At 48.8% G+C, this 119,360-nt stretch overlaps 5 protein-coding genes and 1 long non-coding RNA gene across 12 annotated transcripts in view; 3 read left to right on the forward strand and 3 right to left on the reverse strand.

The window, feature by feature from the left end:
• GRIA1 (glutamate ionotropic receptor AMPA type subunit 1) overlaps positions 1-10,253 on the forward strand; it is a 121,287-nt gene extending 111,034 nt beyond the window's left edge. For 2 of the 3 annotated variants that reach the window (XM_063168880.1, XM_063168879.1), the window contains exons 15-16: positions 4,916-5,050; positions 6,993-10,253. In XM_063168880.1, coding sequence (XP_063024950.1) covers positions 4,916-5,050; positions 6,993-7,181 — 324 coding nt within the window. In that variant the 3' untranslated portion in view covers positions 7,182-10,253. Of the gene's footprint in view, positions 1-4,915; positions 5,051-6,992 lie in introns of those variants that run through there. The other variant, XR_010029485.1, reaches the window with a different exon arrangement.
• Positions 10,254-24,926: 14,673 nt separating this feature from the next.
• LOC134424583 (uncharacterized) lies at positions 24,927-36,888 on the forward strand. Its single transcript, XR_010029458.1, has 3 exons — positions 24,927-24,997; positions 35,098-35,193; positions 36,850-36,888. It is a non-coding gene; the product is annotated as an uncharacterized LOC134424583 (long non-coding RNA).
• A 653-nt stretch (positions 36,889-37,541) lies between these two features.
• LOC134424793 (LON peptidase N-terminal domain and RING finger protein 1-like) lies at positions 37,542-51,341 on the reverse strand. The gene is made up of 12 exons (XM_063168881.1): positions 50,944-51,341; positions 46,947-47,065; positions 46,454-46,576; positions 46,132-46,257; positions 45,393-45,516; positions 44,554-44,641; positions 43,355-43,469; positions 42,597-42,718; positions 41,678-41,836; positions 41,043-41,205; positions 40,811-40,957; positions 37,542-39,664 (listed from the first exon to the last, which is right to left on the reverse strand). The coding sequence occupies exons 1-12, from the start codon at positions 51,305-51,307 to the stop codon at positions 39,470-39,472; spliced, it is 1,845 nt and encodes a 614-aa protein (XP_063024951.1). The 5' UTR covers positions 51,308-51,341; the 3' UTR covers positions 37,542-39,469.
• A 9,447-nt stretch (positions 51,342-60,788) lies between these two features.
• On the reverse strand, positions 60,789-64,300 carry LOC134424568 (merozoite surface protein 9-like). 3 transcript variants are annotated; one of them, XM_063168375.1, is made up of 5 exons: positions 63,870-64,300; positions 61,777-61,841; positions 61,557-61,681; positions 61,070-61,126; positions 60,789-60,948 (listed from the first exon to the last, which is right to left on the reverse strand). In XM_063168375.1, exons 2-5 carry the CDS (start codon positions 61,793-61,795, stop codon positions 60,904-60,906), a joined length of 246 nt encoding a protein of 81 aa, XP_063024445.1. In that variant the 5' UTR covers positions 61,796-61,841; positions 63,870-64,300; the 3' UTR covers positions 60,789-60,903. The 3 variants fall into 3 exon arrangements, with proteins under 3 accessions (XP_063024445.1, XP_063024443.1, XP_063024444.1); XM_063168373.1 differs by lacking the exon at positions 61,777-61,841; XM_063168374.1 differs by lacking the exons at positions 61,070-61,126; positions 61,777-61,841.
• A 2,574-nt stretch (positions 64,301-66,874) lies between these two features.
• Positions 66,875-77,136, reverse strand: FAM114A2 (family with sequence similarity 114 member A2). 2 transcript variants are annotated; one of them, XM_063168884.1, is made up of 14 exons: positions 77,064-77,136; positions 75,781-75,986; positions 75,473-75,569; positions 74,936-75,031; positions 74,530-74,642; positions 73,440-73,574; positions 73,113-73,271; positions 72,642-72,765; positions 71,604-71,683; positions 70,889-71,017; positions 70,536-70,675; positions 69,746-69,818; positions 69,160-69,213; positions 66,875-68,456 (listed from the first exon to the last, which is right to left on the reverse strand). In XM_063168884.1, exons 2-14 carry the CDS (start codon positions 75,982-75,984, stop codon positions 68,358-68,360), a joined length of 1,503 nt encoding a protein of 500 aa, XP_063024954.1. In that variant the 5' UTR covers positions 75,985-75,986; positions 77,064-77,136; the 3' UTR covers positions 66,875-68,357. The 2 variants fall into 2 exon arrangements, with proteins under 2 accessions (XP_063024954.1, XP_063024952.1); XM_063168882.1 differs by lacking the exon at positions 77,064-77,136 and adding an exon at positions 76,299-76,412.
• Positions 77,137-77,179: 43 nt separating this feature from the next.
• MFAP3 (microfibril associated protein 3) lies at positions 77,180-88,821 on the forward strand. Of its 2 annotated transcripts, none has more exons than XM_063168886.1 (3): positions 77,180-77,245; positions 81,757-82,217; positions 83,561-88,821. In XM_063168886.1, exons 2-3 carry the CDS (start codon positions 81,938-81,940, stop codon positions 84,304-84,306), a joined length of 1,026 nt encoding a protein of 341 aa, XP_063024956.1. In that variant the 5' UTR covers positions 77,180-77,245; positions 81,757-81,937; the 3' UTR covers positions 84,307-88,821. The 2 variants fall into 2 exon arrangements, with proteins under 2 accessions (XP_063024956.1, XP_063024955.1); XM_063168885.1 differs by lacking the exon at positions 77,180-77,245 and adding an exon at positions 77,720-78,467.
• Positions 88,822-119,360: the final 30,539 nt, after the last annotated feature.

Genomic DNA, 119,360 nt, shown 5'->3' on the forward strand with positions numbered 1-119,360 from the left:
CTGAGCTGCCCAGCTGCTCCATGAGTATCGCCTTCCTTTTTCCAAGGTGTCTACAGTCCATCTGAACCCAAACTCCAGAGACAAATGCTCCTGCTTTGCTGAATATTTTGTATGTCATGGCATCCCACGAGGTGCTGGACATTGAATCCATGGCCCCAGCTGCATTGCCAGACAGTGGGACACCCCAGACAGTATCCTGCACTGGGCAGCAATGTCCCTGCTGCTCTTGTCCCCACTGTGAACATGCAGCAGCCACCCTTCACATGGACCCAGGGATTTTCCAAACACACTCACCTCCAGCACTGCACATAGCTAGAAACCATCCACCAATTCTTGAGCTTTTCTGAGTCCCCTCTGTTGCCACAGCAGGAGAGACAGAGACACTGTAATAGGCACTTCCCTAGAAGGACCTGATTTTGAAAACAAGCACAGGATGGACTTTTTGCAGGCTATGAAATGGGCTTACAAGGGATGCCTTATGTTGTTGAAATGAAATGACAAGGTAGACTCTAAATTTTGTGGCAAATGATTCCTGAGGCTTTTGCAAGGCATTGGGAGAAATGGTCTTTTCCTAGACCATGATGGCAAACTGCTTTCAGGGACACCCAGGCGTGTCATGCAATTAAAAGACCTTTATCAAAGACACACATTTCCCAACCCTCTTCTTCTCCAGTGACAGAATTTTGGTTTTATTAAAAAAAAAAAAAAAAAAAAAAAAAAAAAAAAAGGAACAAATCCTGCTAGTGCCTTGCCCTGGCTTTGAAGGAGATTGGCAGATTTTCAAATCAAAGGTGTTTTATGCTGAGCAACCCCATCCCCGGCCATCCACGCGCTCCAACACATCCCTGGCAGCACTCTGAGACAGTGGTCAGTGCTGTCCTTCATTGCTGAGCTTCAGGCCTTTCCCCACCAAAGTCTGCCCAGCTTTTGGGGTAAAACCTCAACTTTTGGAGCTGCCATATGCTGTAAGGACAATTCATCTTCTGGAGACTGCAACAACTCAAGGTGCCACCACCCTGTGCTGCCAATGGGCTCTGCTCACACTGGGTGACAGAAGGGACCAGCCCTGCTGGGAAACTCAGCAAATTTGGCCTGTTGTCTGTCAGCCAAGGAGAATTAAATAATGACAAAGGGGATGATGGACACGGTGCCACGTTTGAGAGTAACAGACGGGAAGGTGCCTGGTTGCTGCAGCAACAAGGCTGGGAAGATGGGTTTTTCTTTTGGGAAGATGGGTTTTTCTTTCTCTTTTCACCTGCCAATCTTCCCCCCACGTCAGGGCTCTGCTGCTGCGGGAGACGAGCAGTGACATTTACACTCCCACTAACAAGCTGGTTCAGTGATGGGCAGCTCTGCAGGAGAGCATCTGGAGTCACAGAGCCTGAGCAGAGAGAGGGGAGTGTCCTCTCAAGCACATAGAATAATTTGGGGCTTTTTTGTTGTTATGAGCATTACTGGGACAGGATCATGCATGGAAACAGCAGGCAGAGCCACAGTGGGGCACTCAGGGCCTTTGACCCTTCATGTGGGTCAGGTCCTGCAGCTGATGAGAGCAAGGAAATGTCACTACTGCCCAAAGAACATCCTGCATGTCCTGCTGGGAGAGGGAAGGAAGAAAAAGGATATTAAAAGGAGGATTTGCAAGAAGTCAAGCATCACCACAGGAGCAGTTTCACTTCTCAGCCTGTTCATAGCAGCAGGCTGTGCCATCAGCCGTGCTCCTGCAGCTCAGCATTCCTCAGTGCCCCAGCAATCTGCCTTTGGCTCCTTGGGAGAAACCTTACTAAGGGACCAGAAGTAAAACTCAGGCTGCTTTTCCTTCCCTGTATCTTACCCCACCACTGTGTCTCTCAATGCTTTCCTTTGCCTTCTGGATAAGACAATGTTCAGTTCACCCAGAGTGTCACAGTAATAATAGGAACAGCAGTAATAAGAGTAATAACAATAACAATAATAATGCTGCTGCAAAGTAAATGTAAGAAAAACATAACAGCCCTGAAATGAATTGTAGTGGTGGTGCAGGAAACTGCTTTGGGTCATCTCCTCTCTCTTACTGGTTGTTCTGCTGCTGGCATGAGGAGGAAAGTGGGAATTAAGAACCAGCAGCCTTTCCTGGCTGCCAGACTGCTCTGCCACTGCAGCCAGCTGAGGAGGTGCCTCATTGGACCATGAACCCCAAACTGGGGGAGGAAATAAATATCATGGAAAATGAACCCTGAAATTTGTGTATTCCTATGCCCAACAGAGCCAAGGAAGGCAGATTTCCTAATCTATGGCTGCAAGTCAAAGACTATAATATGGATTGCACTGATCCATTTATTTGAAGGAGAGCATCAATGGGTTTTCTCTTGTCTAGAGTGTCATCCTTTTGCACAAAGCTTGGACATTCCTGATTTTGTGGAGATTTCCACCCTACTGCTAAATCAAGGTGAACAATTCGGCTGACAATCATTAGGAATACACAGATAAACAGGATCCTGTCCTGTCCCCATTCTTCCCTCTGAGCAGAAAGCATGTGCTAATCAGCCACATTTCATTAAGACGCCAGGCTAAAAGATTAAGATGCTGAGAAGGGCAGGCCCTTTTAGTGCCTTTATCCCTCCCTGAAGTTGGGGCAGCTCCTTCAGACTGAATTTTAATGGGCAAAGTACCTGATATGTTGTAACACAGTTTCCTCACAGTAATTGCTCTGCTTTTCTACATCTCCACTAAAAAACTCCCAGCATTTCCCAATTGGTGCTTAAAAGTACACCCAACAATCTGCAGAGAAGAGATGACTGAACAAATATACAGTCAAGCCTGGGGGGAAAACTGCATGAAGGCAGATTAGAAAATGACCAGAGAAATAATCTTTCACATATTGAAACTGCAGAAATTAAGAGGATATTTGCAGAAATCTCTCATTACAGAAAGCACACAGGAAGCATCAAGATTACAACCTGACCAGTGCATGAGGGTTATACAAGGAAGAAACCCAATCTTTCCACCAGCACATGGTGACCACAACAAGTCCCTTGCCAAAGTGATCAACCAGCAAAGCACAGAAAATGAGGTCACTTGTGGAGTTTTTTCCAGCAACTGAAACTCAGCAGGGATGGTCCCATAACAACCTTTGCCTCTTTCAGCAGAGGGCTCAGGATGGAATGTTGCTCCCCATGGTACCAGAGCCCACAGTGGGAGCACCATCTGGGAAGAAGCTTGGCAGCTTGCATGGGCAGTGGGTCCATGCAAGGACCCACTTGAAGATGTGGAGATGAAGGAGAAATAGAAGAAAAAATATCTTTTTAGCATTCTTGACCGGAACCCACTTTTCTTCTAATTTAAAAAAAATATATATATTCTCTTCTGTTACAGGAGGTTATTTTAATTGTGAAAATTGAGATGTTTCCATGCCTTGAGGGTTGACTTTTTTGCCACCAAACCCTAATACAGAAAAACACAAAATCCTTTGCAAAAACATACTTGCCTGAAAGACTGTACCAGTGTCAGGCAGACTGCCCTGTAGTGAAACCCTCCATGCTCATGTTGATGCTCCAGTTTGGACCCTTTCAACGTCACTCCAATATCCTTTTCTGATTCCTGAATCCCCTCCCTTCCCAAAAACTGTGGGTTGCTTCTTGTAAAACCTGCCAAGAATCAGCTGTCCTACAAGGGCAAGGAACAGGCTGTGCCACCCACCAGCCCACGTGTCCATGGAGCAGCAGAGAGGAACACCAAGAGCTGTGTGCAGAGGCTTCCTCACCAGCTGCAGACACTTCCACAGGCACCAGTGCTCTCCTTTAAATGTGTGGCTACATCTCAAACGAGCCACGTGCAGTTTCCCTCCCACGTCTACAGAGCAGGGCTGTCAATGCTGCTCAGACTCCTGATTTGCGCTGAGCTGCTGGGCTGGCCCTGGGGAATCTGTGCTGTCAAATAGGTACGGAGTGAAAACTGCAGAGCAGCAGCAAGCATGGAGCAGGGGACTCTGTCTGGTTCACTGCAGAGAAAGCCTGTCCTAGAAACAGGAGCTGAGCCAAGTTTGGGATCCTGTTGCTGCCCAGATTGTTCTCACACCCCAGCTCGACCTGGTCATCGTGGAGGAGAAGGTTCTGAAAGCTGCAGGGGGTGACATCAGGGTTAGATGTTAGAACTTGGTTTCCCTCGCAGTGAAATGAGTCTTTCTGAGCTTTGTCTCTTCCCCAGAGAGCCGTGACGATTCATTAGGCAATTGTAAAATCAGAATGTGGCTGCGGACTAAAAGTTGCGGCTCATTAATAGCCCTGTTTATTGCCAACCAAATAATTAGCTTAGACATGCATCAGCAGGCCTTGATTGCATATGAAATAACTGCCTTATTACATAGAAATCAAATGAGTTTCTGAGGACAGCTCAGGTGTCACCTCAACCCCAGAATTGAAAAGGAAGAGGAAAAAAAAGGAAAAAAACCCATCCACTTCAATGTGTTGCTCAGCAACAGAATTTGCGGGGGAAACAATCTAGGAATGAAGGAATGAGCATTTCCAAGAGAACAGGTTATTTCAGGCAAGACATCAGGGACGAGCAAATGTCACAGAGGAGGAAAATTTCAATTTTTTTTTCCTCCTTTAATCAATAATTCAAACTAGACATTTTGGATAAAACAAGCATTTAAGCTAGCTGATTGAAAAACAGAGATCCCAAACCTTTACCAAGAGTCACATTGTTGAGGAAATGTTTATTTGTTTGTGTGAGGGAAACGTTAGATTTACTAGACACCGAATTAAAAATTGAAAAAACGCTCTTAGAAATGTCACTTGTTCATTTAACGAGGAAGATGATGTAATGCCAGTTCTGCTATGTTGTGCAGCATCCTTCCCAGAGCAATCCCATGCTAATTTTGCTGTTCTCCTTTCCCGTGTGCCCTCCCTTCCCTCCCTTCTCCTGTTTCTTGCAGGACAAGACGAGCGCGCTGAGCCTCAGCAATGTGGCGGGGGTTTTCTATATCCTCATCGGTGGGCTCGGACTCGCCATGCTGGTTGCCTTAATCGAGTTTTGTTACAAGTCCAGAAGTGAATCAAAGCGGATGAAGGTGGCAACCCATTCCACGGCCTTTCACACCTCCTCTCTGATCCTCCCCCGGCTCCAAAGCTGCCTTCAGAGACGGATGCAGACCATGGGTGGAAAGCCAAGACATAGGGATAATGAAGTGACTGTGTCACTCAGCTTGCTAGAAAGGAATAGGAACATCTGAGGAAGCTGAGAGAGGGTCAAGTGGGCTGTCATGGGGAGCTGATGCAAGATCAGACATGTGGCAGAATGCTAATTCAAAATCCAGACACAGAGCAAAACCACAGCACAAGCAGCAACAGCAACGCATTGAAATTCCTTAAAATGAATGAAGGCAGGCTATGGCAATGTGTGTGCAGCATGGATAAAGTGTGCTGGGGCTGGTGTGATACAGCCGGTGCTGCAATATGGAAAAATCCCCAAACCCAGGCTCCTAACAGCAAGATAAAACTGGGAGAGTGCAGTAATGATTCACATCCTGTTGTTCCCTTTGCTAGCACCCTGCTGGCACCATTTCCAGGCTGACAACACCAATACATGCTCAGAGCATTGTTGCCCTGGAATGGATGATGTGGGCCTCCAAATCCCAGAATTATGGATCCTCTTTGAGAGAAATTGGCCTCCAATGTCTCCTGTAGTGCTTTTTTAAACTCCACCCTGTCATGGTCTTGCAGAAGCATATTTCCTACAGCCCAGGAGATCTGTTTCAGCCCTAAATTCTCGTGTGCCTGAATTTCTGAGTGTTGTGTCAAGAGTGAATTAGATTTGAGAGCTTTGGAGATAGACATTTAAGGCAGCACCTGTGGAGCACATATATCTGGGCAATCCTTTACACAGATACTGTGGTGTTAGGGGAGGCAGAGGGATGTGTGACACATCCCTGGTCTTCCTCATCTTCACCTCTCCCATGAGCATGGAATTTGTTATGGAAATATGAAGCACGCAGTGAGTTTCAAAAAATCCAAATAGGTTTTTATTTCACTGAAACTCACCCAGAATCATAAGGAAAATAAGCAACTGCTTCTTTGTGTGTTATGTCGCCATTTCACAGCAGGCTCAGTGTTTTGTCAGCAATAATAACATTTCTAATGCACTGAAAATGTGCTACAGCTCTTTTCCCTTTGAGGTCCAGGAAATTCCACAGGCAATGAGAGCTACCTTGAGCACAGGGGTAAAATATTATGAACCAATAATGTCCATGGAACTACAAAGATTAGATTATCATTTGTGCCCACTGTAAAGCTAGGTATGGCACAAATGCACTGCAAGAAAAGTGTCAGAATGCACTTAATAGCTATTCCAGATTTATCTGTTAGGGATAATTCTTCACCTGAATATCACAGTCCAGAAAGAATGATGGTGCCCTTGGAGATACCTTGAATGGAAAAAAAACAAATTTGCTTTATCTTTTAGTTAAATTGTTCTAAACAGATCGTCTCCTTAGATCTCTGAAAGTGAATGTTTTGGATGGATCTGGAACAGGAAGATGGAATTTTGTTTCCTGAATTAGGCTTGCATTTCCTAGTTACCTCAGTCATCACTGTAGACAAAAACACAGGCACATGCTCAAGTTGTCACATGAGGAAAGTTAAACATATGTTTGCAGTGAATCAGAGTCCACCGTGCATAACAGTCCTGGAGTAGCAATAGCATCTCTATGGGGGAAGTGTGTAAAATACTTCTGCTCAGATCCAGGATGACTGTTCTTATGTTGTAGAGTTTGAAGAGGTTTTTGGCATATGGCACTGTTGCTTTATGCCCCAAAATACTGCTGAAACATTTAATTTTGCATGTAGAAGAGGTGTGAATGAACAGAGCAGATGCAGTGGGGACATGCAGAAAGTGAGAGTCTGAATGGAGACAAGGAAGGGGAGAACAGTTACAGAAAGAACACACTGGCTAATATTATAATTTCTCCAACATTGCAAAGGACAGGGGGAGACCCCCCCGTCTTTCCTAAAAAGGGTTTTTGTTTAATCCCACAGCAATCAATCAACGAAGCCATACGGACATCAACCCTTCCCAGGCCGGCTGCAGCAGGAGGCAGTGGAGAAAATGGACGTGTGGTCAGCCACGATTTCCCCAAATCCATGCAGACAATCCCATGCATGAGCCACAGCACTGGCATGTCCCTGGGAGCTACGGGATTATAATTGGCCTTTTGACCCATTTCCTGGGTGAGAGCAGGGGCAGCCCAACTCCACCTCTCCAGAGCCAAAAAACATACCCAACACCAACAAGACAAACGATGATGACAGAAGGGACAATTGGATGGATCTTCTCAAGGAAATCAAATAAATTTCCCTTTTTATTTGCAAACAGATCCACTGGCAGGAGAACAGAAACAGGTCTGTACTGCAATAAGGAGAGTGTAATGGGATTTTACAGACTCGTGAACCATCCCTGATCAAAGAACCACTGGAACACTAATGAGGACTATGCCATTTTGTTTTAACTTGGTTGTTAATAAGTCTTAGTGTGTGCAATATATATATTTTTTCTTACTAATTCCTGTGGTGTCAGGGTAACATCAGCCCTTTCCCCCTTCCCTGCTCAGTCCTTCAATCTGGTTTAGTTTGGGATGCAAACCACAACGTCTGAGCTACTAAAGGCAAAAAAAGGGAAGACCAATATGTGGCAAGCTGAACTCAGTGCAGGGCGTCAGCATTGACCTCTTTTGTCCATTGTGGTTCTGCCTTCTTTGTTCTGTGGTGAACTTGGGCTGTGGAGTTATCTCAGCAAGGCAGACAGAGCTGCCCCAGCTCTCCCTGCAGCATGAAGGACTCGATGCAGGAAGAAACCTGAACACAAACACGAGGCTGTTTTACAGGGGGAGAAGTGATGGGTGAGTTTGGAAAGCCCAGGTAGCGTGAGGACAAAGCAGTAATTCTTCCAGAGATGATGAGTGGTGATTCAAGAGGAAAATCACGTGCCTGGAGTGGAGAGTGGCAGACTGGAGCAGAGGGTTGGTCTGAGATCACGGTCGGCTGCTAAGAGGGAAAGTAGATGTGGTATTTATTCCCCTCACGTGTGACTCTCCTGCCCGGGTTATTGGGGGCTAATAAGCAATTGTGAACCATTTCTTCATTGCTTAGCTTCTGTGTGTGCTCCCTTTCTGGTGGTCACATAAGGGAACCACCTTGGGCCAGGAACAGGCCATCTCCAGACACCCAGTTCTAGACAGCTGCCAATCAACCAGCGCTACGTGCTACAAGTCATGGGCTGCAACGGGGACCACCCTGCCCTCCTGCTCTGAAATCCCTTTATGGCCATTCTTCTCTAACTCAGAGGGACAATTTGTAGGTAGCTGGCCAGAATGGATTCCTGGAAGGAGCTGCTGAAGCAAACCAAGGAGGAGATCATACAAGCAACCATGACATGCTGGTCACACTCAATCTCCCCACCAAGCTGGGGCCTGTCTGGGTACAAAGCCAAGCGTAGCAGATTCCCACTCTGCTTAGAGAGGGGGAAGCATCCACAAGTCAGGAAAGCAGGCTGCTGACCCCAAACTTGGTGTTGTAGAAACCCACAGTGCCAGGGGGTCCAGCCACAGGCCTGGAGGTCAAGGGGGCAAGAATGGTTTTCCAGAACCACACAAAAGGTTCATTCTGTGAATCTCTGGCATGGACAGACAAACGCTTCCCACCCTGGTGCGCCTGAGAGACCTCAGGGGTATGACATTCTCAAGTGAAGGATTCCCAGGGGAGCACCTGGTGAGAGAGAAGATCTGTGGGGCAGGGGTTACAGTGAGCCCACTTGGCCTGCTCCCATCTCACTCATGGCAAATAAAGTTCAAAGGTTCTCACAGAGTCCAATACCTGTCCAGGGACTGAGCTGCTGCTGGAGCATTCTGAGCTGCTTTTTCTCATTTTCTTTACTCTTTTCTGTTTTTTTGCAACACAGCAAGAGAGGAGCCAGGAAAGAAGGGAATGTGAAGAGAAAATGATGTAGGCAAATGACTGGTACAGGTCTATGAGAAGAATCTGGAAGTAAGGCTGGAAACTGTGTGAATTCCAGTTTCCATTAGTGTATGACTGTGCAGAGCAATACATTTACCACTTATAAAATCAGCCTGGTCTGAAGCATCTGCTCCACTTATCCACTTGTCATGCAACAATTTGGAGACCAGCAAGTCAGAGTCAAGGTCCTAAGCCTGGGCACAGCATGTCTTGTGCCAATGTTTTCCTCTGTCCAAAACTGGGAACATTGTGATCTTCATCTCTCATCACTGAACATGAACTGTGCTAACAGCCACTCCAAGCACCACTTCAGGGCACCTTCTGTTGCTTACCATTCTTTTTAACCTGCTTTTCTTAATTTTGATGTCAGTTCTGTGTAACGCTAGCACAAGTGGAGGCATCCTTATCAGCACAAGCTCTTTTTTTCCATGTCCAGAGCCCTCAGATGAGTCTCCTGTCCCAGCTCTTGTCGTGTTCTGGGCCAGTGTGGTGGGAACAGGCTGCTGGTAGCCACCAGAGCCCCATCCTCCTCCAGGAGCAGGACCCCATGGCAGCAGGTCACAGCAGTCTCATGAGCAGCAGCACTGCTAGAACTGGCTACCTGTGACATGAAGATGTGAGATGCAGCTGTGTGAAAGGCTTTTGATCAGTGGAGGGGTTACAGAACAAAACAAAAAAAAAAAAAGAAAAAAAAAAAGGTGAATAGGACAAAAGCGTGGAAAATGTAAACTTGTAATATGTATTTTTACTACACTTTTCTTAAAAATAGAGTAATGGTAAAACTCTTGAAGACATTGACATTTTTTCTCAACAGGATTCCATATTTAACAGTTTTGGCTTTCATTAAATTTTGCTCTTTGGTACCTGGATCTTTTATTTAACAGCTATATTTGTTTTTAACTCTCTTTTGGTTTCTCTTCCTTTCTTTTATTTTCTTTTCTTTTGGCAGTACTGCAAAGGATTTTGCTTTATCAAATGCAATGGTGTTTTTCTTTTCACATTCTCTTTTTTTGAAGCAACATTTTTATTGGTAATTATTATTTACACAAAAAATAAGAAAACTATCAGCTGGAATTTTAGAACCAAGGATCCATGATCCATTTCTCATACCTGTCCATGCCGTTTTGTGCCAGTGCTGGATGTGTGGAAATGAAAATGATGTTACCCCTCAGGCAATATTACCCAACCTGAATCAAAAGAGATTTCTTTGATTTTTGCTGTGTCTGACTTGTGAACAGCAGCCGAATAAACTGCTTCAGGTTGAAATTGGGAATCTATCTAATATTTACCCAAGAGTCAGGAAACTAAATATTCATTGGGTTCAAATTTTATTATTTTGCTTTGTTTGGAGTCTAGTGGGGTTATTTTTTGAGGAGGGCTATTAGAGGATTTTAGCTTGTTTTTACAGAGAGGGAAGACATGGCCAGCTCAGAGAAAACTCAGAACCAGCACTGGTCCAAAAATCCCTACTAGAATCAGCTTTCCTAGGAGCTCCCATGCTGTTTCAGAGGCTTGGACATTTAAGATGCTTCTCACTCAGTTTTCACACAACTGACCTGCTAAGTTCCTTATCCAAAAGCTTGTTGAGAGGGGAAAAGAGAAGAGGATTTAAAGGGTGTTGGACATTTATGCAAATACTGACAGCTCCTGAAGTAAACTGCACTCATTAATGTCATGGTGTTGTGGAGCATTTGGTGTCACAGGTGTGGAAGGTGTCCCCTTCCCACATCCTCACTCCCAGTTATCATCTGGGAAAGCTGGGACACACAAGTGCCTTTGGACCAGGCATCCCACAGGGCCGAGGTTAGAGCACCAGAATCTCCAGCATCCACAAGTGGTGACTCCCCACTGGTAAGTTTTAAATACAGAATCAGCAAGGGACAGAATTAATAAGTTTTGAAAGGAACAGTGAACCCTGAGGCTGCAAAGAGCAAGAGATTCCCGAGTACTGGGGCCTGAAGGACAGGCTTCCCAAGGGCAGGCTATCCTGGATCAGCCCAGTTTGGTCTTCCACAATTCCCTAGGGATCCAGTGCTGTGCTGGGGGCTTGGATTCTGTCACAAAATGCCCTTCTTGCTCAGTGGTTCACTCTTGGTTCCCAGTGAGATTGCAAAAATGCACAAGAAACATTCCTTTATATCTCAGCATAAACGAGACAAAATTTCCTCCTAGTGGCAAACCCACATATTCCTTCTAAAGTCTCCAGCAAGAATCCATCTTCAGCAGTTATTGAAGCAAAATAAAAAACCTCACTGAACCCTGAATTGCAGCAGGAGAGCAACAGATGCATCACCCAGTCCATTCCTTTGCTGTGGGGTCAGGACTCAGAGCTGGGATGCTCCAAAAAGATTTGGCTGAGCTGGTTTGTCCCACCTGCCACCAAGTGCAAGGAGAACTTAAATCATTGAAGCTCAGGTAAGGGACAGGGGGTGCATCAAAGTGTTCTGTAAACCAGTGGGTACCACTGGCTCCACTGTTCACCTCCAGCAGCTCAGTGCTGGGTGTCCATCAGAAGTTTTGGGAGACATGGGGAAGTTTTCACTGTGAACACTCAGGCTCCTGTTCAGTTTCCAATGACATGGTCAGTCACCCAGGTCTCACATGTGGCTCTGGGTCCCAGGGGAACATTTCTGTGCACATTTTTAAGCCATGTCAGAGCTTGGGCACCACCTTGAGGATGGGAACACACGGGTTCCTACCAGCAGAGGTGCCAGCTTAACCCCAAATCCCTTTTGGGGATCTGTGTGGCCTCTGATGGCTTTTGTGCTGCTGGCCCCTCCTAAACACAGATACCCCAGTTACCTTCATGTTAGCTGTGAGCATAAATCAGTTTTTCACCCACCAGTGCTGGTTTTGTGTCTTGGTGCCCCACTGCTGACTGAAGTCCCCGTGCTCTCATCTCTGATACCCAGTTCATTAATTAAAAACAGAGACATCAGGATCTCACAGTGCCACGCACAGCTGCCCAGCAGCCTGCAGGAGGGCAGGGATTTTGGGGTAAAACCACATGCAAGCCCCAACTCCCTGTTGCTCCATCTTCATTACAAAGATGACACTCTCCTCACCTTCCTTCTTACAGAGCTGTTCTGTTTCTTTCCAGACACTTGGTCCTGATGGTTTGAGTCTACAAGAGGGATGAGTTTAGTATGCAAGAACCTAGAACAGGTTCTCCTAGGAGCAGAGGGGTAGCTTGAGACTGATCACTCCATCAAAATCCTATTTCCATCCTGGGATTCTACACTCAGCATCACTTTCCATTTCCCTTCTGTCCATCCCCACCTCTCCTCCATCTGTACATCAATACAGCCCTCAGCACTGCCAGGTTCTCCTCTCCAGGACCTGCAATGGGCTCTGGGTTTGCACATGGTGTTCTCTTAGAAGCAGATAAGTCCCTATCACCATATAGCTTTAGAAAGCAAATTAATTTTGGGATGGGGCAGGAGTGTGGATCCACCCTGGGCAGAAATGATCCCATAACCTCTCACACTGTCCTTCAGTGGAGCCACAACCCTGCAAAGGGCTGGGTTACCTGTCTGTTTCCAGAGCACTTGGGCTAATCTCCCTTTTTCTGGAGTGCACTTCTCACAGGGAGGCATTTCTGTCTGGCTGCCAGGAGCAAATCTGGGAATCTGGGAATCACCTCCATGAACTCACCTGCAGAACCTGTGCCAGGGGAGAGCTGTCTCTAGAGCAGTGAAACTGCAGCCCTCACCCCCAGAAGGGTGATCACCCCCTTCCTCATGCACTAACATGTAAACACAGACATTGAGAGGCCTTTCATAGCCCAAATTACCTGTCAAAGTATCTTTCTATTCCTAAGGATCAATGGGGTATAAAGGAACAGCCTCAAAGTGTGTTCATTACTCTGCAGGGCTGGTTTAACACGCTCTCTGGATCCCTTCAGCAGTAATTCCTTCCCTGTTCGAGCTGGCATCAAAATTAATGGCATGTTGTGTTCTATAAGTCCTGACTTTCCAGATGAAAGGTACAGGGTGTTGTTCCCATCAGTGTTACAGTGTAATAAATCAATGCTTTCCCATTGGAAGGATTTCAGACGATTTCACAGCTCGCTCTCAGGAGCTCTGAACAAAACCTGTCTGCCAGGCCATTGGCTCATTGAAAAAAAGTTTGCATAAAAACAGGAAAAAGAGGGGAAAGCCCAACATTTCATTGTTGTAGCCTGCTTCATGAAGGATGCTGGGGCCAGGGCAGCAATGGCAAAGTTTCCCCAGACCCCTTCTCGAAGGGGGCACAGCCAAAGGGAGCACATTCCCTGCACCAAGGGGGCTATGGATAAGGCCAGCAGAGGCTGGGAGGGTCTCACTGGATCACATAGGATCAGAAATAAAATTAGTTTGCCTTCTTACTGCCAGATCTAAAACAAACTGCTCCCAATTTCCAGGAAAGCAGCGGGAAAAGGACTGAGGCCAGGACAAAACATCCCTCAATCCCCAAAAGGTGCGCACAATGTTCCTGTCCCAGCTTCTCTGAAAGCTGCTGCCCACAGAGCAGTTCACTTACTTAACATCTTTACCGAGTAAAACTTAAATTCCTCTGCTCCCAGGAGCACATGTGAAAGACAGGAAGAGGCTGAACTTGAAAGGGGAGCCGGTTTATTGCCTCAGATTAGCTCAAACTGCGTGACGAGCTTTCCTCACTTCAAAACCAATGTTGGTAACCTTGAAATCTGCATTATTAATATTTCAACATGAGTCCCATCAGGAGCTGCTGCAAGAGCTCTCCTGGACTCGTGACAGCTCGTCCTGTTTGATTCTAATCATATATGAATGCATGAGTTAAGAAGACATCATTAAAAGTACATTAAGTTTAATTATGCTAGCAGCCACAGACAGTGGGAGCATGGGCTTAATGCAGAATGCATAATTAGATCAGACCTAATCCATTAGATCCATATTTGTTCAAGAAAATGCTCCTTGTCTATAAGTGTCACTGTAAAGTGATCCATAGGGTTTGGAGGGGCAGCAGCATTTTCTGGGGGTTATTCCCTCTCACCCCTCTGCCCTCCTCCCTGCCCAACATCCCTGTGCACACAGCTGAGCCCTCACTCAGCTCTTTGTCTGTTCAGTTAAACAAAAGCACACAAAAAACAAAGAAAGAGATCCCCAGCCCTGGCATCTGGAGGGATGCTGCAGTGGTTTTATTATTTACCATAATTCCATAAGGTATTATGGCCCAGATCTCCTTTGCAAGGACCTGGTCCCATCAGAGGATCTGCAGATGCAGGAATGCACCAGTCCCAGGTGGGTGAGTGGCCTCACAACCCAGTTGAACCAGGGATGGAAAAGGATGATGCCTTTACACCAGCTCCCAGAGTATTGGCTGCAGAGTGGCTCAGGACGAATGTCCAAAAAGAACAAAAAAAGACAAAAATAAACCAAAAAGTGAACACAGAAGTGTTTCAGCTCCTTCTAGGATTGATCCAGCTCTCTCCACTAACACCAGGAGGGTGCTGGCATGGGCCTGCAGCTGTGGCAGCAGGGAAGGTGACACATCCCTTTTGCAGCAACCCTAAATCCACCCACTGCATCACTCTGCAAAGCCACAGCATTCACAGAAAACCACCATCACCAGTGGGAGCCATGGGTTTTCCCCCCCATCTTCACCCCACAGCAGGGATAAGTGGCACCCCCAGAAGCCTCACCATGGCAGGGACATCAAATCTGCCCTTGCCTGAGCCCAGAGGGGATGAGGCTGCTGTGGTTTGGTGATCCCCAGCTCCATGGTGGATCCTGCAGCCAAGGGCTTGTGCCATGCAGTGATTTCAGCAGCACCTCTGATGCCTTGTGAAGGCTGACCCACAACAGCGACTAGATGGAGTTAAAGAATAAAGTAGAGATTTATTAGGAGGCCTCAAGAGATCCACCTTGAGCAGCACAAGAGCCCAGCCAGGGGCTACACCCAAGATGAACCCAAAATGGTCACCAAATGGTCACAAAATGGTGACAAAATGGACAACAGGTCACGAGGTGTCACACTTTTCCCATTTGTGTGCTGAGGTCCTGGCTCAGCTGAACGAGAAGATACAAGGTGATGACTTGCGAAAACTTTCTTTCTCTAAGGAAGCAGTTGAATTACAGTGAGTTGTGTATACTCCCAGCTCCTGATGGACTTTTTGACATTAGGGGAAATATTGGAAGCAATCTAACCTCGCAAGGTCTTTTAGAAAAAGTATTGATCTCCCCAAATGGGCAGCAATTGATATGTTCAAAGAGAGCATTGTGATCATTCCTGTTTGCACTGTGTGCATCCATGTGCCATTTAAAAGTGCAGAGAAAGCCCCACAGTAAAAAATCAAATATGAGCACAAAGATCAGCTCTTTTCAGAAATAAACCAGAGGACCTTTATGTCCTCATCAATGCCCTTTGGTGTGATAATCCATATGGCAAGATAAAAGGATAACTCCTGGTGCTGTTAATTGTCCTTTCCAAAGGAAAGCAATTAAATACTGCATTCACTGAGCAATCAAAGGGAAGTCTAAGTTAACCCCTCTGTGGCCAGCTTGCCCCAGCCAGAGCTCTGGCATTCCTGAAGGGAGATGGGTTAGAGCTGCAGTCACAAGCCACACACTTGCAGAGACTCGTAAGCAAATTTTAGGCTCCAACATCCCCCTCTGAGATCCCACCAGACATCTGGCAGAATTCTGCAAGATGCCACATATCTCCATCTCTGCTGCAATATATTTTGACAGGATCCTGACACAGCCACATGACCACGGTGTGATCAGCTTTTAGGTTTCATATGAAGAAGTGTTTTCATTCTGGTGTAAGAGAAATCTCCCCACCCCTCACAGACCATATGCCACATTTTTAGTACATTTGCTGATTAACCAGAAAGCAGGAAGGGAGCTTGAACACTGCTCCTGTAATTCCTGGATCCTCTTTTAGAGCAACTGGCACAGAAGGGGTTGCATCTCCTCTTTTTTTTTTTTTTTTTTTAAGAAATGCAAACAGGAAGATTTTCATGGGGTCAGTGGTGCTCCATGAGAAGTCCAGGTGTCCAGGTGGAAGGACAGGTCACTTCCCATCTCCTGCAGCTGTGGGGAGGATGGGGGAAAAGACACTCACTGCTTTTAATGCCATGGGTGGGAGGGGAAACTCTCAGTGCCTTCCTCCTTCTGGTTCTGAGCTGCTCCCCAAGCAGGAGTGTAGGAAGGAAAAGCTTCCTTATCCCAGCCTGTGGGACTGGTGCTTAATCCCCTCGACAGCACAGAGCTCTTCAGCTGCTGCCAGAGACAGGAGGCTGCTGGGCAGGAATAATGGGAGGCAGATTAAAAGGGGTCAAAACAGAGCCTGAAAACAGCTGAATTATGTGTCTGGGGCTTCATAAGACTGGTGAAAAGGGGAGGGGTATGACATTAACAGGAATTAGGACATTGCAAAGGGAGACTTTCTGTCAAAACTCCAAAATGCATGCCCTGAAATGAGCAAAACCAATTACTTTGCAGGTCAGAAAATACTTTTTGGTAACTGTAGTGCATCAGGTAGTGCTGTGTGGCAGGAAGAAAAGATGGAGCCTAACTCCAGGCCAGGAAAAAACAACCAAACTCATGCAAGAAGGCTGCAAACCAGAGAAAAAACCCTCTGTGCTTCCCCAAAGATAGACCCTGACAGACTGCTGTGATTTGTTTTGTTGGTCTGTTTTTCTTCTGAAGCTGCTTGTGTTTCTAAGGGAGGGAGGTGTGGTAGGTTTAATGTAAATGAGCTTCATAAAAACATTTGATTTTTGTGGGGGAGCTCATTAGCCAAAATGAAGACTATAAAAGAAAAGTTGTCAAAGTGAGACATCTAAAGAGAAGGTAATGAGTTGTACTGCAAAGCATAACTGAGTGCAAGGAACGTACATATAGAGCTTCTCTGAAAGATTTATCTTGCAACCACTGTTAAATCACATGGAGAATTGAAAGACTTTAAATTTGGGGAATAGACAGGATGAAAGGCTGTGGTTTGACATCATGATTGAGGGACTGATTGCAAGACTCCCTACTGCTGGAAAGAGCAGATGAAGATCTAGATACGCTGGCTGATCACAATGAGGATGTTTGCCCCTAATGGGACAATATGCTGTGCAGTCATTAAAAAAGGAAAGTTAAAAAAACCCAAGCATATTCAAGGGTCACAGCAAGAATTCCACGTGGAAAAAACCTCATGATTCCAAAAATATTATGCACAATCTTGGCCAGCCATCATGGGGAAAGCTGACCTGAAACTGGAATTACTGGGAATGCAGGAAATACTTTCCAGTTCCACTTATGTTTGTGCCTACCAGCAGTGCAGTGGCCACTGTCACCTAAACAGCCTCTGTCTAGGAAATGTCTGCTCTGAGCTGTCCCAAGAGTCCATAACCTTATTTAGAAAGTTACTGCACCAAGAGCAAGAGGGTTCCTCCCTCCCTGGAAAAGCTGGGCCGAAGTTGCGTCTCCAAGATGTTCCTCACCCCTGCCTGGGAAATCTGCTCTGAAATTGAGACGGGGAGGGAAGCAAGACAGAGAAGGGGCCAAGGACACTTTGAGCTGGCAGACAGGAGAAGGGAAGAGAGGGGAGGTGATGGAACAGATGCTGGTGCATAACGAGTTCCTCCGAGGAGCCGCGTCCCCGCCGGCAGCAGCAGGAAACGCCAGGCGCTCCCGAGGGGCCACTTTGGGGTTTCATGAGATTCAGCTGCTCCCTGCAAACGTGCCTGGCTCCCTACAGAGCTGCCAGCTCCAGAGGTGCCACTTTGGGGTTTCATGAGCCTCAGCTGCTCCCTGAAAACTGGGAGGTGTCGGCTGTCTAGTGTATAGCCAGCAGAAGACCTGTGACGATTTGAGTGATTAAGCAAAGGCCTAATAGAGATCCGAAGTTTGATTATGTTGAGATATTTGATGGTGCTGGGAGGTCGATAAGGGCGTCGATCATTTTCAGGATTTGGTGGTTTTTACAAAGGTTAGGGCCATTGGTTGTTTCTGTATGTGGATATGAGGATGATGAGGATGGATAAGGCAAATGATCCTAAGTAAGCTTTGATTAGGCTGGAGTGGAGGGTGGTGGCAGCTTTGGTTGCTGTTAGCTGTAGGTTGGCTAGTCCTTCTGGGCCCAGAATTTTGTATCAGGAGAGGTCAGTTAGGAGCCTGGCTCCCTCCAGAGCTGCCAGCTCTGGAACTGGGACACGGCTCCAGCCCCCGTGTTCAGCAGCTCCCGAGGGTGAGAGAGGATTGAGGGGAGCCCCAGGTATGCTGGCTCCCAGGATGAGAGCAGAAATCCTTGGAAATCCTCTGGGCTGACACAGGGGGGCTCCTCCCACGCCTGGCAGGGAGGGAAAGCTGAAAGCAACATTTGTGCAGGAATAAGAAAGCCCCATCTTTGTGCCAGTTGGCTTGGAAGCAGCAGGTGCAGCAAGGAAAATGTGATATGGGTTTGTTAGCTCTCCAGTAGAGGCTGGGTTGTAATTGCTGCTTTGGAACACTTCTGGGTGGATCCTGTGCTGGAGCTGGGTGTTTTCTACAGTGCCCTGATATGTAAATTGTGGAGCTGTGGGTTTTAGTGAGATGTTTCTAAGAGCTGTGGGATGTGACAGTGAGGCCAGGGATGACCCTGTGGGGTGAGGGGATGTCTCCTTGCTGCTCAGATCCATGCCCAGGTGCTGCACATTCACAGTGCACCGCTCAGGACAGCCATGAAGCTCTGAGCAGTCCTTTGAAGGAGAGATGTCCAAAGTGGAAGTGCTTGGTCAGATTCTGGGTGTTCCTCCACGGCTTAGGTCAGTGCTTGGTCAGTTTCTGAGGTTTTCCATTTTCATCCTTTTAGGAAAGAAAACATTCCAAGGTTTTTCCCTGTACTCTAGTCCCTAGGCACTCTAAGAGTGTCCCTCAGGTGATGGGAGGGAACAAGTCCAGCTCCTGAGGCACCTGGTGGCACAGAAGCCACAATGGCTCTCTCAGCAGGACCAAAAGCATTTGGGCATCCAAAGTCATGGAAGATCTTTCTTAGGATGGAATATTTCTTTCATTGGCTGATTGCTTTGCCCTCCTTCCCTCTGCTGTTTGTCATGTGTAAACACAGTTTAAGGAGCAGTGAGCTCCCAAGGTCTCAGCTCCCACCATGTGCCCTGAAGTGATCGTGCTGGTAAATGCTGCAAAGGGCAGGGAATCCTCTCAGCTGGTGGATATTGCACATATTCCATTCTCACACGCAGCACAAGCCCTCCCTAAGGAGGAGAGCAGTGAGAAGGGAAGATCTCATCATGTCTGACTGATGTTCACAGAACAACTTTGCATCCCACCAGCGCCAAAGTCCCAGGACACATCCTCTTGCTCCAATTTCCAGTCAGAGCCACGCAGAACTTCCTCTTGCAAGCTGGAAATGGGCTAAAAGCAGCTGAGGGAGGAACTTGAGGAGACAGGAGGGCGAACATGAGCTCCTCCTGCTCACAGAGCCCAGCCCAGCCCAGCTGCCTGCGTGGCAGGGGCCAAAGGAGGGATAATTGCTCTCCCTGCAATACTCTGTGTACATTTAGATTTCAATTAATTTGCTGGGTCTAAACGAACTGCCTCCTATTGCTTTCAGCAATCAAGTCTTGTTAATTGAAAATAGCGTTTATCTTATCTCTAGGAGAAGGCTGGACAAAAGTAGGGCAGCAGAATCCCATGTGAAGGTAGCAGAAAGGGAAAGGAGGAGGGGGGAAATGAGGAGAGGGAGGGGAGCAGCCAGGGTGGCCACGGCAAAAAGTTCAGCTTTTCAGTGCTTTTTTTGCTTTCTTTTCTCAAAGGCTTTAATTTTTTAGTGTGTCCCAGTTTGGAAGAGGGTTTTTTTTTTTACCCAGATTCAGGTGGTCTCACTTGCAGCTGGTTTGGGCTGGTTTGGGATCTTGGGGCAATGGCCCATGCTGCAAGGGCTTGTGAGCACAGGGTCTGGGGTGGTGAAAACAGCGTTTGGGCTTGTGAATACAAGGCTTGGGCTAGAGAATACAAGGTTTGGGACAATGAACACAGGGTTTGGGCTCGTGAAAACAGGGTTTGTGACAATGAAAACAGCGTTTGGCTAACAAACACAGGGTCTAGGCTAGTGAACACAGGGTTTGGGCTAATGAACTCAGGGTTTGGGCTAGTGAATACAAGGTTTGTGACAATGAAAACAGCATTTGGCTAATGAACACAGGGTTTGGGCTAGTGAACACAGGGTTTGGGCTCGTGAAAACAGGGTTTGTGACAATGAAAACAGCATTTGGTTAATGAACACAGAGTTTGGGCTAATGAACACAGGGTTTGGGCTGGTGAAAACAGGGTTTGGGCTCATGAACACAGGATTTGGGCTGGTGAACACAGGGTTTGGGCTCACAAACAGAGGGTTTGGGCTCACAAACACAGGATTTGTGGTAGTTATCACAGGGTTTGGGCTCACAAACACAGGGTTTAGGGCTAACAAACACAGGGTTTAGCTCCCTGCTGCCTCTGACACTTCAGTGCTGCCCGGGGCTGCTGGAGCACAGGATAAGTCTCTCACACCCCAGTAACACTGAGCACAAGGAATTGTATTTAAAGCATTTCCTCTGGTGCTGGGTGAGCCCCAGGTAGTTGATCACCCCATCTTTGTTTCCACAGGGACAGCCACAGAGAAACAGTGACTGAAAAGTCAAAAGTGTCTCAAAAATCAAACAATACCCAAAGCCCACCCCTGCTCCCTTTCCCAAGGAAAGCCCTTTACAAAAGAAGAACTGCCAGCCTTGCTGTACTGTTTGAAGAATGATCCCAGTTTTGTACCTTTAAATTAAGTTGCAGAATAAGTCCTTAAGACATGAGATCTAGCGCAGGTTTGGGCTTTATTTTTTCTTTTTCCTGGTCTGATTGCTTAAACCCTCTCTGAGTTTGCCACCATTTGAACCTCATGTTATCTCATACACACAGTCGTCATCTCATTAAAGGGAAATCAGAGGAACTGACTTTAATAAATTTTAACACCCTGTGTGAAAAATCTGGCGATTAAAGCTTCCTGCCCCTGGACCTTTGAAAGTGACACGTGGCAAATCCCCTTCAGTCTTTAACAGGAGAGGATCATCAAAGGATGGTGGCACATGGGCGTAGGAGAGGAGGCAGGGGAAGGGAAAAAACATCAAAACTGAAAAGGACTGCAAGACAAAGCTCGCCCTCCTGCCAGAAACTGAGCAAAAGCATCACGAGAGGAGCCTGATAAGCCCAGCTTGTTCTGGAGCAAGGAAGGCAGGATGGAGGTGGGTCTAATCCAGGCAGCACCAGGAATGCATCATTCCACAGAGACCCCCCAGTGCAGTTCTGAGAGGAATTTTGTGCTTGGAATGATGCAGGAATGCATCATTTCACAGAGACCCCCCCCCCCCCCAGTGCAGTTATGACAGGAATTTTGTGCTTGGAATGATGCAGGAATGCATCATTTCACAGAGACCCCCCCAGTGCAGTTCTGACAGGAATTTTGTGCTTGGTGCTGATCTCACAAGGCAAAATGTTCATGGGGCAGGCTGGCAGCTCTTCTGGAGAGCTTCTGGGAAAACATCCTCGAGATAAATGTGTCATCAGGGAAAATTCACCCTCCCTGCCACCTTTGATAACAACCTGTCCAGGGATATACACTTCTAATACTGTTTTTCTGGTTTGGGGGTTTTATTTATGGATGGGGATAAACAGGATTTCACCACTGCTGAAACTTCACCAGTGAGAAGGAGATGTACTAACCAGGTGTTCAACTTCCCTGTAATCAGATGGAACCTCTCCAGATTTCTTGGTCCTTCTAGCTCCCTCTGAAACCCTGAACCTGTTTTCTGAGCTCTCTATCACCTGATATTTGAGCAAATTGAAATTATGATCTTCATTCCCATTCCCTTATGACTGATCTCAAAAGCACATAAAATAGCAGAAGTGTCTTGGATAAAAAGTACAAAGTGTAGGGGTTTTTATGACCTAGACTCTGACATCTCTTAATCTGGGGCTAAAATCTTTCTTTTTGCTTTTTCTCCACTTCTTTATTATCTAGTTCTTCCAGGATGGCAAGAGATGAAAGAGATCTCAGGATAGAAATCACTGATTTTGTGCCCAGGCAGGTGAAACTCAAGCAGTGAGGAACTGATGATGGACTGGAAATCATTAGCATGAAAATCCTCAGATGCCTTATAAAGCTTCTCCTCTGAGCCTGCTGAAGTGATAACTTCACTGGAAGAGATTTTTTCTGAATAGCAATGGCCAGCCAGGGACTGTTGGTTTGATTGGATTGCAGTGAAGCTTCACATCACACCTGAAACACAATCTGTGGAGCCAAAAAAAAGTTTGTTAGGAGACCAATGCAGGAGGTTGTGGTGCAGCTTGGCATTTGCCTGGTGAAGTGAGCCACAAGCTAAAAATGGGCAGTGCAGCAGCTAGAAGGAAGTGAGAGACTTGCTTTGGGCAGGCTGGGGAACCCAAAATGATGCAGAGCAACTGAAACAAGGAAAGCTTGAGGTAGATCTTGGGTAAGTAACTGGGATAGCATTGCCTCTTCCCCTCCAGAGGGAAGGAAAGCTGGTAGGGCTCCATGCACAAAGCCTGGCTTGCCTTTGTTTGCCTCCATGAGCACAGAAACGCTACAGGAAGACTTTTATACTGAGGGCTGTTGATCCATTCTTGGAGCACCCAGCTCCAAGAACTACTGTCAATGTGCTTTTGCTTTGTGTGATTAGTCAAAAAACTTATAAAGTGAGTTGTAACATTAAGTTCTGAGTCTGCTGCCTGGGATGTGTGCTGGTGGCATCTTCCCATTGTCATAACCACGCAATGAGACTGAAGCTGAAAAATAGAACAGCTCGAGGCACGTTCCACAGCAGTCCCGTCCCATTCATGACTTGCAACAGCCCCCAGCTGGCAACACCTCCTCTCATTTAACCCCAGCTCCGAGTGCCCCAATTGTGACCCCAAATCCCAGCACTCCCAAAAAACGCTGTTCTGCAGCACCTGCTCACACGAGGAGGGCTGAGCCAGGAGGGTCCCTGCCTGCTGGTGGCCCAGACCCCTCCTGTGCCACTTTATAGAAGGTTTTTTGCTCTGGCTTTGCTATTCCAGTAATTGTCAGACCACATGAGGGGACTCAGCACTGCTCACACCACGGCAGCACCCCGAGTGCCTTTGGCTTCACACCCAAGTCCTCCAGATTTTTCTTGGCACAAGCCTTCCCTTTCCAGGGAAAAACAGTCCATGGGCTTTTTATCACACGGCCAGGCCTTGCTCCAGCCCCCATGGCTCTGTTTTTTCTGCGACTGCAGCAGCATTTTATCTCCAAGGCAATTTAGTTTTAGGCAAAAAGCAATCTCAGCACCCCTGCCTGCAGCTGCTGGAGGGAAAACGCAGCTGGGACCCCTGGGGAAGGCACACGGGCCGGGAACCGCAGGCGTTGGAGGTGTTTGATGTTGGCTTTATTTATTTATGCAGCAGCCCCCGGCTGCTGGCGCCTCCCTGCGTGCCGAGGAGCGATAAGCTGCTCCCGGTTCCTGCCTGCCCTCCCCTGCTGGCTCCACCTCGTTAGCACGCACCAAAAAACAAAAAACACCTCTGCCTGCTCAGATCCCCGCCGGGCTGCCCTCCCTGCCTGCCGGCGTGCCATGGAAACCCGAGCTGCAGGGCTGGGCACAGGGATAGGGACAGGGATAGGGATAGGGATGAGGGATGAGGGATGAAGGATGAGGGATGGCTCCAGAGATGCCCTGGGTAGCCACAAGGCAGAGGTGCAGCCTCAGAGTTAAACTCCCCACCGCTCTTCTCGCAGCTGAACTGAGTATGGCGTGGTGTACAAAGCAATTTAAATATGTTTAATTAAATCCGCTTGCTTGTATGGCGCTGGTTTGCAGCTGAAGGTCAGTGATTCACTGCTGAGGCTGCAGGGTTGGGTCCAACAGGCCCCATCCTTGGATCTCCTTCTGCATCATGGCTGGGAGCAAACCCTTGCTGGGCTTGAGCCTGTCCTTGTGTTGCAGCTCATCCCCAGGTGTGCCCAGCTCCTGCCCTGCCCCACTTTCCTGCCCACTGCAGCTCACAGCTCCCTTGGTGCCCCCATGGCTCCAATCCACACCAAAGCCTCTCACTCTGCCAGGCTCTGGCGTCACCAGGGCTGTGCAGTGCCCAGCCAGGTGCTGCTCCTGCATCCCACATCTCCTTTTGTTGTTGTGTTCCATCCAGGCACAGCTCTACTCCTGCATCCCTCATCTCCTTTTGCTCCATGGTGCTTTGTTCCATCCAGGCCTAGCTCTGCTCCTGCATCCCACCCCTGTGGCCACTGCACACTGCCATGGCCCTGCTGCTCCTCTATCACAGACATGTTCTATGAAAAATCCTTTCCTCGGGATTTTTCCTCCTGAGAAGCTGAGAGGCCTCAGGAACAAAATGTAAACATTGATTATCTGCTGCTGTGGAATGCAACAGGTGCATCTGTGATTGGTCTCATGTGGTTGTTTCTAATTAATGGCCAATCACAGTCAGCTGGCTCAGACAGACAGTCCGAGTCAAACCTTTGTTATCATTCCTTTCTATTCTTAGCTTAGCCAGCCTTCTGATGAGAACCTTTTCTTCTATTCTTTTAGTATAGTTTTAATGTAATATGTATCATAAAATAATAAATCAAGCCTTCTGAAACATGGAGTCAGATCCTCATCTCTTCCCTCATCCTTGGACCCCTGTGAACACGGTCACACTCCTGTCCCTCTCCCAGCACACCCAGCTGAGCAGCCAGGGGAGAGGGGCTCACTGCTGGGGAGGAGAATTTCTGAAAGGGGTTTGGGAGAGCTGCCCATCACAGCAGCAGGCTCAGTGTGAGCTGAAGAGCAGGAGAGCAGCTTATCCAGCAGCGCCTAGCAGGGAGGAGGATGCCATCACCCAGGCAACAGCTTTGTGTGCCTCCAAATACCAACCAGGCAAGTCATGGCAGAGCCTTTCCACGGGCCAGGCCAGCACCAAGGGGATGTTTGCTGTCATGCACGGACTGGTCTCTTGAAGGGGATGCTGGAACTCAGAAGCACCTCTCTGGTGAGTGAATTCACAGCAGCCCTCTTGTGCAAGCAGGAGCTGCTGGCTGCAGACACAAGCCCTGCTCGGGCTCCCACCCCAGCCTGACCCTGGGCAAGCAGCCCCAGTGTCACAGTGCCTTGGAGCACTTGGACAGGGCTGGAGAGGGCACAGCTCCTCCACAGGGAGCTGTAATTAATATCTGGGCGCTGCTGGCTGCTCTGGCAATGCCAAGCCATCCTGTGCCATTCACATCCCTCCTGCTTTGTGAAGCGTGCTTATTATTATCTTTATTAATTTCGTACTGCAGTGCAGTTAAAAAGGGAGGAGGGGAAGGAATGGTCAGCACTCTCCCACCATGGGAAAGCAAAATGCTACATTTTGTACTTGTTGAAAGTAAAAAATCTTTCATTTCATGGAGTGTGAGATGCATTACTAATTGCACAATTATTTTGTTCCGTGGCACTCGCGAAACAGAACTTGGAGTGCTTTCAGCAAATTCTGGTGTTGAGGAAATAATGACTTGGGTTTTTTTAAAATGTTCTAAATTACATGCTCTTCCTTTATGACAGTTATTTCTTGGGTTTCTAGGATATTTCTGCCCTAACCCTTCTAAAGATGCAATGCAGAAGCAAAGCTTTGCTGCATTAGCAGTGTGCCACAGTCAGTGTGGATGCTGAGCAAAGGAAGGGGCTGAGCAAAGGAAGGGGCTGAGCAGGCACTGCCCCCTGCCCACCTCCCACCACCCCAGGCAGCAGCTGAGCCCCTCTCTGACAGGGGTCAGGCTGCAGGAGTCACTTGTTTCCCCTGGAAGGGTGGTCCCATGAAGTTTGGATAATGCCTTACGTGCAAAATCCATGCTGTGCCCTACAGAGGTGCCAGCAAACATCAGGAACGCACAGAGCTGGAGCAGCTCCTGATCCCTGGGGGCACAGGGGGTGATGCAGGAGCTCAGCTGTCCAGTACAAAGCTTGAGGAGGACAATGTGTGTTTGCACTCAGTGAGAGGAACAGGGAGCTGGAATAGGGCAGATGAGTCCCTTTAACAAGGTGTGCACAGACTGCAATGTGCAAATGATCCCAGAGAGCTGGATTGAGCAGACCTTTAAATTTAGAGGCCCAAAAAGTTCTCCTGAGGTGAGAGGTGTGCTAGCCCCACCTCTGCAGTGCTGGGCTGTCCTTCCTTCTATGGCTGCTCTGTGCCAGCCCAGCCTGCACAATCTCCCACCACATCTTGTCGAGACAAACTCAATTTAATAAACTGTAAAACTAATGACATTGAAAATAGTTCTCTGGATTTCTTTCCTCTTTGTGTTCCTTCCTCACCATTCTCCCACCACTCACATAAAAATCCAGCTGCTGGCCAGCCTCAGGTCTCTCTTGCAGCCCTGCCCTGGGCTGAGGATGTGCCTGGCAGAGCACAAGAGCAGCACAAGGGAGAGAGAGCAATCTCACTCAGCTCAGCAGGTTAGCACAGATGTTTGGAAAACTAACCTCTTCAAGATGAGAAGAAAAATAAGTCTATTTCAGTGAGATTGATCTGCTGGCACCAACAGAGCAATCAGCTGGACTTCTAGGAGAGCAGCAACAAACAGCAAATTAGAAGGTGCCGGCCCGCTGAGAATTCAGGCAAATTAGAAAGCAGAATGTGCATGTCAGCAGCGGCTGGCTGGGCTGAGGCAGCTCCTTGTGGCCCTGCAAGCCAGCCCCTGCCTCTGCTGTGGTGGCCAAGGTGAGGGAGCAATGGCCCAAATGGTGCACTCTGTGGGGACATTGCACCCACAGCAGCCACCAGGTCCCTTCAGGCCGAGCTGTTCCTCCTGCCAGCCAGAACTTTGACTTGCTGCCAATTAGCTTTATTCTTGAGCAATTTCTGCATCCCTTTGAAAACTCTGAAGTACAGCTACGACTGCAAGCACCAAAATGCCAACACCTGGTGCGCAGCAGGAGCACTGGGCAGGCTCGGCAGGGCACGAGCAGCGGATCACCCTCCCGTAGATCTGGATTTTCCTAAATGCCCCCCAATTCCAGCTAACTGTGCTGTTTCTGACAGCCAGCAGCTCCTCTCTGGGCAGCTGAGGAGGAGTGAGCTGTGTTCAGAGTCAATCATTGCCTCAGGGCCAGGGGGGTCAATCAGCTCCAGCTGCCTTCACGCACTGTGAGCCTCTGATGACAGATGCTCGCACCAAGGCACAATATTTCAGAGCTGTTGTTGAGCTGCACTAAGGAGGATCTGAGCACCCCACAGAAACTCTGGCTTTATCCCTAAATGCTGACCTAATGTATATTTTAAATCTCCATCCTATGGGAATGATGGTGCTGATGTTTTCCTCCATCAAACCTGAAATGGTCCAAATGAGATGGATAATTAAACATCTCTGCCAAAGCCCTCAGAATAAAAACTCTCAGATTATAACAGCACAGAAGCACATCACCAAGGACTACAGATTGACAGTCAAATTCTGCTCAGGTAAAGGCAATTACAGCTGTGGCTTTGTCTTCCTCTGAAGTCACAGAATTTTTAAGAAATGTTTGTCCTTGGTTTTAAGGAGAAAAACCTTCACCTGACATTTTTTAATTCAGTTTAATGAAGTTTTCTTTTATTCCTTCCCCCATTTCTGTTAAGTAAAGGCAAATACTTTCCATTTTCTCATGCCACTTCTGCCATAGAAATTGATGCTCCTTTGTGGCTGAAATGCCTGGAATGAGTTAAGCTATCCCAGAAAATTACTGCAATGCTGGGTGTGCAAGACAGGCAAAGTGAAGAGTCTGCTAACAAAGTGGAGGAGGGAGAATGCTTTTAAGCGCTTTATAATTGCTAAGATTTTTTTTTAATCCTGTTTACATTTAACTTTCCACATTAAGTTCATAACCGTGGTGTGTAACCAGGTGCAGCAGCAATATAGAAAATCTTATCAAGAGGAGCAAATGAAGAAGGTGGAAGGATCTGGGATGGGACAGGAGGGGCATTGAGATGGAATTAGCACCTGCTGATTCCCATCCTTTCTAACAATATATTGCTTGTCAAGAAACTTGAAGGGGACCAACTTCTGCCAGTTAACCATGCATCTGAGAGAAATAATTGGAATGGGAAAGGCAATGGCTCCCAGCAATCTCCAGAATCTGCTGGCTCCTTGGCTTTCCACCCAGTGAGCACTGCCTTGCTGCAGCTTGGCATCATTCAAGGTCCTTTTCTCCTGCTGTTCCACTCCCCTTGTTTTGCTAATTGCAGTGGGGTTTTTTTTACAAACCTTAAATACAAAAGGGTCTTGAGCAGTTCTAGCTGGATTGAACTATTGTGTCAGCCCTGCCAGGAAAGCTCAAAATAAAAGATTTAGGTTTTAACCAGGTTGCTATTAGAATGGAAACAAGGATCAACTGATTACTGGTCTCCCTTTAGGGAGCCTCTCACACTGGTGCTCAATATTATCAACCCCTTCATATTATTGGATGTAGAAATGAAAGTTAAGTGTAATCATCCTTAAACAGAGACACAAGTCCTAGACCCAGTGAGAAGTGACTTGTTAAGATTGCTCAGGAAGAAAAAATAAGTGCAAAATCAGAAACTTAATCTTCACCTTGGAACTATTAAAATTCTTATTGCTGCCAGAGGAATAGAAGGGCCTGTACAGAGAAAAACAATGGAGATGGGGGTATACTTCAGGGTTTCTATTTCTGTGACTTTTCTGCTCCCATGGGCTGGGCTGGATCCTGCACCCTCCCTTAAGAGTGAGTCATGAGAGCCCTCCCTGCATCCCACACCTTTGGAAAGGGAGGCAAGGTGCCAAACCAAGGCTGAATCTGGGCTAAAATCTCCTGTCCAGTGAAACCCCAGCCTGAGGCAGCTGGAGGCAGCAGCTGCTGGGCAGGTGAGTTATCCTCAGTCAGCTGAAGGATCCCACACTCCCTGGGGCAGCCTGGATGCATCCATCATCCCGCTCCCAGCAAAGCCCTGCAGCCCCTCAGACTGGGAAGAGACACTGGGAAAGCAGCTGGACCCCATTCCCCTGCAAACCCAGCCCTGCAAGCCCAGACCCGAGACAGCCCAGGCTCCCCATGAGCTCCTGCAAAATCAAAATTCAGCTCAGCACAAGCCCAGAAGCCTGAGCCTGCTCAGCAGTGGGATCTTTCCCTTACCATATGAAAACATCTTCTGCAGGAAACGGGGGAATGAGGGCTTTTTTTCCTGAGATATGTCACCTCCCTCTGCCACCTTTAGCTCAGTGGAGCTGCCAGGGGGACTCTGACCTTTGTGGGAAATGTAAAAATCATTGAGGCTTTCAAATTGTTTAATACTGCTCATTGATTAGTTTCCATCTCCCTGAAGGCAGGAGATTTGACTTAGAGCCAGAGCTCAGCAGTACCCAGTGCTGTGGGTGGTACTGAGCTTTCAGGAGAGAGAGAAAGCTGACAAAATAAAACACAGAGAATGACTTTCAGAAATACGGACAAGAAAATTAATAATTTTCAGAGTGGATGTCTTTTTTTCCTGACCTGGACTAAAATCTCACCAGCGTTTGCATAAAGCTTTAACTCCCAGAGACAGTCAAACACTGACAGCTTATTTCAGCTCCAAACCATGGAACTCATTTGTTGCAGCTACAGAAACATTATGTGGGCCTGGTTTTAATTTTTTTATGCCAGAAATTGTCTGTATTTGCTTTGCCCACCCCAGAGCAGGCTGGTGGGTGCACCAGCCCTGTGTCCTTGATGATGATCTGGGATGCTGGTGGCGCAAATCTCCCACCTCAGCCCCTCTTGGCAACAGGAATTTTGTGACAGTGGTCACAGGGGTTCTTGGATGAGGGAAGAGACAAGAATATTGACTCCATGTTCAGAAGGCTTGATTTATTATTTTATGATATATATATATTACATTTAAACTATACTAAAAAGAAATAGAAGGAAAGGGTTCCTCAGAAGGCTAGCTAAGCTAAGAATAGAAAAAGAATGAATAACAAAGATCTGTGGCTCAGACAGAGAGTCCAAGCTATCTGGTCTGTGGTTGGCCATTAATTGTAAACATTCAAGATGGCCCAATCAAAAACCCACCTGTTGCATTCCTCAGCAGCAGACAACCATTGATTACATTTTGCTTCTGAGGCCTCAGCTTCTCAGAAGGGAAAAAAATCCTAAAGAAAAGATTTTCACAATAAGATGTCTGTGACAGACTTTCAAATGCAGCCTGGAGCAGGCAGGAGCAGGAAGAGCTGCTTGTTCAGGTGACAGAACAGGTGCCAGGGAAAAGCCCAGGAGAAACAGGGCACAGAGCTCAGGGTGGGGCAGTTTGCACTGACTGCAGCCCTCACGAGGATTTCCTGCTCCTGCAGACCCAGAGCATCCAAGCTCACATAAATCCAGACAGGCTGAATGAGGCAGAGCTGCTGAGTAAGGAAGGAACCCATTGAAAAGCCTGTTTAATTGCCTTGAAACTTGTTTTGAGGAACCATAGGCACTAATCTCCCTTCTAATAAAACAGCCAAGAATAGCCATGTCTGGGCAGCTCCTGCCACTTGATTAATCTCATCTCATCCTGGCTCCTTTCTCCCGAAGCTTCTCCCACAAAGCCCTGACTCGCCTCATCCCACTGAGTCATCCAGAGCACAGATCCCTCTGCTCCCAGGCCGCTGCTTCAGGCTCATTATCTCTGTAAAGCCTGCCTGGTTCTCTCCCTCCCTCTGTGTCCAGCCAAGGAAATGCTGGGGTCTGATCTGGAGTGCAGGTTTCACAGGAATCCCAGCGGGATCCTGCAGCAGGGACTGGCGCTGGGCACACGCCATGCCCTGCTGGCCCTGCCACGGCTTTGGCATCAGCAGAGGAGCAGCCAGTGGCAGGAACACACTGCTGTGCTCTGCCCAGTCATTCCCTCCCTGGTCCCAGGCTTTTGGGATCTCTGGCGTTCTCAAATGCTCCTTACAGCTCTCCCCTGTTTGCTTTAAGGGGTTTGTGCTGTCCTGTATCAGCTTAGGTGAGGCCACTCTAATAATAGCAGTAGATAATGAAGAAATGATGAGCATTAAGAGCTACCTTCAAATTAATCACAGCTTTATTTATCCATTTCCAGGTACAACAGGGTACCTCCAGGCTCCCTTATCTTTTTGGGTGCACCTGGAACTGTGAAAGCTTTAAACTTGCAAATCCAAAGCTTTAACAGGGTAAATAGTTTTGCTTCAAACGCTCCTGTATGGCAACTAAAAAAAAAAAAAAAAAAAAAAAAAAAAAAAAAAAAAAAAAAAGAAGAAGTAGAAAAATCATGTACTATATTTGGATTTGCTGGGTGTGCAGGAGAGGAAGGTTTGGGGAGCTTATAGGTTTGTGCAGGAGCTGAAAAGCTTCTGCCTGCTTAGCAGCCTTCACCTCACTGTGTGCAGGAAAGAGAGAGCTGCTCCTGTTCCTGCCAGTGTGAGCCCCAGCTGGATGGTTCTCCTGGACAATGGGCATGGATTTACCCCAGTTCTATGCCTCTAAAAATTGCCTTTTAAGCATCTCTTTTCCCATCTGAGAATAAAACTTGCCCTCCTCCTACTGCAGCTATTTGTGGGAGCTTTATAAATTGTCCAGGAAGGAGAATAATTTTCCCTCATCACTCCTGGACCCTTCAAAATTCTAAAAAAAATAGATTTAATAACCTTCCTAGAAAACACTAGTGATGTCAGTGTGTTTGAGTTACAGTGGGATGTTGTAACCCCTCTAAGCTGGGACCTGGAACCAAGAATGGGATTTTCACAGCATTTGGGATATGGCACACCTGACTCCTCAAGGTTTAACTTTTGACCAGGATCTTGCAGGCTCTCCAAGCTTGTAAAAAGGATTTGTGCTACACAGCCCATCCTTTAGCTATTTGCAGCAAATCTGGGCACTGCACATGAGAAAAGGAAAAGCCACAGCAGCAATTCACTGACCCATGAATAAAATTTAATGAGGAGATGCCTCCACTCAGTCCTGACCACTTTTTCCATTTCCACCACACTCCCCAAAGCTCCTGGTGGCTGAGTGTGAGCAGTGAGTAAATCTGTGCAGAGGACAGAACTCAGGTGAACCTGCATTTAATGGGAGGGGTTAAACCCTCTGTTTTTCAATATCTTCTGGAATTCAAAAGCAGGTAAATGTACCAGTGAAGTCAGATCCATTTCCCATCTTTTTAAAAAAAAATTTTTGGGAGGAGAAGACAAGGCATCCATGTGCTTTCTGCAGGCTCAAAAAGCCAGGAGCCAGGGAGAGCTTCCAATCTGGTCGCATTTATCCTCTTTCCAGCCTTGACTTTCACAGCACTCCCCAGTTTGAGCTCATTTTTTCAGTGTTTGGGGCTGGCTGGCAGGTTTTCAGTTTCCATCAGAGGAGCAAAGGAGGATGGTAGCCCCCAAGTGCCCAGGAGTGCTCAGAAGAGCCAGGGGAAGCCTGGAGGAGGCAGTGAGACAGCAGCAGAGACAATGAGCAGGGACAGCTGAGCCACAGCCCAGCCCTACCTGCTGCTTTTCAGCCATCACCCAGCTGGGCTGCTTTGTTCCCCCCTCTCTCCTTCGCTGCTATGAAGATTTATGGGCAGGAAGGTGCCCAGCTGTGTCTGAGCACAATAAACCTCTCGTGGAGGCTCAAAACCGACGAGAAGCTCTCCCCGCTTGTTAGCTGTAAGGAAGATGGAAGGAGGTGGGAGGAATCCAGAGGGTGAGGTTTTCTAATGCCTCACTCTTCACTGCCGAAGCCAGAGCTATTTATGGTGCAATTATCACCACAGACAGACTCCTTTATCATCCAGCCAATATTCTGGGTGGAAATCCTATTGCAGCCCAGCCACTCCATTCATCATCAGGGCTCAGGAGATGGCCAGGTGAAAAGGTTTGCGCGCAGGAAACATTTCTGCCAGACACTGCTGGGCCCTGGCATCCCTGCTCACCCTCTATTTATGGCCAGGCTGTGTCCTGCTGCCCTCCCAGCAGAGCCCAGAGCAGTGGGAGTAGGTGGGAACAGTGTGGGGTTGTTCTGCACAGCGATGCCAGTGGGAATTGCCACGGGAATCTGCTCCTGTTGGGGCAGGATGGAGGGGTTTTAGCAGGCACACAAACAGCAGTGGGTCTTCTGGACTGAGCAAGGCTCAGAGCAGCAGTGGGGTGTGGGAACCCAGAACATCCCTCTGGCAGTCCAGGATGGCCAGGACCCCTGCCAGGGGGCTCAGAAGCCCAGAACACCTGTGGGTTTGATTATGACCCATGGAGCAAATTACCAACCTTAGATGAAGATCAGCAAGCCACAACAGTTTAGGTAGAATAATAGTGAAGTTATCACATCGTGGAAAGTAGATTTTGGGGTTTTTGGTATGGGGGTTCAGGGGGCAAGATGGAGGGAACTGGGTGTGTCCAGCCTTTCTCCTTCTCCTTCTTCTTCTTGGCCTCCATCTTCTGCTGTGATGGGTTCTCTTTTTTTTCTTTTTCCTGTTCCCAGTATTCCTTTTACTCTGGAGAGGAAACTGCACCATTGTCCTTCATCTGAGCTGGAATTCCCCATGAAGTTTGGCTCCACTTCCCCATGGGGCTGGAGGGTCTTGGAGCAAGCTCACACTCAGCCTGCTCCTGTGGCTGTTTGGGACAAGACCAGATAACATTGAGTCATGGATGAGACCAGGGTTTCCTCTTTAACACTCATCCTGAAAAAAAAAAAAACTGGTGTAAATTCTCTGCTGGCTGAGCATCCCCTTCCCCTCCCCATTAGGAAGATGCTTTTTTTTTTTTTTTTACCCATTTAATTTCTCATTTTCACAGACCTTGCCAGGCCCTGGGTATATCTGGAAGCCTCTTCCCCGGTGTCACACGTGGGTGGTACTGGGCAGCTGCTGGTGGGAACGAGCAGGAACACACGCAAGGCTGCTGAGTCACAGAGCCTGATTTTCCTGGAGACTTGGACTCAACTCCCACCCACGTCACTGTTCCACTGCCAGGGCAGAGCTGGGATGTGCCCTGGTCTCTGCTCCACCATCTCCCCTTTATCTTTCATAGCACAGAGCTGGTGATCTGTTTATTGCAGAATGAGCCTCAATTCTTGCAAAGAGTGAAATTCTTGAGGCACGGGAGCTAAAATAACCATCACTCACACTGCCTGTTTACCCTTTAATTGTCACTGACTTCTGCCTTTTCACGTTCACGCTGCTTGAAAAGGGAAGAATAGATCTGGGCGATGTAATTTAATACACCAAACATACCAGCTTAATTGCAATCCCCATAAGCCAGACACACAAAACTCTAAACAAATTCGATTAATTTATTTCAATTTGCACAAGTCTTCCTCTCAGACTGTAATTAATGGAGGGAAACAATTAAGGTAAACACAGCCCAGCTGAGAGAGCTGTCCTTGCTAAAAGTCACATTTTGTTCTAATAATGCTGTATTTATATAAATTCCACACTTTTAACAAGTTTCCCATTTCCTTGATATTTAATCAGTCCTGTAAGTATTTTGCCTGGGCTCAGAGGGGTTTGTGAAATCAGGAATCAGCAGGGAGAGCCCAAATCACCAATGGGCACTTTGGGATGGATGTGGCTGTGGGCAGGGACTGAGGGGTTTTAATCCCTCCTGCATGTGCTCCCAGGGGCTGGAAGTGGCCCTGAATCAGGCTGGGAGGGTTGGGAGGCAGCCCCTTGTTGCTGTCCCAAATCCAGAGCTTCTCAGTTGCAGGTTGTGAGGGAGCTAAATGGGTTTGGAAAAGCCTTTGGAAAAAGGCTGTCGCTGTGAATCAGTTTATTAATGGAGGGAATTACCGACCGTCATGCTAAGGCAGCTCCACCTGATGCATCCTCCCAGGTCAGGAATGGCTCTGCACAGCTCCCAGTGCAGCACAGCCAGGGAATGCCAGAGCAGCACCTCCAAAGGGCCCCTGCACGGGAGACAAAGGCATTTGTGCAGCTGCCACTGATCTCTGCCCTGGGTCACCTTCAGCAGCATCACCAGCTCTGCTCTGAACGGGACAGGGGTGAATTTCACCCCCTCATGCAGCCTGGCCAGAGAAGGGACAGCACCATTGTGACAGCCCAAACGTTGTCATGGGGTGATTTTGGGGGCTGTGCAGGGCCAGGAGTTGGGCTCGATGTCCTCGTGGGTCCCTTCTAACTAAGGATGTTCAATGTTTCTCCAGGTGAACAGGCAGGTCCCACTCCAACTTCTTCAGCAGTCACTTCAGTCAGTTTTTTTTCATCACTTGTCATTTTCCAGCTTTGAATACATCCCGTGGGTGAGTTTCTTGAAAGAGACGGCACATCTGTCTTCATTGCTTTCCTTTGCTTTTTTTTTTTTTTGTTTCTTCTGAAAAAGCGGGAACAATACAACCCATCTTTCATTGCACCAACTGGTATTGCTAAAGGGTGGGAAAAAAATTCGGTGCTGTTTTTTCCTTTTTCTTCTCACCTTCGTTAACTTTAACATGTACTGTGCTCCTGTTCCATTGCTAGAGAAGAAAATCTTAGCTTGAACAATCTTGTGTTGATTTTCTGTTCTCTCAAGTACCGGCTGGTCTAATTAGTTTGGAAATGCACCATTTGTTAAAGAAAGATGAGGCACAGTCTGACACCTGCTGTATTAATTATTTACCTCCTATCTAATTGCCTGCCTGCACTGTTAGGTGAGGGAAGTTGTCACCCATGTCTTTATTTGAAGGTGTGGAACAGGAAGGGAGGCAATGGTGCTGTTGGGAGGTCCCGTTTTGGGGTGATGGAAGTGGGGACCTCAACCAAACCCTGGCACTGAGTGCCACATCCAGTCCTTTCTTGAACACATCCAGGGAGGGTGACTCCACCACCAGACCATCCCAGAACTTTATCACTCTTTCCATAAAAAACGTTTTCCTGATATCCAGCCTGTATTTCCCTTGGTGCAGCTCGAGGCTGTGTGCTCTGGGTGTGTCAGTGCTGCTGCAGACAGAGCCCAGCCCCAGGTGAGCACAGGCACTTTCAGGAGCTGTGCAGAGTGATAAGGGCGCCCCTGAGCATCCTTTGCTCCAGGCTGAGCACCCCCAGCTCCCTCAGGGGCTCCTCTCAGGGTTTGTGTTCCCAGCCCCTCTCCAGCTTTGTTGTCCCCTCTGGATGTGCTCAGTGTCCCCAGGTCCTTCCCAAGCTGAGGGGCCAGAGCTGGGCACAGCACTCAGGGTGTGCCCTCAGCAGTGACAGGGACAGGGGCACAATGACCTCCCTGCTCCTGCTGGCCTCACCATTCCTGACACAGGCCAGGAGCCCTTGTCCTTCCTGGCCACCAGGGCACACGGCTGGCTCATGGTCACTACCGGCTAATGTCACCAGTGCCCCCAGGTCCCTTTCTGCCTGGGCACTGATGCTGGGGAGCAGGACACCCCAAATGCCCCCGTGCCAAGAGAACAAACTGGCTGGGGAGGGGACAGGAGCCTGCAGCACCGACCTTGTGTGCCTGGGGAGCTGGGGGTGGGCTCACAGTGACCCGCACAGGGTGACTTTGGGCTGATGGAGAGCTCAGGGCAGCCCAGCTGGGGCCAGGGCTGGCAGAGAAAGGCCAGGGCTCTGGCGAGAACCAGAGCTGCACATCCCCTGGGCTGCGCCTTCCTCCCCGCCCGCACTCAGCCTCCTCCTGACATCTAGCGGGAGCAGCGAGCGCGGCACAGCGATCCCGGGCAGCTCCTGCTCCCGGCACACACCAGCACAGGCTGGGCTGCCAGAGCCACCCAGGGGGCTGGCACCAGCCACAGCCACAGCTGGCCCTCAGCAGGGCACAGCTGCCTCTCCGGAGCGATGCTGGGGGGAACTCAAGGTGTAATTCCTCATGGAGGCAGTTATCAATGGCATAGCAGGTTCACTCTCTGAGGGGTGGGTTCTGTTTAAGGTTATCTGCTCAGCCCGCTTGAGCCTCTCCCTCTGTGCTGCAGCTGTTCCACGTTCCCAGGAAAGGAGCACAGCTGGGCAGTTCCTTCTTGTCCTTGCCCTGGATGGCACCTTGGGAAGCAGAGGGAAGAGATGGGAGCAAGAGACGGGTGAGAGCTGTCCCAGCAGGACATCATCACCTTCCATCCAGGACCACCCTCTCATTTTAGACCCCATGCCCGTATCCCTGGATCACCTCTCATCCCTAGTGCCAGCTGCTGTAACCTGCTCCCAGCCCACAGCCCTCTGCCCAGGGCTGCAAAGGCAGGACAGGGACAGATGCTGGCCACAGCATTTGGGGACATTGCCTCCAGGCTCATCCCACACTGGCCAGCATCTCTACTGGGCTCATCTCCCACCCCATCCCACCCCATCCCATCCCACCCCATCCCACCTCATCCCATCCCATCCCACCCCATCCCATCCCACCCCATCCCATCCCATCCCACCCCATCCCTCCCCACAGCCCTCAGCTGCAATGACAGCCAGGAGCTCATTTTTCCTGTCTTGTGTCACACACATTCTGTGAGCAAAACCACTTTTTTCCTGCCCCTTTTTGCCATCTGCCCTTGCTGGACCGTGGTCACTGGACACCAAGGTGTGACCTGTCCATGTGTCCCCAGATCTCCCTGGGGATCCCCAAGCACTTTTATTAATGAGCAGCTAAAAGTTAAACATCAGCAACAAAACAACAACAACAACAACAAAAGGTCTTTATTTCAACGACCTGAAAGAAAACGTAACTCCAAGAGCAAAGACGGTCATAAAAACCACAAAGGTGCTCCAAGCAAACTGGAGCAATTTGCAGGGACCCCTTCCCAAAGCAGCCAGGCAGAGATGGCTCTGGGCCCTCCCCAGGGTGACAGGGGATCTCCTGCATCCCCCCCTTGCTGGAGGGACCCACAGGGACCCCCAGCCCTGGGGAACAGCAGCTCGGGGGGCAGGTGAGGGCCTTGGGCTGGGGATGTCACACATTGCCCCTGGGGGAAAGAAAGGCACTTCCTGAATTCAGTGTCACCCTGCCACCCGCCCTGGGAGTGCAAAGCATCCCTCCATCCCCTGCCCCAGCCCTGCCAAGCTGACATGCCAGGGAAATGGCTCCTTGGGAGTCCTGGTGCTCCTGGGCCAGCACTGTGGCTCAAAGGCGAGGAGCAAATCCAGCTCTGGGCTGTTCTCAGGCGCCCTGTGCTCACAGAGGTTGCTGGGGAGCCAGCCCTGCTCCTGACTGTCACTCCAGGGAGGCACTTGGATGGACAGGGGGACAGGGGAAGGTGGTGGCCCTGAGCAGGGAGCTCTCTGGAGCCAGTGTCCCAGCCAGGCTCAGCCCACAAACACCTGCAGTGACGAGCAGGGCCCTCATTTCCTCTCCCACACACATCCAGCAACTCTCTGAGGGGGTGTGGTGCCTTTGAGAAGTGCGGGGATAAAATTCCAGGAGCAATCCAACAACCAGGTGGATGTCGCTCCTGCAATTGAACCCAAAGCCACAGAAATTATGGATCAAAGATAAAAATCCCAAATCTTCAGGATTTCCATGGAGGCCTGGTCTGTCCAGAGAGTTTTTGCCCTGTGTCTAGAGACAAGCAGCAGCCAAGCACTCGCTCCCTGGCATGTGGATCCTGGCCTGGGTCACTGATCCTGCCCCATCCCTCCAATCCAGATATTTGGATCCCTTTGACTTCACTGTGCTCCTTTGGGGGATCCTGAACTATTCTGAGTCCCAAGTGCAAGGGTCCAGCCTCGGCTGAGATCCTGATTTTCTCCTGAGGAAGCAGAAAGTTCACAACAAACACAGAACAGGGGGGAATTGCATTGGTCAAGGAACAGAAAATCTCACAACAGAACTTCCAGACTTAACTTCCTTGTGCTATCAGCTCCTCCCAGGTCCAACCTGTAACCTGAACCCAGCCAGGGTTGGGAACAGCAGTTTTTGGGTAGGGGACAAGCACCAAAGCTGACAGAATTCCCCTTCCCATGGCATTTCACAGCACTGGAGCTGGCAGGGAGGGGAATGGTCTGGCCAGCAAACAGCACAGCACCGAGCACAGCAGTGGGAAGGGGGGGTCTGGACCTGAGAGCATTCAGATACAACCATCTCCTCACCATGTGGCCGTGGAGGTGGCTGGGAGCAAGACCATGAGTTTGAGATTGTTTAATTTAACCTTTCTTCTCGTTCAAACACAAAGCTGCAAGCAGCGGCAGAGCTGTCAGCATCCTCCAAAGGAAGCTTTGGAACTTCTCTGCTTCCCCAGTGCCACCTCTCCCCAGGCTCTAAATTTCTAAATCAGGACCATCTACCAAATGATCCTAAGCTGTCCTTCAAAGTGGAAGAACCCAAACTGCGGCAATCCCAGCACTCAGTCCCCTCCCTAAGGAGAATCCTCCTCAGTGCAGAGGCCACTCAGCAATGGATTTTGGCTTTGGAGACACAGCCCAGCTCGGGTGGCACAGCACAGCAGCTCCAGGGGTGGCACGGACGGCACAGTGTCGCTGCCAGCTGGGCACAGCACCCAGCCCATCGCTGAGGTCACTTTTTGGGGGAGGGAAAGGAGGGCTCAAACCACACTCAAACCACACAGAGAGAGAAAGCCGAGGGCGGAGGCGGGTCCGGGGAGGGCAGGGCGCTCAGAGGCGGCGGGGGCTGCGCTCGGGCAGCAGGTGCCGGGGCGGGGGCTGCTGCAGCAGCGCCGTCAGGATGCGCTGCAGCTGCGACAGCCGCGCCCGCAGCGACGTGCAGGAGAACAGGCTCAGCTGGTAGGACGGGTCCAGGGGCAGGATGGAGATCAGCCACCAGCACCACGTCGGGCCGTCTGCTGAAGCCTGGGGGGGAGAGAGGGAGAGAGAGACCCCTATGTCAGAGCTGCGAGGTGGATGCTGCATTGCTGCATCGCTGATGGCAAAGAGTTGCTCTTGTCAGGACAGCCACGCCAGCTTTGTGATGAGTTCCAGTGGCCAAGGTACTCATCTGGACAGCCCTTTTGTTGTCCAAGCTCAAAACTGCTGGACAAACTAATTCAATTTCCAGACAAGCATTCCCCAGGGAGCCTCCTGGCTCATCTGCATCTGCATCTCATCTGTAACTGGGAGAAAGTCTATACTAAAGAGACAATGAAATATCTTCTGCATTTCCTTGTTTAAGCGAGTGCTTTTTGCAAACAGAGGCCGAATCCTGCATGGCCAGTGTTTTTGGGACATTGGCCATCACTTGAAGAGGTGAGGTGCAGGCCAGGCAGGCACAGCTGTTGGGCACTGCTTTTGTAAAGTGGCTTTTCTATAACCTGAGTCAAACCAAGAAGGAAAAGCTCAATTCAGCTGAAGGAGGCTGAGTTGTTTTGTAATTCCTGAGCACATCATTAATGTGACTGCTGGCCAGGACAGCCTTAGCCTGGGACAAGCCAGCAAGAGTATATTTGTAACAATCCAGAGAGGAAATGCTTCCTTTAAGGAGTGAAAATTAAATTTTGGGATTTTTTTTCTCCTACAGAATCTGAATTTGTCAGAGCAGTATAATAAGCAAATTGGATCCTGTCCTCTTAGCTCTTTACCACTGGCCAGCTATGGCTGTCTCAAAGGACCACAGTGAGAAAGGAGACTGCAGACTCAACAAGCTGCAGGGTTTGCCTCTTTGCCAATTTGTTTGGTTTCTTTTTCCCAAGAAGTTTTCAAACACACACAGTTCAGTTTCTCAGGTCTCATTTAAGAAAAGATTCTGAGAAAGATTTTAGAACTCAGTGCTCAGTTTCCAAGAACAGTTTAAAACCATAAAGAAACATCAAGCGGTTTACAAAACAAGCCCTACCAACTGTCTGGATAAGAGATGCTGTAACAGGGGTGAAAAACTGGATTTTTTTTGTTCATCCTGAGGGGAAGCCGAGTAGGGAAGCAGGGTGGTTATTGCAGGAACAGTGCTGCTTCAGAGACTCTCTTGGCACTCTGTCTGGTGCACCCCTTCCCTCTGGGCGTTACCTGGATGTCCTCCTCCTTCTCTGGCAGTGGTCCATGCTGCATCAGGATGTGCCTGGAGGTGAGGTCCCCGTGCTCACAGAACCGCTGCGCCAGCCGATAGGTGCTCTCGTGCAGGCACTGCAGCTCCTGCAGCTCCTCCCCGGACACCTGCACGGAGCCAAGAGGGACACAGGTGTCCGTGGGCAGGATCTGTCCTGCTGCAGCCCAGGGCTCTGCCCAGCCCTGCCCTCACCTTCCTGTCCTCCAGGAACTCGATGTCGGCGGTGTGGTAGCCGTCCCTGTGGCCGCGGCTCAGCACGCGGAACCGCTGCCGGCCGATGGTGTCCACCAAGGACCTCCCGTCTGCCAGCAGCTCCACCTGACGGATCTCCAGCATGCAGCCATAGTCAGCAAAGCTGCAGGGACACAGGGACAGAAAACAGGGCTCCGCTGGGGTAATAGGAGGCAAGGGAGCTGCTTCTCCTGAAGGTATCGTCTCCAAAAGGACCAGGAACAAGATGGCAGGGCAGGGGCAAATTCAGAGATTCAATCAAGTTTCCTCCCAGTGCTCACTAAGAGGAGCTGGAGGTCACAGCCAGAGAACCATGGAGCTCAGAGACATCCTGAGTCAGAAGCTGTTTCAAGAATTGTATTGAATTGTATTTGACAGTTACAGCTGGCTCTGTCCAGCTTCAGTGCTGGCCTCATTCCTTGATCCCATTTCACTCTGCACTGTGGGGTACGCACCACCCACCTCCCTGCTGATTTCATCTGCAAGATGGCACTGACAGGAAACCTTTCAGAACTACTCAGTATTTTAGACATTTGGGGCTGGAGCAGAGAGAGGCAAAGCAGCTGGGGCAGGGGGCAGCCTGCCCAGGAGCTCACCTTTTCCCATTCTCATAGATGCACATGCCAAACCTCCTGGTGCCGCTCTCCTGGCACCGCCGGATCATCAGGCGGTACCGAGGCTCGAAGACGTGCAGAGGGCAGGAGATGCCAGGGAAGGACATCGTGCACACAAAGATGGGGATGTTCTTGGTCAGGCTGAGGGACAGGAGGAGAAACCACAGAAGTGAGACCTTCCCAAGCAAAGCCCATCCCTGCATCAGCTGCTCCCCCAAACCAGGTGTATCCTTAAGCACAAGAAGCGATGCTCCAGCACAGAGCAACACTAAAGTTCCACTTGGCTCACCAAGAGACCAAGGACAGATTCTGCCCACAAAACAGCTCCTTGCAAAGATGATCCCTCACCCCCAGGTGCCTCATGGGGCATGTCCACACCCACACAGCACTGCTGCAATGTGGTCCTGGAGGTGGGACAGACATCACTTGAGCAGAACCAAGCCACAACAATGGTATGGGGTGTGGACATCTATTGCAATGCTGTGAAGGCCCTGACGAGGGGAGAGAATGATGCATCTGACTCCATGGATATCAGAAGGCTAATTAACTACTTCGTTATACTATATTATTCTATACATGTAAAACTGAACCTGACAAGCACTCAACCCTGCACACAACTGCACACACTGCACTGAATCCTGTGACTGTCACTCAACAATCCTGACACACACACACACCTGGCCCTGATAGGCCAAGGAAAAAAAACACCATCACTTTGGGTAAACAATCTCCATGTTACTTTCTACTTTTGCACAAACACGGGCACAGCAAATGAGGTAAGAATATTCTTGGGAAGAATTGTGCCTTGCTTTTCTCTGTGAAGAGGAATGTGGGGCTGGAGACATCCCTCTCAGAGCCCCTTCCACACCCACCCGCACACACAGGAGCAGTCCCTGCTTACTTGGAGAGCTCTGCCATCTCTGCCCGGTGCAGCTCCCGGCGCTCAGCCAGCTGTGTGGGGAAGGTGGCCAGCATGATGTCCTGCAGCAGCACTGTGGGGCTGTACCTCCCAGCCTTCAGGTACTGAAAGGAATTAGACCCAAAAACAGGTTGGAAAAGAGCAGGGAGGAAGCCCTGAAGCCCTGCTGGACTCTGAATCACGCTCACTTTTATTGGAACTGAAGGTAATTTTAGACCAGAGAAAGTCAAGGATAAAACCTCTTGGGGGATGTTGAGCCATGGAGCAGGATGGGATGTCAGCTCCACCGAGACCTCCAGACACAGCTCAGAGCCAGGGCCCGTCCAGCACAGCGTCCTGTCTCTGACAGTGATGCAGTCCTTGTATGACAACCTAATTTCCCTGATGGTCTCATCCGAATCCCTTTACATTAAAGATTAAATCAAATCTCCAGGCTAGCAGGTTTTCCATCCATTTCCATTTTTTGAAGTCATTACCATTTTCTCCTCTCTCCCTCTCTCTCCCCTCTCCTGTTTACAATCTCGCTAAATCACTGTGGCATCTTGTGGAAATGAATCTCTGGGTCTTAATTATCAGCTGTCTGGTCATTCCCACGTGAGTGGAGCTGACACCGCCGTGCCAGGGAGCTGCTAATGGAAGAGCACTGCACCTTCCCAGCGCAGCCCTGGGCAGGCAGCCAGCAGCTGGAGCTGGCTCCCAGCTCTGCCCTGGGCTCCATCCCGTGGCAGCCATGCCCTCACCTCTCTCAGGCTCTGTTTGCAGAGGGGGCAGTTGGGCCTGTGGTCCAGGCAGCGCTCCAGGCACTCCTTGCAGAAGGTGTGACCACAGGGCGTAGTCACCGGCTCGAAGAACATCCTGAAAAGGGTGATCAGAGTCAATGGAGTGCAGGGAGGAACAAAGGGAAAGGGGCACAGATAAGTCTGGCAGAAAGAGGCTTTAATTAGCCCCTTAATTAGAAAGTCTGGGCTCAGACTGCTGGGCTTGCACAATGATGTAAGAGGAGAGCTGTTCCAGGCCTGAGCTCTGCTCCCCCTCTCTGCAGGGTCTCCATGGAGTCCCAGCAGACCCCATGAGTACACACATGACACCCCTTGGTCCTGCCAGGTCTGTGCTTCCCCAGACACCCACAGTGGTGTGTAATCCAAAGGGCAGTGACAGGAAAGTTCCTCCTGCTCCCCTGCTCCAGGAGCAGAGCCAGCAGCAAGTGCTCAAGTTGCTCACAGGTAGCTCCACAATCAAAAATTAAATTAAGGTCTTGGGAAAGCCCTGACTACTCCTAAACACTGTTTTCTTCTTTCAGAAGAGACCCATATTCACATAATTCAGGCCAGATGCAGCCTCAGTCTCTCTCCCCCTTGCACAGACCTGGAAAAAGCTGCCAGAAGGACCTTGACCAACTTGCACGTCTGGCAGTGCAACCCCCACCCAGCTCTGTGCCAGCAACCCTTGCACAACTGCTCTGTCCTGGGACACACCAGGAACAGCAGCCTGGTTTCAGCATGCCCTGTGGCAGTGCAACACCAGCCCTGAGCCAGCAGACAAACACAGCTCTGTCCCATTCCCTTTTCCAGCTGCACCAGGCAAAGAGCTCCAAAATGCTCCCCTCTAGGTCTGCAATATCCCCACCATGGAGGGAATTTCCCTGGGCAACACTTTCCTGCAGGTACAATGGGCAACCACTGCTTTTGGTCTTTGACCCCACTGAACAACCCCAGCTCCACATCTGTGTCCCAAGGGATACAGCCCCAGTGATGCTGCACCCTGAGACAGGGTGATCTGAGCTCCTGCAGCCTGGCAGGGTGTCCCATGGCCCTGCCTTCCCCTCTTATCTGTATCAGCAGTTCTCAGAACTGAGCTTGCTGTTAAGATGTGAAGAAAGATGCACATCAGTAAAGGAAACCCAGCAGGTGCCAATTCTTGATCCTGCAGGAGAACTCACCGTATGCAGAGGGAGCACTCCAAGTCAGAAATGCTCAGTGACTCCCCAAGGCATGGCTGGCTACAGTTTGCTGTTTCCTCCTTGTCATCTAGTGATAAAAGAAAAGACAATCCCCCATTTCAATATAGGAAATAAATCTTTGCTTTCAGACCTCGTTCTGAGGCATAACTGCCCCACAAAGTGCTTTGAAAGTGTCAAAAAAGAACAAGACCACTAGGAAATTCAACATAAACCCCTCTATTAACCCATCTGTGTCCATCCATACCTTGTGTGTCAGTGGGTCTCATGGTGCTTGGTAGAGGAAGGTGATATCTCCTCTTTTTGCAGACAGGGAAACTGAGGCAGCAAAGTGGCCCAAAAAGCTCCAGAATGGAAGTCTCTGGAAATTTGCCATGAGCCATCACTGCTATTTGTCCACCTGGCTGGACACTGATGGCAATTCAATACTGATGGAGGTGCTGCTTGCCCAGCTCATGGCATGTCCTGTCCCCCACAGGGGAATTCAATCAAAACCAAAACCCATCCAAACACACGGGAACCACAGAAAGCCTCTCCCTGACTCCACACAGGGAACCAGTGATGCCTGGCTTTAACAAGAACTTGCCACCAAGCTGGAGCAAAGTTTTGGTGTCAGTTCACCTGCTCACACAGAAGATCAGGTGGATCCTCCCCACACGCATGAGGAGCAGTGGATGTCCCAGCCAGAGCTCCCCCATTGTGTGCCCCTGGGATATTTGCTGAGCTGAACACAGCGCAAACAGCACATTTTCAGTGCCAAAATGGATTCCACACAAGTATTTTGCACGACACAACAGAGTGGTACCTGTGATGACACTCACCCAACAGGCCCTGGCCCTGACTCTCTGCCGCCGTCGCCGGTTCTGGCTGGGGAAGGGTGGCTCTGTCCTGGCTCTGCTCACACCCAGCACCCCCTCGGCCCTCTGCCAGCTCTCCCTCCTGATCCTAGGCACAGCAAGATGCAATTCAGCCCAAACCCTCTTCTCCCTCTGTCCCACCAAGCCTGATGGCACCGGGAAGTTTTCTGGTGTGTCACTGTACATTAACAGCTTCCATCTGTAGGACAGCAGGACAGAAGCCTTCAGACACTGCTGCCCACCACATGGTTAAAACATGGTTCACTCTGTCCAGTGTACCAACTGCTATTTGGGTGTATTCTGAATTCCCTCCTCTCTCCAAGCCTGCTAAATTTGTTTATAAAGGCAAAGAGGAAAATAAAAGCTTCCTTAACAGCTGCTAATGGTCTGAACTATTCTCAAGTGTGTCTTTTTTTTTTTTCCAAAAAAATTGAAACTCACTTTTTGTTTTCCTTTTTTTTCCCCTGTATGTAGTGAGATGAATAGAGAGATAAAGTCTCCTCTGTTTGCTGAGTCCCCACAGCTCAGCCCTGATGACACCTGCTCTCCCACCCTCCACCAGCGGCAGATCCCAGCACACAAGCAGGTAAGCATGGCCACATGTCCTGCACAAGCTCCCCTTATCACACCTCCCTTCCCATCACTGGGATGTCCCAGAGGATCGTGAAGTCTCCTTGCAGATTCAGATGTTGCAGGCTCTTACCTGAGTTTCTGTGCAAGATGGGAGCACTGGGCTCCCTCCATCGACATGGGAACCAGCTGAGCTCAGGTGAGCATCACCCAGGTGTGCAGCCGTGCATGGCTGAGGAGCATCAGCTTCCATGATGATCTGCAAGGACAAAGCAAGGGTTGGGGGATGCTAGGAGGAAAAAGCAAGGAGGTGGGAGGGCTGCCAGGCTCCCACTTTTTCCCCAAAGGACCCTTCTGGTGTCTGTGCTGGCTGAGCCCTCTGTGGAGTCCTTCAGAGGACAAGGACATGTCCCTGTGTGAAGTGAGAGCAGAGGGACATGGCAGAGCCCACACACCTTCTCCATCTCTCTCCGAGCCAGCTGGCAATGGGGACTGAGTGTCAGGCAGTGCTCCCATGCCTGCAGGGCTTCAGCTCTCTGCCCCATCTCCAGGAGCACCTTCCCTTTCCTGAAGAAGGCCTGCAGAGCAGAAAGAACACGTGGTGACTATGAGACAGTGACCAGCAGAGCATGTCCCCCTTCAGCTCCCATGCCAGCCCCAAGGGAATGTCCCTTTGTCCTGCCTGCTCCCACCCCATCCCAAAGCACCTGCTCCCTAAAATATCCCAGGACTCTCCAAAGTGCAGCAGCTGCTAAAGCCAAGCCTAGGGAGAGTTGGAGTGAAGGATGGACACAGTGCCAGACCTCTCCTGTGAGAGCAACACAGCACCTGCCACCTTGGTTGGCACCCCAGTGGCTCTGCAACGTGCATTTCTGAGCAGGATGAACCCAGAGGAGAACTGAGGAGGGGGAAAAGCTGCTCCTGTGCAGTCCATGTGGCTTCACTCACCTCGTGGTGCCCAGGCTCAGCCCTGCACACGGCATCCAGGTCCTCCAGAGCCTGTGGGAGCTGCCCCAGGGCCAGCAGGGCCTCTGCCCGGCACAGCCGCAGGGAGCTGCACTCCAGGGCTGCAAGAGAACGTGGGACATGAGCCCTGGACCAGCCTGGGGACAGCCACCACCACAGGGGCACAGTCCCTGTGCCGCTGCCTCACATCAGTGCTCCTCACCAGGAGACACTGGCTTTGTAAGGAAGAAGTTATTCCCCCTAAATACCCAGTTTTAAATTGTTTGAGGCTCTTCCCTTTGTGTTTTTTTCCCCCCATCTTCCCTAAAGCACCCCCAGCCAAGAGGCCCCACCACTGCCTCAGGGCTCAGCCATGCTGGGATCTGGGCTTTCATCCATCTCTTTGGGATGGAGCAAAAGAAAAGCTCCACCACACACGTACAGGGCTGCGGCCACAGCAGGCTCTGTGATGTGACTCACCCAGCAGAGCCACAATAACATGTTACCAAACAGGGCTGCAGGGCTGGATACCTGAATTCCCAGACCCACCTGGCTGCCACTGCTCTCCTGGGGCAGATGAGAAGCCAAAGGGGTGCAAGGATCTGCCTGCACCCCATGACCTGGGGTTTCCAAGTATGAGGAAAGGCTGAGATTTCCCAAAAAAGAGGAAAATAATTGAGAATCCAGTTCTTTGTCAGCAAGATGTCACTGATGGGACATCAGGGTGCTGGGGGAGCACAGGTCCCACAGATACTGCTAGTCATGACACCAAGCATTACATGCTCCTGCCTTCTCCTAAAAAAACTGGCAGTGAGATCCTTTTCTTTCCTGCCTCAGAAAACCACATAAAGATCTTCCTTCCTATCAGCACAGCCAGAGGCAGAATTGGGCTGGGAGATGTTGGAAAGGGCACCCATGTTACTCCTCTTTAGTTCTTTAGCCCAAACATTCTAATTCAATGCAAGATTGTTCCCATTATCAATTTCACTTAGCTCACCATTAGATTGCTTTTTGATCAAAAGCAAATCTTTTACCAGCACACTGACAAGTTGAAAAAAGCTTTTCTAGTTCCCAATTAGACAAACATATAGTATCTAAGCCTGCATCATTTTTGCACATTTTTTGTGAAAAAAAATTGTGCAAAAAAGATTTGTAAAAAGGATTTAGTCCTAAAGAACATGTTACATAGAGTAACCAGGTGTGGTAATGTTTGTGGGTTCTGAAATGCAGAGATGCCCAGACCCACCCCGTTATATCACAGCTCATGGAGGTGACCTACATCCAGAGCAGTGCTGGTGTTCCAGCTCAGGTAACAGCTCTGAGCATCCAGCCCTGCATCCCCCCAGCTCTGAGCATCAGCCCAAAGCTGCAGGGGGTTGGGGCTGGGCACCTGTGGCTTCCTGATGCATCTGGGGAGGCCTCCAGTGTCACAGATGTCCATGTCCTGCAATGTCACTGGGGGCTCCCAGTTCCCTGCGGGATGATGACAGGTCCAGCACAGGTAACTCATGGTGGCCCTTCAGGATGCTGACACTGATGCCAGCCTTGTATCATAAATCAGGCACCATTTAAGGCACTGCCGCTGCATTGGCAAATGTGGTGTGGGTAACATCACCTTGCTGAGGGGCCAGGAGCTCTCCCAGGGGCACTCTGCCCGGCTGGCAGCTGATCAGCAATCACCAGGAGTACCAGTGCTGGTGATGTCTCTCCTGCACTTCCAAAGCCAGCAGCATTTCCTCCCGGCCCGGTTCAACCCGGGAGCTGATGCAGCTCTGCCAGCAAACTGCAGGTCAGGACTGGCAGCTCCATGAGAGCTGGGTGCAGGAGGCAGCTGCTCATTTCCCTGCCTGTCACCCTGCCCAGGCACCCACCAGTCCTTATCACAGAGCAGCAAACCCTGCCATGGCTATTGCCTCCTTGTCCCCAGCATGCAGCACAGAGAGACTTTGCTCCCTGCCTGGTGTCACCCTAAGGCAGAGAGCAGGAGAGGCAGGCACAGCCCCTCCTGCAGCAAAAGCTGCACTGGCCACGCTGAGCTGTGCAGCACAGAATGGTCCCTGGGACCTTGCTTTCCTTTGTAATATTAGCCAAGACCTTAGGGATTGAGTGAGGAAACATGGGAACGTGCTGCTCAGTGCTCCATCCCACAAACACCCATCCAGACATGAAATATCCCACCCCCTAAGAAGGTAGGGATGAACAAATAGGTACAAAGTCTAGAGGCTTATTTTCCATGTGGGCAAACCCATTCAAACATTTGCACAGCCCCAGCAATAAAGCAACTGATTTGGCAAAAAAAAAAAAAAAAACAAAACCACCCCAGATGTGTAAAACAGGGCAATGAATTCTGCATTTCTCTGCTGCTGCAGCTATTTTTGATCTATGATATCATTACACACCAGGGCCATTAGCCAGCTGGCAGCCTCAGCGCCTCACCAGCCTCCACACTCCAGGCATGTCAGAGGGCCTCCTGTGCTACACATTACGCTGCATTTTTCTGATGTTCACTCACAAAGAATGAAGATAAAAAGTTGACAGTTTATTTCCACCCAAGCAAAGCGAGCAGCCCTACAGGCTGGGATGAGCAGGGCACTGCAAACTGACCCATCACACCACACTGAGCCACAAATAAAACATCCCCATGGGTCAAGCATTTATCAGTGGTTCTGTTCCAAAGTGAAAGGCAGCTCATAAAAAAAAAAAAAAAAAAAAAAAAAAAAAAAAAAAAAAGTGTGCAGCTGAAAATTGGCTGCAGGAACTGGAAAACACATCCTGAAAGCACCACCCACGTGGCTGAGCCTGGCAGCCCCAGCAAGCAAAGGTTCACTGGAGCTGAGCCTGTGACTGCAATTTCCTTGTTGCCCTCAGCCAGACTTTCCTGTCTTTCGGGGAACAGAACGTGCAGGGGAGAGCAAGGACAGAGTTTGCAATGTTTCCTCTTTATGCTAGCAAAGGGTTTTTGGAGAAAAGTGCAATTGCACACCCCAACCAGGGAAAAGCCTGGTAAATGAGCACCAGAGCAGTGTGCATGTGCCTTTACTGTGAATGAGGGTGTGCAGGGAGAGACGGACGGATGCCTCTGGAGGTTGCATAAAAGGACCTGTTTTCTGCTGCCAGCACCAGGATCGACCGGTCCGCTCAGCCCTTCGCTTCCAGGCTTACCCTGGACCTCTGGCACTTGTCTCGCAGCAGGAGATGAATAAGAGCGGGAGGAGAGCTCAGCGCTGTCATAGAAACGCCGCGGAGAAAGGAAATTCTGCCTCCGTCGCCCCAACCCCCTGCTCCAGACGCATTGTATAACCCCTTTTATTTACTTTCCAAGAAATCCACTTACAGCCACACATTAAAGCAGATCAAACCCCACCTCCCCCCCCTACCCCCGGGCCCGGGAAATGTCTGGCCAGGGCCGGGTGGAGAATGGGTCGGGCCGGGCGCTGACCTGCACGATGGGGCTGGCACAGGAGCTCTGCCAAGGCTGTGTCCTCGCCAGGCTCTAGGGGAGAGGACGTGTCCATCCCCGGCTGGACGAGTCCCAGCCGCTTTACATAATGGTCACCCCCTGGGCAGAGCTGTCTCTGTGACCCTGAAATTCCGCCCGATGTCAGTGAGTATCGGTGCTTGTCCCTCTCTCCAGGAGCACGGGGCCGATGGGACACCGGCCGGGCAGGGGACGAGCAGCGCGGTTTGTCGGGCATCCCACCGCCCCCAGCACCTCGGGACATCCACGGATATGGAAGAAATGCCCAGCATCCCCCCTTCCCATCCCCAGTCCCACCGGCCCTGCCTTACAACACTTCCCACGTCTTCTCGCTCCGGACCGTGCAGGCTCGGAGCGCACGGAGCCGCAGGGACACGGTGACCTACATTGTCACCCACACTGGTACTCTCCTGCTGCCACAGCCCAGCCCGTGCATCCCCGCCTGTCGGGCTGCTGGGCTGGCCCCTGGCACCCCTCGGCCCACCACCCGCACCCCCAGCCCCCGAGCCCGGTGCTCCTTACCCAGCTCGACCCCTCTCTGCGCCATCCTCAGCGCGTCCCGCGCGTCCCCGCGGGCGAGGCGGTGGCGGACGCGCTCCGCCAGCCCGGCCAGGCGCCGCTCCCGGGGCACGCATCGCTCCAGGATCCCGCACAGCACCACGCTGCACCTCGCCGCCCCGATGCCCGGCAGCTCCAGCCGCTCCTGGCACAGCGGGCAGCGGGACGGCCCGGCCCCGCCGAGGCACGGCTTGCAGAAGGAGTGACCGCAGGACGCGGTCACCGGCTCCCAGAGGAGCAGGCGGCAGCAGGGGCAGCGCAGCAGGTCCAGCCGCAGGGGCTGCCCGGAGGGGCTCTCCCCGGGCGGAGGGGAGCTCGGGCCGCTCATGGCGGCGCTGAGGGGAGCTGTCCTCCCTAAAGCCGGCGGTGCCCGCACGGCCCGGCCGCCGCCGCGCCCCCGCGCATCGCCCAGCTCCGCCCCGCGCCGCTCCCGCCCCGGCCGAGGCTGCGGCTCCGGCCCGGCCCGGCCCGGCCCGCCGGAGGGACCCGGGGCAGGCGCCGGTGGCGGGGCTGCCCGGGCCACCATTGGCCGCCGCCGGCCGCGCCGCCCCGCCCCGGCCGCGTTTCGTAACGGAGCCCGCGGAACCGGGGCCGAGCGGGAGCCGGGCCCGGCGGGGTCGCTGTGCCGGTGGGTGCCGACCCACTCCGCTCCGCTGCCCCTTCCCGGCAGGCGGGGATGCTGGGGGGCTCCGGAGCAGCCGGGTGCGGTACGAGCCGGACACCGGCTCTGGAGCCGGGAGCCGGGCGAGGAGAGCTCTGTCCCAAACGGACACGGGGGCGCACCGAAGCAGCACCAAGGTGCAGAGTGCTGGGGGTGGTTGGGGTGCCCCGGTGTGGGGCCAGGGCACTTTGGAGCCGCTCACGGTGCGGGCTGCCTGGGGTATCCGGGGGTATCCTGTGGACCAGGGCTGAGGCACAAGTCCTGGGGGAACACGGTGCTCTGTGATGGGGACAGGAGGCTGGGATGCTCCAGAGTCCTGGCACAGGATACCTGGGCTCCCTCAGCTGTCTGAGGCTCTCCGGAGTGGGAGTGGGGTGCTGGCTGTTGTGGTGCTCCAGAGCAGGGCAGACTGGTGAGGCTGGGTTGCACCTGATGCCTCTTTGTATTACCCTCCATGGAAACTCATCACGTTTGGGGGCAAAGGGGCACTCCTCCAAGGTACACGGGAAACGACATCTCTCCCTCAGATGCTCTACACCCAGAACTGAATGATTTCAGACCCTCTATGTGGACAATCCCCTTCCCACTCACAGACCCCCAGCATGGACCCGGTGTCACAAGGGAGATGCATTCCCTCACACACAGCCATACAGCAAAAAGCCAGCAGCTCTTGCACTGCAGGTGCCGAGAAAAACAGCTGAAATCTGTCACTTCTGGAGCTTAGTAGATCAGGGTGAAGCACATTCCCCAAGGGCTCATTTGTGTGTCCCCAAAAACAACCCAACCCCACGCACACACTGGCAGAGCTGCTCAGATCACCAGTGGGACATCAGTGCTGGTGAAACCCGTGCCCCACTGAGGGAGTGGCTGGAGGAGGTTTGGGCTGTGGAGCAGGTTTTGTTTCCAAATCTATTGCAATTACATTAAACGGCTCATAAGTGGTTTTAAAAGCTCAACAACTAAGCATTTTATGTGGGCTTCATAGGCTTCATTGCTTTCTCCGTTATCTTTTTAAGTGATCCCTCCAGCATGGCATCTCAGGTGGCATTTGGGAGCACTGCCCTGAAAAGCTGAGCATGGCATTAGGGACAGTGGGAGCATTGGAGTCAGTGTGGGACTGCCCAGCAGGGGACATTTTCCATGTCCCCATCTGCAGGGTCAGCCTTTAGCTCCCTCCTCCTGCCTCTGCCTCACAGGACCTTGCCCATCCCTTCCCCCAGCAGTTCTCCCATGGGCATTTCTCAGGTGGACAAAGATCATTCACGACAGACACTCTACTTTCATGGTTTAGTTCTCACCATGGCTTGTTTTTCCACCAAAACCTGGCTATCGACTAAAACAACAAAGATTGCCACCAGGGAGGCTTCTCCAGTTTTGTCTCCAGTTTACCCCTCAGGAAGGGCACGTTCTTGGCTCGTGAGCCATGGAATGAGCCTGATTTTAGCCACCACAGCCAACATTGCAGCAAAGTGCACAACAACCTGTTTGTGTGGCTCAGCCTGGGAGCAGCAGCCTTTGCCAGGTGAGGAGAGCAGCATCTTTCATCACCCCAGCCAGTTCCTGTGGGAGACGCAGGGCTGTTCTGGGACCTGCCTCATTCTTTCCCTCACCTCCTGATTCACTCCACAACCATGTGTGGGCTCTCCAAGCAGAGCAGGCGTGCTGCTGCTTTGCATAATGCAGTTTAAAATCAATCAACCACGACACACGAGGCCATGGCAAACCAGGCTTCATTAGCACCAGTGTGCAAGAACATTTTGTTTTCTTCAGTCTGTCCAGAGCTGAGCTGGTTCAGAACTCCGAATGCTTTCTCTTGTCACTGCCCTGTTTGTGCTGACTCAGTACATAACTGAAAAAAAAAAAAAAGAAAAAGCTTTAAATGCTTAATGCTAACCATTCTGCTGGCCAGATGAGAACTTCACGTGTTGCATAACCCAGGACAGATCACACTCTGTGTAGGAACTATTTGCAAAGCACAACAGGATTTTTAATTTTTTTTTTTTCTGTTTAGAGATGGGAAATATCTCAGGGTCAGTGCAGGGTGAGGAGTTCCAGGTGTTGCTGCAGCTCCTCCTCTGGCTCCCAGCCACACGTCCACTGGTGCTTCAGCCCCAGCACAGCCTCATTAATGTGGTCCAGACTGCTGACATCCCAGCGTGGGGATCAGGGATTGCACACCAGCTGTGTTTGCTCATTTTTAGTGCATAAATATTTGTTGCAGGCATTGACACTTGTTTTTGACACATTAGGGTTTATGGAGTGGCTCTGAGGTGGCAGCACCTTCCCAGTGTTGCCTTTTTTTGTTCAGTTTTGTTTGCCTGTGTGCTCCTAAGGGTGTCTTCAAAGGCACCACAAGCACGTGTAAACAGGAACATGCACCCCAAATGTCATGACCCCTTTTCCACACCGCTCTACCCACCAGCTTCCTCCAGCCCCATCAGACCTGAAAGTCCTGTTGCACGGGGGTGAAACAAGTTCTGCCATTCCTAAACCCACACAAGGAGGAAAGTGTCAGAATCCCAGCCAAGGAGGGGGAGAGTTGCTGCCAACAAGGGCCACACTGGGCTCACAGGGGCATTTCCAAGTGGCACCCTGGGCTCTCAGTGACATGTCCAAGTGGCACCCTGGGCTCTCAGTGGCATGTCCAAGGGCCATGCTGGGCTCACAGTGGCATGTCCAAGTGCCAGGCAGCCTGTGGGTGATCAGGCAGAGAGCCTCAGCACCTGTGCAGGCACCCTTGTGCCCCAGCAGTGCTCTCTGCAAGCCTCCAGAGCTGGCCTAAGGAATTATTTTTACACCTCAGTACGTGCCTGCAACATGCAGGGAGTTATTTGCATCATCCTCCCTTTCCCCCCCCACCCCACCCCAAAGATGTCAACAAACACATCAGCTTCCTGGAATTTTTTCTTTCTTTCTTTGCATCATAGTATTTCTAGATCCAGGATGTTATTCAACCAGCAGGTTTCCCCGTTTGCTACATGTGGTACAAAGCCTTTCCTGGGAAGTGGAGCAAAAGGAAGTGGGAGCAGGTGGTGTGGCAGACTCTTTGTCCTGAGCTCATCTTTTATAACCTGCATCTTTGTGTGCAGTTAGGGGAGCTGCTGCTGGTGGTTTGCTCTGGGCAGAGGCAGGCAGATTGCCACAGCGCTCCAGGAGGTTTGGGATTCCAGTTCTGCTCTGTGCTGGCACTGGGCAGGAAGCAATCATATAAATTACATGGTATTGTTCCCAGTTCCCGAAACTCTGCTGCTTGAGTGCTCAGAGGGGTCCTGACTCTCAGCACAGAGGATCAGACATAAACAGGGTCAGGGAATTAAGAAAACTTCAGTATTTTTTCCTTCTGACTCACACAGGCTTTGCCTGAGGCAGCATCATTCCTAGAGAAATGAGTTGACTTTCACATGGCCGGTGGGACAGAGAGCTGCAAAGGAGCATTATCTCATTGTTCATGTAACCAGGCTTGTGCCTGAACTCTGGAAACTGGAGAGGCACAGCAGGAGATTCCTATCTGGCTCATTTTAGTCTCTCAAGCCAAATGTCTTGGCAAAGAGGTTGGCAGAACATTAACAGCCAGCCTTGGAAGCAATGCCCACATAAAATAGATGGAGATGTCTTTTTCCACAGCATGGGCAGTCATGTACAAACTACACACCCCAAGGAGAGAATACAAAAACAGATCACAGCTGTCCCCATTGTCCTGGGGGGAAGCCCTGGGATGGATGACAAGACCATGGGCTGTGGTGCAGGGTGCTGTAAGCTTGCCTTGATGCCTTGCAATTGTTTCATTGGTATTTTTACTGAAGCTGAAGGTCCTCCATCTATAGGAATTCCCAAAGAGGAGCCCAAAGTCAGCAGGGCTTGTTCAGCACCACCTAAACCATGGATAACAAAGTGACTAAAGGAGGAAAAGTCATAACAAGACAACTCCCTGAAGACACTTCTACATTTGCAGCAAGGTCCATTCCTTCCAAGAAGATTGGTGTCCAGAGGTTCCTGCATCCCAGTGGGCCAGACCTGGAGGCCACATCAACCTCTGCATCTTCTGGCTGGGGAGAGCAGATTTGTAAGGAGCCTTTACTGCAGGGTCAGACAGAAGCTGCCCCTTCACAAGCTGCTGTGTGTCCGTGTGCCTGCCCTGTGGCCCGGGGTGGCACCGTGGTGGCCCGGGGTGACACTGTGGTGGCCCGGGGTGACACTGTGGTGGCCTGTCACTGCAGCTGGGGACTCAGCAACTCTCGTGGCCTCGGCTCCCTGCCTCAGCAAGGAGCGAGTACGTGCTGCCTCCCTCATTTTTCCTTTTCCCTTTTTCCTGTGCAGCTCCCAGAGATGCCAGCAGGGCTGGCGGGCACCCAGCGCTGGCAGAGGAGGCACAGGGTGGGCTCTGCAGCTGGCACAAGCCTCTGCAGGGATGCCTCTGGCCTCTCAGGCCAGATCCAGGGGCTGATTTCCTCATCCCTTACCCTGGTTCCTTATTCCTTCAGCTCCAGCATCTTCACCACCCCGTGTGTCCTTCTTGGTGAGGACAAGGAGCTCTGCAAAGCCAGTGGCTCGATTCCATCCAAAAGCTCTGTCTGACCGTGGGGAGAAGGAAGCACCTGGAAGTCTCAGGGAGAAATGCAGAGGGCTCTCAGGGTCTCCCTGCAGTTTCCCTTCCCCTCAGTCAGACAGAACGAAGCCCTAAACACACCCTGGGCTGGATTTCAGGCAGGATGAGCAGGGCTGCTCTCTCCCACAGTTATTAAGAGCTGCCTGTGCACCCCTGGCCTGTTCGCAGCAGTGCTGGCCTGGGCAGAGCTTTCTGCTCAAGGAGCAGACAAATATTTCTGTCTGTGCCTCTTTGTTGCCCAGGCTGGCTGGGCTCCACCTCTGGTGCACTTTGAACAGCAGGTGAATCATGTTTGGGTAAGCCCGTCACCAGCTCCTCCTTTCATAACGCACGGACGTCACGGCTCTTAAAGAGGTCAGGCTGTTACTGCTTGGAACATTTGTCACCCAGAAACCTGTCCTGGGGAATCTGCCAGGGCAAATTGAAGGTTCTCCTTCGCAAGAAGCCTGGCACCATTCCACTGTGGGTTTTAGGAAGCTATTGCAGTGAGGTTTGGGGAGTAAGGAGCCTGCTCTGCTCTTGTGGAAGGGCAAATGCAGAATCCTAGAGAGGTTTGCAGGGAAGGGAAAGGTGCTGGGAAATATGTGTATCCTCAGCATCGTTTTTATGACAATTAATCCCATGAATAAAGCTCTGCTATAACTTTTAGCTGCTAATTAACATAGCAAAGAGTCTTAGTTTACAGATATTCAGAGTGAAGGGATAAATCGTAGAAGGATGCATCATAGAGAGGACCAAGTCTGAGTGCCGCGCAGGAAGCAGGAGCAGGGATTTCACCTTCCAGAACAGCCTTCACTTGTATGACTCCAGTTCCATTTGAGTTTTGCTTTTCTTTTTATTCAGCTCAAAAATAGGAGAGTGGTTTCATAGGAAACCTCTGCCCAGCACTCTGCAGAGATTAGCAGATCATAAGCAGGGCTGCAGGAATTAGCTTTTCTGGGAAAGTGAGGATTTTTAACTGTTCCCACTTTTTAGTGGAATGAAAAAGCAGCTTGAAATTTTCCATGAAGAAGGTCACTTGGGAACAGAGGAAAGATTTCTTTTTGATCTCTACCTTAGAGAGCCTTGTTTCCCTAATAGGACGCTTTATATAACAAAGCCCCAAGATGCAAGATGAAAAGTCTCACCACAATATAAAGGTCCAACCTTTCTGTTCTAAAATTTTTGGCATTTATAGAAGAACACTTTTATTTGGAGGCACCTCTGCATGAAATGCTATAGGAAACAATTCTTTCTCCACACCTAAACTCTCTTGGCATCACTGCTGCTATGAGGCCCCAGACAGCCACGTGCTGTGCAGGATCCCTGCAGGCACCCCCAGATGCTGTGAGCAGGGGCAGCACAACCCCTCCTGCTCCCCGAGGACCAGCCAAAGTTATTATATAAATTTGTGTAAACAAGCCTTGCTTAAGTAACTCCAGGGCTGCCAGTTCCTCTTGCTGGTCTGTTCCTACTCCGCCCCTGCAGAGCCTGGTGTGATGGGCATTTGGCCCAGCTCTGTGCTCCACACTCCTCTCCCAGCCAGCTGAAGACACAGCAGCCCCAAGGAGCCTCTGCTTGAACCTTGCAGATGCTCCAAGCAGAGGAGGTGGTTAAAACATGGGGGGAAGCCAGAGTTCAGGCCCAGCAGAGCTTGGGCAGCTGCTGGCTGGCACATCTGTGGGCAAACACTCATCCCAGCACACCGAGGCCATGCTGGGGGATGTGTCCCTCAGGAGAGCTGCTGAACTGACTGAAGGTCCTCAGCATCCCCAAGGGCCAGATGCTCCACCTGCCTTTTGCCTCCTCCACTAAGTGTTCTTAGGGCCATAATCCCTGTGGCTGGCACGAATGTTTGTGCTCTATGCCCATTCGTGTCACCTGGCTTCAAGCCAGGGCTGAGATGCAATGTGGAATTAGGGACACCAGGGAACGTGAAATGGTTTTCACCTCCACAACTTTTTGGGCAAACTTGGCCATTCTATGAAGGGAGGACAAGGGTGCAGAGGGGAGAGAGCCGCATGCAGGGCAAGGTGCTGAAGGCAGGATGGAGGAGCTTGGCTGCTGGAGGAGCCAGCTGGATGCTCACACAGCCAGTCCTGGGTGTGTTTGGCTCTTTGCCCTTGTGCCACAGGGATCTGGCTGCACAGGCTGGATTTGCAGGGAGCTTGGTGCAGTGGCCTGGAGCAGGGACTGTAAAACACGAGCAGAAGACTTCACCTGGTGCTCACCATCACCCAGCACTGCAGGGAGTGCCCAGCACTGGCCCTGAGCACGTGAAAGTGCTGAGATTTGGGGCAGTGTGAGGCTGTGGGGTCAGCTCCACACAGACATTTGCAGGCTCCCATTTTGGGAGTTGGGGCACAAGGCACAGAGGACAATTTCAGGGCTTTTAGGTTAAATACCTGACAGCTGGAAAGCAGAATCCCACCCCCATGAGATGCAACATCTCTCAGCTCCAACTGAGCATCTACAGGCAAGCTTCACCTCAGAGTCTGGCACTCCATGCTTGAAAGGTTTCCAACCTTTATCTTGAAAAGCAAAGGCAAGGCCTTTCCTTTTCATGTCCAAACACAGAATTTATTCCAAGATATTCCCATCCTTTAGTAGCATGGCCTGAGGGGACTGTAAAATTCTGCAACTCCATCTACTATTTGGAAGCAGTTTGTGTCTTGTGCAAGAGTCCTGTGTGCTTGCACAGAGGAAAAAGTAAAATATGTAAAATAACCCCACACAGGATTATTTTACATTAATGTACCCAAGGGTTCATGAAGCAATAAGGCAGTTAAAATCAATCCTTTCCTGCTGAAGCCAAACCAGCTCACTGAAACCCAGCTTAGCTTTTAGGGTTGTTTGTTATTCCCATCTTCGTGTTTTCCCTTTAATCTTTGTGCTGGATAATTAAGACAACATTCCTCAGCATCTTTCCTGCTGTTTGTTGTGCTTATACAAGAGCTGGCTGCATTTGTTCCACAGAAAGAACATCCAGAGCCACATTCTGTGGTTTCAAGTAAAATCCTCCGCGGTGTTGACTTTTAATCTCGGGTTTGCCTGAAATCTGCATTACTCAAGAAAATACTCATAAAAATAGGCTCCTTAAAGGAAACAAACCAAGGCAGCAACACAGCAGGGAGGGCTCATGCTCAAGTTTGCATTGAAGTTTTTATTGATGGGGAGGCTTCTGGGCTTGTCCTAATACTGCTGGCAGCAGCACTGGGTTGGGCTGCTGGCCGTGTGTCCCCCTCTGAGGTTCCTTTTGCTGCTGGCTGGACTCTGCCAGCACCCAGGGCTGCTGGTGAGCTCCCTGTCCCCGATTTACTCCCTGTCCCTGGAGCGCTCCTTGATCCTGGAGCGCTTCCTGTCCTTGGTGCTCTCCCTGTCCCCGATGCTCTCCCTGTCCCCAGAGCACTCCTTGTTCCTGGAGCACTTCCTGCTCCAGGTGCCCTCCCTGTCACCCCGATGCTCTCCCTGTCCCCAGTGCCCTCTCCCTGTCCCCAGTGCCCTCTCCCTGTCTCTGATGCTCTCCCTGTCCCCGATGTTCTCTCCCTGCCCCCGATGTTCTCTCCCTGTCCCCAGTGCTCTCCCTGTCCCCGATGCTCTCGATGATCTCTCTCTCTGTCCCTGATGCTCTCCCTATCCCAATCCTCTCCCTGTCCCCGATGCTTTCCCTGTCCCCAGTGCCCTCTCCCTGTCCCCCATGCTTTCCCTGTCCCCGATTCTCTCTCCCTGTTCCCGATTCTCTCTCCCTGTCCCGATGTTCTCGCCCTATCCCGATCCTCTCCCTGTCCCCCATGCCTTCCCTGTTCCCGATGCCCTCTCCCTGCCCCCGATGCTCTCTCCCTGTCCCGATGTTCTCTCCCTGTTCCCGATGCTCTCTCCCTGTCCCGATGTTCTCGCCCTATCCCGATCCTCTCCCTGTTCCCGATTCTCTCTCCCTGCCCCCGATGCTCTCTCCCTGTCCCCGATGCTCTCTCCCTGTCTCCGGCGCGCTGCGGAAGCCTTACAAAACAGCCGAGCGTTATGAAACCCGCGGCCCCGCTGCCAGACGTCTCATTCCCGGTAGATGGCGGTGCCAGCTCATTTTTCCTCATTTTCCCCGCTTGTTTTTCTCCTGGCGCCGCGCCCGGTGCCAGCGCTCGGCGGGGCTGGGGATGGATGAATGGGCGCGGCCCCTGCGCTGGGGTCAGCGCTGCAAAAACAGAGAGGTTTTTTGGCCTTTTTCCCCCCCATAACTGCTTTTCGTTTGTTTTTGATAAATTTGAAATCAGTTTTACCTGCTCAGCACAGCTCCAGGTGTCTGTCCCTGCTCACGCTGCTCCATCCCACAACAACAGCGTGGAGGGCACAGGGAGATGCCGGATCTGGAGGGACTCTGCAGAGCCAGGCAGGCCGAGCCCACAGAGCCCCTGAATTTCTCTCCAGACTCTGTCGCGGTCTTGTACAAAAGCTGCTCACCCAGGTCCCACTCCCCACCTGTTATTGCCTTTCCTTGAGTGTTTCCTCTTGCAGAGGGACAGACAGCACTGGGTAGGCAGTGTGACTGGTGAATAAACAGCATTTCTCTTTGGAGATCACAACACCTTTATTTGGCTAACAGTGGCCCAGTCGCTCTCCAGCCCAATCTGCCGTTTCCATCTCCACCTGAGGAGGGTTGCACTGCTGCTCCCGCACTGCAAGACTAATCCTTGTCTTCCTTCTCATCATCCTTGGCAATGCCTTGGTCCTGGGGCAGAAATAAAAGGGACAGCATGTGAGGGGAGTGCTGAGTGTCCCATCCCAGGTGTTTGGGAGGATCCACACTGGGGTTTGTAGGTGCCAACCCCACAGGGCTGGGCTGGGGTTACCTCCTCTGAGTCACTGTCAGAGCTGCTGCTGCTCCTGTCCTCCTCCCCATCTCCCTGCTGGGGTGAAGAGAGAGGGAAGAGCATCACTGGGAGCCCTGGCAGTTCAGAGTCAGGAGGCAGAGAGATTTCTGGTCCTGTGGGTATCTAGAGCCAGGCTTGGCACCCCTGGTGCTGCTGTGGCACCACGTGTGACGATGGCAGCACAGAGCTCTCCAGAGCCAAGAGCAAGGATTGCACAGTGTGTGCAGTGCAGGAGCATTGCTGTCCACACCAGCATCCCATTTGGAGAGGAAAAGGAGGGAGATCTTACTAGGAATGCTGGGAGCAAAGAGACAGCTGTCTCTCAGTGGAAAAGCCATGGACACTGGGATTTTTAGGCTGTGGGCAGCACAGCTCCATCTTCTACAGGTGTGGGTTTGCCATGACTCAGACATGACTTCCCTTTACAGCCAGGATGTCAATGGTTTTGCAAAAACTCCATCCCTACCTTTTCTTCTTCCTTCTTCCTCCTCTTCTGCTTCTCCTTCTCCTTTTCTCCCTCAGTCTTTTCTTTCTCCTTTTCTTCCTTCTCTTTCCTGTCCTCCTCTTTCTCCTTATCCTCCCGTCCAAACCCTGCAGCAGGGCACAGAGGAGGGTTCATTGCCAGCCTGCAGCTTCCAGCTCACACAAACCCTGCAGGTGCCCCTGGGCCCACACCAAACACTCACATTTCAGGATTGTCGACATTTCACCAAGGGGCACGAGACAGTCACACCTGGGGAACAGAGAGGGCCTGAAGGAGCAACGAGAGAGTGGAGGAAGGTGAGTTTTTCAGGGATGAAAAGGCCTCCCTGGAGCATTCAGTTTTTACAGAGGCCCTGTGTAATTTCTACACCCCAAAACAGCAGGGACAATGTGTGGATGACAAAAAACCCAAAAGGACCAGACCTTGTGCCCACCCAGGCTGCCCTCTCTGCCCAGGAAAGCGGCAAGTGGAGAGGGATGGAGGCAGAGAAATCTCAGGGAAAATGGGCAGGGAGATGTCAAAACCCCTCACCATAAGGAAATTACAGAAGTATTTCAAATTAAATGAGGAAGAAACAATAAAGAGCAGGTGTGGGGGCTCCTAGGAATCCCCAGCAGAAAGGACACCTTCCCTGAGGGACAGGGTGATGGCAGAGAGGGAGATGGAGACAGCAGCAAGCAGAGAAGAAACCAAGAGCAAGGTTAAGAAAACTCCCAAGCATTGATTAGGTACCTGAAAGGTGACAGACGAAAAGAAAGCAAAGGAAACAGCTTGCTTTAAAAATAGGAAGCCCAAACAAAGGCTAAGAAATAGCTGGGCAGGTCAAACCCTCCCTCTCATACACAAGCAGGGCAGCAGGGGTGAGGGGATCAGGTCCCTCCTGCTCACTGGAAGAGCAGATCCACCCCAGCAGGCAATTAGGGAATAGTTTCTCATCCAGCCACTGTTGGAGGGAGGCAGAATATTAATGCTTCTTTTTAATGGTTTTTAGCCACAAAATGACATCATCTAGTTGGTGTTATTGGCCCTTTGAAGGAGGCAGTTGCAGCCTCTGAGCCGATAACATTGATTTGTATTTTCTAGGCAGCTTTTAAAACCCCCAGGATGCTGCAGGGGAGCAGGAAACCAGTGGGGTTTGGGGTGGCACAGGGGGAGAGGGAGTTTGGATGGAAAGGGAAGGAAAGGAGTGTGGGAAGTGCCTGATAGAAGATGTAATCAGTGCAAAGTTAAAATCTAATTAATAATGAACAGCAATCTAATTCATCTCCGTAATTAAGAAGTGCAACTACTAATTGAAAATAATCACATTTTAATCTGAAATCATTAAAAAGAATCAAACATTAACAAAGGAAAAGGCAGCCCTGGGAAGGGATAGAAGAAGGTGCAGGTGATGCTCTGACCCTCACCAAGGCTGCCCCATGGCTCCCATGGTGTGCCCAGCCCCAAATCCATGAGGATTCCCCTGCCTTGAGCCTTCAGTGCCAGAGGGGAGCAGGTGGGGAAGGCACAGGCCACAGATGGGTGCACATGGAGCTTTGCACTGGGAGATGGACAAGCAGACCAAAGTCCAGCAGCCAGGGCTGGGAGGGGATGGCTCTGCTCCAACACATGCCAAGAAATGCCTCTGTGGGGGGCTAAACCCCTTTAATCCCCCCCTGCACTGCTGCCTCGGTCCCTGGGGACCAACCCTGCTGGCTTCCAAGAGATGGGGTGGGCTCTGCAAGCCCTGTCTGGGGGTGCCACCCAGCACCTGTGCAGCTGCTGCCGTGGGTGCTGCCTCCATGCCAACCCTCAGCTTTTTCCCCTTCCACCCCGGACCAGCAGATCTGGTTTTGCCTGTTCCTCTGGAGCCTCACATTTCACACAGGCAGGTTTGCCTGCCCCAGATGAGCTGGTTTCCTAAAGCCCAGGCAGAAAAACCAGCAAAACCCAGAGAGCAGCTGATGGTCCCCATGGAGGAGCTGCAATTGTCCACGGCCAAGCCGGGCACGAGGTGCAGCTGGCTCAGAGCAGAGCAAACCTGTGAGTTCAAAGCCTGAGTGGCCTTACCCCTCCCCAGGCACAACCAGCTCACACTGAGCCCTCTCCCATCTCAGCCAGGGGACTCAAATCCTTCCCACAGAGCTCAGGCCCCCATTGCCATCCCCAAAACCACATGGAGCACGAGCTGCCCCAGGGATGCTCCTGCTGCCCCCTCATTCACCCCACCGTCCTGCTCTGCTCCCCCAGCCTGTAAAACACACAGGTGAGTCTCAACTCCCTGCCTGGCACAAGGGAGAAAGGGAAGGGCCTTACCTGGAGCTGAAAAAGCAGTGATCTCCTGGATGCCAGGGCTCCGGGTATTTGAGGGTTGCGGTCTCCTCCCCGGTCCCACTTTTGGAGCAGAAAAACTGGCTCTGCCATCCGTCATGGACAGCACATGACACCGGAAACGTGACCAGTCCCACTGCTCCCCACAGCAGGCATTGCCTCCAGCACAGGCACCAGCACAAAGACCTGCTGCGAGCAAGTCAGGGCAGCTCTGGAGGCTGCACACATCCATGGGAGCCAGGCCTGGCTCCAGGAGAGCACTGGGGATGCAGGCTGGGAATGTGCAATGGTCAGGACGGACAGAAGAGGGGTTTTGGGGGATGCCTGCTGTGGGTGGGGGGTGTCAGGCAGATCCAGGAGGTCCAGGCAAAGCTCAGCACTCCCAGCTCCCTCCAGAGCTTGTCCTTGCTGCTGGCTTTCACTCCAACATATCATTAAGTAAATACCTGTCAGCAGAGAGCAGTTACCAGCACATCTAAACCCTTGCATAATGTGCCTTCCCTCTAAAGCAATGCCCTCATTTCTAACAGCACCAGTGAGGGATAATAACAGCAACAATAGTGTCAGAAAGGGCTTGTGTACCCAGCTAATTTGTTTTCCCCATCTAATAAAAGGAATTAGCTCTCCTGTAAGATTTGTCCCATTTAACACCTTCAACTCTACAACAAAGTTGCTCCCACAATCATTTGACTTTCATTTTCAGTAATTGCAGGGAGTTTGGAGCCCCCTCCAACAGAGTGCACCTAACTCTGGGTAACCCATGCAGGGAGCCAGCAGCTCTGCAGGAGTCACTTGTCCCAAAAACCCGGCTATTTCTGCCCAGACCTGCTCCACCACAGCCTGCACTGGCCCCAAACTCAGAGCAAGGGTCCCATTGGTAGGTCTAGGTCAGAAATGAGGGATGGATTTTAATGTCCAGGGAGGATAAACCCTGGAGCAGCTCAGCCAAGCTGGTGGCAGAGTCTCTGTCGCTGCCCAGTTTACAATCAGTAGCTCTGGTCTCTTACAGAGAGGCTTCACTCACACCCAAATCACTCAGGGAGCTCCTGCTGCCAGCCCTTGGTCTTGGATAAGCACTGGCAGCAATGCCATCTGTGCCAGCATGGCACAGCTGCCAGGTCAGCGCAGCCAGGGAGCTTGAGATGATGGAGATGGGCACATGGAGCACCCTGAAAACAGATCCAGGGAGTTGGGATCTGTTTGGTGTTGGGACCAGCACAGGCATCCGACCCACACCTCTGAGCAGCTCCTGCCACCTCAGGAGGATTCTCCCGCAAATACCAAACTCAAACTTATCTTTAACTGGTGGCCACATTGCTCCCTCCCTGCCAGCCCCAGCTGGGCTCAATGCCTCCAGCATCCTCCAGTGAGAACAGCCCAGGGGACAGCCCTGCCATTGCTCTCTGGACACGGGGACACAAAGTGACACCCACGGAACCAGGACCATCCTGGCCAGGCTGCAGGCACCAGCATCTCCCTGCAGCAGGACAGCAGAGGGACAGCCAGGGACACTCCTAGGCCCTGGTCTCACCCTGCAGTGGGCACAGAGCTGCTCCTGAAGGAGGGAAAGCAGCCTGCTAGCAGCACCCAAAGCACCAGGGCACGGTAACCTCGAGCTGCTGTCACAGGAGATTCCCAGAAAACATGGACTAGCACAGAACAGGGCACTTCTGTCCTCTGTTTCTGTGCCAAGGAGCCTTGGACTAAAAACAACCACCTCCGCTTAGGTCACAAGATCACAGACCACTCTTTATTTTGGATTCAATGAACACCCCTGAGAAGGAAATGCCAGAGCCCTCCTCCTCCTCCTCCTGCCACGAGCTCCCCCATTCTGCCTCTGAGTCAGACCCTTTAATTTGTGCTGTGGGTGACCTGGGACAGGTGTCCCTTTAGTCAGGGACACCAGTGGCAGCATAGCTGCTGCTCCTTCCAAACCAGGACAGCTGCTCATCCTGCTACTGACCATGAGTGTTAAACCAGGACAGCTGCTCATCCTGCTACTGACCATGAGTGTTTTAATAATGGGAATGGAGTCCCTGGGAAGGTGGCTGGCAAGGCCTGGGAGCACATCCCAAAGCCCATTGGGAAGCCCAAGCCTTTTTTGTGTTTTAAACCTTTCCACAGCAGCAGCCAGGAAGCAGCTTTTACAGCTGCAACTAACAGAATCACTCCCAAAGAAAGAAAACAATTGTGGAAGGCTTTTTTTTTTTCCCCCTCCAAGTCACTGCCAGCATCTTAGCTGACTCTTATCTATTCTCAGCCACCTCTCACCTCCCCAAACACTACCAGAAGTGTTCAAATTACTGTCAGCTCTCATTAGGTTCACACAGAAGGCAAGGCCAAGTAGGAAGACCTCCAGACAGTTGGATGCTGAATTCTGATGAATCCTTTGGGTAGAAAGACTTCAGCAACTATTTTTTTGGAACTGTTTTTGTTGTCTGTCTATTGCAGTCTTTGCACTGGCACACAAATGAAGCTGGTGCACATTTGATTATTGGCTGCTATAACAAAATCCAGGTGGCACATGACTGAAGGAATTACTGTCTGCATGTTTAAAAAAAAATCACCTCATTTCCTTTAATTATTAAACTACTCTACACTAAAGCACTGAAGGTCAGTAGAATTTATCTGCAAAAAAGCAGCTGCTGCTTCATAAAACTCCATTACCTTCATTTCTTCTCTTCTGACATTGCTGTACATTTTGGCTTTTTGGCAGGAGTAAATCTGCCTTTTTGCACTGACACAGGAACTGGGAGCTCCTCTGTGGGAGCTCTCACTCCCAGCCTGGGTTCAGAGCACTGGCTCCTGCCAGGAGAAAAATCCCAGCTGGCCCCAGAGCTGCACCCAGCTCTGCCCCAAAAACACAATCAGGGCTGAGAAATAAACCCCACAGTCCTTTTATTTCATTTGTGCCCACTGCTACCTTGATAGTTTTTAACTGAAACGGTTGTCAAAACAAATCCTTTATTTAATAATGCTATCAACCAAAAGAAGAAAAAAAATACAGATTTTATTGTAGTGCACATTTTTTTACCCTGGACACCCTCCTTTCAAGTCCAGTTTTAAGATGCCAAAAAAGCTTTCCCTTTTGAGATCTGATCAGTCTAGCCATGACTAAGGCAGGGCTTTTTCCATATATATATTTAAAATCAGAGCATTAGCCAAAAGGTATTCTAATATAAAAAAACACTTCTCTACTGCACAACTAGAGCAGAGGAATGTTCTAAGCCTTCAGCATAGCAGAGATGTGCAAGACTTGCTAAAACCCAGAGGATTTTCAAAAGGGGATTTGAGCATCATTGTTACCAATGAGCAAGTGCAGAGGCAGGTGTGACACTCAGTCACCTCTGATTAGCTATTATGGACTTCTTGAAATTCCATTTCAGCTGTGCATTTCTGCTCTTGTGATTCCAACAGAGGCTGCTGCCTCCCCATGGGCAGGCTCAAAAGATAAAGGAACAAAGCAGGGAACTTGCACAGCACAAAGAAACAGATACCATCCATGGAGCAGCTTCTGAGGCAAATTAGGACTCCTACTAACAGAACCAAATTGCTGCCTCTCTCCCTGCTTTAATAGATACCTTCCAAGAAGGAGCATTGCATTACAGTGTTTTTCCACAGAAAGAAGACAAGCAGTATGTGAGTCTGTGAACAGTCTGTGGCTGTCATGTCAAGCTGCACTGAAAAATGGGAATCCTCCTGCTGAACTCTCTCATTAAAGTGCCCAAACACGAATCAATCCCTTTTAGTCAGTTCTCATTTATTGCTATAAAGCCAAGTACCTGCATTCTCAGGGCCAGATCAGCATTTTCCCAGCTTGTGCTGAAGCAAGCACAGCATGAGAGAATGAGAAACAGCCCCCTGGTGAGAGTCCCTGTCCCACATCCCTGAGTCAGTACAGGCATCTTCAGGAAGCTGAGCTTCTCTCCAGCAACAGCCTGATCAGGAATTCTCTCTGCTCTATTCTGCCCAGTCTAGGAAGTGCAAGGTTCATAATCATAAAAATTTCCCTCTTCTTGCACCTCCTATCTAATATTCACTTCAACAGGAATGCAGAGCTATCGGGAACCCAATTATGTCTGACTTAAAAATCACACCATGATTTTAGCTAACTAACTAGCCAGCTGCTACTCTTCTCTTCAGCACTGGAGAAGCTCTCTGGACTGTGAACACAAAGAGCTTGTTAACACATACAGCAGAGAGATTTCAGTGAAAAGACACAGACAGTCCATGAAACAGAGAAGCAATCTGCACTTTAAGTCTGCCACGTTGTCCACCAGCCTGGACTATGCTAATCACATCTCTCAGTGTGCTGTAAGAGCTGTCATTGCCAGACTGCACTTAATCACCATTCTTGCAGCAGCAGTGAGCAGAGTTCATCTTTTTCCCTTTAATAAGAGCCATTACATCATTCTCCAGCATGGAAACTACGAACTGGGAAGGTCAAAAAGTTCTTAATTAGAAGGATTTTTATTACTGTGATAGTTCCGTTCTAGCCTCAATAAGAGAAATCTGCAGCACAGGCAGCAGGAGTTGGAAGGCATCTTGGATATAGGAAGCACTGTTTGAAGCCTGTGGAAAAAAAATCAAAATACACACATGAATAGCCATGCTACCAATCAGCTTTACTCACCACATATTCATTTCAAACAGCATTGATTATTGCACAGAAAAAACAGAAGCCTAGTGCTTGCTGGATTTTAAAGGCTTCATTCTAGAAATCAATTTTATGTCAAGTTTTTGAGGGGCTTTATGCCAGTAGGCAAAAAAAAAAAAAAAAAGCAAATGGCTTAAAGACTGCCAAACAAGATCAGTTCCAATCCAAATGCAGGATACTGTTCTCAGTAAGAGAAGAAAAGAGTTTATTTCTAAGTGGAGCATAGCATGCTGTGGCAGGAAGGAAGAACATGTGAAATAAAACACCCCCTTCCTACCACACCTCAGATGGGAAATGTTAGGACTCTTCTATGCTAATTTCTGAACTTGTCTAAGATTTGACTTTGGACATTTAAATGCTAAAAATCCAGACTGCTGAATTTAGTATGTGTCTCCTGACCCATCATAACTGTGAGCTGACACTCAGTCCTCACTAAGTAACTCATCTTTTGTGCAAATCTACAGACATTTATCAAAACTTTCAAGTTATTAGACAGGTAAACACAATTTTAGACCATGGGTTAGAGAACTTGGCATGCATAAGGATCCTAAAGTAGGAAGAAGCAGCACATCTATTTTTAAAGTATTAGCTTAAAGTTTTAACGTTAGCATAACTGACCTCCAAAAACACTCCAGTGATTAAGGGATTAAGCACATCTGCTTTCTCTTTGACCTGCAGAGATCAGACATATATTATCCTGATTGAAAATTTAATCACATTTCTTCAAGCAAGATAAAGCTAAACTCTCAGTAAGTTTCAAACCACCACTGCTCCCTTACCCAGAGGAAAGTCAAGCCACAAGCTGAGCAGCCTTGTAGCACGCAAATAAGAACAAAGAAATCTGCATGTGCCCAGCACAGGTCAGGTATGAATACACATCACATCTTCAAATGAATTGGACAAGTGGGGAATACAGAGATGATGATACCATCTTCAGGAACACCTGAATGCTTTGGAAAATCCACAACAGGGTCACATTTCATTTGTCTCTGTCTCCTTAGCACTGTGAGCATCAATTCCCACCCTCACTCTTTGCCAGGCTCTCAAAAGCTCAGATGCCACAGTTTGAGGAACTCTAGCCTAAAAGATCAGTTAAAAACTGCATATGTAAACATCAAAAACAAAAAGCAGTTCCTGGCAAAGATCCCAAGGCTGTAATCAAATAAGCACATCTCATTCCTAAGAACTGTGGTGTAACTCTTACCCCTGAAGTTGTTAAGCATGTTGTGAACTCTTTAGAGAAAGCTGACAGTTCTTTACACAGCATGATAGTCAATCTGTGGAGAAGACAGGGAAAACAATGAGGTAAACACAGTCCTCAAGATTAGGTTTCTTTCGAGTTTAAAACATAAATGCCCTATTTCTATGCTTACCAAGTTAAAATAAACCAAAGTTGATATAAATGGTGTATGAAGATTCAGAAGTTTCCCAAATAAAATAGAGAGAGAAAAGATGGGGAAATAAATAATTAAAGCAGAAGATCTTAAAGAGCACTCAGAGGACACAGAGCCATTCCAGAAGGAACAGTACTAACTTGCCTTTTTTTACAGGCAAGTGTCATTTTCTGAAATAGAAAGTACTGCACATTTCAGACACATGCCAAGTGTCTCCTGTGCAGTAATTTTGCCATCTCATGTACCAAGCATACTAAATGATTAACAAAGAGGAAATCAGGAGTCACTTTGTGCACCTGTTTTGCAATGTTTTAAATCTCTGCCTACTGACTAGCACAAGCTTAATGCAAATATTCTTCTAGGCTACACAAAGCTTTCAAGAAGAGTTTCCTCTTTCTTTTCAAGAAATGCCTTTAAGCTGGAAAGAGGCAGCTGAGTTCTGTTGGAAGATAATGATGCCACCATCACAAATTCACCCAAGTCCCATATTTAAACAACTATGCAGAATTGAAGAGCCCTGCATTGCATGGATTTCCAAAGAATTATCAGACAGTTTAATCAGTAATTTTATGCTATCCATTTACTGAGAGATGCACTCACTGTGACAGGGACTTGGCTCTGTCTGTGGCTGTCACCTCCTGTTTCTGACCATAGAGAAACAAAGCTGCAGTTTTGTGAAACATTTCAATGGAGCAGGCTGTCAGTTCTGCCAGGCTTCTTATGGCAAATGCATGAATATCCTGCAAGAGTGACAAAAATTCTGCATACTACACAAAAACTAGCAGCTTTTATTATTTAAAACAAGTCAATCACACAACAAGCTATCACTGCCCTTTCAGACCTCAGAACCCACACAGAAATAGAAACACATAAACCTTGTGAGTCACAACTGTAACTCAGCAGCCAGACAAACACTCTGCAGGCAGATATCTTTTCCTTGATTACCCAGTTACCTCTACTGATTTCTTAGCATCCTGGTCACCATCTCTGGATTCTACTTCTTGGTTTTCTTCATTTTCTTTTTCTTCTTTAGGAAGACTGCTGTTGAATCGTGCTATCCACTCATGAGCAGATGTCCTCACCTGGAGCAAGATGTGCCATAATATTTAATGACTGGAATGAAGCCCCCCTGCACACCACAAGACAATGGAGCAGCTACAACTCCTTTTGAGCTTCTGAGAAGAACCAGGGTAAATAATCCCAGTGCCTTCAGGATTTTGCAGAAGTTTGGCTGCACTGATGCAGTTGAGGGCATTTGTTTCTCTAGCACCAGGGGTTGGAGTTTACCAACAAGACCAAACTATCAGAGTTGCTTTAAAAACATGTCTGCAGAATGGTGCTGCCACTTGGTGGATCTGAAGGGTAGTGAAATGATGGCAAAAAAGATGAAACTTCCTCACACCAGCTCCTGAAGACAGTAAAATGAGATGCTTTGCACCAAGAGCAGGCCTTCAGCTCATGACTGTAGGTTTTTTTACTGTGGTGGCTGCAGGCTCACATAACTCTGCCCCATAAAGTTGAAGGCACACCTCTTTTGTCTACCATTGCAAAAAGATGTAAAATATGGCTTGTTTTCATGCATTTGATATTTTCACAAGCAAAGCAGGTGAAGAGAAGCCCTTCCTGTGAGGAAACTCTCCAGCTTTTAGAATATGGAAAATAACTCACCGTGATCACTTTGTCTGGCGTGGAGGAGATGTGCAATTCTGAAAACAACTCTGTTACTTCTTTTGTGAACTCTTCATCTCCTGAAGGACAGGAAAGGTTAAAGAATCCACACAAAGGACAAATTTAGGAATATGCAGCACTTCAATGCACAACTAGTTCTGCACAAGTCTGTCAACTGTTTTCTTAATTTCTCTGTGAATCATCACCTCAGGCAAGAATGCATCAAATTCAGTCTTCAAATACGATTTCTAAGGTAAGTTCTGCAAAGGTGGAGACATCAGTGCCTGAAGGTTAGTTCCTGCTTTCTCAGTTCTGGCTTTGTAGCTAAGGTAACTCCTTTTTTTTATTTTTTATTTTTTTACAGGCAGCCTTTTATAACACACTAAGTTGCACATTACCTTGGAGAGTCTGAAATATCACTTAGAGCCTATGGTTCTCCTATTATATATGGCACAGCAGATGTGAGATCCATTATGTGCAAATATAAAAGATACATTAAACGTTGAATGATAGCAAGTGCAGGTGTGTAAGCCCTCCCTGATGAGCATTTAGGTAAAAGCAATGCAAGAAATTTACATTTAAATCCATGTAATTCTCAAGAATCAGGGCTCTTGTGTGCAAAGGTACCTCTGAATCTTTTGCTCTGTGTGGCTAACTCTCATTTAAAAAACAAATAAAAAGGCTTTTGCTCTCCCACATGTTGGACAACTGTGTTCAGTTTTCCCCTCCTGGTCAAGGAAACCCACTTTATCTCTGAATTAGCATCTTGGCTCAGGGTCAGTTGTATGAACTGCCCATGAGTCAAACAACTCTAAACCTGCTCTGGCAAGAAATCATTCCTGCTACAGGATTACTGCACAGCTTCTCAGAGGTGAAGGGTGTTGCTGCCTGTCATGCCCTTGGACAGAAATGGCTTTAGGATTAAACATCCAGCTAAAATATAATTTAAATTTGGCATCATGCCCATTGCCACTGATCAGGGCTGGCTGGTTCTGCACTAGGACCAGCTTCTCTTTTCAGAACCTGGGGCTCCCTTACCCTTCTTTTCTTCCTCTTCTTCTTCAAAGAATTCAGGCAAAGAAAATGCTTCTTTGAGTTGCTCCATTTCCTCCTTCAGTGTGTCCAACTTCTCTCCAGAGAGGGCATTCAGAACTGCTTTCACCTGGTTAAGGGCAGCACAGCCAAGAAAGAATCAATAAATCCATCCAACAGGATGGAAAATACAGGCCAAGGCAGCAAAGCAGCAGGTGTGAGGAGAGTAACTTGTGAGAAGTTGGAGGATTTGAACTGCAGGAACTGAGGCTGGGAATGGCTTTAGGAGCTGAGGACAGGACAAACTGCTCCCAAGGTAAACACCAGATCCTAATGCAAGGATCAAAGTGAAGCTCTGTAATCATTTTACAGCAAGTTCTGAGCACTTGATTTTACATGCATATACATATATTTCTAATCTTTTTTCCCCTGCTCAGCTGAACTCAAAATAGAAAGCAAAATGCTCAAGGCCATTACCTTTGATTCACTCTCTCTGGAAAGCATCTCTAAGGCCTCCAGATGCGAAAGACCCTGAAACTCATCAAACAGTAACCCATAATGGGCTTTCTTCTCAGTAGCCATGGTAACCTCGGTAGCTGTCTGCTGCTCTTCTTTCTCCTTTGCTTCTCTTAAGACCTGAAAAAGAAAAGCAGAGGCCTCGTGACAGTGCCAGGAGATAAAGAATATACAGGAGGAGAGGGTTTTTGGCTCAATAGCAAAAAATGGCTGCTTAATGATAGGACCACAAAAGAAGGGAGAAGAGATGAGAGAAACCAATGAGGTGCTGATAGGGAAGTGCTGTACCTGAGATAATGTAGAGGTTCTGTTTATGAGGCCCTTTGTTTTTTTGAATCCAGGGTCTCCCTCAGCTATTACATCCATTGTCTTCTTGCCGATGAATTCCAAGGCATCCAGACCTCCACTAATAACACTTTTACCCTGGGAATCAGATTTGGATAAAGACAGCACATAAAACTCAGAGAAAATTACCCAATGGAAGAAATTGAATTGGGAGGGTTTTATCAGCAATCTTGCAGCGTGCACTCACATAAAAGCCAAATTGGTCCTTGTCACCCTAAATTCAACCCTAATCATCACACAGAGAGCAGCAGGACATGGAAAGAGCCACAACACATTATCACCCAACAGCTTATTACAGCACCCAGACAGCTGCAGCAATCTGATGGGAAATACATTTTTTTAGTTTGTGAATAAGCTGGCTCTCAGCACATTACAGAATTCAGTTCTCATCTTTCCAATAAGAAAACACCAGACCTGTGGATTTTGACTGCTAACTTTTGTTTGAGCCTTAAAAGCAAAAAACAGAAGCAAGCTTTCAATCTGCAGCTCTTTCAGATTCCCAGGCAAATTGACAAGACAGCAGATCACAAAAGCAGTTTCTAAGGGTAATGGATTCCTTTGAAGTGCATTTCTCCTGGTCACAGGAGCAAGCTGATTTCCAAGCCAACTGAGCTAGTTTCACATGGGTTTTTTGAAGAGGAGAATGAATTTCATCTCTAGTTCTGTGGAAATTAGTGGAAATACTCCAGGAATGAGTCTGACCCTGCATTTAGCTGATACTCCAAAGGAAAGACAGAGATGACAGGTACAGAGGTGACATGCACAGAAATGCATGCTCTGCACAATCCACCATTAGGATTTTTTTGTCAGGTACCAACATTCAATACAGAACTATCAAAATTCATAACATCTTTCACATTAGGTGTCAGTAAAGCAAGGCCCAAGATAATGGTTTTCTGAAGGCTGGAAGAGTTTATCACCATGCATCCCGCAACTGTCAAAATTAAGTTTCTTCTTACAATGTTTCAGATCAAAGGCCAAAACCCCAAAGCTCCCTTAAACCCATTTTCTCCTGCATTCCCAACTCACTCACTGTGCTTTGGACAGCAGTAGAGATGGTTGATAAAACTTCAAGAGCCCCAGCAATAGGGAAGGAGCTGCCATCATCAGCTGCATCAGCGTTGCTGGCAGCAGGATCCTCACTTCCTGCATTAGAAGGCAGAAAATTAACTTCCTGATCTCCAAAAAAATAAAAGATCCTGTCAGCCACAGAGTGGAGAAAATCAACAGACACCAAATATCAGCTAGGAGCAAGCCTACAATTCAGATTATCTTCCCCCCTACTTTTCAGAGCTAACAGTACTAAGCAAGACAGTATTATTTAAATGATTTTATTATCATTCTCAAGGCGCAAGGTGCAGAGTAAGGTGATGTTATTTTGGGGCTCATTATGTTGTGAAAAACATTGCAGGGCTGTTCTCATGCAGTACAAAACTGACCTCTTGCACCATCTTTAGACTCTGACGAGATTTCACTTGGACTGGGGATCCCAAGGGTTGTTTCTGCTTTTTCTATGACATTTGAAATACCTTGACCTAGAGAAGACAGAAATCAGAACAGAAACAGGATTAGAGCTGCATATTCTTTTTTATTATTCTGGATTCCTTCTGTTCAAAACAGTTTAACCAGCATAAAAACCTCCTTCTATCCACCTCACCTACCAATGTAGTGAACCAAGGTTTCATCTTAGCTTTTAAATAAAGTTGTAAATACTGGCAGAATACTAGTTTAAAATACCAGGTGAAAATTACACAAGTGCCTTAAAAACCTGAAAGTAATTCTGCCTGTGCATATCTCTTTAATCTCACTGTACCTTTTGGTACAAGCTTTTCCCATTACTTGAACAATTCTCTTGACATTTTTCCAATAACGGCTGCTATAACTGAAATCCTCTTCTCCAGAAACAAGTTCTAAAGCACCAGCTTGAGACACAAAACATGATTAAAATATTTATCAAACACCAGAAAGAGCCTTACCTACAGTAGCTACAGTAGCAGACGCAGTTGACAGAAGAGATTTCCCCCAGCTTCCCCAGTAGCCCCACCCTGTCTGAACTGCAGGAGGATCTGAGACCTTTAATGAAGAAAAACACAAGACTGATGCAGGCATCATGGTGAGGAAAGGAACACAAGCAGACTGACTTGTGACTTTTGTGCAGCTTTTTCATTTCAGAGAACAGCAATGTGAATTTTCAGAAAGGAGTGAGGCTTATGCTCGGAGTTCTCCTGTGCTCAAAGCCGTGAAATGTGAAGTCCCATCTTTCTGAGCAAGCACAGGAACTTACCTTGACGGTTTCACCTGCAGGCTTTTCCGTGGCAGCAGGCTGGCTTGGGGGCTTGGGTTCAGGTCTTTTCCGAGTCACAGGCACAGTCTCTTGTTGTTTCCCTTCACTGCTCTCAGAGCAGCCAAGTTCCTCTGTCTTCTGTTCATTTTCAGCTTTGTAAGAGGTTTCATCTTTCAGATTTTCACCACTGTCTTCCTCAGACATGACTACAAACATCCACAGAAAGCAAAGCAAATAAAATAATCCCTCCCTCGCACTTTGACATTAGTTCAAGAGCATCACATTGGTGCTTTAAATAATTAAACACAACAGTGTTGCCACATGTACCCACATGTGTGCACACCAAATTACGTCTGATTCAAAAATAGCATACTTGGAAGTTTAAAGTCCCACAGGCACACGTGGCTTTATCTAACTGACACACCCTCTCCACAGCAAAATAAACCAGCTTGCTAACTCTGAAAAACAAATGAAGGTACAAAAGGGCCTCAGATAATTAAATCCATTACATGTCTCACCAAAATAAAAGCGAAAACAAATCGCTTGGAATGGCTGGGATGGCCTGAGGTGTGTAGGACACAAACGGGGACAGCAGTCAGAGAGCTGAGCAGGCAGGGAGGCAGAGAGTGGGTCACTCCTGTGACTGGGGATGAGCACGAACACCCCCAGGAGTCGCGGTGAGCTCCAGCCGCCCCAGCAGGCGCCCCAGCCCCGCGGCCCAGGGCCGGGGAGCCGGGAGCCGGGAGCGGGGCTGTCCCGCTGGGCCCGGGGCCCGCCTGTCACCCCTCCGGGCTCCTATGACAGCACCTGCGGCTCAAGTGCCTTGCAGGGCAGGGAGGGACAAGCCAGGACCCCCACGGTTCCCCAGGATCACACTGGGGTGACACTGCTGTGCCCCCTGTCACTGATGCAATCGGGGCAGCTGGCGGGGCCTCAAGCGAAGGAAAGTGACAGCTCCGGCTGCGGGCTGGGCACCGCCACCCCATCTGCCGGGACCCCCAGGTCACCCCCGGCACCCTCCTCACCCCGCAGCCCTGCAGGCCTCCCTGTGCCTCCGCTTCCCCGGGAGACCCCCAGAGTCCCCTGACCCCAACACGGGGCTGTCCCGTATGGCACCGCACGGTCCCCGAGCCTCCCCGTGTGACTCCTGCCGCACACGGAGCCCGCCAGGTGCCCGCACCGCCCCGCCGTGGCCCCGCCTGCCCCGCAGCGGTCCCCAACGCCCGTTGGCCCGCGGGGCTCGCTGTGCCCCGCAGAGCCCCGGACCCGGTGCCAGCCCTCACCGTCGGCGCTCGGCGCGGCCCCCGCGGCTCCGGGCGGACCGAGAGCAGCGAGGCCGGCGCAGAGCGGCCCCGGCGCTGCCCCGGAAGCGGCCTCGGCTCGGGGAAGCGCGTCCGGGCGGCGGGGCCGGCGGCGGCGGCGGAGCTGCGGGACGGGCCAGGCCGGGCCGGGCAGCCTCGTCCCGGTGAGAGCGGCGGTACCGCCAGGTTCACCGGGCAAGCTCGGGGTCGGAGGGCAGCGGCGGATGGGGAGGCTGCGGAGCCATGTCCCGCCTCGCTGTTTTGGCGTGGAAATAGGGGCAGTAGAGGCAGGTTTGGAGGGCAGCGAAGGCGGCGGAGGGCCTCGAGGGGAAGCTCCAGGAGGAGCGGCTGAGGTCACTATGTCTGCTCAGGCCGGAGAGAGGGAGACTGCGGGCAGAACTCATCGGGGTCTGCAGCTCCTCCCGAGGGGCAGCGGAGGGACAGCTCGAATCCCTGCTCTGTGTGACAGTGAAAGCACCCAGGGAACGGCTGGAGCTGTGCCAGGGGAGGTTTGGTTGGAGATCAGGGAAAGGTTTTCCCCCAGAGGGTGCTGGGCACTGCCCGAGGGAATGGGCAGGGCCCGAGGCTGCCCGAGCTCCAGGGGCGTTTGGGCAGCGCTGCCCGGCACGGGCTGGGACTGTTGGGGCGTCCTGAGCAGGGCCAGGAGTTGAACTGGATGATCCTTCTTGGTTTTCTTCCAGCTCAGAATATTCTGTTTGTGTTTCTGGCATGACATCATGCCCCAGTGACACCAGCCCGCGTGATGTCACCCCACCGTGTCCCAGTGCCCTCGGATGCAGTGCGGTCATGGTCATGTCGCATGTCCTGAGTCCCACTGCCACCACCAGCTGGCACCAGGGCTTTTCCACCAGTGAACTGGGGCTGTGAGGACAGGGTGATGTTAAGTGGAACTTTGTGGCTGGTCGTTTTTAGCTGACAGGACAAAAAACCTGTTTTGGTGCGCAGTTGATGGCGTGTCCTGGTGAGTTATGTGTGATAGACTGCCAAGGGATAAGCACAGCAAAACACCGTGTCCTGTCAGGCTACCAGGGGATGTGCACGGGAAAACAACAAATCCCATCAGGCAGCAGTGAGGCTGGCCCTGGGATGCTGTGGATTTGCCCCTTAGGATGGTTTTTGGGCTGTGCGTGCTGCCATTCCCCTGCAGAGCTTTGGCTGGTGCAGAGGGTGAGCCCTCCCTGCAGCCTCTCCCGTGCTGGAGCACCCGGAATGGCTTTTGTCAGCACCGTGCTGGATGTGTTCATAAACTTCCCAAGAGTTCCTGTCTTCAGGGCTCTGCCAAATGCATCTCCCTCTCTGACAGAGGGTCAGAGGGGGCTTGCAAATGGTATTTCTGCAAGACATCAGCAGCCTGTGCTCTGTCAGGTGTGTCTCGGTTTATTGCCTCACGTTACTCCAGGTATGAAGTGATGTTATAAGCAGTGGATGTAAAACCATATAACTTGCAACCTCTTGGGCCCCAATTTTGCAGTGCCATATAAATGTGTGTAATTTTAAGTACTATCAGTGCTTCCACTGACCTCAGTGGGACTACTTAGAGTGCTCTAAGTTAGACACAAATACACTTCTTCAGGGTAGGAGCCAAGGATGACTCATACAAGCACATGCATCACAGATTTTTATCTTTCCACTGCTATTTGTTGTTAAAACTTATGGTTTAATAAAGGTTAAATGTGTTGAGTTCAGCTTCAGGTTCAGTTGTAAAATAGCCAGTTTCTATGCTGGCACATTTCATCTTGATTGAGCTTAACACTTTGTTGAAGAATTGTGATGTTGGCGCTGATCACGCTTTATCCTTTTTGGGTCCTTTAGCAGCTGTTTTGCATAAGTGCAGTGGATGAAGAATACGGATTTTGCAAATCATTTTATTGTTCCCAGCACTCGGCAGTGAGAGATCATTGTCTGCTTAGCAATAATGGCTTTTCCAAAAGACAAACAATTTCTAATAAATCAGACCTCGAAGAATTTAATAGTAAAATTAAATGACCCATCAGCAATGGTTTATGCATTATGCAGGCTCAGTGCAAGGATAGTGGAGAGCATATGCAATTACTGAAGATAATTATTCTTATGAGGGAAAATGTTGCTGAGTATTTCTTGTGTTAAATAAATGAGTGAGATTCCTAATGTCATTTAGGAACAGACGTCAGAGACGCTTGGAAACCTTAACAATTCAAATTTAATAATTTAAAATTACAATTGCACAGGCAAAGTACAAGAGGATTATTCTCTGGGATTATTCTCTAATAAATCTAAAGTATCGGTTGGGTTGTTATTGTTTTAGAAGACTGAAAGTTATCATGTGCCTGTGATTCAAGGGTGAAGATGAAGGTTTGTGTTTGCTGCAGAACTGTGGTCTGTTTTAATTGCATCAGGTGCTGTGAAATCAAGTCTGATGCATGCAGAAGTGCATTTTGAGCTGAAGGCAGCTGGGGCATAGGGTGATGTCTGGGACCACAGCATCTCACTTGCCACCACAAGCTGTGACAGACCTTTAAAGCAACCCAAATATCAGTGGTCCACAAACCACTCCCAGTCCACTGCCTGTCTGTGTGAGGTTGCCAAAGCAAGCAGGTCAGTATCAGCAGCCTTTTGCAGGCTCTGAAAATACCAGAGGTCTAAAAATGGAAGGTAAAACCACTCCCTCAAACAGAAGAATAGTTGCTGATCAACAGCAGCCTTAGTATTTTTTTTTTTAATTCAGACCTGTGCTGTTGCTGTGGATGGGATGCTGTTCTTCAGAGGCAGCAGGACTCAGTAATGCTTTCCCTAAAGTGTAGCTGGTGAAAAACAGGAATGAAGGAGGCCTTGGTAGTGGTTTTAACTGTTTAGCTGTGGGAAAGTGGCTCCTCCAGCACAATGGTATAATTGAGTTCTCTGCACTAGTCTCATCTTAAATGAAAGGACAAGAGGCATGATAGAAAACAGAGTGGGGCCAATGATTAAAAAAAGGAAAAGAAGAAGGCAGATGAAGGGAATGCTGTTTACAGAGAAACAAGTAGGGAGCCTGTTTTCCAGTTTCTCTTGCAGGATTCAGTGGGTGAGTTGGTTAGTCAAGCTTGAAGGAGAGTTGGACACAGCTGTCTTCTTTGCCTTCTTTGTTAAACTGGCTTTGGCAATAGCCACAACAGAAATGGAAATGGGTCAGATAACACATTTCTCATCTCATCAAGTCTGGAATCTGGTTTGACCTTCAACAAATTAACTTTCACTGAAAAAAATTCCCAGTCTGGATAGCATCAGCAGAATTCCCCCTTTTGAATATGCTTAGTTTGTCTCTGATGAAAGACAATTACTAGAAATCACCTGGTTTTATGCATGTTACTTTATTTTTCAGAAGTGCTTTAGATAGTATTAACTGGTAATTCTAGAAGGATGAAAAGTGTCTGCATTATTTATTAAGTCAATGGGTCCCTTTGTGTTGTGATATTTATGAAATTCCCTTCCACTAACATCTGTTATTTGTAGAAGATAATAAATTTGAAGTCACACAGTCAATGATATGAAGTGAGATATTTTTTAGTATAATATTTGAGTTTGTGGCTTCTGTACTTTGTAAATGTTTTTTTAAGGCTCTGGATCTGTCTAGATGGAATCATAACTTCAGGGAACACATATTGGATTAGAAATTTTCTTGAATCGAGCTTCCAGGAAAATTGATAACAGATTGTCTCTTATCAGTGTCATCTCATTTTGTTACAAGTTGGTTTTATTCTGGCTTGTGTACAAAAGACAGAAAATTTGTTGTATCCTAATGTCTTAAAATATCTTTTGTGCACATTAATTTGAAGAGTATCTGTCCCTAGACAAAACAATTTTTTTCACATATTTATGAAATGTGGGTGGACAAGACAATGAAGAATATATGACTGCTGAGATGAAGCAGCATAAACTAAAAGACTTTCAACAGGAGCTCATTGTAAAACAAACAAGATTAACGGGGAACAGACTTAGAAAATGCAGCAGCAACAAGAGATATTGCAAAAAAGGAAGTATGTGTAGACATCAGTGTCCTGCTGTTCAGAAAAGGACTTCCTCTTCTGGCTGTAGATAACAACCAAGAGACTTTTCCCAAGTAATTAAACTATATTATATAATATTTAGACATCTAATATCAATTGTGCCCCTAAAATCAAGTAAGTAGATGTAAATGCTAAAAATCAGATGTGCATGTGTGCACTTTGGTTTTTCTTTGGGTAGTAAATGAAAGACTGGCTTTAGAAAACCAGGGCTTAAAAGCACTTTGATATTGGTGGAGAGGCAGGCAGAAATTACATCCTCTTTCTTGCTTTTCTTCCTCTATTAAGAAAGCACTTTTTCTCTGGTAACAAATGCAGAACCCACTTTTAAAGATAATTGTGCATTTTGAGTAGTCTGAACAATTTGTTCTTTTTCTAAAACCTTTTTCCCCTTAATGATTATTGTTCCAGAGATTATTTATTTGGTTGGGAAGATGAACATCTAGTGGACTGGAGGTTGTGCAAATGCCTTCTTACCCTCATTTTATCACTGTGTTCTGGGCAAAGCTCTGATTTGGAACCTCTCAGTTGACAGTTTATATTATGATATTTGAAATCTGTTTATTGGAAGTTTAATATGAATACATGGTAGCCTTGTGGTCACTAATAAACTTATTGCTTTTTTTTTTTTCCAGTTTTACTTCCAGTTTCCACTTCAAATATTGATGGTCTTGAAAGTGCACTTGGATCCCAGACATTTTCCATCACAGAACAAATCAAGAGCTCCTCTCCTATCTCAGAGCAATACAGACAGCTTAATATCATATGACCTCATTTCTTCAAATTAAATGAAAGAAGAATTTCCACTAGCTTTCCATGAAGCTCAGCTATTGCCTGTTAATTTTGACTGTTAGTGCTGGTCTTTCAGCTGGATTCACAGTGGAAAATGTAGCTTTTAACAGGACAGTTGCTTTTAGGCCTTTCAATGCATCACTTCATGCAGTGTCTCAAGCTTTAATAAGTTCTCCAGCACACCATGATATCATAGCCAAAGAGGGGAGCAGTGTTTTAATTGAATGTAAACTGAACATCAGCCAGTATGAACATATCCTTTGGTATAACTCCAGAGGACACCTGCTTGAACAGAAAGATGAAGGTGAGTTTTCCTGCTGCTTTCTGTCCATCATTATTCCCCTTTTAAACAGTATTGGAAAACTCCTGTGACTTTGTTATAATTTTCTCTTCCTATCCTCCTGGTTTTACAATTGGAAGATAAAGAGAGAGCAAAACAAAGTCCTTTGCCCTCTGAAATGTTGCATGGGAATTACACCTGAGTATTTCTGTTCCAGCCTGCTTTGGTGCCCCACAGAAGGAATGTTCAAGAGTCATCCCAGTGTTCCATACAGAAGAAATGAGACTTCATCTTACCCAGCACTAACTGATGGGTTTATTTATTATTGCTCTGGTTGAAATTATATTTTTCCAAATGCATGAGTTAAACACAGTTCTCCACAACTTGCAACCTTTTGAGCTGGCTGTTGGTGCTTTAATTTTGTTACAGGATATGTTTTAAAACATACTTAGTACATTTATTTTTTGGTTTATGCACCAGTGAGACTGTGGAAAATAACACAATATGTAGTGGCCAACGATGGAATTCATGCTATTTAACCCTTTTGAACTGTAGGGGAATATATTTTCCTGGCCATTTGCTCTTGTAGTTCTATCCCTGCAGTTTTTAATTTCAAAAAATGTTTTAGAGATACATGTGTTTTTCTCTATTGGTATTAATGAAGGTCATCGAACTAATTGATAGGCTCTTGTTGGAGGCCATCTTTGTGCCTTAAGTATTCAGTAACCTTTTTGTAGTTATAATGCCATCTGGAGATTAGTTCAAAGTAGAGTAATTAGAAGAATAAGTTATGAAAACAGTTCAAAGCAGAGTAATTAGAAGGAATGAGTTATGAAAACAGTTTTCCCCCTAAGTTATAAATGCACAGCAAATGCTGTATAGAGCTTCTTGTATTGATTTCTCTTTTACTTGGGTTGTGCATGTCAGCACTGCATGCTCAGCAGAATACTGTCTCAAGAAAATTCTGGGTTCTTTTGCCAACAGAGCCATTTACAGACTGATCTTTTTCATGGGTCGCTGGACTTTTGACTCTGAATGTATGGAAAATTAGACTTTATAGAGGACAGTCTTTTAACCCAGGGTGAGAAGCCCTAGTTAAGAATTAGGATCCCTATCAGAAAGAACCAGAAGCAGAGAAGGAAGTAAAAGTAGTGTAGCAAGCGTGCAGAATAATTTACCATTAAGCAGTATGATGGGTAAGTGGGTTATGGCTTTCTGTGTCACAGGCATGAAAGGGACATTTCAGTCCTTGTACACCTTTTTACTGTGCTACAAGTGGGCTGCTCACTGCCAAGCTTTGCCTCCTGATGATGTTTACCCTGGGATTTTTGTTTCACGAGCTCTGTTTGTTTCTTGCCCCTGTGCAGATGACCGGTGGAGGATTGCTGATAATTCCCTCAACATCACAAAGGTCAGCTTTGCCGACCGGGGCCGGTACACGTGTGCAGGCGTTAGTCAGAACGAGACCTCGTACTACACAGTCACCCTGAGGGTTATCTTCACCTCAGGGGACATGAGCATCTACTACATGATCGTGTGCCTCGTTGCCTTTGCCATCACCCTCATCCTGAACATCACCCGCCTGTGCATGATGAGCAGCCACCTCCGCAAGACGGAGAAGGCCATCAACGAGTTCTTCCGCACGGAAGGGGCCGAGAAGCTGCAGAAAGCTTTCGAGATAGCCAAGCGCATCCCCATCATCACCTCCGCCAAAACGCTCGAGCTGGCCAAAGTCACTCAGTTCAAGACCATGGAGTTCGCTCGCTACATCGAAGAGCTCGCCAGGAGCATTCCCCTCCCTCCTCTGATCCTTAACTGCAGGGCCTTCATGGAGGAGATCTTCGAGGCCGTGCGGGTGGAGGACCCCGACGAGGCGGGCAGGGAGGAGAAGCAGCCCGGGGGCTGCGGGGCGCCGGCCGCGCTCTTCCCCGGCAGCGCCCCCGTCAAGCGCAGCCACTCCCCGGCCGCAGACTCGGACGACGGCTCCCTGAGCGAGCAGGGCCAGGAGATCGCCGTGCAGGTGTCCATCCACCCCCAGAGCCAGGGCCACGGCATCGACGCCGTGTCCCACGGCAGCTGCCACTCCGTGCCTGCTGAGGAGGGCGCCTGCTGAGCCACAGCTGGGGCTCTGTGAGAAAAGGGTCTGCAAACAAGCTGCCTCACCCCGTGTACACAAGAGTTTTCCAAGTTGCGAGGTGCCAGAAGTAGTTTGAAGTGTGTATTTTCTGTCTGTGTTGATTAAACGATTCCAGTCTGCTAGAAAAGGCTGTTTGGAATATTGTGTGAGGGCTTTTCTTTCTAAAGGAGGCTTGCTATATTTAAAATAGTTACAAAACAGGAATTCTTTGTCCTTGGCTCCTTGGTAGCTTTTGATACTTCAGATCTGTGTGAGAAGGGACCAAGCTGAGCAGTACAACTTGCAATAAGAACTTTTCCTTTGTGAGCTCCTTCTTTAGTCACAAAGTTGAGCTGAAATTCCTTTGAGTCAGTGGTGTTGTCCCGATGAATTGAGTTCTGTGCTCTTTTTGAGTTGCCTCTTGGTGTGTGTAGCCCATCAGAACCACGGTGAGCTTGAACAAATCTGTTTCGTGTCACATGCTTGTGTTGCTATCAAAATGTACTGTACTTAGAAAAGAATAGTGCCAGGATCTGCTGCTGGATTAAATGAATTGTTGTAGTTTCAAAGCAGCTTAAAGAACAACCAGGAGGTCTCAAGTTTTCTGTACATCTGCAGGAAACTTGTGGGTATTTTAAAAGCTTGTTGCTTAAACTTGGTGCTGATAGCCAAAGCGCCTTACCCTGGTCCTGTCCCACAGAATGGAGCAGTGACAGCACTTCTGGCACTGCCTGGCTTTCCATTATGCTGATTTCACTCACTATAGAAAATCCAAAGTTTAATATTGCATTTGATGTTGTGGTGAGAAAAGGATGACAGTAATCACATCGTGGCAAAACAGCAATGAATTCATCATCTACAGACAGGTGTCTGAGCACATCTTCCTGAACAGCATTATAATAAAGCAGGTGAAAACCAGTGACACTGAGTGGCTCTGCTCTGGCTGGTGCTGTCAGAAGGCAGTGGCAGAGGGAGTGGGGCTGGCTGAGCTCTTTGCCAGCCGCTGTTGGCAGCAGGGGAGTGACTCACTGGTGGAGCCCAGCCTGTGTGCTGCAGAGGTGGCAGAAGGGAGCTGCAGCTGCTGACATATGTGCACAAATCCTTCACCAAGGATCTCCCACCTGGCTCCCTCAGCTGTAGAGATCCAGCCTCCAGGAATCAGAGTGCCGACAAGAATCTACTTTCTTCTTCCACTCTTTGGTGCTGGTTTTTTTTTTTTTTTCCTCCTTAACATTTGTATCACTTAAATAGCATTTTATATCCTGTTGAGATTTAGTAGATGTAAAGCTTGTAAGCACTCCACATATTAATTTCTTACAACTACTGGAAGCATATTGCCATATAATTTTAACAGCTTGGCAACAGGAGTGCCATTTAATTTCACACAACTCTTTTTTCTTTCCTTATTATTACAGAAATGTCAGTTGAACAAGTGATTCTGGAGGGCTGCTCAGGATCCTTAAGAGGATTTGACATTACATTTACATGAGTAGAGGTGGAAAACAAGCAGGCACAGTGGTAATGGCAGGGTGGGGCTGTCTGTGGTAATGCATGCTCAGGAAGAAGGGGCTGCATGAATTACAGTAACCATATCAGAGACAGGGAAATGACAGCATCTCTTACCATTTTAAACTACCTTCTGGGGAAATTCCTGCAGTCAGCCACCAGGTAAATCACCCTAGTTGCCTTTGGCCTGTCAGGTAAGAGTAGTGTTAGTCAGGAAGGAAATTGCTAGCCTTTATTACAGTAACATTCCCACCAGCTTGGTGCCATTTCCAAGACTGTAGCAAACTTTGTCTGTTTCAGGGGAATAAACCTGAGTAGCTGCCTCAACAGTGATTTCTTTTTTTGCTTCCATAGTTTGATGGCACTTTATGTCCAGGTGAAAATTTTGTATAGTTTTGTGTAACCTGTCTAGCTTCTTTTTTGAGGTTATCAGTGTTAAAAGATACTCTGTGGATAAATATCTATTTCTCTTATAAGAAGGAGGCTGCTGGCTTCACTTCTGTGCTACAGTGGGTTCTGCAGGTTTGTTGCACATGTGTGAGGGGAGATTTGAGAGTTTGCAACCCACTGGTTGAAAGAGGTGAAGGCTACAAGAGAAAATTATTTGCATTAATCTCCTTTGTGCCACAGGCCATCAGAATGTACCTGCACCTGCCTTACTTCCCTATAAACAGCTCTCCTTGCTTCTCTGGAGCTGTTGCATAATGTGCAACATATGGATGTGTTACCCCTAAATAAAACCACAGTGAGAGATGCCACTGCAAAATCGAAACAATTTAATTGCTTCATAAGAAGCAGTTACGATTGACAGATGTCACATCAGAAGTGGCAGCAGAATGACACTGGAGGTGTGTCAGATGAGTGACAGGACAGAGCTGTTTCGAGACAGATTTGATCTCTTTTTTGATTTTTATACTTTATTTACACAGCTCCAAGTTCTTGCCAAGCACATTTAGTGCTGGTGTCTTCATACATCCTCTTGCTGGTTGAAAGAGTGACCATGCATAAAGGTCCTCAGAAATGCAGTTGCATTGTCAATTGCTGGATAGCAAAGCTGAGAGTTTTCCTGAATTACTACAGTATTTTGTTCCTTACATGAATTTCATTCCTGGGAAGGAGGTTGTTTTGTAAGGATTTCAGTATATCAGGAGCACCTTCTGAATGGAGGAGCTGATCCTACTCCCACTGAATTCAATTAGAGAGGATTTGGAGCTCTGTGCATTTTACAGATTTTTATGTATCTGAAAGCAAGGACAAAGATGATGCTAAATGGTAAAAGTGATTTCCAGGGAATGAAATTTGACACCAGTTTCCAAACAACTTGTGAACTATTCTTGTTACCCTGAGAGTAGATGTGTGCAGTTAATGTCTTTGATGAATCTAATTGAACATTAACATGGAAAGTGCTTCTCTCTTAACTTTTTGTAGGATGAGGAGAATCTACAGTGGTTTCCTTGCTTTAAACTAAAGTCTCTGACAATCAGAAGGCTATTCTATCTGTGACTTATTTTAAAAAATATAAAATCTACTTGTTATCCAAGAGTACCCAAAACTAACTTTGTAGTGATTATTTGTATTACCTGGATTGTAATGTAACTGTTTAATGTAACCACATAGGATTTCATACTTTCATAAAATGAATTGGTAGATTTGCAAAATAAATTGAAAAGAAAAGCCTTGTTCTGCTGGAATTTTCTGTTTTACAAGTGAGGAGTGCCTGTCTCTCTGAGGTTATGTAGCAGCTGTATTGAGCTCAGCAGAATGTTGTTAATCAGCCTGACAGAGGTTATTGGGATATTCAGTCATCTGAAGGACCATTCCTGCTATGACATCTTTGGATCTTTTTTTTTGGTCTCACAGTCTTCAACAGCATCTAATAATTGTTCCCAGCTGCATATACAAACAGGTACAGACCTGAAATGGTTTCAGGAAGGCCCTCAAACCTTTACTTCTTTGTGTGTGTGACGTTCAACCATGAATCTGTTTTATTTGTTCTTACCTTTCTCACATGCTGGTACTATTCTATATTGTAAGCACCTTTCTCTTTGTAATCCCTCACCCCAAACACCAAAAGTCCACCTTGCTGAGAAGCCCTCTGTAGTGCCTTCCTTGGGCTGTGCAAGTGTGAATGAGAGCAGAATTCACCCAGATTGCTTTTAAAGAAGAGTCTCTGGTTGCCAGTCTCTGCACAAGGCAGATAATGGCATTACAGCTGAATATTTGGGGATTTTCCCATGAGAATCAGCTGCCTAAAGGAAGAATTATTGGACCCATACTCCTCAGGCTAGGTCAATACCCAGTCAGCATCTGCTTTCTATCTCCTTGTTGTGAGAGATGCATTAATGATAGCAGTTCAGTTTTTTAAAGCTCCTGTAACCTGATCCCTCATGATCCTATCCACAGTGAACAAATTCATCTGCATCCATTTAGAGCACTTTTCCATCTGGTAACAGCAGATCATTGAAAAGGGAGCTGCATTAAGGATGATTGTACTTTAATTTTAGGTGCACGCCTTATAAAATACATTTTATTCTTAATGTTACGGCACTTCTGTGAGTGAAGTCTCCAGCTGGAGACACCACAGTGTCATTCAGCTCAGGCAAGTTACAGCTTTATCGACTTCCCTTCAGCCAGGTCACTTCACACCAGCTGAGTCTCTTTCCTCTCCTCTTTTTTTAATTGGATAGCAGCTCATTCAGATGTCTCCAAATACTGCCAGCTTTTTTGCATGTGGAAGTGAGAATTACACCATCATTCAAAAAAAAAAAAAATCGTTCTGCTAGATGCTGAAATATCAAAGAAGCCCTAAAAGCTGGGAAGTTGTTCTTTATCCCTGATAAAGCAGTACCTATTCTTTGGTCATGCCTGGCTGCCAATGAGCGCAGTAATGCTGAGCAATTAGGCCTTTCATTTGCCTTAGGCTAATTAATTGTTTGCACAGTGCCCTGAATATGGAATAATTTTCCTTTTGGAAAGAATAAAAGGATTAGAATGGCTTTATCCCAAGTTGCTCTGAACGTCTTTTATTTATTTAATGGGAGAAAAATGCTCTGTTGCCCCAAACCCAAACCACCCACTCGAGCGTTACGGCTGCTCGGGGACGTCTCCGGCAGTGGGGATGTGAGCACGTGCACATCTGTCCATCCAGATGGGACCTGGGGGTCCTGCTGCATGGCAATGAGTGTGCAGAGGCTGCAGCCACGTCTGTGTGCGGCAGGGGTGGGACGGCAGCGCTGCCAGGGGCTGCAGGGGGATGAGCATCCCTGCATTCAGCTGCCTGCAGCAGCACGGCCGCTGCGAGCTGTGGTGGCACTGGGAGGGCAGAGCTCTGGCTGGGCACTCTCTGAACAGGTTTGTACTGAGGGAGCCCAAGCAAAGGGGAGCTGGGCTAGGATTTCATGGAGAAGGGACTCAGTGGACACAATATTGCAGAGGCTATTGCCATCTCTTCTGTATGTTTGCTCTATTCAGCGCCTCTTTGTGCTACCGTATTATTAAGGATATATTTCATGTTAAATGGTTCTACAAACGTGGAAAAAGCCATTTCAGTGGAAAGTGAAGGGACATATTCAGCTGTAAGTGCAAGGCAGAGGCTGCCATCCCACAAACTTCCCCTGAAGGGGTTGGAGATAACTGGCTGCAGTTCCTCCTGCCTTCCTATAAGGAGAGCTCCCTGCTCTCTGTAAGACTGTTATGGGCCATCTGCAAGAGCTGAAAGTGAAAATTCTGTCCCATCCTACTTTCTGTTCCTCTAAAGATCAGGACACTGAGAACAGCCCTGGGTCTGAAGGGAGCATGAGAGGCCACCTAGGCTGTGTTCTCAGCCACAGATGTCCATCCTGGCTGTAAAACAGCTGCTGGCAGGGACGTCACATCTCCCAGGCAATCTGTTCTGCTAAACCCTCCAGACTACTGGAAAGGTTTCCCTAATATCTGCCACAAAGCATCTCTTAATGCATCACCCATCTCATCCTTTCCATGCCTACTGCTGCCACATCTGCAGCCCAAATCAGGGCCACCCCAAACAGGCAGGACAGGAACTGGAGGGCAACACAAATCGTGCTTGGCTCCATGTGCCTGCCTTGCCTGGAGAGATCCTTCTGTGTTCAGCCTGAGCTGGCAGAATTTAACTGAAGTCAAACTCCTTATGTTTATTTAATGCCTGGATATCTGAGTGATGCTTTCTGGGCTTTGGACATTCTTGCTGTCTGTGCTGGGTGATGGAAATGTCCCTGACACCAGAGCTGCTCACATCAAAGGAGTAGCTCTGTTATTCTGGGGGCAGCAGTCTCATGGTAGCTTTGCATTTGTTTGTGATAGGGGAATGGAAAGCAGCCACTGCAAAACACACAAGCCTGTCCCACCATGATCTCAAGAGATTTTCAGCATTTCACTCACTTTCTCTCCTTGGTGTCTTCACTTTAGTGCATGAAACTATCCAGAAGTATCTTGCCTGGTCAATGGGAGAATCCCAAGTTTTCTTTATTTTTTCTTTTCTCTCGGGAGTTTTTCTCAAGCTTAACTCTCCTAAATAATGACTAGGGAGGGAGACAGTGGACCAGAACAGACATGAAGGAGTTTGGACAACTGTCCTAAATCAGAGGACAGGTTTGCTTTGGAAATCCTATATGCATCACACTCTGTTACAGAAAGTTGGCCTTAACAGCAAATCTCTTGCAGCAGGGTGTCACTTCCCTTCCACAGATTACTTGAAATGCTTTATTAATTCCATGACCTTGTGGGCTCTCAGAAAAAGCCATTTCTCAGTGTTTTGGTGAAAGAGAACTTCCCTGAGCTAAAGGGACTGTTTTGTTGCTCAGATTTATTGCTTGGCTGACTTAATTCACCATTCAAACACGATGATTTTTAGCTGCTGGGCAGTGGGCCTTGCAATGTTGAAACTAATTAACTGCTAGAACTCTTCTGATCAAGGCTGTTTTCTTACTGGGTTTTGGGGCTTTTTTTTTTTTTTTTCAATCCACAGAAATAAAGCAAACACCATCCTTGGAGCACAGGGCTGCATGGATGTGGTGTCAGCACAGGCACAGCCCCGTGCTGGATGAGGCTTTGTCACAGAGGAAGAAAGGCTGCCAGCTGTCCCTGCTGCCAGCTGTCCCCACAGCACACAAAGGTGAGAGGAGAAAAGAGACAACATCTGAAGGCAGAAGACAGGAGGGGTGCCACAGTCGTGACAAAGGGAGAGCTCAGAGAGCAGCCAGAGAGGTCTCCACTGCCCAGCTCTGGATCCACAGCCTGGATTAAAAACCCGAGCTGTGGGTCTGGCTGGCAGGCCAAGGTCAGCGGCTCTGCAGCTGGGACTCCTCACAGCTCTCTCCCCTTCCTCATCTCCACCACTGCTGTTGCACACTGTATTTCTGAAAGAGCCTTGAACCTCGTAGCTCGGGTAGATCTAAAGAGCTGCAGTTCCTGCCAGCAGGAGCTCATCAAAGCCTTGAGAGGGAGGACAAGGAAGGGAAGAATGCACCTGGCTGCAGGAATTCACCAGTTGTTATCCCATCAGGGACTTCTGCTCATCAAAATACTTTCTAGGAAAAGTTTCTAACCCTGCAATATTTCCTGGTGATGGCTGAAGATGGCATAAAAAGATCTAGAAGCACAAGCAGAGACAAATTCAGTGTCTGTGTGCTCCTTCCTACCATGTTTTTGCACAGCACTTCTGCCCTGCTCCTTGCTCTGAGTCCACAGTGCAAGTGGAATATAAATGGCTGCTGCTCACTGAAGGCAGGGAATCCCTCACTGGCTCCAGGGAGCTCCCCATCTGTCTTTGTTCCTGACAGTTTGATCACCTTTACCATCATTTTTAAATGCAGACCTGCAAATCCCATTAGTGCTCATAGAGAATGGCAACTCTCTTGACATGCCTCAACCTTCCTCCTCTGGCAGCAGGGAGCTCAGGCCAGCTCCTCTTCCTCCTCTGAGTTTGGCCTGGCAGTGTGAGCCCCAGCTGCCAATTCACCTCTGTCTCATTGTCTTCTTCCCTGCATCTCAGCTCCAATGTTTCCAGGAATTCCAGCCCTGGAGCAGCGCCCCTGGGTGTGTGATCAAGGCAATTTTATGTCACTTGATTTACTCTGAGCAAAGGGGGAAGTGCAGAGGATCAACAACATGTGGGAGAGATCTCTACTTCCCATGGGTGCTGGTGGAGCTCACCTGGCCAGGATCTCCAAAAGGACCAGGAGGTTTTCTGCCTTTTCTGCCTGCTGATTCTCTGGGTGAAGCAAGAGGACAATTAGTAGAGGTTTGTCACAGAGAGGTCTTTGAATAAGAGAAAACAGAATTTGGTGGCTGTGAGAGTCCAAATTAGCACCTGAGGGTGTTATCCTCATGAGCTGCCCCATCTCTTAGCCCTCAGAGCAGGTTCCAGCATCCCCTGGCTTGGAAAGGTGTCCTTAGATGTGAGGTGAGGGTCCATAGTGACACAGGGTCCCCAGACAGGTGCAAAGGAGAGCTGCTTCATTCCAAAAACCAGGCCTTTTAAAGCAATCAGACATTATCAGCTAAATAGTTTTAAATCATAACAAACATAATTCAACCAACCACCACACACCACAATGTGAACCCGCTATTGTTACATGACTTGTTTTTCTACCTCTAATTCAGCTGAGTCAGTTTCCCACGGCTCTTTTCTGCTTAGCCAAAGCAGCAGGCCTGAGCCATGGTTTCACAAGGTTTGTAAGGTTTCTCTGTAAGGTTTTACCTACATGCAACACTTAGAGGCAGTACAGGACACAGGGTATGAGAGAGGGGACAGTGCTGAGGGGTGGGCATGACCCCTCAGGCATGGGGACAAACAATTCCCTTCAGTCCCTGACATTTCCTGGGGCACCAGTGAAGCCCTCCTGGAAAGGACCACACATGTTCCATGTTTTTATCCTTTTCCATCCATCCCTGCTGTTCTCTTCCTGTGAGCACCTGTGCTTTTCTTCCCTTCAAACTGTCCCTGGAGTGATGCAGCAAAGTGCCAGGTGTGCTTTTGCTGCTGCTCTCATCTCAGCAGCCAAGGCTTTCTTCTGCTCAGCTGAAAGGGAGCCTGGGTCAAGGTTTTTATGTGCCAAGCAGAATCCAAACACGAGAACACAAGGGTGAGCTCAGAGCCAGCATCTGGGCTGACAGTGGCAGGAGGGGCAGCACCGTGCTGGGGACCAGGGAAACATGGATAACAAAGGGGATGGGATAATGGGATGGGATGGGATGTGATGGGATGGGATGGGATGGGATGGGATGGGATGGGATGGGATGGGATGGGATGGGATGGGATGGGATGGGATGGGATGGGATGGGATGGGATGGGATGGGATGGGATGGGATGGGATGGGGTGGGATGGGATGGGATGCACTGGGATGCACTGGGATGCTGTGTGTCCCTCGCCGTGCCGTTGTTGGGTGATGGGCACAGGGCAGGGCCGGGCAGGAGCTGCTCGCCTGGAGCCCCGCGAAGCCCCGCTAGAGGCAGCTCTTGGTTTGCTGTGAGCGCACCGAGCGCTGTGCCCGAGCCATGGGGCTGCTCCTGCCGGCCCTTCCTCCGCCGGGGAGCTGCAGCCGGGGCCAGAGCCCACCGGGATCCCGCAGCATCCTGGGCTGAGCCCACCGGGATCCCGCAGCATCCTGGGCAGAGCCCACCGGGATCCCGCAGCATCCTGGGCAGAGCCCACCGGGATCCCGCAGCATCCTGGGCAGAGCCCACCGGGATCCTGCAGCATCCTGGGCAGCCGCTGTTCTTCACTTACAGCGGGTTAAACACCCTCCCAGCCGCTGTTATCCACATTCACTGTGTTAAACACCCTCCCAGCCGCTGTTCTGCCCATACCCTGTGTTAAACACCCTCCCAGCCGTTCTCCACATTCACTGTGTTAAACACCCTCCCAGACACTGTTCTGCGCTGTGTCAAAGCCCGGGTGGGTGAAGGAACCCCCGTGGGATTAGCCTGACCCCAAGGGAGGAGGGGTTGCAGGGACATGGGGGGCTCAGGGGGCTCAAGTGGGCACCTGTGAGCAGCAATACCCGAAGGACAAGGTGGAATTTGAGGTGTGTGCCCCCGTCCTGCCCGCACCAAGAGCAATTCCCATCCCTGGCATCCTGCAGCCGGCAAGGAACGGGTTTGATTTGCCCTTTTCCCCTCTGTAGATTAACAGATCCAGCTCTGACTGAAGTATTTAGTGATCACAGAGACTTAATTGCAAAACATTTCCTGGCCGTGATCGGGGTGCCCGCCTTGGCTTGCTGGGTGTTCCCTGGCACAGCACAGCCTGGCATGGCACAGGGAGGGACAGCCACAGCCCGGACAGACAGACAATACCTGCAGTGGTGCCCCTGCTTGCTCTGTGCCCTGTGGGGCTCTGGAGAGGCCGGATCCACTCTCCCACCCTGCTCTTGGCACAGGCAGCATTGGCAGTGCCAGCTGCCAGCGAGTCCCTGGGGCCACCCACCCCTCTCTGAACCCACTGAGTTCATCCTGGGTGAATTCCAGCCTTGCTCTGCTCATTTCAGAGCTGCAGGAGACGCGGCTTGTGGTCACCTTAAAGGAATAAACAACGCATAAAAATATTTGATCAATTAAGCCAAATGATTTGGCAGGCGACGGCTCCCGCTGTACCCATCCTCCTCACAATTGTCTCATTATCCAGCCCTAAATCAAGCTGTCACAGCTTTTTTTTGGCTTGGAGGGGAGAGGAAGGGAAGGAGGGAGATGCTTTCCAGTGCTCACCTCCAGGAGAGAAAGGCTGAGCAGGGAGGGGGTCACTGAGTCACAGAGAGCATCCTCTGCCCTACCTGGGGCTGGAGCAGGGGATGCTGCTCCTTGATAATGAGATTGAGGGGCTGGGGGAGTGAGGCAGACTGGAAATTTTCCAGAGTAGAAATCCATTTTGATTTAGGTGGAATGTACATTTTTGAGTTGAGTCTGTGGTTAGAAAACATAGCTATGTAGCATGACTGCAAGGCCTAGGCTCAGAGACACTGCTTCAGTGAAAGACAGAGATAAAGGGGGGAGACAGAAGGTGATAGAGAGAGACAGAGACTGCTGTGAGAGCAGGGGAATCTGACCTAGGAATTCTTTCTGATAAAGAAGAACTAGCGGCAAATTTCACGTGAAATTCGTAAAAATGAATCTGTCTGAACCTATTGCGAAATTGTATGCATATGGATTTGAGAGGGGGATAAAAAGGAACCTGAAGTTCCCAGAAGTACACATGTCATTTTAGGGGAACGATTCCCACATGTGTCCAGCGCTGTAATAAACATTCCAGCTTTACAACTTTCACAAAAGTTTTGGAGTTTTGTTTATCTCTGCAAAACAGGAGGGATGTGGGGAGAACAGCGGGATGTGAGCCTGGGGCTGGAACAGGGGATGCTGCTCCTCCTTGATGCCATTGTGGGGCCCGGGGCTGGAACAGGGGATGCTGCTCCTCCTTAAATCCATTGTGGGGCCGGGATGCGAGCCCGGGCTGGAGCAGGGGATGCTGCTCCTCCTTGATGCCCCTGCGGGGCCGGGATGAGAGCCGGGGGCTGCTGCTGGGGCTGCGGTTCCACCCCGGCTCCGCCTGGCACTGGAGCTGCCCCCAAGTGCCCTTCCCAAAGCTCCTGGTTGCTTGCTGATGCTCTGAAGCATCCCCAGAAGGGGACCCAGCTCATTAATGGGGCTGGAAGGTCCCCAGGGATGGGCTCTCCACCCTTCTCAGGTGCCAGCATAAAGGGGTTTGGATGCTGCTGGCTCCCGTTCCTGCTGCGTGCAACAAGTGTCTGGAGAGGCTCCCCTTGCCTCAGCTGGGACAAAAGGCACTTGGAGCCCTCACTTATGGGCACACCTGCACTGTGGCAATCACCTTTTCACAAAAAACAAACCCGGGGGGGATTGCATCTAGAGGTTCTTGATACGAGCAGGTCCCAGAGGGACTCTGTGTGTGAGACCCAGACAGCAAACGTGGAGCCTTTCACTATTTGTGAGTCAAGAGAGAAGCAAAGTCTGTCTCTTTGGGAGCCTCAGTGTTTCACAGCCCTAAAGAAATAACCTGAGGAGCCCCTCCTGCATCCTCAGGACCATCCCTCACACAGGGCAGCCCCTCTCAGGAAGAGTCCTCCTCCTCTGTCCTCCCTGGGTGACACCCTGCATAGTGTGCCAGACCTGTGTGATTCCCCAAGTCTGCTAAAATAATTAATGTAAACCAATTAATATTATTTTATTAATAAATTAATTAAAGACTCATTGATTCACCCTGCTGGGACAGTGAAACAGCTGCACACTCATCTGTTCATGCAAGCACAGCCAGGCAGACTGAGCATCCCTTCATGCTGCCTGCCCTGCACAGAGACAGCCCAAAACCAGACCTTTCCACACAAAACCAGACCTTTCCACACAAAACCAGACCTTTCCACCCAAAAGAAAAATTTTAACCCAAAAAGAATAAAGAGGGGGCCACGTGGAGCAAACACAGACCCTTGCACACAAAACTGCTCCGGATAGAGTCAACAAAAAATGTCGTTTTTTCCTGCCAACAGCAGCCAGGCAGGGCAGAGCAGGGCAGGTTGGGACCTTGCTGGGACCTTGCTGTCCCAGGACCTGCTGTGCTGCTGCAGCCACCACCAGATGGGCTCTGAGCAGCTCTTGTGGGTGCCATGTTCAATCCACACTGTTTAGTTTTGTTGCCTTTTTAATGCTGTCAAAACATGAGATGCTCCTGCTGCTTTCACAGCCTTGCTAATTGGCTGCAAAGAGCAGATTTCTGTTCACATTACAGCTACTTTTGAACTCTGAACTTGCTTTGAAAATCGGATTCCTGTGAGGTTTTTGTCCCGACCCCTTGCAGTGCTGTGAAGCTGCACAAGCAACAACTCCCTCTCACAGTGCTTTTTGGATGAGCAAGGGCAGTTCACACACCCTGCAGGGATCCCACAAGGGATTTTCTGCTTCATGCTCTCACTGTGGGCTCCCCCCAGCCTCTGGCATCTCTGCAAAAAGAGAACTGGGGAGCACACATCAATCCATCGCATGGAAAACGCAAGCAAGAGCCTCTCTGGGGAGCACCTCTTGGGCTGAACCTCCAGCAGATGCTGTGGTATCTTCAAGCTTTCCCACTGCCACCTCCCTTCTCCATTTCCCAGTGACACTTGTGTCCCCTGATGAGCTTTTGGGTCACAGAGGTGCAGGTGACCCCTGGTGCTGGGTGCTGAGAGAAGCTCTGCACGAGCCACAGTGACCCTGTGCCCCTGCCCAGCCACCTCTGCAGCTCAGGTGCTCTCAGCCTCTGGTTTTCCAGCTCCGCCAAAGCCTGGAACAGTTTGAGCTGCACAGCTGGGCTGGAGCCTTGCTGATGGTGCACACCTGGCAGGCTCTGGTTTTCTTTAGGTGAGGCCAAACAGGAGCTCTGGAAAAGCCCAAATGAATCCAGCAGCAGCAGGGCTGGTGATCTGAGACACCTCCAGGCTGAAAGTGCAAGCCTCTCCAGGAAGACTGGGAAAATCACATTACAAGCCTGGCTTTTCAGCAGAAGCGATGACAGGAGGAATGGGGGAGCTGGAAAAAGCCCCCTGACCCCTCTGTGGTCAGCCCTGGGCCTGCACTCATGGCAAGGCAGGCAATGCCCAGGTGTGCAGGGCAGGAGGACCAGCCCAGGGTGGTGCCTGCCCTGACACACACCCACAGCCCCAGGGGCTGCCCAGACCCTGCTGCTCAGCCAAACCAGCCTGAGTTTGCAAGGAGCTATTTGCCAGAGCAGAAAATGCTGTTCTGCGGCACATCCTTCGCCCAACAGATGTTCCAGGTCCTGCTAAGCTGTGGAAACACTGACCAAGAGTCCCTGATGGGGACAGATGGTTTCAGCTCCACCAGCCATCAATAACAACCCGAAATTCTCTCACCATCACGGACCACAAAACCAACCTGCTGCTGGGCAAGGGGCCAGAGCCAGCACTGGAGAATGCTGGGCATGGGGAAGGGGAAGATGGAGCTGCATGAAAAATCATGGCAAAAGCACCCACGGTGGGAGCAGTTGGAGCAACGATTCGGGGTTTCTACATTGCTTGGTAATTTCAGATCACAGATGGAAATCCAAGAGAAGCACCTCGTAAATCACACAGTCTGTGGTTTTTCCCTTTTCCCCTGCTGTGTTATGATGGAAAATTGCAGTTGGTGTTTCCAAAAGCCATGAAATGCCGTGCAGGCCCTGGCAGGTTCACATCCAGCCGAAGCAAACTCCACTCCTGCATGCAGCTTGCCTCCAACAGGGTCACTGAACCCAACAGCTGTGTTTTGCTGACTGGAATTTGCACCTTTCCCCAGCTCACTGGGCTGCTCTCACCTCTTGCCCATCAGCATTGATTTAGAGTTGGTTGTGTGCCAGCCTTGCACCCCTTGAGCACAACTGAAACCAGAGGGTTTCTGATAGAAGACAAGGAAAAGGGAAAAGACAAGGGAAAAGGCATGAACGGGTGGCTTTTAGACGAAAGAGAAAGGGATTTTTTAAATATGATTCTGTAGTAGAAAGGGAGAAGATGAAGACTTTGCTAAAAATTACCGTGCAGCAATGAGCTAGAGAAGATATTTGGGCCCAGAGGTTTTTTCTGCTGCTGCCTCCCTCCATGGCCAGGACAGAACACAGCGAGTGCCACAGCAGAGGCACAGACAGCCCTGGGTGCCTTCAGAGCCACCCTCTGCATCTGCTCACTCCCCGTGGGCAAATTGCCACCAGCACAGTGTAAATTGTCACCACCCTGCCCCTGATGCTTCCCTGTGCCTCCCACCCCTCTCTGAGCCCAGGGGCTGTCCCACTCACCCACAGGGCTCAGGATGAGCATTGTCCCATGCACTGGGAGCAGCAGCATCTTCGTGCCACAGCCCTGGACACGCTGGAGCTGAGGCTGTGTCCCCTTGATTACCCTGGAGCTATGCTAATGGCTTTCTGTTTTAATTACATGGAAGTCTAAACATGCTGCAGGGTCTGGCTGATGCTGCATGGCACAGAGCAAGGCCTCTGCATCACTGACAGCCTGATTTTTTTTTTTTTTTTTTTTTTGCATAATAAAGGTAAAGTGACACTGGGGACATGTGTCTTTTATGGTGTGAGGTCAGCTGCCTGTGGGTCCTGAGAGCTGTGAGAGGGAAGGGAGAGGGAGGGGAGGAAGGCAAAGTAAACAGATAAATCCCTGGAACATATGGCCTGTGCTCGGTGTCTTTACGCATGAGGCACCCCACTTAATAAAAGTTTAGGATGGAAAAGCCAAATAAAATTGATAATCTGCCCAGGGAGGGTGATTCAGATGAAGCAAGCACATTACAAGGGGGCGACTGATTTACAATTTTCTTCTATTTGCGGTTTTATGACTATTACAGTTATTCTTGTGAATATAATTCATTACTGTGCTATTATTCCCAGAAGTGAAAATCAAAGGTTTATCAGCCGACAGCAGCAAGCATGAAATACTGCCCCAACACAGAGCTCTGTGCTGGAATCACAGCTCAAATCCAGATGAGAAGGCAGAAGCCAAGCTCTCGCCTCTCCCCATGCCCAGGTCCCTCCTGGGTCACAGCCAGGGCCAGGCAGCCCAAAACCAGCAGGGCAGGGACAAGGAGTGAGCCTGTGTGACCACATCCCATCCTCCAAAAGCTGATGGACACAGGAGTGGCTTTCTTCACCGAAATAATCTTGAACAAAAATGTAAGGATATTGTCGCAGACATCTTGTATGGAAAATCCTTTCCTTAGGATTTTTCCTCCTGAGAAGCTGAGAGGCCTCAGGAACAAAATGTAAACAATGGTTATCTGCTGGTGTGGAGTGCAACAGGTGCAATAGCCTTCTGATGAAATCCTTTCTTGTATTCTTTTAGTATAGTTTTAATATAATATATATCATAAACTAATAAATCAAGCCTTCTGAAACATGGAGTCAGATCCTCCTCTCTTCCCTCATCCTCGGACCCCTGTGAACACCATCACAGGATAAAACTGTCTGAAACCTGAAACACTGGCCTCTGAAAATTGCTGTTTATAAAAGTATGAATGTCAGAAGTTAGTGTCAGAATGCTACAGATTTTTTTTCTTCAAGTTATGCTATGTTGTACTTTCTGTTATGACCTAATGACATAATGGCATAGTAATTCCTTTTTTTCCAAATAACTGAGCCACTCCACAGGCACAGGCAGGGGGATCCACAGGACGCCAAGGGGATCAGGCACTGCCTCTCCTGGGGCATGGCTGGTCCCAGGGTGGCTCTGGGCACAGCATCCCACTGTCCCAGGCTCTGATGGGCTTGAGACCAAGACAGCAGGACCAGAAAGAGGGCAGGGGTTTATTTAGGCTGACGGCTCTAGCTGGGAGAAATGGACTGAGCCAGGGGTTTACCCAAAATAAAAGCAGTGAGGACAGTACTGAATGGACCTGAGGCTGCTGCTCAGTGGATTCCTGATTCTGTAGCCCACATCTAGCATAAAAGCCATCTCTGCTGTGCTGTGGTTTCTGCAGCAGCAGCTGAAGCCCAGCCCAGCCAGCTGCTGGTACAGCTTGATGGCACAGCCCTCCCCAGCTGCATCCTGTGGGCTTTTTGGCTTTGTCACTCCTGCATGCCAGCCTCAGCTGTGAAAACCAAGAGAAGCCTCTTCCAGACTCCTTTTTCTCTTCTTTTCAGCAAGTTTTTGTCTGAAGAGCCACACTTTGCTTTCCCCATGACAGAACCTCATCCCTAAGACTTCTTTGCAGCACTCCAGATGTGCCTGACATTCTGCTCCAGCACTAAGAGACAGCAGCCCTTGATTAAAAATACTCCAGAAACTGATGGCAAAGAGCCCTGCACAGCACACAGACCCTGAAATATTCCCTAATGAATGAGGAGAGGGAGAGGGAGAGGGAGAGGGGTCCAAAATTTGTGTGTCTGGACCAAACTAAAGGTCTCTTCAGCCCAGCATCCCAGTGCTGGTTCTGGAAGAATGGATGGGTGTAGCTAACAGACAGTCTGGAGGGACATTTTCCTGGCACCCTCCCATCTGGGTCCCAGAGCTTGTCTTGATGCTTAATAGCTCTTGATGGTTTTTTTCTTTTTTCTTCCTAGAATTTGTCTAATCACTTTCTGAAGCCCTGTAAAGTTTTGGCATGTCCAGTATCATCTTGTAATTAGTCTCCAGCTGAAGGACACGCTGTGGATGGAGGTCTGTGTGCTCTCAAAGGCTCAGTCTGTGACACTGGGATCTGAATCACGTCTGAGGGTGGGAAATACAAACACAGAGGCCAGGAGTTTACTCCTCATCATCACCAAGTGCCCCAGAGGGAACAGAGTCTCTGAAGTCTGAGACTGTTCAGACTAAGAGGAAATATAACCAACACCAGCTGTGTTGTCAGAGTTTTAAAATGAGGGAAATGTCCTCAGCTCTCTGCTGTCTCCCTAAAAGATGTGCCACTCCCTAGAAGTGGCACATCCCAGATGAAGACAAGCCACCAGGATGAGCCACAGTTGCTGTTTAACCACTTTAGAGCAGGGAAAAACCCAAATCCCAGACTTTTACCAAGGTGCCCATTGCACAGGGGTGAGCTGTGCCTCTGGCTGCCCTCCAGGTGAAGCACATGTCTGTCGCAGACATCTTTTCATATAAAATACTTCCTTTAGGAATTTTTCTTCCTGAGAAGCTGAGAGGCCTCAGGGACAAAATGTGAACAATGATTGCTGCTGTGGAATGCATCAAGTGGATCTTTGATTGGCCCATCTTGGATGTTTATAATTAATCAAGGCTCAGCTGTTTCAGACAGAGTCCGAGACAGCTGCCTTTTGTTATCATTCCTTCTTTTCTATTCTTAGCTTAGCTAGCCTTCTGAGATGACACCTTTTCTTCTATTCTTTTAGTGTAGTTTTAATGTAATATATATCATAAAATAATAAATCAAGCCTTCTGCAACATGGGAGTCAACATTCTCGTCTCTTTCCCTCATCCAAAGCCCCCTGTGAACACCGTCACACCTGCCAAGTGCTCTGCAGGGAAGGGCAGTCTGGAGAGGTCACAGAGAAATGTCACCAGCCCAGCCAAGCCCAGTGACAGCCCCTCAGAGTGGCAGTGCCATCTCAGGCTGCTCTGCCCATGCCACAGGCGCCAGGCTGGGCTGTGCTTGGCTCCCCCAGCTCTGCTGGCACGGTGCCTCCCCGCCAGACATGCGCAAAACAAATCCCATTCAGCTGCAGGCTGCGTGAAGAGAAGAAAATCAGCTGCAGCAATGAGGGGGAACTGTCCCTGCTGGAGGCTGGGGACAGGGTGCAATGGGGCCCCCAAAGTGCCCAGCGAGGACACAGCTCCAGACTGAGCTAATGGCACATGTGTGGCTGAGGGACCTCAGCATTGTGGTTAATTGTGTTGAGCAATAAAATTCCAGCTGGGGATGGAGGTCCCAGTGCCTGCCAATTAGTGCTGGCATCCTGAAGACAGGCTGTAATGGGATTATTGAACCAGTCCTATTATGCACTAAAGTGTTGAGGAAAGCCTGCCACAGTGCCTGGAGAGCTGCTGGGAGCAGCGTGCTCGGGGCTCCTGCTGGGGAGGGATGGAACCAGGCACCCACCCACCCTCCCCACTGGAGATAAGCACTTTTCTTACTCCCTGGCTAAAACATTCATCATGCCAAAGGGGTTGGAGTCAGTGAATCTGGGCAGTGACCACAATTTTGCTGTTTAAAATGAAAATGGATTTGTTTTCTGTCTTGAGCAACAAACCCAAAGAAGCTGCATCAGCCCCCAGCTGAGAGCACTTCAGAGGCAGTGCTGGTGCAAGAAGCTGTTTGCTTGTTCACGTGGCTGTAATGGCAGGTATTTGTGATTTGGAGCTTTTTCCTTGGCAGCCCTGAGGAGATTTCATGTTTGTAACATTACAGTTCAGGGTGTGAGGATGGGCTCAGCCTGCCAGAGGAGCCACTTGCTGTCTGCAGCTCACAGAAGACATTTGGAGCTGGTGGGCTCACCACAGCAGATGATGCAGGAAGCTTCCTGCAGCCTCCTCATCTCAGCAGCTGCTGGAAATACAGGACCCTCTGGCTGTGCTTGCTGCAATGGAGAGATCTCTCTCTGATGCAGAAGAGACCAGAAGTGCTGTTAGACGACAGCAGCACTGGCAAAGCCAGGACATGGAGGGGTGCAGATGTGTCTGCTGTGAGTGCTGCTTCACCCAAGGCAAAGGCAGGGAGCACATCTGGGTGTGTGCCAGTCCCACAGCCCACACTGTGCCATCTTCCATCCCTCCTGGGGCTCTGGGGCCACTGATCACCCCAGAGAGCCCCTGGCTGATCTGGAGCTGAAATCTGAATTGTCACACCATTCCCACAGCCCCTGTCCCCTCAGTGCCATCAATTGTGACGGTGTTCACAGGGGTCTCAGGATGAGGGAAGAGATGAGGATCTGACTCCATGTTTCAGAAGGCTGATTTATTATTTTATGATATATATTATATTAAAACTATACTAAAATAATAGAAGAAAATATTTCATCAGAAGGCTAGCTAAGAATAGAAAAAGAATGAATAACAAAGGCTTGTGTTTGAGACAGAGTCTGAGCCAGCTGACTGTGATTGGCCATTAATTAGAAACAACCACATGAGACCAATCACAGATGCACCTGTTGCATTCCACAGCAGCAGATAACCATTGTTTACATTTTGTTCCTGAGGGCTCTCAGCTTCTTAGGAGGAAAAATCCTAAAAAATTGATTTTTCATAAAACATGTCTGTGACAATCAATCACTGCTTTGGGGTGACAGGTCAAAATGGGGCTCCAGGCCACAGAGGTGAACCAGCACTGAGGGGTCATCTCCTTATCAGAACTCACTCAGAACCAGCTCCTTCTCTGGAGAAGGACCTGGCAGTCAGAGGGCTCTTCACCTCCTCAGGGAGGGATCCAGGAGGTTTCTGCTCCAGCCCCTGCTCTTGCCCCCATCCCCTTGGCAGTGCTGCTCCTGCAGGACCTGGGACACCCCAGGCAAGCCCGGGGTGCTGCCTGTCCTGGGCAGGACCACCACCACAGCAGCAGATTCCAGCACTGAATCAGACAACATTTATTAGGAAATAAGGGGTCAGAGAAAGGGGGAAATGAGTGAGGTGGGAGAGGATGGGCTCTGGGTTGTGTCTGCAGGAGGAGTTAGCAGGACATGGTTTACAGGAATGAAAAGCCTTTTGGTTATTAGAGCAATATTTAGTGGCTGCAGGAGAGGAGATGCTGCTGCTTTCCCCCTGCTAAGCTCAGAGCCAGGAGCCTTCAGCTGACCCAGGGGAGAGCAGCCACCGCAGCCGAGCCTGCATCATCCAGGGAAAACCTGGGAAAGGTCCTGCTGCCACATCAAGGCTGCCCTGCCCAGCCTGAGCTGCAGCCAGCCGCTCTTTAAAGAGCTTCAACAGGGTCTCAGCTTTATCTGCAATCTACAAGGAGCTTTGCTTTTCTGCCTGGCAGCCTAGGCATGAGGTGCCTTGAGGCTGGGATTTACTTCACCTTTATCATCCTGGACAGACATGCCCAGGCTCCAGGGAAGGTCTGCATGAGCTGTTTGGCTTCAGCCAGCTCAGCCAGGGTGGTGAGAGCATGGTGTGCACATCTCTGAGCCCAGACAGAGCAGGGACAGCCCTGGGAGATGCCTGTGACCCACGGCTGCTCTGCTGTCCCCACGAGGCCAAGCAACAGCGACAGCCCACTGCCACACTCCAAAGTGACTCTGAATCCATCATTTCCAGTGCATTAATTCCTACTCATTATTGATCACCTTGTAACACACTGGGACTGTGCTGTGATCCAGCAGCCCTGAGTTATGGAGCCATCAATGTCTGGCTGCAGAAAAGGAGGAGAGGAGAGGAGAGGAGAGGAGAGGAGAGGAGAGGAGAGGAGAGGAGAGGAGAGGAGAGGAGAGGAGAGGAGAGGAGAGGAGAGGAGAGGAGAGGAGAGGAGAGGAGAGGAGAGGAGAGGAGAGGAGAGGAGAGGAGAGGAGAGGAGAGGAGAGGAGAGGAGAGGAGAGGAGAGGAGAGGAGAGGAGAGGAGAGGAGAGGAGAGGAGAGGAGAGGAGAGGAGAGGAGAGGAGAGGAGAGGAGAGATCTCATCAGGTTGCAATCCTAACACATCCATTTACTTACCTACTCCTCACAGGGTATAACATGCTCAGCACAGCTGATCACTACAGTGCATTCATAGCTGGAGCACAGCCCTTTGTTCATGCACTCCCGAGGCACCTGGGAGCCAGAGAGGAGAAGAATCCAGGGCATATCAGCTGTTTATGTTTTTGAAGATTTTAAGGTTAGCAACCAGGATTTATCCTGAGTCACAGGTGCCCTGCAGGGTCCCTTTGGTGCTCTGAGCAGCCTTTGCTGCCTCACTGAACGTGCAGGCAGCAAGGGGACAGGGGAAGGCTCAGGGCTGGGGAAATGGTGCTTTGATTTCTTAAAAATTAGATGCTCAAGGGCTCGGCTCACACTTGAGACTCAGGTACAGGAGTCTGACAGCAGGGGTGGCAAACACTTCTGCATGTACCAGGGAGCAAAGGGATGCCAAACACAGACAAGGACAACAGGGACACCCAGTGAGATGAGGGGCCTGAGGTGAGCTGCACAGAAAATACTGAGTTGCAATGTTGAGTGCACAGACCCGTTGTTGGAAAAGGGTTTCCTCCTGTCAGAGGAGCTGATGTGCCTCCAGATGAGGCATGAGAGACAATGAGGGGCTGGCTCTGCTCCCTCTGGGACAATCACCCCTGTAATGCTGCTGCTGGCAGAGCTCACACCCAGCTCTGTGGCTGTTCCATCACCAGTGTCCAGGCAGCTGCTCAGCCCTGGGCACTGAACAATGCTCCAAGAAAGCCAAAATCTCCATTGTGGGACACGTGCTGATCAATGGCTGCATGCACAGCCTCCTGTAGGTAATATTAATAATTTTTGCTGTAAGTAATTTCATGAGCTGCAGACTCAGAAATGCCTTTGTCAGAAGCCAGAGCAGCTCTGCATTTGCATTAAAACCCAGCACACGCCGTTTATCTTAAACCACCTGAACTTCTTGTTCCAGTGCAGTGCCTGCCAGCATCCATCCACCCTGGGAGGTGTTACACAGCATTTCTCTGCTCAGAGCCCTGCTCCCTCAGGGCCTCGGTGGTTTAGATCATAATTCCTCAATAAGACACAAGCTGTTTGAAAAAAAAAAAGAGTAAACACACCACAAAAATGACAGGGAGCCTGTGAGCACATATGGAGAAAAGGCAGAGCAGGTTCTGTGTTTCCCATCCCTGCTCTTGGGTGTCATGTTAAATTCCCAAACCAACTGCAGGCAAAGCCATCCAAAGCCCAGATGTTTTGCAGATGTTCAGTGGGAATTGTTCTTGTCCCCATGCTCCCATCACAACATTTTCATCTTTAGAAGCTCTTAATTAGCCACTCCATCTTTTGCCAAACCCTCCTCTGTTTCACAGCCTGCACGTTGGGATGGGGCCACTCTGGCTGCAGAATCCCAGCAGTCCCGTTCCCACAGGACCATTCCATGGAAAATAGAAATACACAGCAGCACATCCCCTCAGCACCCCAATATGTTTTCCAAGACATTTTTTTGTAAGGGACTTAGCTTAGGGCTTAAAACTTTCCTTTTTGACTCCGTAACTCCAAAGCTTCGATGCTACAAACAAATGGCAAAACCTCAAACCCCTGGGCCAGGCTGGTCCCCAGGTGCTGCTCCCCCAAAAGAGGCACCTGCAGAGCTCTGGGGGGCTCAGAAGGGCTTGCACAAACCCTCCCAGCCCATGCAAGTGAGGGGATGGGGATGTTCCCTTTCCTCCAGCCGAGGAGGAAAGCGCAGGGATGCAGCAGGACCCAAAGCATCACTGGGCTCCTGAGTGACTCAGAGGAGGAGCAGCCAAACAGAGCTTCCTTTATTGATTTATTTATAGAGAATGAGATATTAATGCAAGACCTGTTGTTTGAACAGGTTTCTGCTGGCTGTGCTGGGAGAGAGGCCCTGCAGTGAGGGGGGTGAGTGGGGAGGCGTGTGTGGAGTGCTAATCCCTGCCCGGTGCCCTGTCCCCTCCTCACTCCATCTGTTCCTGCCGATGATTCACTGTGACTTCTCAACTCCTTATTCCCCTTTCCCCACCCTGAGCAGGGAGTAGCTGGCAATTAAAGTATTAGCAGGGGGGAAACGCTTCATAATGCATATGATTATTTCTTAGCCCGAGGAATTTTAATTAGCTGAGCGGATGGAAGACCAGGTTTGGCCAGTCAGACGCCACAGCCTGATGCTGAAACCTTCCCTGGCTGCCTTCTCCTGCCCACAGTGTGCCTGGATGCTCTGTTTTTGCTGGGTCAGAGCTTGTGCCTCCAGATATTCCTGCAGCTTTATTATTATTTTTATGTCTTGAGTTTTACAATACACGGGCTTTACAGCAGGGTACTTTTTGTGATTTTTTTTTTTTACCTCGGCTTTGTTTTTTTGCTCAGGAGCATAACAAGGTGATGGGATTTATGGGCAGCTCTGGGTTTTCTCTTACAGCATTTCTTAGCAAGATCATCACTTTTGCCACTATCCTTGCTGGCCTTTTTCTCTGGCTGTGGTTGTCCCCAAGAGTCACAGCCCACATTAATTTCCAGCTGTTGTTAGAGCAACCCAAGCAGAGATCACACAGGAGCTATTGAAACTAAATAAAAGTTTCAAGAGCAGCAGGGTTTTAAAAGTCTTCTGAGCTATTTCTGCTGTCATCTGTTAACACCAGTTTGAGCAAAGCCCTGCTTACTGGGGACAATGGCACAAAGCATCCTTGGCTGGAGGGCTGAGGGCTAATGCAGAGTCCTGGATGACCAGCTGGGGACTGAGAAAGCAGCCAAGAGCTGCACAAAGCCAGAAGCTATAAATCAGGAGGGAAAAAAAGGACCAGGGTATTATTTCCTAATGATGCCAAACCCAGGATTCAGGTGGGGAAGGTGTGAGCCAGCTCCAGGGTGCCCAAGCTGCTCCAGGAGGAGCTGCCCCATGGCAGGGGAAGCAAAGGCTCCACCAGGTGTGGATTTGGGTCTGTGACTTTGGGGACAGCAGCCATGAATGCTGAGAGATGCCCAGAGGATGAACCTTCCTGCAGTTTTCTTGTGAAGGAAAATGTCACCATCATATTTTCTGAAAAATCCCTTCTCTAGGATTTCTCTCCTGGGAAGCTGAGAAGCCCCAGGGAAAAAGCAAAACAATAATTATCTAATTGCTTCTCTTGTGTTGTGCTGCTTTGGAATGTGGTTGGAGACTGTTAATCCAACATGTGAATTGTTTTAACTGAATGGCCAATCACAGCCAGCTGTGTCAAGGCTCTGGAGAGAGTCACAAGTTTTCATTAGTATCTTGTTTAGCCTTCTGTCTGCATCCTTTCAATATAATATAACACAATATAACATAGAAATTAGCCTTCTAAGAACATGGAGTCAGATTCATCATTTCCTCCCTTCGACAGGGGACCCAAAAATACCACAGGGAAGCAAAGAGCATCCTTCAGCTGAGAGCATGGTGAGATTTTGGGGGGCAGATCTGCAGGCTGAGTCTGGATGCAGCCCCATCTCAGGAGTCTCAAACAGCCTCATCTGCATTTTTCTGGAACTGGGCTAATGAGATTCAAAAATCATAGCAGGAAAAATTCACCAGCCTGCCCACAGCAGGAGGAAGAAGAGCCAGCAAAACTCTCTGCCCCCTGGGGTTTGTGCAGTTATCTCTTGAGCTTTGTGGTTTTATTCAGCTGCAGTTCCAGACTGGGCACCCAAGGATGCTGGAGCTGCAGCCTTGCTCCTTCAGCATCTCTCAGGAAGGACAGGGGCCACAGCTCCCTCTCATACCCTCATTTCTCACAGATATGATTGCAGAGAAGAGCACATTTCAGAGCTTTTGCTTACACTTTGCAAATATTGCTCCACCTCTTTGACCAAATACTGGATTTTTTTTCCCCTCAAGGGAAAAATCCCAGTTGCAATGTGCTCTGTGACAGGTGAGGCAGGTGGATGTCCCTTTCAGGGCTGCGTTTCCTAAAGCTATTTTCTATTTTAGCAAGTACGAGATCATTCTCAAAAGAGCAGGGAGGAGTGCCTGGGGTTTTACAGAGTGGCACAGCCACGGGCAGGCAGGGCTGACCCTGCACGGGATGGGGCAGCTCTGCTCAACCTCCTCCTGGGCTTCCCCAGGCTCTGCTCCCTCCAGTGCCATTTGTCTCATCAACTACCCCCTCCTTACCACGAAAAATAATAAAATAAAATAGAAAATAAGTAAAATAAAATAAAAAATAAAATAAAATAAAATAAAATAAAATAAAATAAAATAAAATAAAATAAAAATAAAATAAAATTTAAAAAATAAAATAAAATAAAATAAAATAAAATAAAATAAAATAAAATAAAATAAAATAAAATAAATAAAATTAAGTAAAATAAAAGAAAGTAAAATAAATAAAATTAAAAATAAAATAAAAATAAAATAAAATAAAATATAAACCAATAAAATAAAGTAAAATAAAAATAAACCAAAATAAAATAAAATAAAAAATAAGTAAAATAAAATAAAATTTAAAGTAAGTAAAATAAAAGAAAATATAAAATTAAATAAAATTAAGTAAAGTAAAAGAAAGTAAATATAAATTTAAAATAAAATAAAAATAAAATAAAATAAAAATAAGTAAAATAAAAAATAAAATAAAATACAATAAAAATTTAAACATGAAATGAAATAAAATAAAGTAAAATAAATAAAATTAAGTAAAATAAATAAAATTAAAAATAAAATTAAAATAAAATAAAATAAAATATAAACCAATAAAATAAAATAAAAATAAACCAAAATAAAATAAAATAAAAAATAAGTAAAATAAAATAAAATTTAAAATAAGTAAAATAAAAGAAAATATAAAATTAAATAAAATTAAGTAAAGTAAAAGAAATTAAAATTAAATTTAAAATAAAATAAAAATAAAATAAAAATAAAATAAAAATAAAATAAAAATAAACCAAAATAAAATAAAATAAAAATAAGTAAAATAAAATAAAATTTAAAGTAAGTAAAATAAAAGAAAATATAAAATTAAATAAAATTAAGTAAAGTAAAAGAAAGTAAAATTAAATATAAATAAAATAAAAATAAAATAAAATAAAAATAAGTAAAATAAAATAAAATAAAATTTTTAAAATTAAATGAAATAAAATAAAATAAAGTAAAGTAAAATAAATAAAATTAAAAATAAAATTAAAATAAAATAAAATATAAACCAATAAAATAAAAATAAACCAAAATAAAATAAAACAAAAAATAAGTAAAATAAAATAAAATTTAAAATAAGTAAAATAAAAGAAAATATAAAATTAAATAAAATTAAGTAAAGTAAAAGAAATTAAAATTAAATTTAAAATAAAATAAAATAAAATAAAAATAAAATAAAAATAAACCAAAATAAAATAAAATAAAAATAAGTAAAATAAAATAAAATTTAAAGTAAGTAAAATAAAAGAAAATATAAAATTAAATAAAATTAAGTAAAGTAAAAGAAAGTAAAATTAAATTTAAAATAAAATAAAAATAAAATAAAATAAAAATAAGTAAAATAAAATAAAATAAAATAAAATAAAATAAAATAAAATAAAATAAAATAAAATAAAATAAAATAAAATAAGACTATTTGAGATGATCCAATTGCAGAGGCATGGAAAGCCTTTCCCATAGCAGGAGCTCTCCTCCTCCCAGCAGGCAGGGCAAGGCAGGGCTGAGCCCGCCCTGTGGCAAGATGAGGAATTGTTCAGTGGGCAGTGGAAATATCTCAGCAGTGTTATCTGCCGTGTCTATTGCCCTGGCCATTCCCTGCTAATTCCCAGGGGTGCTGTGCAGAACCACTACAGTGGGCTGGACACACATTTGCAGGGCCATTCAAAAATCATAGCAGGAAAATGACAACTCAAAAATTATCTCAGGAAAATGACACCTCAAAAACCATGCCAGAAAAATACACCTCAAAAATCACATCAGGAAAATGACACCTCAAAAATCATAGCAGGAAAATGACACCTCAAAAATCATCTCAGGAAAATGGCAGCTCAAAAATCATACCGGGAAAAAGACACCTCAAAAATCATACCAGGAAAATGACACCTCAAAAATCACATCAGGAAAATGACACCTCCAGCTTTAGCAGAGACTTGAAGGGAAATCTTAAAGTGGGGCTTGCTATCAGCAATCAAAAAAGAAAAAGGGCAAGAATGTGGGATAGAAGCAGAGCTGCTCTGTAACTTCCACTTGGTATTCTTTATTCCCAAACTGTTGGAGGACTCAGTCTGGGCTGGGCATCTCTGTCCTTCATCCCCCAGGAGAGTCACAGCAGCCCCAGGAGGAGCAGTGCCTGCCCTCAGCAGCTGATGGTCAAAATAATAATTAAAAAAAAGGTAGAAAGCAATCGAAGCTCAGGTGAGTGAGGTGAATTTCATATCAGGTAGGAATTTCCCATGGTTACAGCTTGCTGGCTCTAATGCCACTCTCATAAAAATGAACATTTCTTCCTTGGGAATATTTCAAGATTGATGAAAAAATATGAGTTTCCTCTGGGAGGAAGGGTGGGAGAGCCAGAGCCATTCTCCTAGTCCCATTTCTGCCTTCAGGGAGAAAACAAAATTAATGGGCACCGGTTGAGCAGTCACATGTTGAGCTGAGAAACCCCACTGAGCTCTCCTAGAGCTGTGCTGAATATCTCCTCCCATGGAAAATAAAAATCTGATATTGCATTTCACCCCAATTCAGGCACAAAAACGGCTTCAAAATCACATTTTTGAGTGTTGGGTGGGGGTTCATTTCCCAGCTGGCAGCAGATGCCTTCTGTCAGCAAAACCTCTGCTCTCTGCAGCATGCCCTGCCCAGCCTGCCCCAGTGCCACCAGTTTAATTAGCTGCTGCTCCCAGTGCCTGTGGCTCAGCTCAGCTTCATGTGAGCAAACCCTGCTGTGCTCCACAGGCTGCATTCCTGCTTGCACCAGGGAGAAATCAGTGCCTTTGTCTCTGTTTTTTTTTTTCCCCTAGCCTGGAAGAAATTAAAACTCAGAAACTGGGCCCAGTTGGATTCATACGCTTGGTCACTCAATCCTGTCTTTTATCTGAGGAGGAAAATAGATAAAAAAGGGACCTCAGGGAAATGAATCCTCCACTGAACCTTGATGTGCAGCTCTCCAGGTTGCTGGTGTGGGGCTGAGAGCGGGATTAATCCATCAGAGGGACTCGTAGAGGGAAGAGAACCCTCAGCAGATGCAGGAGGGGACAGAGAGGGACCAGGAGGGGACAGAGAGAGACCAGGAGGGACACGTGGAAGGCTGGCTGGCAAAACTGGGTTTTAGGCTCAGAAAAAGGAGGTTGTAATAAGGAGATAATGGGAAAAGTGGTGGCAAAAAAGGGAGGTGTCTGTTCTTCATCCTGTCTGCTGCACAGGGAGGGATGGACTGAAGCAGAAGGAAGAGCATTGGGGATTTACATCAGGGAAAGCCTTCCAGGACAGCAGATACACCTGGGGCAGGCTGGCTGGGGAGGGGCAGGCACTGTCGCTGTGGGCAGAGCACAGGGAGTGTCACAGACATCTTCTATGAAAAATCCTTTCCTTAGGATTGCTCCTCCTGAGAAGCTGGGAAGCCTCAGGAACAAAATGTAAACAATGGTTATCTGCTGCTGTGGAATGCAACAGGTGCATCTGTGATTGGTCTCATGTGGTTGTTTTTAATTAATGGCCAATCACAGTCAGCTGGCTCAGACTCTCTGTCCGAGCCACAAACCTTTGTTATTAATTCTTTCTTTTTCTATTCTTAGCTTGCCTTCTGATGAAATCCTTTCTTCTATTCTTTTAGTATTGTTTTGATATAATACATATCATAAAATAATAAATCAGCCTTCTGAAACATAGAATCAAATCCTTGTCTCTTCCCTCATCCTAAGACCCCAGTGAACAGGGTCATAGAGGGAGCTGATCCTGGCTGGACACACAGCTCTGGACCCCACAAATTGCTGAGGTTTCGATGGCTCCACTTTTCACTGGGCCAGCCCCTGCCTGATTCTCTTGGGGACACATTTACAGCCACTTTTTGTCACTTTGCCACTTGATTTCCCAAATAGCAGCAGCACCCACCCATGGCAGGGGTATCCAGCTGGATTGGGTACCCAGGCACCCCTCCTGTGAGGGGAGCTGGATTTACTGAGCTGGAGACAAACCTGTGCATCCCTGCCTGAGCCAAGGGGCTGGCAGTGTGCATGGCAGGGGGACAACTGCCTGCAAATTTCTCATGGGCTCAGACAGCTGAGGGGATCAGAAAAATACAAAAATACCTCAGAAAGGTTTGCTGCAGTGGGATTTTTCTTGCTTGGCTCCACAAACTGGATCAGAAATCTCAGCTGGTATCTCAGAGCACTAAAGTGATCTCTTCCCCTTTGGATACATGACCAGAGACTTCTCCAAAAAGGCAGAAATCAGGTGATATTCTTTTTCTAAAGAAGAAGTGCAGCACAAATGGGCTAGACTGCCCAACCAGACTGACTAGCATCTCCCTGCCTGCCCCAGCCATGTCCTGCCCCTTCCCCAGCAGCCAAACCTGCCCCAGCCAGGGCAAAACCCCCTCCCATGGCAATGAGCAGGGACAGGGTTTCATCTCCCTCTCAGGAAGAGGAGGGGAGTGGGAGGGATGTGCAGGAGGGGGTAACCCTGCTGCTATGGAGTTTACCAGCTTTTTATGGTGTCTGATTTTTGTCATCTGCAAAGCTATCTGCTGAAAACGTCAAATTAGTGCTGTTAGTCCACTGCACAGCTCTTATCTGCGTCTCTCAGGATGGAAGACACTTCAAGATGATTATTGTTCCCCACTGCTCCTGAAATGAAATTGGCCCTCCCAGAGTGCTAAAAGGGAACCGAGAAATTGTTTGCCTGAATTTGCATGAAAAGCCCTGGAGACGTAATGAGAGCGGGTGACAAGCCCAGTGTCACCTTCTGCCAGCTAAATGACACAGGCAAAATCCCCTTTGTGCTTCTGCTTCACTTCAGGGCCCTGATTGCCCCTCCTGCCCTCTCCCCTGGCCTGTCCCTGAGCCCCTGAGCCCCATTCATTCCCCTGCCCCATGGCCTGTTTTGGAGCCTGCTGGATATTCTGGCACCTGAAGAAGGATGCTCTGTCCTGCACAGAGATCTGGATCCTATTCCCAGCACAAGAGCAGTGTCTGTGTGCCCAGAGCACAGCTCTCCCACCTTCACCCCAGGCACAAAGTGGGTCCCCCCTGTTCTGGCGCATCCCATCCTGCTGGAGCCTTTCTGAACTGCAAAGAGTGACACAACCTCAAGTCCCCGCCATTGCAGCTTGATATTTTCCTTTTGATCCACCTATCTGGCAATGAATAAGCAAAGTAACATGGTCCCCCCGGTTCTGGAACATCCCATCCAGCTGGAGCTTTTCCCCACTTTAGGAAGTCCTTGCACACTGCAAAGAGGTGCAGTGACACAACCTCAAGTCCCAGCCATTGCAGCGTGATATTTTCCTTTTGATCCACACCTCTTTGGCAGTGAGTAAGCAAAGCAACATAGTCCCTCAGGACAGACTGTGAGCTTCCAGAGCTCCTCCTGATTGCCACGGTGTAGCCATGATATTTTCTGAAAAATCCTTTCCTTAGGGTTTTTCCTCCTGAGAAGCTGAGAGGCCTCAAATGGAACAAAATGCAAACAATGGTTATCTGCTGCTGTGGAATGCAACAGGTGCATCTGGGATTGTCCAGCTGTCTCAGACACTCTCGGTCAGTCACAAAATTTTGTTATCATTCTTTTGCTATTCTTAGCTAGCCTTCTGAGGAAATAATTTCTTCTATTCTTTTAGTATAGTTTTAATATAATTTATATAATAAAATAATAAATCAGCCTTCTGAAACATGAAGTCAACATTCTCATCTCTTCCCTCATCCTGGGACCCCTGTGAACACCCACGGGACCATCACCCCAAACCTGCTCCACCCTGCATGGGGCAGGGGTGCAATGATGGGGCTTGGCTGGTAAAAACCCCACAGCATCAAGGAAGGCAGGGCTGGGAGGGGCTCCTGGCTGGGCTCAGGGCAGCATTTCAGCTGCCAGCTCCTGCAGTGCCCAGATGGGGCTCCAGATCCAAGTTTGGCCCAAGCAAGCTGATCCTTTTGTGTGTGTGCTTGCCCAGGCTGGGCAGACAGCTGGCTCAGGGAGAGCCGCAGCCAGCTTCCAGCAGGGAATTTGCTCACAAGTCACAGTTTGTGAAATTGCTAATTCCCACCAGCCTTGTGGTGTCTGCTGCCTTCTCCCTCCAGGGCTGCCTGTTCCTTGCCTTGTGGCTTTCCTTTGTACCAGGGGCACCTTTTGAGATTTCATACTCCAGTAGGAGGCCTGGAAATAATCATGCAAACAGGCATGAAAGCTCAGAAACCCAAAGGAGAATACTGAGATCACAGAAAATGTGAATAAATGTGGAAATTCATGGTGTGTTCAGTTTGGTTTGCTTTGTCAGGGCAGGGCTGAGCCATCTCCACCCTGAGGACTGTGGAAGCTTTCTGAGTCCAGCTTCACTGGCTCCTCTGCTCCCAAAACTTCATCCCACATGGTTTTTCCCTCTTGTGCCTCCAGCCAAAGGGCTGCTTGGGCACCAGCACAAGGATGGAAATGCCTGCAGGTCCAGGCAAGAACTGAGCTGCAGAGACCTTAATCCACTTTGTTTTTCTTCTAATCCACATACAAGGAAATATCCTGGAGGCAGGACCAGCTCAGCTGGGAGCTCCTCCTGAGTTTTCTTCCCCTCCCATCAGCAGGGGAAGGCAGACATCAGCCCCTGCTCAGGAGAGGGGTGGAAACAAGTGATTCAGGGATGGAGAGTCCAGCAGTGAACCCCAGAACTCGTCCCAGGGCAGTGCTGGGACAGTCCCAGAGTGTAAGAGCATCAGGGGGGTAGCACGGTTGGGATGGACGGAGACGAGAGATCTCTGCAGCCAGGTCGTGGAACTTGGGGTTTATTGCAAAGGGTCTGGGTGCAGGGCCCTGCTGGGATTTGGGGTTTATTGCAAAGGGCCTGGGTGCAGGGCCCTGCTGGGATTTGGGGTTTATTGCAAAGGGTCTGGGTGCAGGGCCCTGCTGGGATTTGGGGTTTATTGCAAAGGGTCTGGGTGCAGGGCCCTGCTGGGATTTGGGGTTCATTGCAAAGGGCCTGGGTGCAGGGCCCTGCTGGGATTTGGGGTTCATTGCAAAGGGCCTGGGTGCAGGGCCCTGCTGGGATTTGGGGTTTATTGCAAAGGGTCTGGGTGCAGGGCCCTGCTGGGATTTGGGGTTTATTGCAAAGGGCCTGGGTGCAGGGCCCTGCTGGAGCTGCCAAACACAGCTCAGAGCAGGACTGAGAGAAGAGAGGGGTAGAGAGGATGAGAGGAAAAGAGTATAAAAGCATAAGAGAGTAAAAGGGGTAAGAGGGGTAAGAGGCAAGAGCTAAGAGCTAAAAGGGGGTAAGAGAGTAAAAGGCAAGAGCTAAGACGGCGAGGTTCCCATTACAATACAATAAATCATCTTCTGTGCTGAATATTCTGATTCTCACTAACCAATCTAGTACAATATACAAATCCTACAGCATTTCCATACAGCCTATAAGAATCACTACATTCCCATACTGTGCTACATTTTAAACACTAAAAATTCCTCTTTGGGCCCCTTCTGCCAAGCTGTAGGGTCTGCCCTGGCCCTTGGGCCTGTCTGCAAGCAGAGGGTGTTGTTCCATCCAAAGGGGATCACCTTCAGCTGGCCACACCATTGTTTTCCTGTTGTTCAGTAACTGAGGGATCTCAAAGCTTGCTTTCATTTCAATCTCACTTATAGTTTCTATATTCTCAAAATCTTTTGCCAGACAATCATATTGATAAGGCTTTCCAGTTTCATCATCCCCAACACCAGAGGATCTGATACAGAGCTGCCACCACAGGGACCTGGTGGGACATCACCACACCCATCCCTGTCACACACCTGACACCACCAGCAGCACCATCCCCTTTCCCAGGGGACATCTCCCAGGTGGAACTGTCCCAGCAGTCCCACAGGGGGTTTCCTGCAGTCTCAGTCTGCTTTGACTCCCTGCAGCAGGTTCTGTCCATTTGTCCATTTGTCCATCCCTCCCTGCCCTGGGCATGGCCTGTGGGGCTCCTCACACAGGGGGAACACAGCCAGAGCCCCACAGTGTCCTCCTGCTGCTGCTGGAGAGGCTCTGCTGACACATTTTCCCTCTCCCCATGCTCCCACCCCCAGCAGTGGGAGTTTTCTCACTGCCTCACCTCCCACAGCCCAGTGAAGGTGGGTGTTGTGTAACAGGAGCCCTCGGGAGGGGAAACTGAGTCACAGCAGGGAGGGCAGTGAGTGATTCCAGCTCAGCTGGGGATCCGTGGCCAGAGGAGCCCTCTTGGAATGGGGGCTGAGGCACGCAGGAGCATCCCTGCATCCCTGCATCCCTGCATCCCTGCATCCCTGCATCCCTGCAGCAGAACTCGTTGCCATGGCGGGGAATAAACGAGCCCGGGGCGAGGCAGGAGGATCTGCAAACAGCCAGCACAGCCCTGGGAGGGCTCCTGTGCTCTGCCTGCCTGCGAGGGGAAAAAAATCAGATGGAAAAATACACAGCTGGGATATCTTTCAGAGTCAACAAGGGTGGTTACAGGGTCAGAGGAGGAAGCTTGTGAAATGAAAGCAGAGATTGCAATGGGAAAATGTACATATGTATATCTGGCCAAGGAAAAGCAAATAGTGGTGCTTATGTTATGGAAGATATGAGACGCTAAGAATTCAAAAAACAACGAAAATAGCAGGGAAAAAGCATACCCAGAAGGGCTAAGGGCAATAAGAACAGATTTTTTCAAATTGTATTTGTATTGTTACAGACAAATGCTTAATAGAGATGGCAAAATTGCTAATGATACATAACAGGCAGAAACAGGCAGCAAATATTTCTGTTTGGTACTTGGAAATGAGCAGGCAGCTATATTTGTCTCACGTCAAGCTGCTGAAGCACTTTCTAGTTCATTAATTATGTGGCCTTATTAAATATCATCTGCCAGGGATAAACACTGCAGAAGTGGCAGGCCAGGGTGCTCAGCTCCATGCCCTGCCTGAGCCAGAGGCTGGAGTGAAGCCCAGAGCCAGGGATGCTGCAGGAGGAAAGGTGAGTTGGCTCCGGGAGAGAAAACAGGGGGTGACCCAGATCGGTGCTGCCTGCTCAGCCTGGCTTTAATCCTGTGCAAGGAAAGGACAAGCTGATGTAAGATTCAATTAATGAAGAATTAAAGGATAGAAATCTAATTAATGCCAGTGCACATGGTTTATGGAAAACATTGTCTTGTCAAACAAAGCTGGCTCATTCTGTGGTGGGGAGGTGTTGGGTGAACAGAGGTGACTGCACCACCCCACAGTTCTGGGGAATTCAGTTCCTCTGAACTGGAGGGGGCCTGGTCCCCAGAACTGAGGCTGGCAGGCTGGCAGCAAAGGGTGAGCATTGGGGTGAAATGTGGGGCTCACAGCATTGCAGGGACACTGCACAGGCTCACCCTGGGGCTGTGGTGACAGGCACAGGGACCCTGCTGCCACCCCCTCAGCTCCTATGGCTGGAGTGTCCCATGTTAACTGAGGCAGAAGACGATCTTTGGTGGCTGCCCCTCCTGCAGGAGGGACTCTGCCTTCCCCCTTGACAATGTGTGAGGTGAAATGTCCTCACCTGCATTCCTGCTCTTTGCACAGTCAGCCCACCAGCCGGTTTCCCCCTTTCCTATTTTTTTTGTTTTCATGATTCCCTTTTTGCTTTTATGCTGATTTCTTTCTTCCCCTTTGTTTCAATCAGGGATAAGATTTTGGAGGCAAAATAGACCCACAAACAAGGCCCAAGGAAGGGGACAGGCATCTGTGTCACATCCAAGAGTGTCCTGCACATCTGTCACCCCCAGCACAGTGCCAAGGCACACGGGGCTCTGATGGGCACTGGGCAGGCATCCCCCACATGCCAGGACAGGGGTTTATCATTCATATCTCTGCCATGCTGCACATCACCCTGCTCTCACTCCTGAGAAGGAATTATCCATGGAAGAAAAGCAAAGGTGTCCTACTAAGGCAGGTCCCCAAGTACCTGTAACCTCGAGGTGCAGCACCAGAGGGGGACTGTGAGAGCTGCTCACAAGGAAGGCTGGAAAAATCTCTTTATCAATGGGAAGGAAATGGAGAGAACAGCTTCTGTTCCAGGCAGATGAGCGTAGGGAAGAGGGGGACATCATGGGCATCCCAGCCACAGGGAAACATGGTGGGCGTCCCAACCACAAGTATTGGAATATTCCCAATATTCCAATGGTATATTGGATGGGACATGCCTGGGCTTGTCTGGCCCTTGCTGCTTGACCAAAGACAGCAACTGTGATGTTTTCACCCCAGAGACACCTTTGGCTAGCTGGATGTTGCAGCTGGTGCTTGGGACAAGTCCAGACATGTGGGAGCTCAGCTTTACCTCTGGTGGAGAAGCTTTAAGGCAATGGTGATGGAAAGGAGTCGGTTCTGATGGAGGGTTTGG

The sequence above is a fragment of the Melospiza melodia genome, chromosome 14 (assembly GCF_035770615.1).
Source record: "Melospiza melodia melodia isolate bMelMel2 chromosome 14, bMelMel2.pri, whole genome shotgun sequence".
NCBI lineage: Eukaryota > Metazoa > Chordata > Aves > Passeriformes > Passerellidae > Melospiza > Melospiza melodia.

What these genes read in the sequence shown, in the direction of transcription:
- MFAP3 (XM_063168886.1), top strand. Translation starts at nt 81,938, where the DNA reads ATGAAGCTCAGCTATTGCCTGTTAATTTTGACTGTTAGTGCTGGTCTT. An exon ending in GCTTGAACAGAAAGATGAAG is followed by an intron (nt 82,218 to 83,560) that starts GTGAGTTTTCCT and finishes GCCCCTGTGCAG; the next exon opens with ATGACCGGTGGAGGATTGCT.
- FAM114A2 (XM_063168884.1), bottom strand. Translation starts at nt 75,984, where the DNA reads ATGTCTGAGGAAGACAGTGGTGAAAATCTGAAAGATGAAACCTCTTAC. An exon ending in CGCCAGACAAAGTGATCACG is followed by an intron (nt 71,018 to 71,603) that starts GTGAGTTATTTT and finishes ATCTTGCTCCAG; the next exon opens with GTGAGGACATCTGCTCATGA. An exon ending in ATGCTAAGAAATCAGTAGAG is followed by an intron (nt 70,676 to 70,888) that starts GTAACTGGGTAA and finishes TCACTCTTGCAG; the next exon opens with GATATTCATGCATTTGCCAT.
- LOC134424793 (XM_063168881.1), bottom strand. Translation starts at nt 51,307, where the DNA reads ATGAGCGGCCCGAGCTCCCCTCCGCCCGGGGAGAGCCCCTCCGGGCAG. An exon ending in GCAGAGAGGGGTCGAGCTGG is followed by an intron (nt 47,066 to 50,943) that starts GTAAGGAGCACC and finishes GTTCTCTTGCAG; the next exon opens with CCCTGGAGTGCAGCTCCCTG. An exon ending in AGTTCCTGGAGGACAGGAAG is followed by an intron (nt 40,958 to 41,042) that starts GTGAGGGCAGGG and finishes GGCTCCGTGCAG; the next exon opens with GTGTCCGGGGAGGAGCTGCA.
- LOC134424568 (XM_063168373.1), bottom strand. Translation starts at nt 64,116, where the DNA reads ATGGATGTGTGCAGCCTCCAGAGCTGCCCTGACTTGCTCGCAGCAGGT. An exon ending in CACTGCTTTTTCAGCTCCAG is followed by an intron (nt 61,682 to 63,869) that starts GTAAGGCCCTTC and finishes GCCCTGCTGCAG; the next exon opens with GGTTTGGACGGGAGGATAAG. An exon ending in CTGACAGTGACTCAGAGGAG is followed by an intron (nt 60,949 to 61,069) that starts GTAACCCCAGCC and finishes TTTCTGCCCCAG; the next exon opens with GACCAAGGCATTGCCAAGGA.